Source organism: Mus caroli, unplaced genomic scaffold, assembly GCF_978045245.1.
Source record: "Mus caroli unplaced genomic scaffold, Mus_caroli_1 scaffold_18, whole genome shotgun sequence".
NCBI classification, from domain to species: Eukaryota; Metazoa; Chordata; class Mammalia; order Rodentia; family Muridae; genus Mus; species Mus caroli.
This window is the reverse complement of record NW_028227273.1, coordinates 60,109,921-60,249,203: the sequence shown is the minus strand read 5'-3', so window position 1 is coordinate 60,249,203 and position 139,283 is coordinate 60,109,921. Positions and strand designations below refer to the sequence as shown.

General features: G+C 44.2%; 5 protein-coding genes and 1 pseudogene across 15 annotated transcripts in view; 4 read left to right on the top strand and 2 right to left on the bottom strand.

The window, feature by feature from the left end:
- Positions 1–16,230, top strand: part of Myo1f (myosin IF) — a 50,268-nt gene extending 34,038 nt beyond the window's left edge. The window contains exons 17-28 of the mRNA XM_021185895.2: positions 1,330–1,436; positions 2,447–2,545; positions 2,649–2,793; positions 6,289–6,403; positions 6,485–6,654; positions 9,423–9,568; positions 10,233–10,379; positions 10,514–10,662; positions 11,099–11,182; positions 12,779–12,974; positions 13,072–13,241; positions 15,785–16,230. Of these exons, the coding sequence (XP_021041554.1) occupies positions 1,330–1,436; positions 2,447–2,545; positions 2,649–2,793; positions 6,289–6,403; positions 6,485–6,654; positions 9,423–9,568; positions 10,233–10,379; positions 10,514–10,662; positions 11,099–11,182; positions 12,779–12,974; positions 13,072–13,241; positions 15,785–15,861 (1,605 nt within the window). The 3' untranslated portion in view covers positions 15,862–16,230. The remainder of the gene's footprint in view (positions 1–1,329; positions 1,437–2,446; positions 2,546–2,648; positions 2,794–6,288; positions 6,404–6,484; positions 6,655–9,422; positions 9,569–10,232; positions 10,380–10,513; positions 10,663–11,098; positions 11,183–12,778; positions 12,975–13,071; positions 13,242–15,784) is intronic.
- Positions 16,231–30,610: 14,380 nt separating this feature from the next.
- On the top strand, positions 30,611–33,213 carry Znf414 (zinc finger protein 414). 3 transcript variants are annotated; one of them, XM_021185930.2, is made up of 6 exons: positions 30,611–30,736; positions 31,309–31,591; positions 31,864–31,971; positions 32,067–32,172; positions 32,626–32,960; positions 33,039–33,213. In XM_021185930.2, the coding sequence occupies exons 1-6, from the start codon at positions 30,734–30,736 to the stop codon at positions 33,101–33,103; spliced, it is 900 nt and encodes a 299-aa protein (XP_021041589.1). In that variant the 5' UTR covers positions 30,611–30,733; the 3' UTR covers positions 33,104–33,213. The 3 variants fall into 3 exon arrangements, with proteins under 3 accessions (XP_021041589.1, XP_021041590.1, XP_085689418.1); XM_021185931.2 differs by lacking the exon at positions 30,611–30,736 and adding an exon at positions 30,868–31,214; XM_085833292.1 differs by lacking the exon at positions 30,611–30,736 and adding an exon at positions 30,868–31,214 and having other exon boundaries at positions 31,293–31,591.
- A 6,678-nt stretch (positions 33,214–39,891) lies between these two features.
- Pram1 (PML-RARA regulated adaptor molecule 1) lies at positions 39,892–46,761 on the top strand. Its single transcript, XM_085832669.1, has 9 exons — positions 39,892–39,903; positions 41,728–43,219; positions 43,293–43,359; positions 43,433–43,509; positions 45,972–46,029; positions 46,130–46,235; positions 46,350–46,512; positions 46,591–46,624; positions 46,704–46,761. The coding sequence occupies exons 1-9, from the start codon at positions 39,892–39,894 to the stop codon at positions 46,759–46,761; spliced, it is 2,067 nt and encodes a 688-aa protein (XP_085688795.1).
- A 767-nt stretch (positions 46,762–47,528) lies between these two features.
- Hnrnpm (heterogeneous nuclear ribonucleoprotein M) lies at positions 47,529–87,047 on the bottom strand. 3 transcript variants are annotated; one of them, XM_021185900.3, is made up of 17 exons: positions 86,875–87,047; positions 78,800–78,966; positions 71,625–71,677; positions 70,714–70,721; positions 70,528–70,621; positions 68,052–68,090; positions 67,899–67,934; positions 66,891–67,044; positions 65,992–66,041; positions 64,630–64,690; positions 61,446–61,547; positions 60,316–60,360; positions 59,834–59,911; positions 53,553–53,606; positions 50,902–51,704; positions 50,108–50,159; positions 47,529–47,952 (listed from the first exon to the last, which is right to left on the bottom strand). In XM_021185900.3, exons 1-17 carry the CDS (start codon positions 86,985–86,987, stop codon positions 47,789–47,791), a joined length of 2,073 nt encoding a protein of 690 aa, XP_021041559.1. In that variant the 5' UTR covers positions 86,988–87,047; the 3' UTR covers positions 47,529–47,788. The 3 variants fall into 3 exon arrangements, with proteins under 3 accessions (XP_021041559.1, XP_021041558.1, XP_021041556.2); XM_021185899.3 differs by having other exon boundaries at positions 67,899–68,090; XM_021185897.3 differs by lacking the exons at positions 70,714–70,721; positions 71,625–71,677; positions 78,800–78,966; positions 86,875–87,047 and having other exon boundaries at positions 47,529–48,038; positions 67,899–68,090; positions 70,528–70,641.
- Positions 87,048–93,029: 5,982 nt separating this feature from the next.
- Positions 93,030–116,769, bottom strand: Marchf2 (membrane associated ring-CH-type finger 2). 7 transcript variants are annotated; one of them, XM_085833296.1, is made up of 6 exons: positions 116,615–116,760; positions 113,846–113,965; positions 107,696–107,923; positions 103,104–103,372; positions 97,380–97,589; positions 93,030–93,468 (listed from the first exon to the last, which is right to left on the bottom strand). In XM_085833296.1, exons 3-6 carry the CDS (start codon positions 107,739–107,741, stop codon positions 93,310–93,312), a joined length of 684 nt encoding a protein of 227 aa, XP_085689422.1. In that variant the 5' UTR covers positions 107,742–107,923; positions 113,846–113,965; positions 116,615–116,760; the 3' UTR covers positions 93,030–93,309. The 7 variants fall into 7 exon arrangements, with proteins under 7 accessions (XP_085689422.1, XP_085689419.1, XP_085689420.1 ...); XM_085833293.1 differs by having other exon boundaries at positions 103,177–103,372; positions 116,615–116,754; XM_085833294.1 differs by lacking the exon at positions 113,846–113,965 and adding an exon at positions 109,601–109,662 and having other exon boundaries at positions 103,177–103,372; positions 116,615–116,754.
- Positions 116,770–127,296: 10,527 nt separating this feature from the next.
- On the top strand, positions 127,297–127,372 carry LOC147000451 (U6 spliceosomal RNA; annotated as a pseudogene).
- Positions 127,373–139,283: the final 11,911 nt, after the last annotated feature.

Sequence of the window (139,283 nt, the reverse complement as noted above, 5' to 3'; positions counted from 1 at the left end):
TTGGGCTACACTTTCCAGACCACTTATTTGTAAAAGTGGAAATACTACACATATCATAGAACAGGCGGTCTTACCCATTTTAAGTGTGCAGATCAGTGACATATGGGCTGTGTTCACAGTGTTGTGCAGCCATCCCCGCCAGCCATCTCCAAACTTTATCATCTTTGCAAATTCAGAATATGTCCCCATTCAAAACTACATCCACAGCCCCTGATTCCCATCCTATGGTCATAGACTCTGTCCATATAAATCTGGAGATTGTAAGGACCTCTTTTCAGTGGCATCATCCAGAACACAAATGTCAGTCACAAAATGTCCTCAGAGTCCATCCATGTTAGATCTTGTTATAAGACTGTCCTTCCTTTCGAAGGCTGAATAATATCCTACTGTACGGATATACCATGTTACATTCATTTTTTTTTCATTCATTGTGCAGAAGGGTTGTTGTGTCTACCTTCTGTTGAGGGTGAATAATGCTGCAAGGAACACAGAGTCCCATCCAAAGGTCACATTCACAATTGTTTGTTGAGGACTTTGTGATGATAGCTGATCCTCACACATACAAGGAATTAGCCCAGTTCTATTTGGTAGATGAAGAAGTTAATGATCAGAAACAGGCAGCCACTGACACAGATCATAAACAGAGTTTGAACCTGAATGTTTCATATCACTTCCCTAGTCTTCCCATCTGCCCCCACAACTTTTGCCCAGAAGACTAAAATGCTTAGCCCAAGAACCCAAGCCTGACCACCTCATCTCTGTCTCTGTCTCTGTCTCTCTTTTACACACACATGCACACACACACACACACACACACACACACATTTCTTATTTCCAAAGTCAATGTCCCCTTGAAGACAGATGGAAGTCTAAGCAGTGGGTTGTTCTGATTTTTCTATTACTCAGTCATCAAACATTTCCAAAGTACCTATTATGTGTTAAGCTATGTGGTAAATGTGACTGACACTAAAACTCCAAGTTTGGGATTTAAGAGGTGGGTAGATCACCTTTAATCCCAGCACTTGGGAGGCAGAGGAAGGTGGATCTTTGCCAGTTCAAGGCCAGCCCTATCTACAGAGGGAGTTCCAGGTCCACCAGGACTGTTATACAGAGAAATCCTGTCTCAAAACAAACAAACAAAAAAGAGTTGGGTAGATGCACAATATCAGCCCTCATGATGAGAGCTGAAGGAGTTATGCACACCTGAGGTTTGCCCAGTCAGCTTCCCCGACCCCCTCTTTAATGAGTGTTTCTTGAATGGGGAGAGCCAGTCTAGACAGTCGAGCCATCCTCAATCCTTCCTCACTCCTGACTTTCCCTCTGCCTCAGAAACAAGCCAACGACCTGGTGTCCACGCTGAAGAAGTGCACACCCCACTACATCCGCTGCATCAAACCTAACGAGACCAAGCGCCCCCGGGACTGGGAGGAAAGCAGGTGAACTGACCACCCCCTTCACATCTCCCACAAGATCTAGATGGACCAGATGGACCAATCACTTACATTTGATTCACAGACAAAGCACCAACTTTCAGACCACTGCAGACTGGACTTGAAGTCCACCTTAGACTCCTGCAGGGGGTCAGAGAGATGCCCCAGCATTTAAAGGTGCTTGCTGCCAAATCTAATGATCTGAGTTCAATCCTTTGGGCTCCACACAGTGGAAGGCAAGAGCCGAAACCTGCAAACTGTATTCCGACCATGACATACATGCAGTAACATGCATGTGCATACACATAAACATATAACTTAAAAATATAAAACTTCTGTGGCCTCAGAGTTTACATTGAACTGACATAGGCACCCCATACACACATCCAATCCTCTGGTAAACCCAGACTGACTGTGAAATAATCAAAACACAATTTCTCAAACCTAAACTCCAGAACTAATCCTCCAGGACGAGCCCAGAATCTTTCCCTCAGGTCTCAGCCCAAGATTTGGTCCCAGACTGAGCTGAGAAACTCCTTGGGACTCAAAATTCACCATCTAAACCACCCCCAAGCTAGGCTAGGCATGGTGGCTTTCATGTTTATTCTCAGCCTTGAGAGGTAGAGGCTGGAGGATCATAGATTCAAGGGAAACCTAAGCAACTGAGAGAGACACTTGCCATAGACAGATAGACAGACAGATTATGTAGAAGACAATAATTAGATAGGCAATATGTAGACAGGTGACAAATTAGATAGATGATTAATAGATAAATAGATAGATAATAGACAACAGATAGATAATACATAGGTAGTCGATGATAGAATCATAAATAAATGATAGATAGATAGATAGATACATACATACATACATACATACATACATACATACATACATGCATACATGCATACATGGATAGACCATGAGATACCTCCAGCACAAATCCAGGCCTCATGCCCCTAGTTTTCCCTGGGCATCTGCCACTTTCTGGATCTCAGGAAACCTCACTCCCACAGAGTGAAGCACCAGGTGGAGTACCTGGGCCTGCGGGAGAACATCCGAGTGCGAAGGGCAGGCTTCGCCTACCGTCGGCAGTTCTCCAAGTTCCTGCAAAGGTAATGAACCTGGCTCTCCTGCCTTGACTGCCTCTCCTATTGAAATGGCCAACCAGCAGGCCTGCTCCAAATGTCCCCACACCCTCATCACCTCTACCTCTAGGTATGCCATTCTGACCCCTGAGACATGGCCACGGTGGCGTGGAGATGAACGCCAGGGTGTCCAGCACCTGCTTCGTGCTGTCAACATGGAGCCAGACCAGTACCAGATGGGGAGTACCAAGGTCTTTGTTAAGAATCCTGAGTCGGTGAGTGTGTGTGTGAGAGAAGGAGGGATGGGGGACCAGTGGGTAAAAGTGCATAACAAACAAACCCAGCAAACTGAGTTCTGAGGACCAATCTCAAGAACTCACATAACCGTGCAAGTAGAGAACCAGGTCTACAGGCTTGTCCTCCTCTGACCTACACATGCACACTGTACCTTGGGACTCCTGCACCATTCTCTCTCTCTCTCTCTCTCTCTCTCTCTCTCTCTCTCTCTCTCTCTCTCTCTCTCTCTCTCTCTGTGTGTGTGTCTGTGTGTCTGTGTGTGTGTGTCTGTGTGTCTCTGTCTGTCTGTCTGTCTGTCTCTCTCTCTCTCTCTCTCATACACACACACACATAGAGAGAGACACAAACACATTTACACAATGACACACACACACAGACAAACACACATTTTTAAAGAGTGAAAAATATAAAAAGATAATAAAACAAAGAAAGAAGATGACAGGGGGTAGGTAGATGAAGGGAAAGTTGAGGTTGACGTTGGAGATACAGCTCAGTGACAGTGCATTTGCCTAGCATATTTGAGGCCCTGGGTCCCATCCTCAGCACCAGAGAGAGACAGAGACAGAGAGAGTGCATGTGCTGGTCTGGTAGTACACAACACCTATAATCCCAGCCTTCCAGAGACTGAGGCAGGAGGCTCTAAGTTCAAAGTTAAAGTAAAGGTACATAGGAAGACCCTGATGGGGCGAAGGGGAGGCTTTCATTACTTTGTGACACCACCATGTGACCTTCATCAGACTTTGTCACCTCTTCAAGCCTCGGTTTCCCCATATGGAAATGAGGCAAAGTAAGAGCCACCCTCCAGGACTGGAATGAGGATTAAACAAAGCAGGAAGTCACCTGCATAGTACCTGAGACATATGTATGCACTCAGAAAAGGCCCTGTTTAGTGGCCAGTTCTTGAGGACCAGATCAGGGAGAGGACGAATACAGGGTATAGTGTAGTGGTGCCCCTTAGGTAGACTAAAGAGCCCTCATTTGTGCAGAGATCCCTTTCCATCGTCCTTCTTGATTCCTTTGTTCATTCCTTCTGCTCCTCTCCCCCATTCTGCTTCTCCCCCTCCTAATATATATACAGATATACATGTATATTATTAGATGTAATATATATATATCCCACCTAGAATCTGCTAGTAGGGACTGAGAGGGCGAGCTAAAGGATGAGCACCTCCTAGAATCCCCCAGTGAGGGGCTGGCATGGCCGTTTAATGATGGAGCCATTGCCTAACCTAAAAATCCCTGTGCTCCATTCCTCAGCACCATAAAAAGAAAAGAAGTTCAAAGTATTACTAATAGAAATTGTTACCTAACAATATCAACCAACCGGACACCCCAGAGCTCCCAGGGGCTACACCACCAACCAAAGACACATGGAGCAACCCACGGCTCCAGCTGCATATGTAGCAGGATGACCTTGTCCGGCATCAATGGGAGGAGAGGCCATTGGTCCTGTGAAGGCTCGATGCTCCATTGTAGGGGAATGCCAGGGCAGAGAGGCGATAGTGTGTAGGTGGGTGGGGGAGCACCCTCATAGAAGCAGGGGGAGTGGGAATAGGATTGGGGTTTGCGAAGAGGAAATGGAGAAAGGGGATAAAGTTTAAAATGTTAATAAATAAAATATCCAATAGAAATTTTTTACCTACAATGCAAGCACTAGCAGCTGAAGCAGGAGTCTCCAGCCCTGTGAGTTCCAGACCATATTATGCTACAGAGTGAGACCTTGGGAAGGAAGGGAAAGGCTGAGTAGAGAGGAGGGGAAGAAGGTGGGAGAAGTAAAGGGTTATCAAAGAACAAAGGTGCAAATGTGTAAAACTGTGCCCAGGAAAACTTAGTTGTAACATGTAAGACAGGACACAGGAGGGGGCAAATGGGGGAAGGAAAGAGAATGAGAGGATGGGAAAGAGAATCCCAACTTCCTAATTATTGCAGGCAAAATTCCCACAAGAAATTAATCCTCCAAAAATTGACACATGGTAGAAAAAATACATAGAATAAAAAGAGCTAGGCCAAAGCCTTCTTTTTCTTAAAACAGAGTCCCATGAAACCCTGGCTGACCTCCACCTCACTGTGCATCTTTAAACTTTGGTTCCTCCTATCACCACCTCATACCTGGTGCATCACAGCCACAGGTTTTGGTAGTTCTGGCAGTGGAACCCAGACTTTGTGAATACTAAACAAACACCCTGCCAACTGAGGTACATCCCAGTCCCTCTGGTAAAGCTATATAAGAAAAATTAAAATTTGAGGTTGGATATGGTACCTATATGCCAAAACTTGGGAGGCTGAGGCATTAGGACCAGTTCCAGACCAGCTTAGTAAGAGACCCTATCTCAAAAAATTTATTTGTGGGGGACTGGAGAGATGGCTCAGTGGTTAAGAGCACTGACTGCTCTTCTGAAGATCCTGAGTTCAAAGCCAAGCAACCACATGGTGGCTCACAACCATCTGTAATGAGATCCAATGCCCTCTTCTGGAGTGTCTGAAGACAGCTACAGTGTACTCACATACAATAAATAAATATTTTTTAAAAAAATTTATTGTGACAAAATTTTTAGTGTGCAGACTTGAATTTTGGGAAACTTTACTAAGTGAGAACTATTAACACATGACAAGTTAGTGGTCAGTTTTTATTAGAATGGGGGGGTATGGGGGAACAGAATTATTTGTTGAGAGTTTTGTTTTTGACGAGGTCTCACTATGTAGCCCTGGCTAGCCTGGAATTTTCTACATATATCAGGCTGGCCTCAAACTCACAAAGATCCCCCTGTATGCTGGATTAAAGGTGTGTACCAACCACGTGTTCTGGTACACCCCTTTAATCCCACCTCTCAGAGGCAGAAGCAAGAGGATCTCTCTGTGAGTTTAAGGCCAGCCTGGTCTACACTGTGATTTCCAAGACAGCCAGGGTCATGTGGAGAGAATCTATCTCAGATAAATAAGCAAATAAACAAATAAATTTTGTAAATATTTTACTTCTTTTATGTGTATGGGCGTTTTACCTGCCTATATGTCTGTATTCCACGTGCATGAAGTACCTGTGGCAGCCAGAAGAGGGCATCAGATCCCTGAAACTGGAGTTACAGAGAGTTGTAAGCCACCATGTGGGTGCTAGGAACCAAACCAACTCAGGCCCTCTGGAAAAGCAGCCAGTGTTCTTAATCACTGAACAATCTCTTCAATTCCCTAAATGGGAAGAACTTCTGGGTGCAGTCATGAAAAGAAAACAAAAACTATTTTCGATGTTGAGAATGTTGCTCATTTGATAGAGTGCTTGCCTAGTATACACAAGGCCCTGGGTTCCTTTTAGCAGCCCATAAACCAGATGTAATGGTGCATGCCTATCACCCCAGCACTTAGGGAGAGGCAGAAGGTTATCCTGAACTGCATAGCAAGAGTGAGGCTATCCAGGAGGGTCCATGAGAAGTCAGGGACTTGAGAGATGCCACTCGCCACTCTCCCTCCCTCTTGTCCAGCTTTTCCTCCTGGAAGAGATGCGAGAGAGGAAGTTTGACGGCTTTGCTCGCACTATCCAGAAAGCCTGGCGGCGCCATGTAGCAGTTCGAAAGTATGAAGAGATGCGGGAAGAAGGTGAGGGGCCTTCATTAAGAGTCTGGGGGCAAGAGGATTAAGGAGAGGCCATGACTTTTAACTACACACATGTCTTCTCAGCTTCTAACTTCCTATTGAACAAGAAGGAACGAAGGCGAAACAGCATCAACCGGAACTTCGTTGGGGACTATCTGGGACTGGAGGAGCGGCCTGAGCTGCGCCAGTTCCTGGCTAAAAGGGAACGAGTGGACTTTGCCGACTCAGTCACCAAGTATGACCGCCGCTTCAAGGTGAGACCTGGGTGGGTGTTTGCAACTGAGGTTGTGCCTCTGCTGAGGAAGCACACCAAAAACACACCGTAACCCACGGGACCCAGATGCATCTTTCCACATAAGTGTGTTCACCTGGCCTCCAGACATCCTTTCTCACAGACATGCCCCCACCAGGCCCAGACACACCTATCCACAAGTAAAACCTCCACTGTGGTAGATACTGGTGTCCATCAAACATGACCTCGTGCGGCTGTAGCGGAATTGGCAGAGGACTTGCTTAGCATGCACTCTGTGTTCCATTCCCAGTAAACATAAACCAGGCATGGTAGCTAATGTCCACAATCCCAGCTCTTGGGGGAGGGGAGGGAGATCAGGATTTCGTGGACATCTTCTACTATAGAGTGAGCTCCAGGTCAGCCTGAGCTATATGAAACCCTGGGCGGAGGGAAAGGAAACATCTCACGTTGCAATGTCACACCCAGTCCCACTCCCACAGCCGGTAATAGAGCTGTCTTTCAGGCCTGTCCTTGTGTAACCCAGACATACCTACATCAGATGCACCCTCGTTTTACCAGATGTGTCTACTATGACGTATTCACCTGATCCAGTAACCTATTCCAAAGGACCACTTCCCTCACCTGGCTTAGACACACATGTCCATTGTACCTTAACTTGACTCTGAAGCCCCTGTCTATATAAACACTCAAACCAGGTCAAGGAAGCCTTGTTCACAAGTGCACGCCTGACTGTTCCAGAAATCATTAATAGTCATGACCAGTTAACATAATCTAGAAAATCCCTTATAGACATGCAGTTGTATAGATGTATTATGAGATGAGATGGCAAGATGGCAGGCACAGCAGGTCAAGGTGCTTGCTCACAACCCTGAAGATCTGAGTTCAATCCCTAGAACCCAGTTGGTAGAGGGAAAGAACCAACTTCCACAGGCTGTTCTCTGACCTCCGCGCCATGTCACACACATGTCTACAGATACACACAAAATAAATAACTGTAAAAATAAAATATAACTAACCGTAATACCCCCCTTCCTATACAACTCATAGATTCATGTGGCTCATATACACATATGCCCCTTACTTGTGACCATGACTTTTCTTTTATTCATTCCTTTGAGCCAAGGCTGGCCTAAAATGAACAATCCTCCTCCCCTAACCTCCCAAGCCCCACCCAAGATTACAAGTGTGTGCCACCCCTAACCTCCCAAGGCCTGAGATTACAAGTGTGTGCCACCCCTAACCTCCCAAGGCCTGAGATTACAAGTGTGTGCCACCACAAAAGACTGGACAATATGTTCTTACCTGCCTCTGTGATGTGCATTCAATCACTCAAGCCATCAGTATTCTCCCCGCCCCCTTCCCCCAAGATAGGGTTTCACTGTACAGGCCTGGCTAGCTATTCTAGAACTCACTCTGTAAACTAGGTTGGCCTTGAACTCACAGAAATCCACCTGCCTCTGCCTCTTAAGTACTGAGATGTAAAGTGTATGCCACCAGTACCTGACCTCAATCCATACCTTTACAAAAGCTGAGCTGAGGGCGTGTGGCTCAGTGTGTGCTTAGTATTCTAGGAAGCATTGTGAATCCCCCAAAAACACCAGGGAGCTGTTTCCAATGCAATCGAATTAGGGTCTCTTTACTACAAGCTCAGGCTTGGGCTCTCCTCCAGTCCAACCCTGACACAGCAGAACAGGAAGGTGGAGCAGCCTGAACCCTCAGCAGGACAATCTATTTTAGGAAATGGGAACAAGTGAGGGGTATCCAGCCTGGCAAGCATCTCACAGAATGACAATAAGCTGACAGGTGGGCAATCTAAAGCAAGACCACATCTAGTCACCACCAGTCTGCAAGTACAGCTGAAACAATCAGACTCATCTTTGATTAACTGTTGCTAGGAAGTATCTAGGGAGTAAATTTGCGGTATGGGCCAAGGAGAAGCCAAGGAGTCCTTTCTGGTACTTGGGTGGAGCTTGGGTTCAGCTGCAGCTCAAGTTCTCAGGCTTTTTTTTTTTCCTTTAAAATGGAGGCTGATCCCAAGATGGAGTAGATTTGGCCTCTCATGCTTAGCATGCAAGGCTTCCATTCCCAGCACAAATGTATACACATGCATACAGTTTTGTGAACTTTTCCTAGAGAGACTAACAAAATGTCTCTTTACTCCAAATAGGACACTAACGATAGAGCAAAGAAATGATTCCGTCGAAGTGTAGCTCAGTGACGCGATAAGTTTATTCTGGGTTATTTCCAGGAACGTGGATCAGAGATTAGTTACAGAAGCACTGGCAACTTAAAATTGGCCAGACTGCAGGAGAAAAATACCTCCCATTCTCCCGCACAAACCATTAACTGCCTCGAGATGTTCAAGGAAGGACAGGGCCACATGAATCTCTCACCCGAAATCAAAAGTTAGTAGGCCCAATCTTGTGCAAGTCTCTTGAGGGTAAATTTGGCTGCAGAGGGCAACAGCCATGTCATACCCAGAAGGCAGCATTCCACAACACACACACACGCGCACACGCGCACACACACACACACACAGCTATCAGGTGTTTCTTTTATCTTCTACCTGTCGACTAGCCCTGACATACATTTTCTAAACAATATAACCTTACCTTTACTCTATTTCTTACATGATTTAGCAACTCACACACAAAGAGGTTTCCTAGTCACTTGCCCTGAAAGCTCCACCCTTGTCTAGGGTTGATCCTCTGGCCAGGCTGCCCATCCCCTGGGGACCACCCATCAGCTTCTGGCTTTGTCTTCCTGCAGCCTATCAAACGGGACTTGATCCTGACCCCAAAGTGTGTGTATGTGATTGGGAGAGAGAAGGTGAAAAGGGGACCAGAGAAGGGTCTGGTGCGTGAAGTCCTGAAGAAGAAACTGGAGATCCAGGCCCTCCGAGGGGTGTCTCTCAGGTAAGGCCAAGTAGCCACCTGTCCTGTAGTAACCCATCTGTCAGGTGTTCCTGTGCTGCCTCCTTGCTTGTTACCATGGTAACTTTAGGTGCTATTATACCTATAGCTGGGGCTGGTGAGATGGCTCAGTGGGTAAGAGCACCCGACTGCTCTTCCGAAGGTCTGGAGTTCAAATCCCAGCAGCCACGTGGTGGCTCACAACCATCCGTAACGAGATCTGATGCCCTCTTCTGGTGTGTCTGAACACAGCTACAGTGTACTTATATATAATAAATAAATCTTTTTAAAAAAAAAAAAGATACCTATAGCTGTCTTGCTGCTACCTGCCACATTCACTTGCCTCTACTTTCATGATCTTCAACAAACTATTTAATTACATTTTATTTGGGGGAAGGGGCACACATCACAGCACATGAGTGGAGGTCTGTGCAAAGGCATTCCACCAAGTGGGTCCCAGAGAATGCAACTCAGGTCCTGCTCTACTTTCATGATCTTTGTGTGGAGACAATTTCTGTCCCTCTTCCTACCTGACCTCTGGTCCTTCTCAGTTACCACCTTCCCAGGTTCCTCCTTCTCCCTTCCCCCAGCTTGATCTTCATAGATTGGACGCTACACATCATGTCATCCTACACCCTCACTTAATGTTCTCTTACTTTTTCCCCAGCACCCGACAGGATGACTTCTTCATCCTTCAAGAAGAGGCTGCGGACAGCTTCTTAGAAAGTATCTTCAAGACCGAGTTTGTCAGCCTTCTGTGCAAGCGTTTTGAAGAAGCAGCGCGCAGGCCCCTTCCCCTCACCTTCAGCGACCTGTACGCCCCTCAATCCATAGCCAGCTTGAGCACCATCCTCCGCCCGACCTACCTACTGCAGGGTCCCGGGCACCAGTAGGGTGTGGAAGAGGGACCCCCAACTGGCACCCCCCAAACTCCTTTCTCTCCCCTAGACTACAGTTCCGGGTGAAGAAAGAAGGCTGGGGCGGAGGCAGTACCCGAAACGTCACCTTCTCTCGCGGGACAGGTGACTTGGCTGTGCTCAAGGCTGGGGGTCGAGCTCTCACTATCAGCATTGGGGACGGATTGCCTAAGAGCACCAGTAAGTCAGCGGGAACCAGAACTGGGCATCATGGGGAAGGGGCCTGGGCCATGGTTCACTGAAGGCCAATCAACTTTGTGGGGGCGGAGCCAGCTAACTAGGCTAGTCTAGAGAGGTCCGGGCCTCTAGAGTCAAGGTATAGAGGAAGACATCTCGCTTTAGAGAAATTGCCAATAAGAGAAAGAGAAACGTGGAAAGGGATGCCCATAAAATCAACACGAAGCTGTCAACAGCCGGTGGAGCGTATCCTGGAGTGGGAGAGCTCAAAAAATAGATATTAATCCCCACCTGCAACTAACGTAGAAGAACCATTGAGTGTGGACAGGGCCGTGGTCTCAAGCTGAACCAATGTGGAGGAGTGTTGGAGGCACTGGGTCAAGAACCTAGTCTGGCCGGGCCACAATTCAAACCTATCTCTGATTTCTTCTTCTTTCAGAGCCTACACGGAAGGGCTTAGCCCAGGGTAGACCTCGAAGGTCAGCGCAGGCTCCCACTCGAGCAGCCCCTGGACCTCCCAGAGGTAAGGATTGTATCTCCTTACCTCTCTTGGTGACTTCCTTTGTCTGCTGTGGACTTAAGAAGCTAACAAGAATAGTATCTCACCTCACCATAGCTCTCCTATATACTATAAGATGCAGGATAAACAAAATTGGGAATACCTTTAAGAACCTACCCTAGGGCTGGAGAAATGGCTCAGTGGTTAAGACTGCTCTTCCAGAGGTCCTGAGTTCAAATCCCACCAACCACATGGTGGCTCACAACCATCTCTAATGGGATCTGATGCCTTCTTCCTGTGTGTCTGAAGACAGCTATAGTGTACTAGTATAAATAAAATAAAAATAAATAAATCTTTAAAAAAAAAACTGGGTTGGTGATTTAGCTCAGTGGTAGAGTGCTTGCCTAGCAAGCGCAAGGCCCTGGGTTCAGTCCTCAGCTCTGGAAAATAAATAAATAAATAAATAAATAAATAAATAAATAAATACCAAAAAAAAACTACCCTACCCTAGCTAGTCACGACCTCTTCCCTAGCCTAATATGTTTTCTTTAGTCAACTCACCAAATTTATTCTTGCGGCCAAACCCCTGCTTGGATTTGCTATCTAAATTTCCACACCACTTTTAGCCCAGTCATAGAATGCTTGCTTAGCATGCAGAAAGCCATATAAATTTAGGTGTATCAACTACACAGGGAATGTGATGCAACCGGGCTACATGACACCCTGTCTTGAAAATAAACACACACACACACACACACACACACACGCTCGCACATACATCTGATCTGGGTGTAGTGAACACTTAATTCCAGGATACAGGAGGCAGAGGCACGTTGATCTCTGAAAGAGCCAGGGCTACATAGTGAAACCCTGACTCAAAGGTGGAATGAGAGGTGGAAGGGAGTGGGGAGAGAGAGAGAAAGGGAGAGAAGGAAGAGGGGGAGGAAAAAGAAGAGGAAGAAAGAAACCCTCAAATTCCTCTTGGAGGCCTGAATTTGTTCCTCAGAACGCAAGAAAGTGTGGAAAGAGGGGACCAACTCCATAGAGTTGGTCTCTGACCCCCACGTGTGTGCTGTACCATGTATCCCACACATGCATTATACACACAAACAATAATAATACATAACTTTTAAAGCCACTCATTCTACATCCTCCTACCTCCAGAGTCCCTCATTTACATTCTGTCCTTTTCTTTTAGTTTTGGTGGTGGTGGTGGTGTGTGTGTGTGTGTGTGTGTGTGTGTGTGTGTGTGTGTGCAAGTGCATGCACGAGCGATTGTGTGTGATAGGGTTTCAATATGTAGTACTGACACTTAAAGAGATCCATCTGCTTCTGCCTCCCCAAGTACTGGAGTTAAGTGCATCAACATGTTTTTGTTTTGGAGACAGGGTCTCCCTATGTGGTCCTGGCTGGCCTAGAACTTACAGAGATCCACCTGCCACTGACTCCCCAAGTGCTGGGACTAAAGGCAAGCATCACCACTCCTGGCCCTTAGACACATTTCTGACCACACTGGGTTGAGAGTGGCTGCATCTTCTGTCAGGCTTAGAACTTAGAGATAACTCCTCAAATGTTCACAGCCACTCATGACACATATCTCTATCTTTGCTTCCACCATAGGTTTGAATCGAAATGGGGTACCACCCTCTTCCCAGGTAAGGTCCCTACCCCTGGAGATCACATCTGGTAGGAGTTCCCAGAGGCCTCCACGGGGCCCTCCGTCCTCAACCCTAGGAGCCAGCAGACGTCCTCGAGCACGGCCACCTTCAGAGCACAGTACAGAATTCCTTAATGTGCCTGACCAGGGTGTGGCAGGGTAGGTGGGAAAAGATGGAGGGCACAGCCCCGGGAGGTCCTCGTGGGATAGGGGAGTATCTAGGGCTGTGCTGAGACCCATGCTGTTCCCCCTACAGCATGCAAAGGAAGCGAAGTATAGGGCAGAGACCTGTGCCAGGAGTGGGCCGGCCTAAGCCCCAACCACGGACACATGGCCCGAGGTGCCGGGCACTATACCAATACATAGGCCAGGATGTGGATGAGCTGAGCTTTAACGTGAATGAAGTCATTGAGATCCTCATAGAAGGTTTGTATTCTGGGACAGGGGTTGAGAGTGGGGAGTCTTCAGAACTCAGATACAGTGAGGCAGTCACACATTACTACATAGCCTTTCCGTCCATGCAAGAACAGGGACAAGGGCTAATGAGATGGCCCAGTGGATAAGTTTCATCTGCAGGACACACACAATCACATGATAGAAGGAAAGATTGGACTTTGACCTAAACACACACACGCACACACACCAAAGCTGGGCTGAGGAGATGTCTCCATGGTTAAATCTCTTGCCTTGAAAAACATGAAGACTGGGCTGGAGAGATGGCTCAGCGGGTAAGAGCACCCGACTGCTCTTCTAAAGGTCCTGAGTTCAAATCCCAGCAACCACATGGTGGCTCACAACCATCCGTAAGGAGATCTGACTCCCTCTTAAATAAATACATCTTTGAGAGAGAGAGAGAGAGAGAGAGAGAGAGAGAGAGAGAGAGAGAGAGAGAGAAAGAAAGAAAGAAAGAAAGAAAGAAAGAAAGAAAGAAAGAAAGAAAGAAAGAAAGAAAGAAAAAAGAAAACATGAAGACCAGAGTTCTGATTCCCAGATACCAGTAAATGCTGGGTAGGCATGGCAGTGTATCTGTAATCCCTGACTAAAGAAAGACACAGGACCCGTAGAGCAAGCTGGATAGCAGGCCTAGCCACATCGTTGAGCTGTGATTCTGACTGGAAGATTCTTCCTCACTGAATAAGGTAGATGAGCAGAAGAGGATGACGACATGGGGTCTCCATGCACACATGCACCCACAATCATGGGCTCCCACACACATGCAAAAGCATGCAACATACATTATTCATATCATACACGTAACATTATTGAAAAAGAAAGTGTAATAAAAAATTAAAGTTGAGTACTGCAGTGCACATTCATTTAAAAAAAAAAAAAAAGGATAAATGAGCTGGGCGTGGTGGTGAATGCCTTTAATCCCAGCACTTGGGAAGCAGAGGCAGGTGGATTTCTGAGTTCGAGGCCAGCCTGGTCTACAAAGTGAGTTCCAGGACAGCCAAGGCTACACAGAGAAACCCTGTCTCGAAAAACAAAAAAAGCAAAAACAAGAAAAAAAAAAAAGGATAAATGAATAAACAGGGGTATTCAGCTCACAGCCTCACCAGAGCTGCATAGTCTTGATATCTTTGTCTCTTATCCTAAAGCACAAGGGCTGTGACTTCATCACACCTAGTGCCTAAGCATCTTTGTTATTTTATTTCATTTAGAGACAAGGGCATGCCTAGGATGGTTTTGCATTCATTATCCTTCCTCCCTCAGCCTCTTGGTCACCACATTGCCAGGCTGGAACCTTTATTTTTGTCAGACTTTACAAATTCTTGACAGTAGGAAGGAAGCTTGGGTCTAGATGGCCCTGCCCAATTCCTACCTCCATCCTCTGGGGTAACCACAGATAGGTTCCTCACACTCCACAAGGGGGTTGCAAGGCCTCCTGGATGTCAAGGGGACCTGATTATTCCAGACTACACCTGAGGGTTGAAGGACAGGGTCTGTGGAAGAAGGTAGTGTGATAAAAGAGCGCACAGAAATCATCTAGAGAATGACAGAGACGGTGAACGCAGGTCAGCAGGAGAGCACTTCCTGCAAAGCATGAGGTTCTCGGTTCCATCCTTCCCAATGTAAGGGAGGGATGGGGGAATGGAAGGGTGGGAAAGAGATGGAAGTCTGGGTACAGGCTTAGTCAGTAAACTACTCAGTAGAACACTGAGTAGCAGGTACATGGCCCTGGACTTGATCCCAATCAACTTCAGATCCAACTCCTGAGAGCCATTCATGATGGCACATACTTATAATCCTAGAACTTCAAGAGGATGTAGAGTATATAGCCGAGCTGGGCCAGTCTCCAATTAAAACAGCACCGAGTGTGACTGTTCATGCCTATAATCACAGTCCTCAGGGGGAAGATTCAGGGTTAGGCTTAGGAATCCAAGGACAAACTTAACAACATAGCACAGAACGCACACATCTTCGTGTGTGAGCACGTGTACATGGGCATGTGTGTCTGTGCACTTATCTATGTGTGTATCTGTGCGTATGTGTGTGCATACAAATGTGCATTTCTCTTTTACTGAAGATGCACAGGTGTCATGGTGCACATACAGAGGTCAGAGGGCAGTCTAGGGTCAGTCCTTACCTTCCACCTTGTTTACGATAGTGTCTCTTGTTGCTTGCCATCATATATGCCAGGCTAGGTCACCCAAGAGTTTCTGGGGAATTCTCCTGTTTCACCACTGAGCTGGACTAACAGACGTGACATCTACCACTGCATAGGGCTTTCATTGGTTCTAAAGAACCAAATTCGGGTCCTCACACATGTAAAAAAAAGTACTTTCTCTACTAAGCCATCTCTCTAGTCCCACACATAGTGTGTTCGAAAACAGCCCGAGCCACACAAGACCATATCTTAAAAGCATAATTAATTAATTAATTAAAATAAAAATCTAAGATAGCTACAGACTAGACATTCAGGCTTTCTCCAGTGTACACCGGGCACTTGAAGCTCTTTTCTCCCACAGACTCTTCTGGCTGGTGGAAGGGTCGGCTTCATGGCCAGGAAGGTCTCTTTCCAGGAAATTATGTGGAGAAGATCTGATCGTCCATCCACCAGCCTGCCTGCTTGCCTGCCTGGGATCCAAACCCTGCCAGTGGAAGCCTTGGTTATCTTATCTGCACTGGCCAGAATACTCAGGCTGTGGCCTCAAGCCCAGTGGGACCCCTGTGTATGGAGGATGAGCACTGTAGCACCCCATGCCTGGTACTGCCTTCCTGTGGGTTGACTTGCTATCTAAGTCTCCATTTTCTCTTGTGTCCAATAGTAATTGCTGCAGAACCTACCTCCCAGCTGCCTTGTATGTATGTAACAAATCATGTCCTGCCCTGGGAGCAAAGTGCTGTGCACTGCCCAGAGTTAGGAGACGTGGACAGTTAGACCTTTCCACTTCCTCTCATCACTGAGGTAATAAACATGTGTCAAGTAAAAGCAAGAAGTAAATTACTGAGTTCTGGGGCTGGGAATGTGACTTGGTTTGTAAAAAAGCTTGCGTCTCAAGCATAATCCTCACGGTTTCATCAGGTCTGCATAAAATTGGGTGTGATGGTGCATGCCTACGATCGATCTCAGTACTTAAGAGGTAGAGGCAGGGGGACCAAGAATTCAATGTCACCCTTGGCTATATTGCTGACTTTTAAAAAACCGTGTGTGTGTGTGTGTGTGTGTGTGTGTGTGTGTGTGTGTGTGTGTGTGTAGAGAGAGAGAGACAGAGAGACAGAGAGAGACACAGAGAGACACAGAGAGACAGAGAGAGAGAGACAGAGAGACAGAGAGAGAGAGACAGAGAGAGACAGAGAGAGACAGAGAGAGAGAGAGAGAGAAGGGGGCACACACACATGCATGCATGTAGGTCAGAGGACAACCTTGAGAACTTAATTCTCTACTTCCCCCAGGCAGATTCCAGGAATTGAATCAAACTCAGTTCATCAGGGGTTTGGCGGTGAGGGCCTTAACCCACTAAACCATCTCACCGGCCCCTACGTAGCTGATTTTGAGGCTGTCCTGGACTACAATAAGATCCTTTGAGGAGGTTTGGGGAAGGCTGCCCAGAAAAGTCCATCTGGTCCTTTTTCCTTTCCCCCTCTGCATTTGCCTCAAGAAACCAACCTTGGCTGAAAAATAAGCACAAGGATGCAGCTGGGCCTCATCAGGCCTCTTGTTTGTTCTGCAAAAATTTTTAACAGTCCTTGAGTGTGGCTGGACAACTTCATCTCTGAATTCTTTTACACTTTAGTTTAAGATCGAGAATACTTGCTTAGCATGAAGTTAAACCCAGCCCTGAAGGAGAGAAAGAGAGAAAGAAACAGAGAGACCACAGAGACAGACAGACAGAAACTTACTTTGTAGACCAGGTTAGCCTTGAACTCCTACAGATCTCTCTGTATCCTTTGCCTTGTAGGTGCTAAAATTAAAGGCATGCGTCTTCTGTCTGGTTTCACAACCAGTATTAAAAATTAAGATTTATTTACTTTAAATTATAAAATAATTATTTTTTGAGATTATAAAATAATCATTTTCCCTGTCCTAAATATACTTGCTCAGTCTGTACAATATCCTTTGTACGTGTGTGCTTTCAGGGCTGACCATTTGATATTGGAAACAACTTAGTATGTTCTTCTTGGGGGAAGACTATTTCTCTCTTTCTCAACATTCCTTATTTGCCTGTAGTTCTTTATCTAGTATTCAGGCCTCATATGAGTTCATGACTTTTTGAATTTCATCCCCAGAACTCACATAAAGGTGGAGGGATGGAACCAACTATGCAAAGTTTTCCTCTTTTGTGTGTTCCCTCCCAGTAATAACATATAGGTGCTAGAGAGATGGCTCAGCAGTTAAGAGCACTGACTGCTCTCCTAGAGGACCAGGGTTTGAATCCTAGTGCTCACAAAGTAGCTCACAACTATCTATAACGCCAGTCCCAGGGTATCAAACACCTTCTTCTGGCCTCCTGGGCCCAGGCACACACATGGTACATATACACATGTGTAGACAAAGCATTTATATACATAAAATAAACACAGATAAATATTTAAAATAATGATAGTATATAAATTATTTAGAGCCAGTGAGATGACTCAGCAAGTAGAGATGCTTCCTAGCAAGTCTGACAACTTGGTTCCATGCCTAGGACCCACATGATGGAAGAAGAGAACCAAGTCTGCTAGGTGCCCTGTGACCTCAACATACACAGCATAGCACATGTGTGCCCACACACACATGGCAAAAAAAATGAACTCAATTGTAATTTTAAATAAATAAATTTCCATTATAAAAAAGTAAAGGGCTAGGGAGATAGCTCAGTTGGTTGGTAGTGTTTGCTTATCGCGCATGAAGCTCTATGTTCCAACCCAATACCAAGACAGAAGACAGAGGGAGGTTAAAGAAGAAAGAAAAGGGAACAAAAGAGAAGAAGTGAAACAAAGTCAGTCGGGGACATAGCTCAAGAGATGGAATGGTTTCCTGGCACAAAGAAAGTCCTTGCTTCCATCTCCAGCACCCCATAAACCGGCACCCCATCATCCCAGCATACATGAGGTGAAAGCAGAAGACCCGGGAGTGCAGCCATCAAGGCTACAAAGCAATGAGGCCAGCCTGGGCTACACAAAAGGAAGAGGAGGAGGATAACAAGGGGGAGGAAGAAAGAGCAGAAGGGGTTTCCATCTTTTCCCCCTCAAACTCACTATGCAGATTGCTCTCCCCTCTGTGCACTTTGAGGGTACAGTCCCTGCAGTGGCTATTCCTGGTTGTCAAGTTGACTATATCTGGGATGAACTACAATCCAGGATTGAAAGGCTCACCAGTGATCCTAATCTGGAGGCTGGGAGATAGAAGTTTCTGACCTGGATCTTGGTATGGAGATCTTGAGACATTGTGGCTATGGATTCCAGAAGATTAAGACAGGGAGATCTCCGAGTTCAAGGTCTGCTGGAGACCTACATAAGGACATTGGCAGAAGAAAGACTCTCTCCTTCGACTGCTTGTCGTGTGGGACTGAGCAACTGCTAGACCCTTGGACTTCCATTCACAGCTGCTGTTGACCATTGCTGGGAGGCGGACTGCAGACTGTAAGTCATCAACAAATTCCTTTACTCTATAGAGACTACCCATAAGTTCTGTGACTCTAGAGAACCCTGACTAATACAGTCCCCTCACTGCACTGGTACAAAGGACACCCTATTCACAGGAAGCAAGACTATGAGCAGGGTGGACGGTTAAGTATTGGGAAGGGTGCCTGATTGAGAAGTGTTGGAGAGAAGAAAAGTGGGCTGATATATTCTAACAGACAGTTCTGAATCATTAGGTTAGGGACAGCTCTACACTGTGAACTGCTATCACCTACATTCTAGCCAGGCCTCAGCACCACATCCTGTGGGCTCTTGCACAACATTTCTTATATCCGGCCCCTCCTCTCCCTTCCTTATGGCCCCGTTCTTACCTCAGCCTCACCCTGTCCTCCCTTCTCCAGCACAGAAGCACCTCTCCACCTTGCAACAAAAAAGAGGCTGAGCCGGGCGTGGTGGTGCACGCCTTTAATCCCAGTACTCGGGAGGCAGAAGCAAGCGAATTTCTGAGTTCGAGGCCAGCCTGGTCTACAAAGTTAGTTCCAGGACAGCCAGGGCTATACAGAGAAACCCTGAATACACAAAACCCTGAATTGGGTCACCAATATGACATGCAGCAGATGTGGTATATACTTATAATCTGGTCACTCTGGATGTGGAGACCAGGAAGATGAAAAATGCAGTGTTCTTCGGCTACATATTTGAGAATTTTTTTGTATTTATTTATTTTATGTATATGAGTACACTGTAGCTGTACAGATATGGTTGTGAGCCTTCATGTCGTTTTTGGGAATTGAATTTGACCTCTGCTCACTCTGGCCCAAAGATTTATTTATTATTATACACAAGTACACTGTAGCTGTCTTCAGACACACCAGAAGAGGGCATCAGATCTCATTACAGATTACGGGTGGTTGTGACCCACCATGTGGTTGCCCGGATTTGAACTCAGGACCTTTGGAAAAGCAGTCAGTGTTCTTACCCACTGAGCCATTTCACCAGCCCCATATTTGAGAATTTTATACAACATATTTTGAACATATTCCCTACCACCCCTAGATTCTCCCATAACCACCCTCTTTCCACCCTCCCATCGGTTCCAAATGAACCTGAAGCTTGCGCTCTCTCTCTCTCTCTCTCTCTCTCTCTCTCTCTCTCTCTCTCTCTCTCTCTCTCTCTCTCTCTTCCTTTCTTCCTTCTTGGCATGTGGGTAGCCTGTCAGGGGCCACTGTTTTCTTGATGATATTGACCATCTCTGATTCTTACATTCTTTCTGACATTTCTTGTGAGAAGATGATCCCTGGAGGGAGGGGTGTGATTATACAGGTCTCATTTAGAGCTGAGCATTCAACAGTCTCTTAATCTGTGCATGTTGACCAACTATTTTATTTTATGTGTATGAGTGTGTTACTTGTATGTTGAGCCATCTCTCCAGGCTTCACTCCTCTCTTAAAAAAGATCTTACTAGCTACACATGGTGACACACCTGTGATTCCATTACCAAAGAAACTGAAGAAGCCTGGGTGTGGTAACACACTTTTAATTCCAACATTGTATTACTTCCTTGATCCTCCTCCCCTTTGTTCTTGGTATCATTGTTTTGGGGGATGTTGTTTAGGGGTTAGTTGTATGTTTGTTTGTTTGTTTGTTTGTTTGTTTGTTTGTTTGTTTGTGAGATAGGGTTTCACTATGTAGCTCTGGCTAGCCTAGAACTTTTATGTAGATCAGGCTGGTCTTTAACGCATAGAGATCAGACTGCTTCTGCCTACCAAATACTGGGATTAAAGGTATGTGCTAACATTCTTGGCTTGTTTTAGTTTTTTGAGGCAGGGTCTCATGTTGTGCAGGCTGCTATTGAATTCTACATATAACTGAAGATGACTTTGAACTCCTGACCCTCTTGCCTCCACTTGCCAGTGCTGGGATGGCAAGGGCTCTACCACAGCCTACTGAGTGACATCCCCACCCTCTCTCCATCATCTCATCCATTCCAAATGAACTTTAAACAATTTCTTTATTTCTTTTTAAAAATTCCCTCGGGTGCTGGTGAGATGGCTCAGTGGGTAAGAGCACCTGACTGCTCTTCCGAAGGTCCAGAGTTCAAATCACAGCAACCACATGGTGGCTCACAACCATCCGCAACGAGATCTGGCGCCCTCTTCTGGAGTGTCTGAAGACAGCTACAATACAGTGTACTTACATATAATAAATAAATAAATCTTAAAAAAAAATTCCCTCATTGGATCTAGTTTGTGTTGCCCCTTTATTCTTGGAAGCGGGGCTTGCCTCGGTATGTGGTCAGTCTATCAGGGGTTATGGTGTCCTTGACGTTATTGACCCTTCTGGTTCTTATGTTATGAATTTCTTTTGAGAAGATGATCCCTGGAGGGAAGGGTGTGATATATAGGTCTCATTTAGAGCTGGGCATTCAACTGTTTTCTCTTTTTTCAGTTTCAATTTTACTTTTTAAGAGATTTATACTATTTATTTATGTGTATGTGTGTATGTGTGTATCTGTGTGAGTACAAGTGCCAGCAGAGGACATCCAATTCCCAGGAACAGACAGTTGTGAGCTACCATGTGGGTGCTGGGCACTGAACCTGGGTTCTCTACCACTCGACCACTGGGTCATCTTTCTAGCCTCCATTTTTCTGTTTTTAAATGTCTTCTAACCATCTCCTTTACCTATAGTGGCACATACAGATTAAATATATGTTTACCTAAATACATGTTGCATATGAATTCTACAGTTGCTTATGACTCAATAAACATCTCTTGAATGGCTAAATGTATAGAAATCTGAGATCTAAGTTCTATTTTACCATGTAACCCTAAGCCCACCCTACAAATGATCACCAGAAAAAGATATTAGATCTTCCCCCCAGAGACATCTATATGGTTGGGGAAGTGGCTCAGGTGTTGTGTAGCTGTTCCACCCCATAGGAAGCTCCTTAAGCCTAAAGATAAACATTTAAAATAGCTTCAGGAAGTCCCTGAAACTGACAAGGTTCACCAGGCCCCTCCCTGCCATACATAGTAAACCACACAGATTGCTCAGAGTCACTCTCAGAAAAGTGAAACTACAAATAAGACTCTGAGACCCGGCCAGCTACCTGGAAGAGGTTTAGATCAACTGAGTCACTTGGAAAGAATACTCTCTAACCTGTTGAGTTGCTATGCAGTGCGTTCCAGGTTCCCAGCTTTTATGAGCTTTTATGAACTTTTATGAGCTTTTATTGTGCTGGTTCAGCCCAGGGAGTGACACTATTAGAGGGTGTGGCCGTGTTGGAGTAGGTGTGGCCTTGTTGGAGTAGGTGTGTCACTGTGGGTGTGGGCTTTCAGACCCTCATCCTAGCTGCCTAGAAGCCAGTATTCTGCTTGCGGCCCTCAGATGAAGCTGTAGAACTCTCAATTTTTCCTCCTCCACGATGTCTGCCTGGATGCTGTCATATACCTGCCTTTATGATAACTGAATGAAGCTCTGAACCTGTAAACCAGTCCCAATTAAATGTTCTTTTTAAGAGTTGCCTTGGGAGCTTCTGAGGCAGCCCCCTTTTCACACTCCAGACATCTGGGCACCTTCCCGGCCAGAGGAGAGGTATCTGCCTGGCCCGGGAGGGAATTGCCAGAGGATCTGCAGGAGACATCTTGGTTCCCGGACTCCACCAAGACTAGTCTTCACAGGTGAGAGTGTGGACTACAGAAGCTAACAGCTTCTGGGACAGGTCCTGTTTCGGGCCTTCATCTTCTGCCAGGAGACAAGCCCAAACAACAGATATCCATGCACCTTCCCTGAAAGAGGACAGCCTGCCTGCAGAGAGTGCTCTGACCACTGAAACTCAGGAGAGAGCTAGTCTCCCAGGTCTGCTGGTAGAGAATAACAGAATCACGAGAGGAACAAGCTCTAACCAGAGACAACTATAACAACTGACTCCAGAGATTACCAGATGGTAAAAGGCCGATGTAAGAATCTTACTAACAGAAACCAAGACCACTCACCATCATCAGAACCCAGCACTCCCACCTCAGCCAGTCCAGGGCACCCCAACACACCTGAAAACCTAGACCTAGATTTAAAGGCATATCTCATGATGATGGTAGAAGACATCAAGAAGGTCTTTAATAACTCACTTAAAGAAATACAGGAGAACACTGCTAAAGAGTTGCAAGTCCTTAAAGAAAAACAGGAAGACACATCCAAACAGATGATGGAAATGAACAAAACAATACTAGACCTTAAAAGGGAAGTAGACACAATAACGAAAACCCAAAGTGAGGCAACACTGGAGATAGAAACTCTAGGAAAGAAACCTGGAACCATAGATGCGAGCATCAGCAAGAGAATACAAGAGATGGAAGAGAGAATCTCAGGTGCAGAAGATTGCATAGAGAACATCGGCACAACAATCAAAGAAAATGCAAAATGCAAAAAGATCCTAACTCAAAACATCCAGGAAATTCAGGACACAATGAGAAGACCAAACCTATGGATAATAGGAGTGGATGAGAATGAAGATTTTCAACTCAAAGGACCAGCAAATATCTTCAACAAGATTATAGAAGAAAACTTCCCAAACATAAAGAAAGAGATGCCCATGAACATACAAGAAGCATACAGAACTCCAAATAGACTGGAACAGAAAAGAAATTCCTCCTGACACATAATAATCAGAACAAATGCACTAAATAAAGATATATTATTAAAAGTAGTAAGGGAAAAAGGTCAAGTAGCATATAAAGGCAAGCCTATCAGAATTACACCAGATTTTTCACCAGAGACTATAAAAGCCAGAAGATCCTGGACAAATGTTATACAGACACTAAGAGAACACAAATGCCAGCCCAGGCTACTATACCCAGCCAAACTTTCAATTACCGTAGATGGAGAAACCAAAGTGTTCCACGACAAAACCAAATTCACACATTATCTTTCCACGAATCCAGCCCTTCAAAGGATAATAACAGAAAGAAAAAAAAAACAAATACAAGGACAGAAACCACGTCCTAGAAAAAACAAGGAAGTAATCCTTCAACAAACCTAAAAGAAAACAGCCACAAAAACAGAATGCCAACTTTAACAACAAAAATAACAGGAAGCAACAATTACTTTTCCTTAATATCTCTTAATACCAATGGACTCAACTCCCCAATAAAAAGACATAGACTAACAGTCTGGCTACACAAACAGGACAAAACATTTTGCTGCTTACAGGAAACTCATCTCAGAGAAAAAGATAGACACTACCTCAGAATGAAAGGCTGGAAAACAATTTTCCAAGCAAATGGTCTGAAGAAACAAGCTGGAGTAGCCACTGTAATATCTAATAAAATCGACTTCCAACCCAAAGTCATCAAAAAAGACAAGGAGGGGCACTTCATACTCATCAAAGGTAAAATCTTCCAAGAGGAACTCTCAATTCTGAATATCTATGCTCCAAATACAAGGGCAACCACATTCATTAAAGAAACTTTAGTAAAACTCAAAGCACACATTGCACCTCACACAATAATAGTGGGAGACTTCAACACACCACTTTCACCAATGGACAGATCATGGAAACAGAAACTAAACAGGGACACAGTGAAACTAACAGAAGTTATGAAACAAATGGATTTAACAGATATCTACAGAACATTTTATCCTAAAACAAAAGGATATACCTTCTTCTCAGCACCTCATGGTACCTTCTCCAAAATTGACCATATAATTGGTCAAAAACCAGGCCTCAACAGATACAAAAATATTGAAATTGTCCCATGCATCCTATCAGATCACCATGGACTAAGGCTGATCTTCAATAACAACATAAATAATAGAAAGCCAACATTCACGTGGAAACTGAACAACACTCTACTCAATGATACCTTGATCAAGGAAGGAATAAAGAAAGAAATTAAAGACTTTTTAGAGTTTAATGAAAATGAAGCCAAAACATACCCAAACTTATGGGACACAATGAAAGCATTTCTAAGAGGAAAACTCATAGCTCTGAGTGCCTCCAAAAAGAAACTAGAGAGAGCACACACTAGCAGCTTGACAACACACCTAAAAGCTCTAGAACAAAAGGAAGCAAATTCACCCAAGAGGAGTAGATGACAGGAAATAATCAAACTCAGGGGGGAAACCAACCAAGTGGAAACAAGAAGAACTATTCAAAGAATCAACCAAGCAAGGAGCTGGTTCTTTAAGAAAATCAACAAGATAGATAAACCCTTAGACAGACTCACTAGAGGACACAGAGAAAGCATCCAAATTAACAAAATCAGAAATGAAAAGGGAGATATAACAACAGATCCTGAAGAAATCCAAAACACCATCAGATCCTTCTACAAAAGGCTATAATCAACAAAACTGGAAAACCTGGACGGAATGGACAAGTTTCTAGACAGATACCAGGTACCAAAGTTAAAGAAATAGAAGCATTCATTAATAGTCTCCCAACCAAAAAATGCCCAGAACCAGATGGGTTTAGTGCAGAGTTCTATCAGACCTTCAAAGAAGATCTAATCCCAGTTCTTCACAAACTATTCCACAAAATAGAAGCAGAAGGTACTCTACCCAACTCATTCTATGAAGCCACAATTACTCTGATACCTAAACCACAGAAAGACCCAACAAAGATAGACAACTTCAGACCAATTTCCCTTATGAATATCGATGCAAAAATCCTCAATAAAGTTCTCGCTAACTGAATCCAAGAACACATCAAAACAATCATCCATCCTGACCAAGTAGGTTTCATTCCACAGATGCAGGGATGGTTCAATATATGGAAACCCATCAATGTAATCCAGTATATAAACAAACTCAAAGACAAAAACCACAAGATCATCTCGTTAGATGCGGAGAAAGCATTTGACAAAATCCAACACCCATTCATGATAAAAGTCTTGGAAAGATCAGGAATTCAAGGACCATACCTAAACATGATAAAAGCAATCTACAGCAAATCAGTATCCAACATCAAAGTAAATGGTGAGAAGCTGGAAACAATCCCACTAAAATCAGGGACTAGACAAGGCTGCCCACTTTCTCCCTACCTATTCAACATTTTACTTGAAGTCCTAGCCAGAGCAATTCGACAACAAAAGGAGATCAAGGGCATACAAATTGGAAAGGAAGAAGTCAAAATATAACTTTTTGCAGATGATATGATAGTATTTACATAAGTGACCCTAAAAATTCCACCAGAGAACTCCTAAACCTGACAAGCAGCTTCAATGAAGTAGCTGGATATAAAATTAACTCAAACAAGTCAATGGCCTTTCTATACACAAAGGATAAACAGGCTGAGAAAGAAATTAGGGAAACAACACCCTTCTCAATAGTCATAAATAATATAAAATACCTTGGCGTGACTCTAATTAAGGAAGTGAAAGATCTGTATGATAAGAACTTCAAGTCTCTGAATTAAGAAATTAAAGAAGAACTCAGAAGATGGAAAGATCTTCCATGCTCATGGATTGGCAGAATCAATATAGTAAAAATGGCCATCTTGCCAAAAGCAATCTACAGATTCAATGCAATCCCCATCAAAATTCCAACTCAATTCTTCAACGAATTTGAAAGGACAATCTGCAAATTCATCTGGAATAACAAACAACCTAGGATAGGCCGGGCATGGTGGTGCACGCCTTTAATCCCAGCACTCGGGAGGCAGACGCAGGCGGATTTCTGAGTTCGAGGCCAGCCTGGTCTACAAAGTGAGTTCCAGGACAGCCAGGGCTATACAGAAAAACCCTGTCTCGAAAAACAAAAAACAAAAAACAAAAAACAAAACAAAACAAAAAAAAACAACCTAGGATAGCAAAACTCTGCTCAAGGATAAAAAAACCTCTGGTGGAATCACCATGCCTGACCTTAAGCTGTACTATAGAGCAATTGTGATAAAAACTGTATGGTACTGGTATATCGACAGACAAGTAGACCAATGGAATAGAATTGAAGACCCAGAAATGAACCCACACACCCATGGTCACTTGGTCTTTGACAAGGGAGCTAAAATCATCCAGTGGAAAAAAGACAGCATTTTCAACAAATGGTGCTGGCACAACTGGCGGTTATCATGTAGAAGAATGGGAATTGATCCATTCTTATATCCTTGCACTAAGGTCAAATCTAAGTGGATCAAGGAACTCCACATAAAACCAGAGGCACTGAAACTTATAAAGGAGAAAGTAGGAAAAAGCCTTGAAGATATGGGTACAGAGGAAAAATTCCCTGAATAGAACAGCAATGGCTTGTGCTGTAAGATTGAGAATGGACAAATGGGACCTCGTAAAATTGCAAAGCTTCTGCAAGGCAAAAGACACCGTCAATAAGACAAAAGGCCACCAACAGATTGGGAAAGGATCTTTACCTATCCTAAATCAGATAGTGGACTAATATCCAATATATATAAAGAACTCAAGAATCTGGACGCCAGAAAATCAAATAACCCCATTAAAAAATGGGGCTCAGAGCTAAACAAAGAATTCTCACTTGAGGAATACCGAATGGCAGAGAAGCACCTGAAAAAATGTTCAACATCCTTAATCATCAGGGAAATGCAAATCAAAACAACCCTGAGATTCCACCTCACACCAGTCAGAATGGCTAAGGTCAAAAATTCAGGTGACAGCACATGCTGGCGAAGATGTGGAGAAAGAGGAACACTCCTCCATTGTTGGTGGAATTGCAAGCTTGTACAACCACTCTGGAAATCAGTCTGGCACTTCCTCAGAAAATTGGACATAGTACTACCGGAGGATCCCATAATACCTCTCCTGGGCATATATCCAGAAGCTTTTCCAATCGGTAAGAAGAACACATGCTCCACTATGTTCGTAGCAGCCTTATTTATAATAGCCAGAAGCTGGAAAGAACCCTGATACCCTCAACAGAGGAATGGATACAGAAAATGTGGTACATTTACACAATGGAGTACTACTCAGCTATTAAAAAGAATGAATTTATGAAATTCCTAGGCAAGTGGATGGACCTGGAGGGCATCATCCTGAGTGAGGTAACCCAATCACAAAAGAACTCACACAATATGTACTCACTGATAAGTGGATATTAGCCCAGAAACTTAGAATACCCAAGATATAAGATACAATTTGCTAAACACATGAAACTCGAGAAGAACAACGATCAAAGTGTGGACAATGTGCCCCTTCTTAGAATTGGGAACAAAACACCCATGGAAGGAGTTACAGAGACAAAATTTGGAGCTGAGACGAAAGGATGGATCATCTAGAGCTGCCATATCCGGGGATCCATCCCATAATCAGGTTCCAAACGCTGACACCATTGCATACACTAGCAAGATTTTGCTGAAAGGACCCAGATATAGCGGTCTCTTGTGAGGCTATGCCGGGGCCTAGCAAACACAGAAGTGGATGCTCACAGTCAGCTATTGGATGGATCACAGGGCCCCCAATGGAGGAGCTAGAGAAAGTAACCAAAGAGCTAAAGGGATCTGCAACCCTATAGGTGGAACAACAATATGAAGTAACCAGTACCCCCTGGAGCTTGTGTCTCTAGCTGCATATGTATCAAAAGATGGCCTAGTCGGCCACCAGTGGAAAGAGAGGCCCATTGGTCATCCAAACTTTATATGCATCAGTACTGGGGAACACCAGGGCTAAGAAGTGGGAGTGGGTGGGGGACTTTTGGGATAGCATTGGAAATATAAATGAAATAAATACCTAATAAAAAAATTTTCAAAAAAAAAAAAAAAAAAGATTTGCCTTGGTCATGGTGTTAGTTCACAACAGTAAAATCCTAACTAAGGAGCCGGGCGTGGTGGCGCATGCCTTTAATCCCAGCACTCGGGAGGCAGAGGCAGGCGGATTTCTGAGTTCAAGGCCAGCCTGGTCTACAAAGTGAGTGCCAGGACAGCCAGGGCTACACAGAGAAACCCTGTCTCGAAAAACCAAAAAAAAAAAAAAAAAAATCCTAACTAAGACACCCATTAAGGGGTGGAATTTGGTAAGGCAGGTTCAAATGTCTTTGAGTCATTTCTCCCTCAGTAAGTAACCCCTTGCCCATATCCCTGTAATAACTCAAAAAAACCCTTGGTTCACTATAGTGGCTTTGGTGTTATTCATACTTTGCTCTGTCATGGGCTATTTATCTAAGGTGAGTAGAGGTGTTTGTGTTTCCCTGGGGAAAGTCTGGTCATACAACTGATCCTACCATAGAAATATGACAACCTAAGTTCAGATCCCCAGATACCAGGTAAATGCCAGGTAGGCACTGTGGCCCACCTGCAGTTTCAGCCTCAGACAGTGGAGACCCTGCATCCTCAGAGCAAGGATAGTCACATTGGTGAGCTCTGGGTTTGATTTTGAGGTTCTGTCTCATTGAATAAGGAGGAAGAAGCATGGAGGATTATTCCCCCACTGCAACCACCAGCCTCCACATGCACAAGCCACAAAGTGCACATGTACCCTGCAAACAAATACCGCACAAACATGTATGCATGTATACATGCAACCACATACACAAAAATGGAAAGACGAACATTCATCAATGACCTCTTCAGAAACCATGGTTTCTCTCTCTTCCACCTCTTGAAAGTCCTACAGGACTCACCCAAGTTCTCTTTCTGACCTCCATACTACATCTTTATTCTGTTTCAATTGTGCAGAGGTCTCGCCGTTGCTTACGAAAGGGAAGCTTGCTCTTTGCCAGCTCAGGACATCTGTGCCAGCTTCCTGTAGTGCTCTGCTTCCGTAGGCATCAAGGCACAGCTCAAGTCACCCCCTTAGACAGGCTTCCCTGACTCCTCATTTCACATCTGTTTTGTTTGTTTTCTTATCTCCTAGGATACATCCGAGATCATTTTTCTGCTGTTGTTGATTTATTGTCTCTCCATTTTCTTGGTTGACTAGCGTCTCCCAAGAGCAGTACTAAGTTCCTGGCACATAGGATGCACTTAAGGAAAGTTGGGTGGCCAGGGAACCTCTCAGTAGCAGTGCACGTGGGACTCATGTTCACACCTCTCTACCTGTGGAATTTGCTTGTTCACCTAACCTGAAGATCCATTAGTTAGAGTGTTTCTCACATTGGGCTATGACAACAGATTCGTTCTTGCTGCAGACGGGATGTGCTGAAAATTTTACGGTGCTTGCTAGGAAGATGGGTCTGTGCAGACACAAGGGACCAGGATTCAAACCCACAACACTCATGTAAATGAGAAAGAGTTTGGATCTCTAGCCCTCCCTGTGAGGCATAGCAGCTTCCTGTAATCAGGGCACTTAGGAGGTGGACACAGGAATCTTCTGACAAGTAAGTTAGCTAGCTAGGTGGGAACTGGTGAGTTCCAACTTCAGTGAGAGATGTTGCCTCAGTGAATGAAGTGGAGAGCAATGAGGGAAGACAATGTCTACCTTGGACCTCCACTCTTACCTGCTCACATCTGTGCATATACATATTCATTTGTACGTGTATGTGTACAGAGCTAAGGATGTGGCTTGCTTTGTAGAGAGTTTGCCTATATGAAAACTCTGGGTTTGATACTCAGTGCCACCTAAAACCTGGTGTATTGGCATCCAAGTTCAAGGTCAACTTCTGTGTAAGGCCAACCTGGGCTATAAAAGTGGGGAGGGGAAGAGCTTTTGTCAGTTTTCTCTGAAATTTAAGACCAATCAAAAGCAGACCGTTCCTGTATAAGAGCTGCAGTCTAGTCTCAGGCCCCTCCTCCTAGAGAAGCGCCCAGAATTAGGCCACACCCCATATCTCGCGAGATCTGAGAAGCGGAAAAATGGCGCCGATGTGAGCGAGAGACCGTGTCGCCGAGGAAGACGCCCCTGCTGGAGCCAGAGCCCCCGAAGGCACGGGAACCAGAGGTGTAACTGAGTAGAGGATGGTGAGCGCAGCACCCCGCACGCGGACGCGGAAGAGCAGCGGGACTGACAGGGAACGGTCCTGCCGCGCGCCTCCCCTCCAGCTGGCCCCGCCCCCACATCCGGGTCCCCGCCCGCCTCTGACTGTCACTTAGCGTGCGTCCAGCCCTTCAGTTAGGCCAGACTTCGCTTGGGCCACACCCACCCTCCTAGAGTTCAGTCCTGAGTGTCTATAGCTCTAGCTTAGCCAGTATTCCCCATCATCCCACAATCCACTCTAGGCCCTCCAGCATTTCCTAGATGCTCCTCTAGGCCACACCTCCACCCCTAGTGCCTCTCCTGCCAAAGTTGAGGAAGGGATGTTAATTACTGCCTTTTTATGCATAATCCCTGATAACTCCTGCAATTGGAATTAGGAGACAGTAGCTCTGCTCTTAGGTCTGCCCTTATCTCCCGTATCTTGCTGGTGACTCAGAAAATGGGATGACTGGGTAATATCTGGTGAGTGTTGAGGGAGTCAGTCTTGTGGACCTTTGTAGTAGAAGGGCATCTGACCTAGGGATCCCAGCCTGATTTTAGCCGCTTCTTGCACCAGGAGGAACCATCCAGGCCCAGCTCGGACACGCTGACCACTGTAGAATCCAGCTCCGGTGAGCCAGACAAGGAGGTGGCATCTCCAGATGGGGCAGCTCCAGCCACTTTTTCTTCTGTGGAGGAGCCCAGCCCTAACCCAACAGCCATGCCACCAGCATGGGACCATGGAGGACCTCTGCAGCAAGTTGCCTATCCAGCCTCAGACAGTGGCCAGACTGGCTCAACCAACACAGGCGTGGGGACCAATGAGGACCTTCGGTTGCCCAGACGCCGTCCACCGCCAGGTTATCTGTGGAGCTTTCTGGGGAGTCACATGCCTTTGATAGGGCTGAGATGGTGCAGGACAAGAAATCACCTTTTATCCCATTGGGGGGGGGGGGTGGTCTTCACCATTTACTGAGCATCTTGTCAATATGTCAGGTGTGGCTCCAGAGATGAACTAAACCAATCCAGCCCTTCCGGGCAGTTTATGCTAACAGTGGCTGGGTGGGGAATAATCAAGGCTTTTGGGTAGGTCAGTAAGGAAAAGAATAATGACACCCATTCGTTCCTGCAGGGAAACAAATACCCTGCTCTAGCCCTGGCTGCTGCCTCAGTTTCCCCAGTGTTCGTGATCTAGCACAGCATCTCCGTACCCACTGCCCACCCACACAGTCACTGGAAGGTAAGATGAGGGTTGCTGATAGTGAAGCAGATAGGCAGAGCCTCCCAGAGTTAGTCTTAACCACCCACTCCACATCTGCACTTTATCCCTACCAGGCAAACTCTTCCGATGCTCCGCGCTGAGCTGCACTGAGAGTTTCCCCAGCATGCAGGAGCTGGTAGCTCACGGCAAGCTGCACTACAAGCCCAACCGCTACTTCAAGTGAGAGCCTGACCATCCCCCTCTGTCAATTCCCAGATCTTTAGTGCTTCCTAATGTATGTGGAAGAAGGGTGGGTTGAAGTATGAATGTGGCCTGGGAAGCCAGCCCCAACCATGCATGGAAAACAGATGTGAATTAAGATTAAGTCATTCTGGCTACGGGCTCAATTTGGAGGTGCAGGGTATACATGCTGTGGTTCCGTCCAGTTCTACCTCATGTCTTACGTGGAAAACTGGCACTTAAGTAAAACCAAACTTGAGATTCTGAGCTGGAAAGGTCCAGAAGAATTAAGACTACAGTAAAGGAGGGCCTGTAGGCCAAGCTCCTTTACTTTGTGTGCAGTACTACAGAGATTCTGATATAGATACCCTTCCTACATCTTGGTCCCTGGGTAGCAGTGGATAGGCCCTTCCTGTTGCCCAGGAGATAGTCCAGTACTGTGCCTGCCCCCAGGTGTGAGAATTGCCTCCTGCGCTTCCGCACTCACCGTTCACTCTTCAAGCATCTGCATGTTTGTATAGACCATGGTCAGAACCCAGCCCCGCCACCACCCCCTGCCCTGGACAAAGAGCCACCTGTACCCGAGCGTCCCCCAGAGTCCGACACTTCGTCTTCCCTGGGCCTGCCATTCCCACTACTTGAGCCTTTCACCTCTGCCCCCACTGGGCCCTTCCTTCCATACTTGAACCCTGCACCCTTTGGCCTGAGTCCCCCTCGACTGCGCCCATTCCTGGCTGCCACCCCAGGGCCGCCAGCATCCAGCACTGCCATCTGGAAGAAGAGTCAAGGTGAGTAGAGGAGCAGGTTGCCTGCAAAGCTGGCTGAGCCCACCTTTATTCTGAACTTGAACTGCTTCTTTCCTGCAGGTGCTACCAGTAGTCCCAGAAGACCTCAGGGTGGCTCTGATGCGCCCTCAGGTGCGTGCAGGTGACCACCAGGGCAGGGTGGAGGGGCCTTCATTCCTATGCCCTGTGCGGGCCTTGTGAATGCTGGAAAGCAGCAGTGCCTGTCCCTTAAAATACATGACTTTTACCTTTAAAATGACTGGTACCTATGCCTTCATCTGCGCTGGCGTTCCTGTGTAAACATTTGTGTCTTGTCCAATCTCTGAGTGGTCTTCTCCTGTGGTGGGTCCAGGGATAGGAGGCAAATGTGGTGCCTGCAGAGATGGGCAGTCAAGCCCAGGAAAAAGAACCCAGCTTGCCTGGACCCTGGCAGCTAAGGGGGATGGACCCAGGGAAAAGTCTAATCTGTTCTGGCCAACATCTCCCATCCATGGTTGAAAGGCTTTCTGGAGGGAGACTGAGGTGCCTGCAGGGTACCTGGACCCCAGCCACATCGTGTGGAAACACACACATGGCTGCTATTTGTGTATGCAGTGTGTGACTTCTTTAAGAGCTTCTTGGTCCACCTCCAGGACCATCACCCTGGTGACCCCACAGCCCTGACACCTGGGTTCCTTGGTGCCAACACCCAGTTGGATAAGGCTGAGCAGTGTTTAGGCATAGAGCTAGAGGCAAGGGATGAGGCCCAGGCTCAGCTGGCCCCCCTCAACTCTATACAGACTCAACCTCGTTTGCTCCTGGGGTGTCGCAACTGTCAGAGGGGGAGAATCTAGTTTTATCGAAGCTTTGAAACAGCTCTGTTGGGCTGAGTGGGAAGGGATACAGAGAGTTTTGTAATTTGAGGAAGGAGGGGACAATAGAGGAGACATGTTGAGCTAGTATGTGCTGTCTTGGGTCCCTTACCCCCCAGATAAGATTTTTTTCTAATTTTTTTTTTTTTTGAGAGAGTATGAGAGTGTATGTGTGTACACAAGTGTAATTAATGCTCATGGAGGCCAAAAGAGGGTACAGGAGCCCCAAGCACTTGTGAGCTGTCGGGATGGGTGCTGGGAACCAAACTCGGGTCTTCTGTAAGAGCAGTAGGAGAGTGATTTTTTTTTTTTTAGTGTCACAGTTAATTTCCTTTAAAAATTAATTTATTTTAAACTTTTAACTGTGATCCCTCTCCTGCAACACCCCCACCCCCCAAATAAGCACTAGGCTGCTACCTTTTGGACTAGGGTGCTCACACGCAATGGGAGGGGGACTTAGAATTGGCTTCATAGAATCTGACCCTCATCAGTACTCCTGTTTTCCTGGCACCTCAGCCATGGAATCTCTCTACAACTCAGTGCCCATCGTAGCCAGCTGTAGATAGGGGTAGTCAGTGCCCTCTCTTCTGTTCCACAACTTCCAGAAACCAGATAGAATAGGGTTGCTTTTTTTTCCAGGTTGTTTTCCTTTATTTAAAAACAAACAAACAACAACAACAAAAAACAGGCATAGTGGCACATGCCTTTAATCCCAGCACTTGGGAGGCAGAGTTAAGTGGATCTCTGAGTTTATGGCCAGCCTGTTCTACAGAGCTAGTTCTAATATAGTCAGGACTACACAGAGAAACTGTGTCTTGAAATGTCATGGCTTACCATGTTCAAGTGCTTGCCCGTGCAGCCCTGATGACCTGTGTGAGGCAGATAGGGAAAGAAGATCAAGTCTCCAAAGTTGTCCTTTCATATGTTAGGCCCCGAGTTTAAAGCATTGTGGCACACACCTTTAATCCCAGCACTTGCCAGACAGAGTCAGGCAGATCTCTGTAAAATCAGGGCCTGATCTAAGTGACAAGGTCCAGCCAGGATACATAGTAAACACTGTTTCAAAAAGCGGGAGGAGGGGGAGAAGCCCCAGGGTGTGGTGGCACATCCAAGCTCTTGGAAAACAGGGAAGGATCACTCTTTTTAAGTTCACATCATCTTGGGCTACATAGCAACACTATCTCAAGAAATTTTGTTTTTAGTATCAAGAATTAGGAAGGCAAGCTGGGCGTGATAGTGCACGCCTTTAATCTCAGTACTCGGGAGGCAGAGGCAGGCGGATTTCTGAGTTCGAGGCCAGCCTGGTCTACAGAGTGAGTTCCAGGACAGCCAGGGCTACACAGAGAAACCATGTCTCGGAAAAAAAAAAAAAATTAGGAAGGCAATGTGGAAATCTAGGTCTGAGTAAACTCTAAGCTCTTCTGCATTAGACCTCCACCTCCCTTGCTCCTGAGGCCAATGGATTCAGAGAGAGAAAAGCCTTGGGTAACTGTAGTTGAAGAGCTGAGAAGGGGCAAGATGGACAACTGAACTTTAGCCGCATCCTCCTTTCAGTCAGCAAACGTGCTGTTGCTGGCTTCTGCCCCAATCTCCATTCTGGAGAGTCGGGTCCATTTGAAAATGTACTAAGGATGGAGATGTAGCTCAGTAGAGTACTTGCCTAGCATGCACAAATCCTTGGGCTCTTTCTATCCCCAGCACCACATAAGCCAGGCATGCTAATAAGTGTATACATTTCCTCCAGAACTTGGAAGGGGTGGGAGAGTGGACTCGGGAGGATTAGGAAATCAAGGTTGTCCTGGCTAGATATGAAGTATGTAACACACTTATCCCCACCCCACACCCCGCCCCACCTCACCTCTCTCTTATATATATCCACAAAGAAAATATGGTGCCTTGCTTCTGTTCCAGTCCAGGCCAGACTGGCCATGCCTCTTGGAAATCCAAGTGTGTTGTTTAGAAGTCCAGTGTGTTGTTCAGCCATCACCTAGAGGTTGGTCTTAATCTCTCTGTCTAGCTAGGGCATCCCCTCCTATCTCAGTCAGAGCACCCGTGGAAACAGCCTTTCACCAGTGTTCCTCAGTGCCCCCTATAGCTCTGGATAAAGACTCCTTGGGCTGGAGAGATGGCATAGCAGGTACAAACAAGATCTGAGTTCAGATTCCCAGTAGCCATTTTAAAACTATATGATAGCACATGTGTGTAATCCAGTAATGGGGGGAACGGGGACAGTCATCCTTGGGGCTCGATGGCCAGCCAGTCTAGCCAAAACAGTTAAAAGTTCCACTGATAGACCTTGTCTCAAAGTGAAGTGACAGAGGAAGGCATTCTAATATTAACGTCTGTCTGTCTGGTCTCCACATGTGCTGCCATGGTTGCCGGTACCCCACATGCACAACACATACACAAACATAGATCCTGTTCTAGTAGCCCACAAGGCTCCTCCTCAAACCTCCATGGCCCTACTCTTCATACCTGCTTCTGGGAAATGTAAGAATCTGGAAAAGAAAAACCCAAAGACCTCCTTGGTACCACCCTAGTTGGTCTCACTCACCACTTCCTTGTATCCTAACTTTAAATCAGAATTACCCCCATCGCCTCTGTCCTGGTATCATCTATAGCCAAAGGGTGACATCAGTCACCTGCTAAGCTAGGTCCTCCAGGCCCTGCATCCCTGTCACAACCCTCCTACCTTCTTTTTAACCACAGTTTGTAGGATGCAGAGAATGATTTACAGCAGCCATACTTGGTTTTGAATGAGTTTATTAAGCCAAAGTAAGAGAGTAAATAGCAAGTGGTTAGTAGGGAAGGGAAGAAGGAGGTGGGTAGACACCTAGGACTGCTTGGTCCGCCAGTCTAGCAAACCGTAAGCTTCAAGTTCTGAGACCTTGTCTCAGAAAGTAAGTGGGACACTGATGGCGGCCATTAACCTCTGCAAACATAGGCACAGACTCAGGCACCCACACGGAATGGGATCTTCTGGATGAGAGAGGTTGAGTGGAAAGACTCGGGGATTCTGAGATACCAGGGACATACAGAACTTCCATTGCACTCCATTTGCTGCCCAAAGTACCTATCCTTACTGCTTTATACATGCCCAGTCTTTGTCTTCTGGGATGCCTTGGGGATCCCCATCCCCAGCTCACCCCACGCTTGTGCACCCCACTTCCTGCTCCTGAACTCCCATAATCCCCAACCTCCTCCTCTTTAAACTGGAACTCCATAGTGTTCTACCTCCAACTCCCACCTAAACAATGAAGTCATCCTAGTGCCCCAGCTTCCCAGCAGAGAACACCCAAGAGTGTCGGCGTGGGGAAAGTGTCTGCTTGGCAGGAACTTATGCAGCTGCTCAGAGACAAGGTTGACTTGAATAGATGGAGAAATTCCTGGACATTTGTCTGCAGAGTCAGGTTTCAGGCTACCTCGTGGCAATTATGCACTAACAGATCTGTCACCTGAGGGATGCCGAATTGCTTCTATTTATCCTAAGAGAAGTGGAGAGCAGCAGCAACCCCAGGTGGATCCCAGCTCATGCGTCTGGACCACGCTCCTGCTCCCTCCTTCAAAGAACTCCCAGATCTTCCAGGAACACCACAATAATTGGCCCTCGATTGTTTTAGACTTCTAGTTCCATAGTTTAGTTAGAACCACCAGGCCATCCTCATGCAGGTCAAATACAAAGTCTGTCAGCCATGCTGGGAGGTTACCAACAACCCTGCACGCTCCCCTGTTGGGTCACCTGCCATTCAACCCTTTAGCTTGTGCTGGCCTTGATGGCCTACTGTGTGCTTTCAGGACAGCATAAAGATCAGAGGACAGCTGTGGGGTTGGTTTTTCCCTCCACCTTACTTGGGTTCCAGGAAAACTATGGTCATCCAGTTTGTGTAGCAAATGTTTTAACCATAACCACAACCCCTAGCCATCTCACTGACTCACTGTTTTCCGTTTTGAGATTGGGTCTCCACTCAGTTACCAAACCTGAATTGAATCTGAGATCCACCAGCCATACTCTCAACCAGTTCCTGGGATTATAGGCGTGGCTTAGCTGCTTTCATATTTCTACCTCTGACTCCATTCACCAAGATTCTGGAAACTATCCACTTGAGACTCCTGTAAAAGCAGACTCGCCTCTAGGAACGGTGACCCAAGACAGGAAAACGAGCATCAGAATCTTGCTGCTATGTGCTAAAATAAGGAAGGTGTGTCTCACAACCTAAGCTGCTTTATTTCCATTTAAATAAGCTCCTGAAACCATAAAACCCATACCTGGCTCATTCCCAAGAGTTATACAGGTTCTTGCTACTCTATCAGCCTCATAATACCCAACAGCAGGACCATCACCTAAGTCAAAACATACATTTATTTTGTTTCTAAGATTGTTTTTTTGTTTTGTTTTGTTTTTGTTTTTCGAGACAGGGTTTCTCTGTGTAGCCTTGGCTGTCCTGGAACTCACTCTGTAGACCAGGGTGGCCTCAAACTCAGAAATCCGCCTGCCTCTGCCTCCCAAGTGCTGGGATTAAAGGCGTGCGCCACCACTGCCCGGCTTCATTGTGTTTTTACAAGGCACTGCAACAATAGCCTTAAAGTACCAGACTTTCCAATCCTCCTGTTTTTAACTCCCAAGTACTGTTTTATGAGATTCTAGAAATCAGATTTAAGGCTTTGTACATAAGTATATAAGTATATAAGTACACTACCAACAGAGCTACAAACTTTGGATTTAGTTTATGTTATCTTCCTTCACTGGGTCTCAACTTTCCAGCCAGGGGATGGTCATGCACTTAATATCCTCTTCGCCCACGTGCTAGGATTACAGAAGTGTGCCACTATACCTGGGTAGAACATGTACATTTTTGGTTAAGTTTCTGAGTCAGTGTCATAATGTAGTGCTGGCTGGCCTGAAATTCACTCTGTAGATTAGGCTAACCTTGGAAATGTAGTGAACTTCCTGCTTCTGCTGGGATTACAAGTATGCACCCCTTAGAGCATGTACTTTATGACTCCAGGGACATAGACACATGCATACTCATCTATGCACTAGAACCATCCTGCTAGGGTGTAAATAGTCCTCCTCCTTGGACCACATCCCAGACTGGTGATATCAGAATCTCTGCAAGATATTTTGTAACAGCTCAAAGAATTCTATTCTGTTCCCAAACTGAGAATCATAGCTCTGTACCCTGCTGAGTGTTCTTTGTTCCTGTGGACTGAATCACGTGCTCAGGGCTCTCCTTTCCTATATCTACCTTTGTCCCACTTTGGGCTCCATTTTCCTGCCATCCAGTTTTCTTGTTTCTCCTCTCTCTGCTTCCTTTAACCACTATGAACTTGAGAGGTCCTAAGACCCCATACCTTCACAGCAACCGTGATATCCCTTCAGCCCAGGACTTAGACATCTTTTAATGGCACCCACCCATAAATCTGCTTACCCCAGTTGATTATGCTTTGGGTGCATAGCCCTGGCCGATGGGGCGGGCATTTGTCACCTTAACAGGGAAGTCCTGTTGAGAGTACAAATGGTGAAACAAGGTAGATGAAGCAATACAGGAGGACAGATATGTCCTCACCATTGCAACAGCCATATCCTAGGTCTAACTCTTTAGAGACTTCTTAAGACCCAGAGAAAGCCAGAAAATCCCCACTAAGGTGCTTTGTTACTGTGACTGTCCTGAGTTTGACCTAAGCTTGCTTCTTCAGAGACCCCAAAGTGTTAAAACTAAGGGGGACGATAGAGAACCGAGAGTCAAGTGGCAGCTAGGAAACTTGTGCTTTACAGATGTGCTTAGGTCTAATGACCTGACTTTGGGGACAGTAGTGGACAGGCAGGAACTCAAGGAGGGGACAGAAAGGCCATCTCCGCCTCCTTCCTCCTCTGCCCTCCCCACCCGACAGCTCCGACTTGGTGTGTCAGCCCGTGGAGCAGAAACCACACTTAACTTCCTCAAGGCAGAAGCCTAAGCTCAGAGCCCATTCACCCTGTGGTTCATCACCCCCTGAAGCCATGGTGAGTCCTCAGCCCCCATTGGAAGTTCATTCTGGCCAGGTAACAAGGGGCCCAAGTAGAAACTGGGGAACTGGTAAATATGCCCTCATGGGTAACCTAGCAGAACAGAGCTAGAACAGTCTTGGGGATGAGATGGCACAGGAAAAGATAAGAAACAACCAAGGCATAATAGCTTGAGCTCTTGTGGACCAGCTTTGTATCTGTGACTGCAAGGCAGTGTGGTGCTGGTTGGGTCTGCCTGGAATGATAAACCCTCAATCCAGGTCAGCAGCTGGGGTATAAGCAGAGGTTTCCTGTGAAGTGATTAAATGGGTCATGCACTTGCTACACCAGTCCCCATCTCCAGTCCGTTACCCAAGCTGTGCTCTGCTAAACCCTTCCTTATCTACCCCTGTGGTCATCAACTCACTTAGACTGGGGCTTCAACAAAGCTGTCTTGTCTGACCCCAGGCAAGAATTGCTTCCTTCCCAGAGGTCCTTCTGAGTCCATCTCTAGATAGGTTTGCAAGGTTCTGTCCTCTCTGTCCTCCAGTCTTTTTTACCCTTGGTGAAGATAGGCTGGGGATATCCACCAGCACCTATGGCAAAGAGCAGGTCAGACTTGAGAGCACCAGAGATGTTCTAAACATCTCATATGGTGCCTGTTCATTTGGGGGGTCTTCCTTCTGGTCCTCATGAGCCATGTCAGGGACCTTGGGACCTAATACTCACATCTTAGGTAGAGGTATGTAGAGCTTGTTAACTTAGCTAGAATGGCTGGCCAGCAAGCCCTAGACGGCCTCCTGGCCTAAGCTCTCCAGAGCTAGCTAGGATGACAGGTACTGCTCCTGACTTTCTTATGTATGAGTACTGAAGATAGAACTCACTTGCATGACAAGTACTTTGCCTACTGAGAAATCTCTCTAGTCCCCCAACTAAATTTTAACAGTTTATAGTCAAACTGGGTATGGTGGTATACACCTGTAATCCCAGCACTCAGATGGCTGAAGCAATAGAACTGTTGAATCCCAGCCTGGGCTACATAGTGAGAAACTGACTTAAACAAAAACAAAACAAAACAACAATAACAAAAAAAAAAAGGAAATGAGAGGAGAGGAGAGGACAGGACAGGAGAGGAGAAAAAGAAAAAGCAAGCAAGCTAAACTAATGGTGGAAAGTAGAAAATGTTGGTGGCTGTGGGCAACTGGGAAGAGAAAACTGATTTAAAATGGGGTTATCTCAGAGGTCACCCTTGAGGAGCATTATCATAAAGACACAGAGGAGGAAGAGGAGAGACCCATGCATTGAGTGTATGCATTACAGACAGGACAGAGGCTATGAGAAGGGGAGGGACTGTTTGCTTTCCTCAGAGATGAACCCACTGAGAGCTTGGGAGCAGACACTTTATAGGCCTCCTCTAGGGCAGCAGACCACGGAGGAGCCCGTTACAGTGATCTGGACTGTGGAGGACAGTTCCTCTACCTGGGGTGACAGTGAGAAGTAGTTGAATTCCGGATGTATTTTGAAATCAGAAAAAAAAAAAAAAAAAGGACTGGGGAGAACCTGGTGATCAGGCAGAGGGCAAAGAGAGGATCAAGGGGGAACAGCGGCACAAAGGTTGAAGACACTGGGAAGATATTGTTGATCAGAAGCGTGGGCCCTGGGCTAGTGGAGAGGCCTAAGTAGTTAGGTCCTGTTAGAGGTTAGACACAGCTTAGGTGGAGGAGTCTGGAGGGCGTGGGTTCCAGGAACCTGGGGCCAGGAGTAGTTCTTACCCAAAAAGAGAAGCCAGCTGAGATTGGGGAAGAACCAAAGTTAGAATGGGAACCTGAGAGAAGAGGAGGGTGATGGGTTTGTGTGCCTGTGATCAACTGTAACCGGTTCTCCATCTGCCGCCTGGTGATGAGAACCTTCCTGAATGACCCATGTCTTTTAGGGGAGCAATCAGGACTTCCGAAACCTCCAAGCTAAGTTCCAAACCTCTCAGCCAGAACTTGGAGAACTTTTCAGAAAAACTCCAAAGCCTGAGTTAAACAAAGTCCTGAAGAAATTTCCACAGGCTGAGTTAAGTGGGCAGCCCAAGAAGTCCCCCCAGTCTGAGCTCAGTGCAGCGTCTTTGAAACCACTGCAGCTGCAGTTTGCAGACCTCCCCAGGAAGCCCCCAAAGCCTGGCGCTCTTAAAAAGTCACCACAGCCCGAGTTCACTCATCTAGCCAACAAGCCGGTACAGGCTGAACTCCCAAGGAAGCCTCTACATCCAGAGTTCACTGGTCTCAAAAAGCCTTCCCAGGCTGAGTTCATAGATCTCAAGAAGCCCCCACAGCCCCAGTTTGCCAGCCTCCCCAAGCCCCCACATCCTGATCTCCCCAAGAAGCCCGCCAAACCTGAGTCTGGAGAGCTCTCCAAGAGATCTCCACAGCTTGAGACACCCCAGGAGCCGAGTGCTCCTGCCCAGAAGCTCCTGAAGCCCGAGCCTAACAATCCTGCCAGGCCTCTAGTCGAGCTCAAACCCAAGAAGTTTTGGCACCTTGAGGCCAATGAGGCACCTCTGAGGCCCTTGCCATCTGAATCCAGTACCTTTCCCAAGAAGCCACTGCTGCCTGAGGCTGCTGTTGGTTTCTCTAGGAAGTCCCTGACACAGTCAGAGTCCATCGAAGTTTCTCAGAAATCCCCCTCGAAGTGTGGGTCCAGTGAATTTTACTCTCACTCCCCACAGCCTGACATCAGTACCTTTCCTAAGAACCCCGAGCAGTCTGAGTTCAATGAGAACTTTAGGAAACCTTCATACCCTCAAGCCACTGGTTGCCCCAAGTCCCCAAAGCAGCCCATGTTCTATGAGATCCCGCAGACACCCCCTTGGAAGCCTGAGTCATGTAACCCGCAGTCTCACTCCCCGCTGCCAGACTTCAATGCATTCCCTAAGAAGCATCCACAGCTCCAGCCAAGTGACCTTACCAGGGCATCCTCGGAGCCTGAAGTCTGCAAGGTTCCCAAAAAGACTCAGCAGCCAGACCCCAATGTGCTTTCTCAGAAGCCCTCTCAGCCAGAATTGGGTCACCTCCCTAGAACATCCTCGGACCCCGAGTTCAACTCGCTCCCGAGGAAGTTTCTGCAGCCTCAACACGGCAGGTTCTTCCAGCCTGAGTTCCCCAAGGGTCTGCCTACAAAGCCCAAGCTTCCTGGTTCAGTGTCTGAATGCTCCCTGCCCTCTGCTAGTGTGGGCTCCAGCCCCCAGTGCCCTCTCAGCCCTGGGCTTATAGTCCCTGGGATACCCCGCTGGAGATCAGAAGACTTCCAAGTCCAGCGCCCACCTCGACGGCGGCCCCTGCCCTCAGCCAGCAGCCTGGGACACCCCCCAGCCAAGCCTGCACTACCACCTGGCCCCATCAATATCCAAAGCTTCAGGAGAGCCTCAGCAACAGCCACAGGTAAGGCTCAGGCAGAAGAGGGTGCTAAATATCTGCACAGAGCCGTTTCCCTTCCTTGCTCTTTCCTCCACAGCTGTACTGAAGACAGGCTCTTCTACCGGGACCCACTTCCAAGCTCAACCACCTCAACATATAGCACAGTGAGTGTACGGAGAGTGGGGTCAGACATGGGTGTAAGGCTAAAGAAAGTCCTCATTCTAAGTATCCTTCCAGGAACCCGGATGAGATCTATGAACTGTATGATGCCGTGGAGGCCACAGATGACTCTAGTATCAGCCCCAGAGGCAGAGGTTTGTAGGTGGTCTTGGTGGTTGGCCTGGGCACCCATGAAACATTAATTGCAAAAGGCATTCATTCTCTCATGCCCCAGGTTTAAGACCATGAAGTGATCCAGACAGGCCAGATGGTGAGGCAGGGAAAACCCAGAGGTACCCAAGCAGCCAGGTTTGCTGTAGGTAGAGGCATGGTCCAGTGAGATGACAAGAGAATGAACAGCAATGAAAGAATTGAAGAAATCAAAGTTGGCAAACAAGGCTAGACAGTGTGAGTGAGATCATGGTATGGCATGTACCCTTTATAAAGCCTAGCACTCATGTGCAGAAGAGACATGGCAGAGTAAGGCATTAAGGTTGCAAAGCTGGGTACAATTAATTATAATGCACACCTGTAACTTCAGCATTTAGAAGGGGGCAGGATGATCAACCTTGGCTACTTAGCAATCAAGACCAACCTGGATTAGATGAAACCTTGCAACAAAACCAAAGCAAGTCCTACCCATCCGGTTCCTTGCAGCCCATCCCAGGAGGATGCCCCAGCAAGATGTATCCCTGAAATCAGGAGTTTAGGCTGGAGCAGTGTGGCAGAAGGTTCTTTTAAGTCAATTCAAGGGGTTCCAGGACTGGTGCCTCATGGTAACATGAGTTTCTATGAGAAAACTGCGATTCTGAAGCTACAGCCAAGGAAGGTACCCCATTACCAAATTCAAATATCTAAGACTAGGTCAACCAGTTGATTCCATCTATTGGGATTCCAGCTGAGCTTCCCTTCCCCTGACTGTCTTACTGGGCCTCCTAGGAGGGGACTCTAGGCTTTGAGATCCACTTGCTCTCCCGGTCCCAGCTGGAGGTCCTCATACAAAGCCAGGTGCCTTCAAATTCTCCTGCCCTTGCTCCTTCCTGGGTCCCTTTTTGCTTATTGTGGTATAACTATGACAATATTTGCAATACTTCCTTTAGTTCTTCTTTATTTCTTGAGATAGGGTTTCTGTTTAACAGTCCTGGCCATCCTGGAGCTCACTCTGACCAGGCTGTCCTTGAACTTTAAAGATCTGTCTACCTCTGCCTCTTAAGAGCTGGTGGTAGTTTCATACCCCCACCCCCTCATGCTTCCATGAGAAGATACTCTATGGGGTTTTTTTTGGGGGGGGTGAGGGGTTGTTTTGGTTTTTTGATAGGGTTCAGCTTTGCAGAGAGGCTGGTGAGAGCCTTGACTACTATTTCCAAGGACTGCTTTTCCTAAATAGACCACATCCCTGGCCCCCAATGATTTTAGTAACATCCTCCCAGTTTTTATCCACCTTTCTTCAAGATGATAAAATTTACCAGACTTCTTTGAGTTTCTTTCAGTGGAACATGGTGTGAGCCTTCCTCTGGGCAGAGCCTCTTAAAGGCTGCTGCTTTGAGCATTTCGGTGATCTTTCTAGTACCAGAGTGGCCTGAAACCATTAGCTTCTCCCTCCTACACTTGGGTTCCTTTGAAGCATGACAGCCCACCTCTTTGTTCAGCTGGGGACTCATCTGGGAGACAGGCAGGGTTCAGCCTTTCCAGGATATGTGCAGACCAAAAAAGGGCAGACTTTCAGTGGCCTGCTCAGAACAAGCTGTAGGATAACCCAGGACCACAGGATCCAGTAATATCACAGTCAAGTTTGCTTCTGTGAGACCACACAAGGCTGAGGCAGATGAGAGAAACAGGTGCAGTACAGGTTCTAGGTAGGAACCAGGTACCTGCTGGAGTGGAGATCAAGTAGTGCATAGATACCCCCTCTGTGGGCTGCTCATCATTGTCCACAGTGACATTTGGGTCATTAACAAAAGGAAGCTTTTGATTCAGGCCCTCACTCACTCAGGCTTCAAGAGGTTGGCATGCAAGCTCTCTGCTAACAGTTGGACTCACTCTGGAAGCCTGGCTTACTGCTGGCTTACTACAAGTTAGCCCCCTGAAAAAAGGACCATTCAGCAGCAGCAGCAGAAGGTTCAGGCGAAGAACCCCACCCTGGCTACTACTCCTCAGAGGCAAGCAGTGGATGCCAGAAGAGAATGCCAGTTTTTAGCTCTGAATCCAAACTCCCACCAGATTCTGGGAGGCAGAAGCAAAATGGCTCCCAGAGCCTACAACTTGTAGACTGGTCATGGTGGCCACACCTTTAATCCCAGTACTCAAGGAGGAGGTAGATAGATCTGAATTCCAGGGTAGCTTGGTCTACATAGTAACAGAAAGGCCCACCCCACAAATCCATCCCACCTCTACAATTTTACTAGCTGGGTAGCCTTAGAGAGCTGACAAACTTCTCAGCCTTTATTTTCCTCACCAAAGTGAACCTTACCCACAAGAACTAATGAGAAAGGTAGAGAAAAGTGGTTGAGATTCAGGGGTCACTGAAAACCCAGAGTCGGTAGGATCATCTCACAAGTCACTAGGGTAGAGGTATACAACAGGGGGCCTTTGTCCTGACTCTGTCCAATGCTCTCAGATGAAATGCAGTCTACCCAGCAAGCCACCAGATGGCCTCAACAGGAGCCAGAGCCCAGGTACACAAGGCAAATGGGGTGTTAAGGTGTTGGGCTGAGCTCTGGTACTCGGATGGGGCTACTTCTTGCTCATAAATACTCCAATACCTGGGTCTTTCAGGAAGAAGGCCACTCAGCCACAGCAGCTGCCAGCTACAGACCCCAAGCTGCTGAAACAGATCAGGAAGGCAGAAAAGGCTGAGAGAGAGTTTAGAAAGAAATTTAAGGTGAGAACATGGAGTAAAGAATTCTGGGAGGATTGGTATCTAGGACCCAGGACTTCCATCCTGAGGAAACCAAACTAACAGCAGAAGTTAAGTCTTAACATGATGTTCTCCAAGTTTGAAGGTGAGATTGTGATTCACACGAAGATGATGATTGACCCCAATGCCAAGACCCGGCGTGGGGGTGGCAAGCACCTGGGCATCCGGCGTGGAGAGATCCTAGAGGTGATCGAGTTCACTAGCAAGGATGAGATGCTCTGCCGGGACCCCAAGGGCAAGTGTAAGTGTGCTTGGCCTACATCCAGAGAAAGGAGGGGTGCTAAGGCTGAGAATTCACTCTACCCATTCTCTCCTGCAGATGGCTATGTGCCCAGAACTGCACTGTTGCCCTTGTAAGTGTTGGTCCTGCCTGGGTGGAATGGGGAACACCAGGGTTGGCTTCTGCTGACTATATAATGCTCTCTCTGCCAGGGAAACAGAGGTATATGATGACGTCAGCTTTGGGGGTATGTATAGTGATTCCTCATAGGGATGCTTTGTATCATGCCTCTGCGGCACAGGGTCACTTGAAATTCATCCTTCTCTGTAGACCCTCTGGACATGCAACCATTTCCTCGGTGACAGTATGGAACAGCAGTTAAGTGGGTTCCAGGACCAACAGTCCAGCCACTGCTCACTCAGGAGCCCGGGATCCCAGCCTGGCAAACAGACACCCAAAAGCATGTGCTTATATAAAACTCCTCTTTAAAATATCCTTGTTTCTTGTCTTTTCTCTCCTTCCTAACTGGCACACACAGTAGAACACAGGCATATGCCTGGAACCAAAGGTGGGGGGAAAAATCAATTACCCTCCCAACTGAAAGGAGCTGATGAGAGGATATATCCACACATAACTTGGATGACTAGTAGCTGCACCCAAAAACCCCTTGTAGGCTGCAAACATTTGTGTTGCCAAGAGAGAGTCTATGGTGGGGCTCCTGCCTAACAAGACATCATTATGAAGTATGCCATAAACAGTGACATTCTCAGTGGGCTTGAACAAAGAAAAGCCAAAGTGAAGTGAGCTGGGACTTACAGAATAAAGCTACAGGATGACTTTCAGGATTGCTATTATCACACCTAGGAAAATGACGACCTTCTAGAATCTTTACTAATAAGTGTATAACCAGGTTCTCTCTTCAAACCTTGGGGCCCACACACAAGCAACAATGAGGGTGAGATCTCTGGTGTTGATAGCTCTGCAGATCTCAAATGGCCACCTCTACAAAATACACAAAAACAAAAAAGGCAAGCCACTTTCAGGAACTGGTATTTATTATCAAAGTCATATTCGATGTCAACAAGATGCCACAACTACAAAAAAAATTGCGCACATTGCAATCTCAATGCAAACAGTCAAATGGAACCCCAATCATTAAAAAATTAATTCAAATTACCCCAAAAAAGCAACTGAATTTTTTAAACATCTTTATACATCCAGCCAACAAATTAAAATGGTTAACAAGAAAAAATACAAATTCAGAGGTCTGGTATTGATGTTTAAAAAAGGCAACTGCTTAAGCATTTCTATCAATTCGAACATCAATCTCTCGGCCACTCAGCTTCGTGCCATTCATCATCCGGCAGGCTCTCTCAGCCACCTCGGGAGACTCAAACTTAACCACACCGCACCCCTTGGACTTTCCGTTCTCCATCTTGATGTCGGCGTACAGCACGTGGCCTGGCACAGGGAGGGAAGAAGAGACCACACGCATCAGGCAAACCCAGAGCTCAGCCTCAGTCTGGGCTCCACTCAGTCCAGATCACCTGTTGGATTTCGGTGACATAGTCAAAAAGGAGAGACCCTTGCGTATGAAGTGAATGCTTAGAACACCACGTATGGCAGCGCCAGCAACTACAGCCCCCTCCACTACATTGCCATTGTTCTCCAAGCATGACAACAGCCTAACCTGCTGTGACGAACCTGCCAAATGGCTTCAAATGTTTGTCCTTACGCTCCAGCAAGTTACAGAGAGAGGGAACTGTGGAGCCAACTCTAGATTAGAATTCAAGAGGGTTGACTATTGAATACAACCATCTTGTCACAAGGCCATTACCAATGATGGTTCTGTAAGACAGGGATACTCAGTGAGCAGCTTACGGACCTATATGATGATTATGTACCCAGGTATGTGTCAAGCACAAAAGAAATGGGTCGATAATAAAGTAAGAGTCAAAGTCACATTAGTACTGTTAAGGCCCACAATTCTAGTCCTACTAATGGCTTGGGGAGAGATGACATTCCAGTGGCTTCTCATGATAATAAAGTTCTGAAAGATAGTAAGTACAAATTCATCAGAATAAACATTCCTGCCAGAGTAGGACACAATGGTACACACTTGCAATCCCAGTGGTTGGGAAGCTAAAGCAAGATTTTGAGTTCTAGGCCAGTCTGGAGCTCCCTGCCAAGGCCCAGGATCAAAAGAGAATGACATGACAGAAGACAAACAGAGGGAAAGTATCTCACCTGTAATCCCAGCCCTTGGAAGTTGGAGGTAGAAGAATCAAGAATTCAAGGCCACTAAGGATGCAGCTCAGTGGGCACAGTGCTTTGCCTAGCATGCATAAAACCCTTGGGTTGAACCCTAGCATTTGTACAAACCAGGCAGGGTAGCTACCTCTGTAATCTAAGCATTCAGGAGGTAGAAGTAAGAAGACTACAAGTTCAAGGTTATTTCCAGCTATTTAGTGAGGGCCCATCTGAGTTTTAAAAGGCCCAATCTATACCCCCCCCCCCCCGTCTCCCCAACCCCAAAATACAACTAAGAGTTTAAGGTCATTCTTGACTACATAAGGACTTCGGAGCCTATCTCAAAAAGAGAAAAGGGGGAGGAAAAAAGCAAAGGGGCAGAGAGAATTTTCTGGCAGGAAAGCAGAGAATATACCTGAACATATAACTCATGTTCAAGGGCAGGAGAGAAATGGAACCAAGTCTCCAAAAATCTTTTGAATTTGTATTTTCTCAGAAGTGGGCACATTCTATTCCCAGTTTTTGTAATATATAGTTACAGTATTGACTGTTAATGAAAACTGCAACTCAGAGAATCACGGGACTAGGAAAGAAGGTTGGCTTTGACTCTACAGCTTATTCCAAAGAATCAAGGAAAGCACCAAGAACACTGGAATGTGAGCCATTTCCGCATGAGGAAACAAGAAACAGGTGTCTTGACCCAGCAGCCAGCGACATCTTGGTTTAGCTGAGAAGGTGCGATGCGAGCAGGGAAGACCGCATCCTGGTCATCAAAGAAGCCTTCTAGAAAGGTTGCCTCGTGTTAAGAATCCACAACCAGACTTTCACCCCATACTGTGTGCTCACATCTACAACTGCTGAGCATGACCTCTCCGAGGAACCAAACCAGCTCTGAGTTTAATGGAGGAAATCAATTTTTCTTAAATTTACTTTTTGCGTTTTATAAGTCTGTGACCATAGGAATACTGCTTTACTGACTCTTATGTAAAAAGATGACAATGCTGCCTCCTCTCAGAAACTCTGAAAAAGCAGGAGTGGTAGCATTCACCTATAGTTCCAGCAAATGCAAGGCAGAGGCAAGAGAATCATGAACTCGAGTTTTGCCTAGGTTATAAAGTGAGAGTCTGCTTCCAAAAACTAACTAGAAAAGAACTGTAAGGATGAAATGAGCACACAGCATGACACATACCAGGACTCCCAACAGCTGCCTGTACATCTGCAGGTAGAACAATGGCAAGGCCCATGGTTGCTCTAGAGCCCATGGACAGTGGTTGTTAAGACTAGGAAAGGAGCCTCACTGCTCCAACTCAACAGCATCAACAAGCCACAACACAGGAAGCACAGAGAGCCTATGTTAAACACTTACCACATTCATTGAATTTGTCCTTTAGCATCTTCCATGTAAAATCAAATGGGAGCTGAGGAAAAAAGAGGTAGACTAATCTGTGATACAACAAAGTCTTAATGTACAAACATTATAATAGATACGAGAATATGACTTGAAGGCACTTGGGCTGGGTGTGCAGCTTATGGGGTATACAATGATTTGCCTAGTATGTGTACAGCCCTAGATTTAATCCCCACTAATCCCTCAAAATCCTCCCAAAATCCTCACTTCCTGACCTCTTTAAGACAATCAGCAGGGAACAAAACAAGTCCATGTAGAATTAGGCTATTAAGTGGCACAACTCACAATTTGGTGACAATACATAACTCAAGCACAGCTACCTTTCTCAGAATCACTGTGCCAAGACTGAAATGCTCCTCAAGCCAAGGGATCAGAAACCACAGACCTTTAGAGCTCAGTCTATTCCTCATCTGGCATATCACAGGCAAATGCCAGGCTATTGTATTTTTGTTTCTTTGATTTTTGGAGACAGTGTCTCACCTGGTAGCTCTTGTTAGACTGGATCTCAGAGTGCCACTTCACCTTTGCCTCTAGAGTGCTGGAATTAAAGGAATGGACCACCATGCCTGGCACTAAGACTACTGCTCTTCCAGTAATCCCTCAACTTCCAGTTCAACTCTGGAGATAGGCAAGCTGTATCACCCGTACTGCCCAGTTCCCCTTCTTCAAACTTCCCTCTCCAGTCTACACTCAGTCTACTGGCCTCCCCACTTCACAACAACCACAAGAAATTCCACTAAAGAACCACTTACATTTCTCACAAATATCTGGCAGGCCTTCCTAGCTACTCCAGGTGCATGGCCTCCAGCTCCGCCAAAGGAACCTGCGAAGCTTCCTCCAAAGTTGCCCCGCTCCATCTCAATGGCTCGGTCAAAGCTAGCACCTCCGGCTCCACCCATGGCCAGGCCCATTCGCTCAATACCAGCGCCCAATGCTGGGCCCATGGCAGGGCCCATACGTTCCAGGCTGTTGGCGCCCATTCGCTCCAGGCCCATGCGCTCAAGACTGTTGGCTCCCATACGCTCCAGGCCCATGCGCTCCAGGTTGTTGGCGCCCATGCGCTCCAGGCCGGTGGCCATCCGATCCATCACAGGACCCATGCGCTCCAGGCTGGCCCCCATGCCTGTGGGCACCATCCGATCCATGCTTAGGCCCATGCGTTCAATGGCAGGACCCATGCGCTCTACACCAGAGCCCATGCGCTCAATGGTTTGGCCCACACGGTCAATGGGTGCGGCCATGCGCTCCAGGCCGAAGCCCATGCCGGCACCCATGCGCTCCACGCCAGAACCAATGCGCTCCATGGTCTGGCCCATGCGCTCAATACTGGAGGCCATGTGGTCAAGGCCTAGTGGGCCCATGCGCTCGATGCTGGAGCCCATGCGCTCAACTGAGCCCATGCGGTCCATGACCAGGCCCATGCGCTCAATCTCAGAGCCCACTCGATCCATGCCATGGCCTAAGCCTGCGCCCATGCGCTCCATGCCAGCACCGCTAATGCGGTCAATGCCAGGGCCCATCCTCTCGATCCCAGGGACACTGCCTCCAGCTCCACCTGAAACAGGAATAAAAAGCACAAGTGGAAGTCAAGAGACTTATATAGATGTTCATATACCAATGTGTGCCTGGCTGGGCACTTCAGATCCTAAGCTCAACCACAAATCAAGAAGTCATGCTCAAAGTAATTTACTATTAAAAAACAAACAAACAAACAAACAAACAAAACTCTCAAAAGTTTTCACATTGAAATCCACACAATCATCCTTTCCACTACATAGCACAGGTAAAAATTTAGAAGGAATAAAACTTCACCTCCATACTGGCTATTTCTAAAAACCTTTGTAGTTTCCCCATCAGCAAACATTAAAAAAGCACAGAAAACTTCATACTCAGGGTAACTGACAGGAGACAATTCAAAGTCACTTACAACCTTCAAGTTGAGAGAACCTGTCCCTCTTAAAATGCCCTGCTGATCTCCACTATGGCTGCAATTCCTTAGCACTTCCAGGGCACAAAATAATCACACAGCCATGTAAGCAGCCACGTAAGCAGACGATAAAACAAAAATGACCCTCAATATACACAAGCATACAAACTGATCATTTTCTAGAACCTTTCCTTCTCTAAGGGAAATTGATACCTACTTCATTGGCTTTGGAAGAAAGATGCTGACACCATGGGCAAGTTCAATTCTGGAAGAGGCTAAGGGTCAGAGACCAGTGCACAATGACTCTTATCCATAATGCTTGCAAACCTAACAGGGAAGGTCTGACTATCACCAAGGCCATGACCTCACTACTTAAGCAAGCAGAGCTCAAAACTGAAGTTTCATAGTGCCCACTTCTCAGTATAGCAGTCTAGCCCACAGCCGGCCTACTACTGACACAAGTACAAATTTACAAGAGATCACTCAGCAAGTTTTCTAACAGTATATAACTGGCCAAAACTATGTGACCTGGCACAAATCAACTCATCTTTCTGTGCCCACTTCTGTGACTGAAATGTAGCACACTGGTTGGCAAAATCCAAGCACAACTTCAAGAATAGCATTTCAGAACACAAGTAGCTCAAAAAGCAACTTCTTCACATTTGCAAGGGGAAAAGAGTTGCTGGCTCAACACACAATATAGTAGTGATGCTGGCAGTATAGTAATATGTCCACAGCAGCAGACCCAGGAAAGAATTTAGCAAGGATCCTACAGAAATGCCTGGCAAGTGGGCTGCTATGGGAAAGCCAAACTCAAAGATTAGGGGAAAAGGGAAGGTGGAGCGGGTAAGCTTTAAAAGGTAGGCTAGGCTGGAGAGCTGGCTCTGCAGTTAAGAGAACTTAACTACTCCTGCAAAGTACCAGAAGTGATTCAGTTCCCAAGACCCACACCTTACACCTTACAACCACCAAATAGCTCCAACTCTCAAGACATCTGCTGCCTCTGGTTTCCACTTGCATCTACACACACACACACACACACACACACACACACACACACACACACTCACTCTCTTAAATCTTCATAGTACATTTAATTCTAAGTGCTCATAAAAATATCATGGATGATCATATACCAAAAGGTTTGCAACACTCAATGCACACTGGGCCTGCATGAGGCTTCCAACAAACATTTGTCTTGCATTAGGTGGTGCACTTTTCAATTTTAAGACTTTTTACATGCACTGGCTCTTTTATAGCCTTTGGAGGTTGTACCTATTAATCTCCTCCCCCCATTTTATAGGTGAGTTTTGTCACTTGTCATAAGCCATACGGGAAAAGGCAACAATTGATACCACCCTGGGTAACCTGTGTCATAGCCCATTTTTGTCACATTACTGTTGACTTCCCATTAAGTGCTCGTTCTAACAACAACAACAACAACAACACAGAACATCAAGCTAAGTGATTTCCTACCTCCTCCCTGTTTTGCAATGATCTCTCCTCTCTTCAGTGCATTACTTAGGATTTCTAAGGAAATCAGGAAGAAAAAATAATTAGCCAAATTGTTCTATAACAGAAACCTGCTCATTATGTTCTAAAAGTATATATATTTTAAGAAAAGGAAACGGGTTTGAGAAACATACATAAAACATCATTTTACAAAAAACAGGAAAGTCAGGACGGGTGTGGTGGCGCACGCCTTTAATCCCAGCACTCGGGAGGCAGAGTTTGAGGCCAGCCTGGTCTACAAAGTGAGTTCCAGGACAGCCAGGGCTACACAGAGAAACCCTGTCTCGAAAAACCAAAACCAAACCAAACCAAAAAAAAACAGGAAAGTCACAGTGCTAGGACTCTTGTAACTTTTGAGTAAGGCCCAGTTTACAGGGGTGCCTGCAAATTTGTCCAGCAAAGAGAACAAAGAAGAGGGCCCTCAACCCTTGCTCAGTAGCAGTTTTCTAAAGGTGGTCTGGCACTTAGTACTGAGACGTCCTCAGTGGGCAGGAAAGCAAGGATTCTTCGGGTGTCCTAGAGCCTGCATGCACTCTTCTTCTCTGCATCACCTGGACAGAGCAGGACTTGAGCACCTAATGAGTAAGCAGCATGTGGTGGTGACAAAGAATGATCTTCCTGCCCCACTGTCCCATAGAGAGAACATTGTTGCTTGCTGGCCAGTGGCTCATCTAAGCCTCCTTAAGTTTGCTACAGCTACTATTAATACCCTCCTTAGAAATCAAAAGCTTTAGCTTCTATCATGGGTCCTTAAAATACATCAAATTTGCTAGCTGAACTTCCCAGCAGTCATAATGGTTTGCAAAGCAGACCACAGGGGAAATCTTATAGAATAACATACACGAGCAGATGCACTTTCTGTGGCCATCTCTTAGGACCACATGTCTGTGTCATGCTCTATGCTGCCATGTAGCCATAGCAATCTTACAGCATACTTGCCAATGGCAGGCACCTTTGCCCTCCTGAGGTCCACAGAGCTGTTCCTACAGACTCTGGCATCTCCTTTTAGCTGGGAAACAGCCACTACTGTGTGGTCACCCTGGTCATCATCTCTGTAGGAATGTATAACATAATGGACACAGTATTCGCAAGGAACACTTAAATGTACCCTGACTGCTGATGGAGAGATAAGTAGAATAATAATCATGCTGGGCATGTGGGAAAATAAAGGGGAGAATGAATGGCTACTTGGCTCCCAGCTTAAGCACAGACCCAGCAAGCTTAGAGGGGTGTGAGCCAAAGACCCAGTTCCACAGGACCTGGCAGACAGAAGACATTCCTCTAATTGCTTTTGGAGACAAAAGGTAAACTTAGTGCAGTGCTATGAAGTGTGTCAGTCAGTGCTGTTTAAGGGCATTGTATACAGGTCCACCTGTGTTGAAATAGCAAGAATGAAGCTGAAGCTTGCCTACCAGAAAAGGCAGGAAAGCTAGGTCCTGGCCATAACAGAGGGGGGTGGGGGGAGGGAGAGGGAGAGAAGGCGAAAGGGAGGGGGGAGAGGGGGGAAGGGGGGGAGAGAGAGAGAGGGAGAGAGAGAGGGAGAGGGAGAGGGAGAGAGAGATTGTTGCAAGCCTTTGTGATTAATAATTTGTATTACATTGTATTACACTGGATACCTAAGTATTGTTATTAGACCTGGTTTCCCCATTGCAGCTGGAAACTAACACTGCTTCTTGGGCAACAAAATACACAGGAAATGGAAGCTCTTTATCAAGAGTTGGTATTCATCTGAAAATGCTCAACCTTGCTACATTGACACCTGAGACTCATTCAGGACTTATTTGGGGTTCACAGAATACTGACTTACTAAGAATGCTCACAACAGGAGTCTCTTATCATTAAAGTTTTGCTCACTCTCCTAATGTGTACTTAAGGTCATCAGGTCAGAATTAATTAGACGGGAAGAGGGCTTTCAAAAGAAATGATAAAAAACTTCTGGAAACTGGAGTTTACTAACAGTTTTTTTTCTTAAGGAGCACAGATTTGTAGACTTAGAAACTAGGCGGTGGTAGCACACATCTTTATCTGAACCCTGAGGCAGAGGCAGAGGCAGAGGCAGAGGCAGAGGCAGGTGATCTCTGTACTTCAAGTCCAGCCTGGTTTACTGAGTAAGTTCCAGTACAGTCAGGTCCAGACAGAGAAATCCTGTCTAGAAAAAATTAAAATATAGCCAAAGAATAAAATAAATATTTATAAAGCAAAACAAACACACACAACTTGCATGCTACAGCTGTGTTCTATTTCTTATTATTTTGCAAAAGAACCATTTTAACATTTGATAAAGCATATATATATATATATATATACATACATATATATATATACATGAAAATATTTAATGAGAAAATACCCATTTTATTATCTTTCTTGTACTTTTCAAGGTAGACAAGTTTCACCTTGTATGTCATAAGGACAACTTTGAAAAGGAATATAATCTCCCCTCCAAAAAACACCTTGTTTTTTTCCTATCTTTGTTTGTTTGTTTGAGATGGGTTTCTCTGTGTAGCCTTGGCTGTCCTGGAACTCAGAGATCCAACTACCTGACTCCTGAGTGCTGGGATTAAAAGTGTACATTCAGGCTGGTGAGATGGCTCAGTGGGTAAAAAAGCACCCGACTGCTCTTCCGAAGGTCCAGAGTTCAAATCCCAGCAACCACATGGTGGCTCACAACCATCCGTAACGTGATCTGGCGCCCTCTTCTGGAGTGTCTGAAGACAGCTACAGTGTACTTACATATAATAAATAAATAAATCTTTAAAAAAAAAAAAAAAGTGTACATTCAGCCAGGCGTGGTGGTGCACGCCTTTAATCCCAGCACTCGGGAGGCAGAGGCAGGCAGATTTCTGAGTTCGAGGCCAGCCTGGATTACAAAGTGAGTTCCAGGACAGCCAGGGCTACACAGAGAAACCAAAAAAAAATAAAAAAGTGTGCATTCTCCTCAGTCTTCTGCTATGTGGGAAAAATGTACTCAATAAATTGAAACTGTCAAACTTTTTAGAGATATTCATAGACACCCCACCCTTGCCCTCATGCAAATGCCAACTAACTCTGTGCCAAACCTCTAGGCCTCTAAGTCCTCAACTCCAATGGTCTCTTTACCCTGTCTCCCTACATTTTTGCTTTGAGCATAGCTTATGTACTGGTTGTAAAGAACAATCTTTTCTAGGTCTTCGCATACTTCATGTGCTGCTGATATAGCTGCCTAGGGCCTGGAAACAAAAGCTCTCACACACCTACCTACTCATCAGACCACTCACCTGGCCATTCATAGCTATCATCTTTTCAACTGCATCCAAGATCAAGGACCACAAACCTATTTTTAAAGTACCAAGAAGTGCAAAGATCTACTGCTATGATTGGAAAGGGACAATGTGTAGGAAGGGGGTAACAGATAAAAAATGGAAGGAAACCCAAACCAATCCAGACCATTACTCTGAAAATTCATCTTCACTATTTTATTTGGTACAGAATGTTCTACTCCTTTGTGTTTGATCACAAGCAGTAACAGGGAATTCAATGACTAAATAGTATTAATTAGAAAGCAATAGTATTAATGAACAGTAGCAAGGTAATGTTTCCATCCAGGTCAGAACAGGACCTGTTCCTGTTGTCATGTAACTTCGTAGATACTTCAGGACAGGAACAGTTGATACCTTTGTCGCATATGTGAGAGGGATAACAGAATGGCAATGATGGAAGGTTCATAGCATAACATTATGTCATTTTCTTTTTGCCACAGACATGTTTTAAAATACATCTTTTATGAAGTACTATTTTAGATATCAAAACAAATTAGTTGTAGCAATAGGAAATTCAATCATCCTAGTCAGATACACGTATGAACTCACTCATAAAATGTAAAGGTTAAAGAATCTGAACTAGTCAGATAGTCAAGGCAAAGTCCAGGAAAAACTAAGTTTCCCCCCTTTCAGACTTAGATGCCTTTATTATTACTGACCTAGCTTTATTCTTTATTTATTAACAAACCAAGAAGAAGTTTCTTCATGCTATTTTTGTTCCTCTTAGGTTTTGCTTGCTCCTCCCTCAACCCTCCATAGGATGCTAGGCCCTTTAAGCTCTTTCATATATCGTATGTACTACTCCTCTCTTTTGCTACTTCTCCTCTCGTGCCTCTCGTGCCTGTTTGGATTTCCATAGATAAAGTCAGAGGCAGTAAGTGCACCTTCACTAGCACCCATGTTAGGTCAGACTTAAGACAACCATTTATGGGATTGTTAAGAGCACTGGCTGTTTTTCCAGATCGTGGGTTCAATTCCCAGCACCAGCATGGCAGCTCACAACTGTCTGTAACTCCAGTTCCATGAGATCCGACACTCTCTCTGGCCTCCTTGGGCAGCGGTAATGAAACCGTTACACAGACCAAACACAGGCAAACACCTGTACATATAAAACTAAATTTAAAAAGAAAACCATTTGTTCCCTAGCCACGCTGTGAAGAAAAGTTTCCACCCAAGAATAGCCACCAAATACTGGGAAACAGTTTCAGTAGTTCCTAAATCTCAAAAAAGACACTGTCTACAAACCAAAGAACATGGCAACTACCAACTGGAAACAAAAAGATTAGCAGACTATATATACCCAGGAAAAGTCATGGTATTGTTATGCCCCAAAGTGGACCCTGCCCACATGGAGCCTATGGAACCTTCTTATCCATTACCAAAAGCTGTTATATTGGGCTGGAAAGATGGCTCAGTGGTTAAGAGCACTGACTGCTCTTCCAAAGGTCCTGAGTTCAATTCCCAGCAACCACGTGGTGGCTCACAACCATCTGTAATGAGATCTGATGTCATCTTCTGGAGTGTCTGAAAACAGTTACAGTGTATTTACATATAATAAATATATCCTTAAATAAAAAAAAAGCTGTTATATCACTCATAACACTCATAACCACTGCTGCCTTTTCATAAAGAGGCTAAATTCCCTTTAGTAACTTGGCCAAGGTCACATGTCTGGCAAGCATGAGGCAAAGGCTGCGCAAATCAAATGAAGAGATATACCCGAGTACAAACTTCTATCCATTTGTTCTTTAACCACTGTAATATTGTTGAGAGCTATTTGTCATCCTATCCTTTGCAGTGTCTTAAAAATGTTGAAGTTCTGTGAGGGAAAGGCCGACCACATTTAATACCTGCCCAAGATAGTCTTTCATGGGGCTGGAGAGATGGCTCAGTGCTGAAGAGCAGACAATCTGGGTTTGGTTCCTAGTACCCACACAGGCTCACAACTGTCTGTTCCAGTTTTGGGGGTTCCAGTAGCCTCTTCTGACCTCAAAAGCAACAGGCATGCTTATGATATACACCGGCCCTCACTCATATGCATAAAATAAACTTCATTAAAAAAAGAAGTCGCCAGGCAGAGGTGGCGCACGCCTTTAACCCCAGCACTTGGGAGGCAGAGGCAGGCGGATTTCTGAGTTTGAGGCCAGCCTGGTCTACAAAGTGAGTTCCAGGACAGCCAAAAAGCTATACAGAGAAACCCTGTCTCAAAAAAAAAAAAAACAAAAGTCTTGTATGACTGCTACCACTATCTATTTTATTCCCCTCTCTCTCTCTCTCTCTCTCTCTCTCTCTCTCTCTCTCTCTCTCTCTCTCTCTCTCTCATGCAAGATTCAAATGTGTATCACTTTGCTTTTTTTCTCTACTGAGAAGTTATAGGAAAATCCAGTAGTATTAGATAGATAGGGGAGTGGAAAATCCAGTAGTATTAGATAGATAGGGGAGTAGAAATCCATGGTATGTCTGTCTGACATGCATGAGGCACTGGGTTCTAAGCCCAGATTGAGGGAAAATAAAAACAGTATTATTTCACTCCTCGGGAATATCAGGCAAATTGGCACTGTGTAGTATGCACCTTTAGTGTAGAACTGTGAGTGTGCTTGCATGCAGCTCACAGACTTATCCTTTCAAGGAAGTAAACAATTAGAGATGCGGAAGCAAGCTGGGCTAGGATTTTTCCATTGTTTGTTTAGATGTGCAATGTGCCAAGTTACCATACGACAACCGGCAGAATTCAAGTTTTCTTCTTCAACCATGTGGACTCTTGAGAACAAAACTCAGTTCATTGGAAATGTAAACCAGTCTCTGCATTACTGACAATGTAGCTTTCCTACATCTCTTCACAACCAGGTATGTGATTAAGTGGAAAAACAAATGGGACAAAAGGACAAGAAGTCCTCAACTATCAAAGAGTAGACAAGACACAGCAGGAAGAAATGCCATTCTTACCATTTATTCGGCCCATGTTCATCCCGGATCCAAATCGCCCCATGTTTTCCATACCACCACCAAAGGGTCCTTCCATGCCTAAAAGAAAAGTATTTAATGTCATCCCAACAAGCCTGCTCACATTCATCAGGCAAGAAAAACTGTTTTTATATTTCACTTTTGGCATTACGTTATGAATATACAAAATTTTAGAGCTTTAGGGTGAGGAAAAAAGTTGACTTCCTTTTTTTAAACTTAGCTTGATTCAACCCCCTCATGAATACACAATACAGAGAGATAAGGCAATTTGCCCAAGGTCACAGAGCTAGTTAGAAAGCCAGAACCAAGGCAACAGACACCCACTAGAAAGACAGACAAATAAAGTAATTCTTAGACTCAGACTTCTAGAAACCAAAGGAAGAATGCACATGCAGGGTTTCAAAGATAAGGAAAATGAGGGGAAAACACTTTGATTACATATTACTTTATTTTAAATTTCTTACCTCCTATTTTATTTATTCCAAATCCTATGCCTTCCATTCCCATTCCTTTAAAAGAGAAAGTCAATGCAAACAAACTTTAAATCAAAACAGTAATACTTAAACTTTAAAAGCACAAAATTCCAAACCAATGAATTAAAAAAAAATCTTTGATGTTACTACATTTCAAAGGTAGGATGGCCACTATTTCAACTGTCAAGATTGTTTTTCAAATAAAAGCTTTTAACAGAGTAAGTTTAAATGTGGATTGAAATTGGAGGCCACGTAATCTTTACTACATGACCAAGCTAGACAACATTAAATATAAAATATAACACTCAGACACAAACTATGTAAAGTTACTGTTTTAAAATGTTGTATAACACAAAGATGTTTAATAAACATTAAAAGCAAAAATTTAAATAATAATAAAGCAGTTTCTGAGCTACAAATAGTCCCTCCCCCAGCCCCAATCAAATAAAGTGTGCTGAGGCTGGTAGAGCCATGATATTAGGGATCTGCAAGAGTGACAGTGGTGAGGCAGAGCATCCACATCACCGTTTCAAATATGTCTATGAAAAGTCCACGTCCAGATCCAAAAGAATGAAATATGTCTTAATGGCACAGAACCATAGTACACAGAAACTTACACACACAGCTAAGCTTTCACTCATGTTTTCCTTGTCTTCCTGAACAAAGATACTATCCATTTTTCCTTGTGACCCATGAGTTTTGTCATTCATAAAAGCTTTTCAAATTCCTTTTATTTTATCAATGCTTATACTTATGGAAAAAGTCATGTCAACATCAGGTGCAAAATGTTCTTCTGGACAGGCTTAAAGCGCCAACGGTAGAGCTGTGGTTCTGCATGCAGTCAGCGGGCTGCACTGTTACTCAGTGTGACCTTGAGTAAGACCAACTCTCTTCCTTGTCCGCTCAAAAGTCATCATGACTAAGATGAAGAGGCACAGTGGCTTAAAAAACCAATTCAACTCAATAAAAACAATACTGCTTTTGTGAACACGAGGCTGAGATGAAAAGGGGATTTTGTCCAAATTGCATTAATCATATTTGAAAATCTCCAGACTTCAACTGCACTAATAGTGGCTTTAATAAATTCAATTTTCCCCATTCATCCCCACTACAATTCTCACCTGCAGGTCCTAGGTTCCCCATTCCAATGCCTTTGTTCAGATGGTTGGCATCAATAGGCTGACCTCCAGGTCCTAATCCCATGCCAATACCACCAAGTCCATCTGAAAGAAGCAGAGAAAGTCAAGAATATGGCTTCCCTTTCTGAAAACATGGTGACCCTCAGACAACTGGTATATTCTAGCTGCCATGCTTTATCCCTAGACCAAGCAAGCCCAGGGCCTGACTTGACTTCAACACCTATACACCTGCATCCCTGTGAGTGTCCCTCTTTATGAAGGTGCAGCTTTTTACATACAGTCAGAGGCTGGAGTATGAAATATGTACCTACACAACAAGGGCAGCTAAAGTCAGTTCGCAGGCTGGCAAGATGACTCAAGGGTTAAGGACCTTACTCCCAATCCTGAATTCTACCTCCAGAACCTATGGTAGAGAAAGCTGGTGCATTCAAGTTGCCCTATGACCTTCAAGCATCTGCACGTTAATATACACACACAAAGACACAGACATACACACACAAAATGAACGCACTAAAGAAACAAATAAAACAATATATATAGTACCACTATGTAGCCCTCTCTGGCCTCAAACTTACAAAGATCCACATGTCCCTGGCCCGAGCCCCATCCCAGTTTTTTTTCCCCCCTAAAGAAATCTAACCTTTCTCTCTCCCCTGCCCTCTTTGCCCCCTTCTTTTAAAAACAAGGTCTTACTATGCAGCCCAAGACTGGCCTCCAACTTGAGATCATCTTGCCTTCGCCTTCTGAATGCTGGTATCACAGATGTGTGCTACCACCTCAAGAATCACTAAATTGATATCCGGCACATCCTCACTGCTATGCTCTACAAACACAACTAAAGAAACAAGAAATGCAGACTGGTATCGGAAAGAGCCACTGAGGCCTGATACTTAAACCAAGATAATGAACAACAAAAAAACTTCAACAGGTTCTAGGTATTTAATCTATCAAGTAGGTTTTTAATTGCATGGCAACAGCTCCAGTAAGTCACCAAGGGTTATTATTCCAATGTACTCAAAGCTCTGAGGTCAACCCTTTGAGTCATACCAAGAGACCAAGAACCAGGGATAATAGGTTCCCTGGGGCTCAGTGCTCCTTTACCTCTAGCACAAGCATCAACAAGAACCACAACAAGCATGTTAAGTGACCACCTGCTTGCAGACAAGTAGTAAGGAAATATTGTCCTTTCAACAGACAAGCCATCTCCTGTCTCCCTGATCCCTTTTTTTTTTTTTTTTTTTTTGCTACTGGGCAATCTGAACTAACCTTTGCTAAGTGCTCAATCACTGTAACTGCATTTTTGACCTATTCTTAAAGCTACAGGCCCTTTCAAGCTAGCAATTATCACAATTTCATTAACTTTCTCATCACTCTAAAAACCTCATCTCCAATAGCAGTCAGCTCTCTCCTCAGCACCATGGAACTATCTTCTGCCTTTTAGACCCACCTGTTCTGGGCATTGCCCACAGTTGGAAACAAGGTTTATCTATACCAAATTGTGGCTCTACCTCCACCCCCACCCCCTTTTGACTAATCAACTTGTAAGGAGCCATCCTCACATTCGACATTATAAGATGGCACTGACACCTGTGTTCTAAGTAGTAAACCATCTGCACATGCGCTGGGGTAGTTTCCCACCCCATGTGCTCTGCCTTTCCCGTGACGACAACTCTGGCTGATGGGCTGCAGCCAATCAGGGAGTGACACGTCCGAGGCGGAGGACAGTCCTCCATAAAAGGGAGGGGGCTCTGCCATCTCTCTCTGGCTCTCTTCTCCACTGGCTCCTGATGGGGTAAGCAATAAAGCTTGTGCCGCAGAAGATTCCGGTTGCCCTGAGTGTGTTCTTACCAGGGGGAACAAAAGCGGCGGGCAACAATCAACTGATTTTGCCAAATTTTAGTTATCTATACATAAATTAATGGATCAGTTCCAACATTCTCCCTTCCCTTTTTAAATAACATCTATCTGTGTACTCAGACCAGTGTTGAACTCATATTTGCCTGCTTTAGACTACCAACAAGTCTGGCTTGACTTGTTGACTAATAAGTCACACTGCTCCAAGCATTTATGTCATTTCTTCATGTGGACATTAGTTTTAGTCCTTAGAATACACCTGAGAGGGATACTGATAGACTATACAGCAAAATCCAGCTCAACTTGGCATTTATTCCATTTGTAATTTGTTTAACCACCAATCTACTCCAGGACACTTTCAAACTGTATAATTTTGCTCTCTGTATCTGGGCAGCCTGCCTTGTCGCAGTGTAATCCAAGAGCCCTTCTTTAAAAGTGTCTGCAGCAGAGAAACACGATGTGTTACTTTCCTAATGCTGTGATAAGACAAGATACCAGGACCAAGTCAACTCATTAAAAAAAGATTAATATGGGGCTCATGGTTCCAGGAGTTAGACTCCCTAACCATCATGGCAGGGAGCATGGCAACAGAAAGGCAGATATGGTGCTAGAAAAGTAATTAAAAGCTCTTTTTTTTTTTTCTCTTTCTTTCTTTTCTTTTTTTCTTTCTTTTTCTCGAGACAGGGTTTCTCTGTGTAGCCCTGGCTGTCCTGGAACTCAGAAATCCGCCTGCCTCTGCCTCCCGAGTGCTGGGATTAAAGGTACGCGCCACCACTGCCAAAAAGCTAAAATTTTTACAAAGAAAAAGCAGAGAGTTAACTGTGGATATTGTGGGCCTATGAAACCTTGAAGCCTGCCCCAGTGACTTATCATCTCCAACAAAGCCACACACGAGTAGAGGTCAGAGGACAACTTGAAGGAATCATCCTCTTTCTCAAACATGTGGGTGCCAGGGGTTAAACTCAAGTCGTCAGGTTTTGCATGAGATGCCTTTATCCTCTGAGCCAGTGCCCCTATCAAAACTCTTAGTTGTAAATTTCTTTACTCATTTCTTATCCTGAAAAACCTATAGAAAACGACTAATCAAGACATGCACGGTACAGTGCACACCATTAATCCCAGCACTTAGGAAGCAGAGGCAAGCAGATCTCTGTGAGTTCCAGGCTATCCAAGGCTACATAGTGCAACCTGTCTACACAGGTGGGGTGGTGACAGGAAAAACAGATCACAAGAATCCCCAGGGTAATTTTCCAAAACTGCAAGTATAAATTTAACTGGAACAGCTTCTATCTAGTATAATTCATATACTCACGGGGAAGTTGCTGTGGGCGTTCAGGAGGAAAAAAGTCTCCCTTTGGTAAAGCCCTCTCATCCTGGAAAAAAAGAAAACCAAAAAGGTCTTAATCTCCACTGGAGCACCAATAGCAAAAGATGGGAAACAATTACCACAACAAAGAACCAAAGAGGCCAGGTGCTGTGTGCTGCACACCTGTAATCCCAATATTTGAGAGACTCACACAAAAGGATCAGGAATTCAAGGCCAGCTTTGAGATACACAGCAAGTTCTAGGATAGTTTACATTACACAACTGTCACAAAAAATGAAACAAAAGACAGACAAACAATAATAACAAAGACAGGTTTGCAGATGTAGCCCAGAGATAAAACACCTGCCTATCACATACAAGGCCCTGTGTCTAGTCCCTAGCACCAGGGAAAAAGCAAAAATTTAAATTAAACAAACAAGATAACTAGTTAAATATAAATAAACTATGACATAGCCATGGCACAGAATAAGTATATCAAACACAAAGAGGTATTTGAGAGCATGTTATCTTCTGTGCCAACAGGAAGGATAAAAATACATTTGTATTATTGGGTATGTAGAGCAGAACCTGAGCAATAAGTACTAGTGAGGCTCAAAACATCATTTCATTTTTTTTTATTATTTATGTTTATCTTATGTGCATTGCTTTTTTATCCTACATGTGTATCTGTCTGAAGGTGTTGGAACTGTTGTTACAGACAGTGGTGAGCTATGATGTGGGTGCTAGGAACTAAAATGGGGTCTTATGGAAGAATAGCCAGTGCTATTAACTGCTGAGCCAACTTTCTAGCCCCTCTTTTAATTTTTTTTTTTGAGTCTTATGAATCCATTAGCTATTTATTCAAAGACTTAACTCCTTCAAATAACAAAATTTATAGCTCCTTTTATTTTATTCCTGAATCTGAATCCTAACCCAGACTGGCCTCAACATCTTTTAGTACTGTTTCTATAAATTATTATCTTTGGCAACGTTATAGTAGGATTACTGTTTATTAAGACTGAACTCCAATAGACCTTTAAAAGCTGTCTGAATCAAATATCTGTTCATTATACTAACCAAACACTGTATGTTATACTTTGAAAACTGGAGTTCTATGCTAAAGATCCTTTGTAGCTGATTCTTTGTAGCTCAAGCAGGATACTCAATGGGCTTCCTGAACATAGGAGTTAACAGTAATAATCAACCAGGCAGGAATGTACAGAAAAACTTCCATGAGCAAAGGGACTCATCACTCTGCAGCCTACTAAATAACAGCTTTAGTTTAAGGGCTAGATACAGTTTTAGTAATTCTACATTTTTCCTAACTTACTTGAACACATCACAAAAAAAGTGATCCTAGTAACTTACCATCTTGACGTGCATCGGCCTATCAAACAGCAACTGGCCATTAAACATAGCTGGTATTACAATTAAGGCTATTTCTAACAACTGTTAAAGCATACCATATAAAATGTTAAAAAGGTAACACCTCCATAGCTACCAGTGAACTCTCTGTGAACTCTTAAGAAATTTCAACTCTCTAGGTATGAAGTCTTAGTAATGACTTTGCACTACAAATGTTTCTGGTAATTAGTTAAAGCAGTTATCTATGTGTTCAACAGACCAAGAGTCTTTAGTATTTCTGAAATATCATGCTTTCTCGGTAAAGCAACCAGTAATAGTCTCCTGAGTTTATTTTCTGTAGTTATGTGTGACATACTCACTGTAATTAAAAAGATGTAACCCGAGGGCAAGCCTACAGCAAGGAAAGGGATCTCTTCACAATGTCTTCTCTACAACAGAGGGTCCAGTCCATAAGGATATATTATAAAGAAATCAAAGCCTCAGTTCTACCGGGCGTGGTGGCGCACGCCTTTAATCCCAGCACTTGGGAGGTAGAGGCAGGCGAATTTCTGAGTTCGAGGCCAGCCTGGTCTACAGAGTGAGTTTCAGAATAGCCACAGCTACACAGAGAAACCCTGTCTCAAAAAAAACCCCAAAAAAACCTCAGTTCTCATAAATGGTTTATTTCCTAAACTCCTCTGAAAAGAAAAGACAATTCATAGCATGTGTCTATGATACAACCACACCTTTTATCCATCTGTGTTCTACTCCAGAAATTTTTCAGATTCCATAGTAATCTATTTACTCTAGTCACAGAGAAAGTAGTCACTTCTACCTTGTTGTTGTCATATACCTAGGTATGCTATTGCCTAACCGTGCTGGGGACACTGTTTGCCGTGAGCTGAATTCCCACAAAAGGATACATATTGCTTGCACAGCTTCAATGGACTGTTCAAAAGTCACAGTGCCTATCCCACGACTTTTCCCATCTTTATCTTCCAGAATGTCTGCTCGGACCACCACACCAGCCATACTAAATACTTCCTTCAGTTTCTTCCAGCCAACTTTATAATCCAGCTAGGTGAAAGAAGAAGGTGAAAACTTCAAGGTTTACTTCTTTGGGGAAAAAGACACACTTTTACTATATCAAGACTTGCTTTGACTGACTTTACAAGAAAATTAACTTCAGTGGAATTGTTAAATAGGACTGCAGAACTGGGCCTTAACTCTGCCATTTATTGTCTCTCTTCTTAAATGGAACAGCATAAGTCTCCTCACATTTAACAAGCTTTCCCCCTCATACTTAAAAAGTCAGCAGGATGGTGGTGGTACCTGCCTTTAATCTCAGCACTGAGAAGGCAAAGGCAGGTAGATCTCTTGAGCCAAAGGTCCACCAATGCAACACCACTGAGAAACTGTCTTGAAAATCCCAAAAAGTCACTCTCCTTTTAAGTCTTTCCCCCCTTTTAATTCGTGAACCCACTAAGTTCTAAAAGTATTTGTCCTTGCAGAGAATAAAAATATCACCATTTACTCTAGATACAAAAAAATGTGAAAATAATGACAGTCTATTCATTCTTCCCTTTACCTAAATAAACCCCAATAAGGATGCATACCCAGTTACTACCTTTGTAAACACCAGAAAATCTTAGTAAACAAGACCCTAATAGGGCTGAGGTGAATCCTGAAGCCACAAATGCAGTGGTCACAAGAGAACAAAGTAGAAGGCCTACTTAAAATGAAAACAAGCTATCTACCACAAGTCTAACTTAAATTACTCGTATAACAGTGATACAATCAATATAAAGTGTTTTGTACATTTTTCTAATTTGTTTTCATTTAATTTAAAATTAAATTAAATGCACACTATTTTCACATTATTTCCATCCCTCCCTATTTTTCTATTTTAGAGAATGTTCCCATTTACTTACATTTGCTACAAATACTGTGCTTCCAAGTCTTCCAGCCTGTAATGCATGGATAATCTCATTTGGGATGTTAGGATTATTTAGGATACTGGGTGGGATATTAATCATTCCTGGGCCACCTGGTCCCATACCCATCCCACCAGTCGTAGCCATCACCTTTTGCATTGCTCTCCTTGCATGTTCACCATCAGGATCCTGAAAAAAGCATAAAGCGTTACAGCTAGAAGTAGGTCAGAAGTAGGCTTGCAGAAACTAGTGGAACTGCTGCCTTCACCACTATAGAAGCTCTAGTCTGCTGAGGTGCAGCTCAGTGATAGAGTTTCTGCCTAGTATTCCTAAGTGCAATCCCTAGCATCAATCACTTAAACAAATAAAATAAAAAGGCTCCCAGTAAAGCACAGTAGCAGTGATGGTAAAGGTCTGTAACCTTAATTCTCAGGATTGCTAAAGCAGTTCAAGGTCAAAAGCCAGCCTACAAAGCTGAAGTAAAAAGCTTCCGGTAGGACTCTGTCACAGTCCAGTCTGACACCTCTTGATGTGTACTCTGTAAGTCTGTCTTTGGATACAACTTAGAGTGGCAGACCTTATCAAATGGCACAGTATACACCAGCCACTCCCATTATCAACACCAAAAAAGCAAACAAAAATCTGCAGACCAACAGACAGTTTGAAAGGTATTCCTCAAATTATTAACAAATAAAATAAACCACAGCAACAAGAAGAGTTCTAGGAAGAGCAACAGTTCAGAAACAAAAAGCATAAAACTAAAAATCTAAAAACAACCTTCAATTTTAACTAAAATGAACAGGTAAGGGATAAAAGGATTGGCTGACCTGAGTTAAAAATTCCAAATTGAAACAAGATCTTCATGGGCATGACTCTTACTAATTGTTACTTATGTAAAACTCATCAATGATTTTTCACAAAGTCTTAAGTCATCATTCTATAATCCCAAGTTCCCTAAATCCTTCAAGGGTACCAGTGTTGGCATTCAAGTACAGTCAATGCTGTGCATCAGTACCTGAACAGAATTATGGAAATTTGATGCTGGCATGATTATCTATCTTATTCTTATTTGTGTCTATGTGTTCATATGGAGGTGTACAGCACATCTGCGTGCACTGTGTATTTCCTGCTTGAGTGCTGGAAATCAAATGCAGATCCTCTCTGGAAAAGCAAAAAGCACTCCCAACCACTGAGCCATCTTTACAGCGTGACCCAATTCCTGAAGCCTGCCTCTTCAATTTACCATTAACATATAAGAATTGACTTATACCTGACCATGCTTTCCTCTGAGTCTCAAATATGTTGTATTCTTCCAAAAGGAAAAGGTCTATAAGAGTGACCTTACCTGCCTTTAATCTACACACTCAGGCAGGTAAGGCAGGGGGAATCCTGAGTTATAAATTAGTCTGGGATACACAGCTAAGAACTAATTTCAGATATCTTAACACTGTTCCCCAAACACACACACAGTCAAGGAGGCAAATAATATTTGGCAGTTAATAAAATATCCTTCTACCCAACACTCGGGAGGCAGAGGCAGACGGATTTTTGAGTTCGAGGCCAGCCTGGTCTACAAAGTGAGTTCCAGGACAGCCAGAGCTACACAGAGAAACCCTGTCTCGAAACAGCCCCCCCCCCCAAATCCTTCTATAGGAAAAAAAAAAAAAAAAAAAGTACAGTGGCAATCTTGTAGGCAAAAAGCCCTGGGTTCAATCTTTGCTACCACCACCACAAAAACAAAACAATGAAACAAATAAAAAACCCCATGGTTTGGATTTAATAAAGATGAATACATTCATTTTATAAAATTCAAAGAGGGATAAGATGGCTCAGCAGGTAAATAAATAAGCATTAATACCCGAGCTCAGATCCTCAGTCACCCAAGGGAAAATAAAAAAGCTGGGTTGAGGGGCACACTTGTAATTCTAGGAAGGGAATGGGAAAGCAGTCCACTGGCCTGCCAGTCTAGCTTCAACAGTGAGGCCAAGTTTAGTGAAAGCACCTATCTCAAAATCTAAAGTAGAGAGATTGAGAAAGAAAAACATTCACTACTAGCATGGCCACCTGTACACACATGTGTACACATAGGTACATACTACATACACAAAAATAAAGAGGCAGGTGTTCAGTGACACATCACTGCAATCATAACACTTAGGAAGCTGAGACCACCAGAAACAACAACAACAAAACAGATGGGCAACAAAAGAGAATAGTGTTCCAATTCTAAAATCCAGAGGCTCAGGTTTTGTATTTCTGAGACACATGGATTGAAGAGTGGTCAGCTCAGGTTACTCAGGATCTGCTATTACAAAGTCACTACCTTCTATTAAAACATCAGACTAAGTGCATAGCAATTAAGAGACAAAGACAGAAAAATCACGGTTCAAGGTCAGTCTTGACTACAGGGCCCGCCTTAAAAGAACAAAAAAACCAAATAAACCAAAAACAGTAAGTTTGTCCACTCAGTACATTCTAGTCAAAGACCATTCTTATCCTAATCAAACAGTTAGGCCTTACTTTTCGAGTTGGGAATATCATTCAGTTTATACTGTTTGCTTAGTATGTACAAGGCCTTGGGCTCCATTACTACCACCAAGGAAAGAGTAGGAAAAAAAGAGCTCACTTCCTTGACTTTCAGTGGCCTTCCACTCAGACTATGCTTGTTTAGAACTTCAGCAGCTTTTTTCATGCTCTCCTCCATCTTGAATTCAACAACACTATAAGAAAAAGTCAAAAAAAAAAATGAATAAAACCAGTCCCACAACTTGAAAAACTCAAATGCCAGTAAGTATAAGTAAGTAATACTTACGCACATCCCTTTGAAAGAAGCCACAGACCAGTCAGATGAGCAAGGGGGAAAAAGAAAAAACAAAAAAACACAAACAGTAAATATCAATGACAGGAACAAATTAAAAGATATGATGTACGTAACAAAAGTCAAGATTTTTAAAATTAATCCTTCTAAGGGGAAGCTGACAGAAGTGCATGACCTAGCCTTCCTCGTAAAAAGCTGGGCTCCTTATCTCCTCTTCCTACACATTACCGCACTGCACTAAAGCTCCTGAGCAGACCTAAATCAGGTTCTCCAAGAAATCACACAAACTTTTGATCTGCTTCCCTCTATACTCAATCAATCCTTACCATACTCCTACTAAATAAATCCATCCTTTCCATAAACTAAAATCCTCCTTTTGATTATTCTAAGCCATTCTATTACACAACAGAAAATAGTTTATGTTCTCATTAAACTAGGCCAAGTTTGAACATTCAGGTTTGTAAGGTGTGCTTTACAATTTACTGGCACAGAGGCTACTTTTCAGAATCTTTGGTTCACACAACTTTCAAATCAGCAAACAACCAAGAGTAACATTTTCTAGACAAGAACACACTTTTACTTTAATTATACCACCACTAAAATTCCATGCATAATTCACACACAGCCAATTCCTGTTAAACAAAGAGACAATGCTGCTATTGGTCCCCAGTTATCCAAATTGGGCATCCAAACAGAATACCAGAAAGCTCTTTGGCCAGCCATTTGGAAAAGCGGGACTCCTGTTTGCAAGCCCCCTCCCACCCTACTGGAATGTTGGCAAAATCAAACATGGCTACAGTAACATGAGCACTCACTGCCTTCCTGATTTCATTCGAGTCCACGCCACCATACAGTTACATTTGTCATGTAGTAAATCCACAGAAGAAATTCTCTCAGACACTTACCCTTGACTTTCCTTCAGCGTCCATTAAGAGCTCCACGTATGTTACCTCACCAACTACAAATCAGTTTCCAGACGACACATAAACCAAGGGAGAAAAGCCAAGAAAACAATGGGAATTTAGAACAATCATCAGCAACCTTGTATGGAGCCTCTGCCTTATAAGAAAGCCCAGAAACACTCCATATTCTCTAAACCACCAAACTAGGCATTACAGGTGTGCAGTAAAATAGGTAAAAACTCATTAACAATATGTCCTTGATTTTCCTCCCACCACAAGCACACTACTTCCACTGATTTCCGATTTCCATTATCAATTTCCCTGTCTGTAATGCTCACTCATGACTAGAGGCAATCCAAATCTACAGGAAAGAATTCTGCAAGATTCACTTTCAAGGGAAGGAAGAAAAGATGTTTTTGCAGATATACTCTTACTGGTGAAGTCAAGATAAACAGCACACACATTACAATGCCACTGAACTGAGCTCATAAGTCACAAATACAAGAATGTGCCTATACATAAACCAAAAGGCATATAGACACAACTTCAGGGCCAGCTTTGTGTGTACAAACTGTGTAACAGGTCAGGTTTTTTAGCCTGAACCATGTTCTTGAAATTTCTAGTGTTAACAAGCAGCCTCTCATTTTATACTGGGCTCCTCAAATTCTATAGCTATATTTTGCATACAGTTCAAGACACCATGGTTTGGAAGAAGAATATTGGCTATTCAATTGTTAAATCAGAATAGCATCAGGCTTTGATTCTTTCCAGTTTTAAAAATCCCTGTCAGAGGGTAAAAATTCAAGTTTGGGGTCCAGTTGGCAACAAGCCAGTTAAACAGTACAATGAGTCTAAGCTACATGCAATGGAAAAAATAGCAGATTTTCAAAATTTCTGCAGATTTTCCTCAAGGTTTGGATTGCCAATTCATGACCACCAGAACCAGATGTTAGAATCATCTAGACAACCACCAAAATGGCTGCTGAACTTGAAGATGGCTCAAAGCATTAACTTGTAGAAAACAACATCTAAATCCATTTTCCAAAGTTTAAAAAAGAGAGATGGAGGAATTCTTAGGAATCAATCACTCCTTCCTTAGAAGGATGATTAAAGTCTTCAACTCACTTAGGTTTAGCAGTGCCTAGGTAAACATGACCCATTAATGGCCTTGATTGGTCTTCCCTGCTTACAACTCCTTTGTTCAAAGGACATTAGAATTAGAATGTTTCAAATACAGAAAGATTCAAATGGATAACAAAATATAATTATTTCACAAACACTTGTGAACATGTTAAGGGTGCATTTATTAATGGAGTTGAGTTGTACAGTGAGTGGTTGAAGGCCAAGTATTCCATGTTTAAACTTTATAGCCTCATCCTCCTAGTCCTTTCCTGAAATGTTACAAAACTGGTACTTTGCACAAAACAAAGAGAATCAGTGCAAAGGGGGTGTGGGGAGGAAATAGAAGGGGCCATTACATTTGACTTTGAGTACATACTTTATGGAGGCAAACAAACAAACAAACAAAAAAAACCTGATCATAGCCAAGTGACAGTTGTACAGGTTGGCTTTATGTTACCCTTTCAATAATTAAAACAGTTCCATAACTCCATGACCACTTCTAACGCCATTTTAAAAAGCCATTTATTTCAACAGCAGCAGCCATTCAATGACCAACAGCTCTTATCTCCACTGATGAAAATGCCTAGTGTCAAACCAGTGAAGAAATTCCAAGTTTAATTTCCTACCAGCTGTGACTACTGCCCTTAAATAAAAGAATCACTATATCAACCTCAAGACAACTTTTAAGTTTGTCAGAATCCAAGGACTATTGCATTTGAAATTTCTAGTTTGTGTCCAAAGACACTTTATCCAAAACAATGTTAATTGCAACCTAGAAAACAACAAGTCCAAAACAAACTTTTTCCACAATCATAACCATTTAACAATATACCAAGTTAAGAAAATTGCAGCTTTTCCCACTTGACATTCTAGTAATGACACACCTCCAGCTTCAATTCTGTGCACTAAAAATTTGATTTAAAAATGATATCCCTCTTAGAAATATTTTCTGTGGCCCAGAAATAAGTATTTCTATACTGAGGTACAATCAGCATAATCATACACGACACAAGTTTGGAACATTCCAATCTTGATACCCTGAAAGACTTCATCTGGTTATTTTTAGGGAATCTGCCAACTGTTTGTAATTCATATCTACAGAGGAAGATAATGATGAAAGCTTTAAAAGTTTTTTGTTTTTTTAAAAAGATTTAATTACTTATTATAGGATTACACTGTAGCTGTCTTCAGACACTCCAGAAGAGGGAGTCAGATCTCATTACGGATGGTTGTGCGCCACCATGCGGTTGCTGGGATTTGAACTCAGGACCTTTGGAAGAGCAGTCAGTGCTCTTAACCACTGAGCCATCTCTCCAGCCCCCACGAAAGCTTTAAAAAGGCTGTTTCATTTTTTGTACTAGTATGCAGTCAGGAGGTAAATTAAATGACAACAGCAGCCACACAAGTGGAACCCTTAGTTAATGAAACGCTACAGCTCCTTGATCACCAACCTGGATTCCACAGCCTCCCAAGAGTAGACTTCTAAGACAAGTCTACTGTACCTTTAAATTTCAACGTATCTAAATACAAGAAGAAACTGAGAAAGAAGTAAAAGAATAAAGAAACGAAAGCTTTACTGAAGAGAATACGGATGTGTGCTTGTGTGCTAGGGATTGAACTTAGGATCTTTCTTTCATCTTTTTTTGGAATCCTTGTATTTGTATATACATGTACATAGTCGTATGAGATGGGGTGTGTGTTCCATGACACCACTGTAGAGGTCAGTGGACAACCTTAGGTATATCAGTCGGTGCCTCCCCACATTGATTAAGGCACTCTCATTTTTGCCTCTGCACACACCAGTGTAGCTGGCTTGTGAGCCTCTGAGGAGTCTGCCACAATCTCCTTGTAGGACCAGTAAGATTACTGTACTGTTATGGGGAATTCAAGCTAGACTTTATGCATGTACAGCAAACACCTTTACCTACAGAACAAGTCCATGTTTTTAAGACAAAGTCTCATTCATGTAGCTCAGACTTGCCTCTAAATGCCCAATCCTTCTGTGTTCACCTCCCACATGCTGGAGAGTACATGGGTGTGCTACCATACCTGGATACTATTTTTTTTAAAGGGAATATGTACATGAAAGAAAGCAGGACACACTGTTGAACATGCTTTTTTGTATCATAATGGTCAATACTAAGTCAACCTAAGGGAAAATTGCATAGTCCAGAAAGTTTCTCTATAAAGACAACTTCAGTTGGGAGCATGCCTTTAGCCCCTTGGAGGGAGGTGGCTCTCAAGGTCTCTCTGGTCTAATATAGTGAAGCCCTGTCTCAAAAGAAGAAGAAGAAAAAAAAAAAAAAGACAACTTCAAATATGGCAAACTACTCTATACAAGGAGCTGACTTATAGACAGATCAGAAAGCAACTGACTAAGCCAAATTCAGACTTATAGAGGGTAAGAAAACTTTCTACTACAGAGACCACATAAGAAAGCTTCACAGGCTGTACTGCTGGGGCTCAACAGCAGTACTTAAACATCTGAGTGCTTTTTTGCATAGCAGGTCTTGCAAAATAACAGCTCGATTTAAAACAGGAAAGTATGAAGAATAGACTGGATAGGAACTTCATTTAAATTGAAAGCAGTTTTGTCTCATTTACCACAATGCACATTGCAAACAGGAGAGGTTTTCTATTGGGCTACACCTGCCCTCTGGGCCTCAGTTTTCTGTCAGCAGCAATCTGAAATTTACTCAAAGTTATGATCATTAAATAAGAGTGGAAGGATTAAAGGCTTAAAGAAATCTTTGGTTATACAAAGTAAACTGACCGCTGCTAAACTAGGATTTGAAAGTAAACTGTATCACTGACTTTTCTTTCTTCCTCAAACTGGGCAAGTATTTATTCACCAGTACTGCTAAGTCCTGCCTGAGTGGCAGCTGCCCCTCAGAAATAAGAAGCTCAGAACCCAACTTTCTTCATTCAGAGAATTTTAAGGTCTCTAACACATTAATATGCAAAAAAAAAAAAAACCCAAAACACAGAAACAAAACAAAGCAAAAACACCCACCCACCACCACCTTTTGTTTAAAAGAAATCTTCATTTTTGGTACCCATGCCCTACAGTCAAACACTTTTAAGACAGTATCCCATTATTCTATTGTAATTTATCTGAGTAGCTGTGGATAATGAAAGTTACTTTCAAACATAGTTCTGGAACCTCTAATTTAAATTCATATAAAAGTGGTTCCATTTTTTTTTTTTCAATCAGGGAACTCTCTTGCACCACAACCATTGCCTCCATTAAAAAGAATGCTTAAGTTGTGAAAGTCATCTGTCACCCTAGCACTTGGAAGATGACTAAGGCAGGAGGGATCAAGAAGCAAACCTTAGACGAGCCCGTCTCCAAAAAAAAATTTAAAAATAAAAATAAATAAAAACCTTCACTTTGTTCCTTTGGAACACCTTGGAGCAAGGAGCAGGTATTCATTCAAGCAAACAGTAAAGTCCACAAATAGTATCTTAATCTAGGCCCTACACTAACAGGATTTGAACAAAACAGCAACATGGCTCATAGGAAAATAATGCTTTCCATGCATCTTGTCTTCAAAATAGGTAACACTCTGATGTCACCATTAACACCACCAAGCAAATTTTGCATCATTATAGATGATTCTAAAGTGCTAAAATTAAACACAAAATATACACTTGATATCAGAGAAAGGGAAGATCAGAAAAGGAGAAAAGGGTACATGAGATGCTATTACCAGCATTGTTGCTCCTCCTGTCTTGTTCTGAGAGGCTACAACTAAAGACACTGTTGCAATGGTCGAAACGGGAGGTAAAGACAACTAATCCTAGCTCTTATTCGAGAAGGACATAGTTTTATCAGGGTAAGCTGCAGACTGAGAAAACTGCTTTGATTGTATCAGTCTAATCTCTATTATCGTTTAGTTATGGTTACTATGAAACAAATCCTTTTAGGATGTAAGCACCTCTATCTGCCACTTAAGCTTTTCAAAAACTTAGGGCTTTCAGACAACACATTATGCACTCTGGAGGCAGATGCAGCTGGATCTCTATGACTACCCTGGTCCATATAATGAGCTCCAGGATATCCGGCTACAAAGTGAAACCTTGTCTTGGGGGGAAGGGAGGGGAGGGGGAAGTAGACAAAGGAAAGACAACAGGTTTAAAAAAAAAAAAATCAAACAAGGACATTTTAAACCATACAATATATAAATCAATATGTAAATGTCTACACTTCACTGAATCTCAACACTACTATAGAAAAATTAAACTTTCTCTTATGAATCATTTTATTCCCAAGCTAATACTGCTAATTTCTTTTATACAGCAGATTAGATTGTACTGGGGAGCTCTAAACAAGAACATTTTAATGTTCAATTAAAAACAAGATTTACTGCACACCTGTAATTCTGAGTAACACCATCAAAAGTACACTGAGAGGGAGAAGCACCCACATCCATGGCAGTATGCCAGGGGAATATGAGAACCAGTTTGTAAGGATCTAAATAAATCACCAGGCTGGCTCCACACTTAATACAGGACAAAATAGTACATTGAGGTGAACTGCTTCTACATCCAGAAACATCATGGCTGCTACTTTATGGCTTCCAAAACTTAATTACTGAATGGTAAAGCAGTAAAAATGTCACCTACTTTATCATGTCCCAAAACTGGTTCACACACTCCTAAAATTGAAAAGTTTAGCCTGCAATCTCTTACAAAACTCTAGCAATTTCATTTTCAAAGCCACATTCCTGGTTCTTGGAACTACTATACCTTATTGTCAATGGAGATAGCAATTCAGTGGTTCAACCAAATCACAAAAGAACACAAATTTGAGGTTTATTCCAAAAACTAATTTGAATGAGATCCAACTGTACTGTACAGAAATTCTAAATTATAATACATTATAGCAGCAGTGCCATAGAACCAAGAACACTGTATCTGGGATGCCACATGACACTCCCTTCAGACAAAAGAAACTTCCCTCTTGCTCTAGGAGAATTGGCAGGAATGATTTGGCTGATCAAGGCAAGAGACAAACCTCACATGGGAGCAGCACATGTGACTGAAGTTCACAGTGCCTAGTGCTTCTGGCATGTCACGGTCAAGTTAGTGACAGAATAATGACCCGTTTCAAAACTCAATGCTGGGGCACCAGTACACACACCAAAAGGGCCATCCAAGTGGTACCCCTGTCACTAAGAATTAGCCATTCAACAAATCAAGCTCAAACTTCTCTTCATTATGAATGCTTCCCAAAAAACCAATTCCTTTCAGTCCTTCAAAGAAACTCCATTAAGGGTGATTTGATCTTATGTTCCCTTGGAGGAGAGGAGCTGCTCAAGGCACCCTACCTTATCTAAACCAGGACCCAGCAATCTCTTCAGTTCCGAGAGCCACCAACAGGATAAGAATCATGAAGGAAAGGAGGACAAAAGCAAACACAGTACAGGAGAGGGCGACGCTTCAGCGTGCAGAGATACTTGTTCATTTGCCCTGTCTTAGCCCAAAATTTGGATGCCTGGGCTGGGACACCATAAGGCACCACATGCACAGATGACCTGAAATCTCCCATTGCCAATCTCTGACTTCAGAGGAGAGTTCATAGTTCAAACAGAAAATCCCGTTGCAGAGTTTAGAATCTGAACAGCATACATTCTAGGCACTAAATTTTGATCCCAGGAGGATACCCACAAAATTTAAAACTATCTCCTAACCAGACTTTTAAAAAACTTAAAAAATTAAACACACACACACACACACACACCCCAAAACAACAAATTAATGTGAAGAATTTGATACATTTCCTTAATATAAAAACTCCCTTCACTAACTGGCGTCCCAATAACCATATTAAGCCAGTAAAATCATTTGTAGGGCAACGGACCATATAAATCACCCTATTTAACACATGGGCATGATCACATAAAAGGGATGGGGGTGGATTGAGGGATAGTGCTAAACCTGAACAGAACACATGCTCTTCCTAGAGCAGCTTCCACTGACAAAAACCCAGAAGATAGCCACAGAGAAGATGACACATTGACCTTCTTACCCTACTTCACCACCAGTACCATTACCTTTTTCTTTAACCAGGTCTTTAAGTGACTGCCATTTCACATCAAAAGGTATATTTGTAATGAAGGCTCTGTATCTTTTAGTTGGGTTGGCATATGGCTCAAAGCGATTGCCTCCTCTTTTTATGTTTTTCTCCTTCCTCTTCTCATTCTGAGTAGGTCGTTCTTCACTGAATTCAAGAGAAAAAAAGTTCCTCAGTTAATACAAGGAAAAGACACTATCTGTCTGTACCAGATATATAATCCTACACAGTTATATATGACATGGTCAGTGCTGGTTTTGATTTGGAATCCTGCAAATGAAGTTCTGCAAAGCAGATATCTGCAATTAGGCATTCCCTGAAACCTACCCTACTCCCGCAATGGGCACAGTGGCACATGCCTGTCTTCCTAACTCCTAGAAAAAGGAGGCAGAGTCAGCCTCAGTTATGTGAGAATAAAACTTACCTACCTATCATCAACAGATGCTCAAGAGAAGAGCACCTTCTTAACTAAGGAAAGGTCCTTTACACTGACTAACACAGGAATATGGGAGTGATACAATTCTCCAGGCACGGGGGTGGGGGGTGGGGGTGAGCCGGCTGCGGATCTGTCACCTAAGTTTACCAAATACAACACTATCTGCCAAAACATCTTTCAATGTTTCTTGGCAGACAACATGTCTAAAGTTCGTAAATTATACATCAATCTTCTTGTCACCATCTACCAGAGAACTGTGGATAGAAACATTTAAATATAACTCAGACATTTTTCTCAGACATTCAAATGCAGATTATGTAACAGGTATTATCCCACAAAGTGCATCGTAACATACCCAATGCTATTTTTTTTCACTTGTCACAAGACCACTGAATATTTTCTTCTCAAATCCTTATATGCAATTTAAAAAAAAGTTACTTTATTCTGTGCATAGTATTTTTTTGTACTACATGCTTGTCTGGTGTCCAAGGAGGGCAGAAGAGGGTGTCAAATCCCTCTGAAACTGGAATTACTGACAGATCTGAGGTGTCACATTTGATTGAACTTGGGTCCTCTTAACCGAGTCATTTCACTAGATCAATACATAACATTTAATTCTGAAAGTCCCTCTTTTAAGCAAATAATACAAAATGTACTCATAGAAACTTTTGTTGTTGTTGTTGTTTGAGACAAGGTCTCACAATGCAGCCTTGTATGGCCTGCAACTGATTTATGTAACCAGGTTGGATTTGAACTCTGCCTCTTGAGTGCTGAATTATAAACAGTTTGTGTATGTATGTGTTTTGAGTATTCATGCTGTTCAGAATGCATGTGGTAGTAAGGAAACAACTATTGGGAGTCAGTTCCTACTTCCACCATGTTTGCCCTGCCTGCACCTTAAACCACTGTGTCCTTAACCGCTGACTCTTTGTAGGCATCTTTATCATAAATACTCCAAATCTGGAAAGTATTAAACATTAGACTGAAGTACCTGAAGCAAATTTTAAAATGACAATACATGATTATCTGAATCTATAAGACCTTTTGGCTGTTTTTATGAAAATAAAAGTAGTATTGAAAAAATTTAAAATTCAGCTGGGCAATGGTGACTTATGCTTTCAATCCTAATAGAAGCAGGCAGATCTGAGTTGGAGGCCAAGTTGGTCCAGAGAGGAGTTCCAGGGTCCAGTATATTGGTTTCACTTTCTCTATTAACTTTCGGTTCTGTGGTTTTGTTTTTGCATGTGCTTAATTTGCAATCCATAGTCTTTGGTAAGATGCTGACAAATCTTTGTCCTTTTCCCCCTTAAAGACAAGGGGGAAATTCCCTTGTAATTAGTCTATTACTTTATTCTGAATTTCACTAACATATTTTAGATTCAGGCACTTTAGCACATTCAGCTCAATGTAGCCTTAAACTTTAGCCAAGGATGATGAACTCCTGCCTCTACCCATCTAGTGTTGAGGTTACAGACTCATACCACTACACCTAGCTCTTCTGACCTTTTTTTTAAGATTAATTTATTTATTTGATATGAATACACTGTAGCTGTCCCCAGACACACACCAGAAGAGGGTATCGGATCCCATTACAGATGGCTGTGAGCCACCATATGGCTACTGGGAATTGAACTCAGGACCTCTGGAAGAGCAGTACGTGCTCTTAACCGCTGAGTCAACTCTCCAGCCCTCTTCTGACCATTTTTAAACACCATGTTATTGGGCTGGCACATCAGGTAAAAGTAAAAACATTTGGCACCAGGCCCAATAACCCAAGTGTAGTCCTTGGAATCTACATGGTAGAAAGAAGCTGTCCTCTGACCAACCTACCTACCTACCTACCACACACACCTCATTTGTAATTAGTCTATTACTTTATTCTGAATTTCACTAACATATTTTAGATACAGGCACTTTAGCCAGACACATGGTTCACTTTTAAAAGAAATCGTCTTTGCATGTTTTTCACTGTCTGGGGATGAGAGTTGTTATTGTTTGGCAGTCAGTCCTGAGGATTGAATCAGGGTTTTGCACACCTTAGGCAATGCTTTACCACCAAGCTCTATCCTCAGCTCTTTATTTTTAGATTGGAACTGGCAATCTCACTGCCTCGGTCTCCTAGGATGATATTCTTGTTATCCTATGTTCTGCATTTCAGGATGCTTAGAGGCATCCTGACTCTACTTCATAGGAACAGTAACAACCCAACCCCCAGTTAAGGTTCCCAAAGGAAAGGAAGGTAATCCACTGAGAATCAATGGCGTACACCTAGGGGGACTTAACACACACCTGGGGGAACTTATCAAAAACATCTGGAGTAACAAGGAAAAGTCTTTAAAAATGTTACAAAGTGGGGTTAAGAAGAATTAGAGCACTTATCTGGAAGAAACGTTGATAATATATAGTTCTTGGCTCTACCTACTGAGTGCTGGGACTACTGGTATATACCACCCAGCCTGGGTTAAATTTATACTTTCTTTTCATGTTTTTAAACGTCCTAATACATGCCAGTAGTTTGACTTGTAACCTTAACATAAACTAACAGAACTGTAACCTTTCAAAGAAACAGCAGACACAACAGGTAGCTCTAAGGCAGCTAATATATTTTAAATATGGCTCTCAATTCCAAACTGCCAAAGAAAATTAGATGCTTACACCCAGTAAGATAGCTACTCCAAGTTCTAATCAAGCCCAATCAAATAATCTTCTCTAATAGTCTAATACATTGCTGTATCTCATAATATACTGTTAAGAACGAAAACATGTTAGGTACTGGCAAGACATTAAATCAACTTTGTTTAATACAACTTTTGGGATTGCTTTACTAAGTTGCTTGAAAATCGACATTTATCAAGTCATTGTTCTGCCACACTTAAATTATACTACATACAAAAGGTCACACTTTATAGATTAAATGCCTTTATACTGCTCTATTTAGTATACTAAATATGCATGGTGGTACATGCTTTTAACCCCAGGACTAACCTGAGCTCCAAGCCAGCCTAGACAATAAAATGAGTTCCAGAACAGCCAGAGATACAGAGACCCTATCTCAAACAAAACAACAAAAACAGAAAACAAACAAAACCCCACTGTCATCCTAACATCTCTTATGTCTTCATGACACCCCCATACCTAATTCCTACTCATACTATTTCTGGAATTTCTCAATATATGGAAAAATCTCAATACCCTGAAATTCTGATCACATCTTCTGGGACAAAAATACATCTTCCCTCTTGAAAATAACCTTTTACATAAAGTTTTTTTTTCCCCCTAACAGAAGGCCTTTAAATTGTGAGCTTAATGGAACACTATTCTAGGTACAGATTCTTCCCCTATCGAAACATATAATCAGGTCCATTTCCAGTGTAACTCTATAGCCTGTATCCATAGTAGCACACAGGCTTGCTGTGAGAACCAAAGAATTAGTCAAGAAGTATGGTAGTACATACTCATATTCTCAGAATTTAGGAATAAGGGGCAGGGGGAGTATGGTAAATTAAAAGACCAATCTACTGTGCTGTTTCAGATCAACCAAAGATACATAAGAGCTTGCCTTAACAACAAACAAAAACAAAAACAGTAGGATTATGATGGCTCTCTGTGAATTCCAGGACAGCCAGGACTACATAGACAAAACCTGTCTTAATTCCTTCCCATCAAAAAACCCCCAAAATAAAAGTGCAACATTATTTTTCTTTGTTAATAAACATCTGCCAGGCATAGTAGAGAACACCTTTAATTCTAGCACTGGGAGGTGATCTCTGAGTTTAGAGCAAACCTGATCTAGTTTAAAGCAAACATGATCTACAGTGAGACCCTGCCTCAACAAATATAAATTGAGTACAAAAAAATACTAAGACAAAAAACAAGTTGGTATATGTTAAGAGCAAAATATGTAAGGACCAGTACTGTGGGTAACAAAGAGCTAGAGTCATACATCCAAGTCTGAATAATATATTCTCTCATTTTTAAGTAGAGGCTACTACTAAGTCACAAGTCTTTAAAAGAATTAGCACACAGCACACCAATAATAATTTTGAGGTGTAAAAAGGGAGACCTATTTGCTCCTAGCCTTTCTGTATTGTATTCACTTGGGAGGTTTTAAAACATTCCAACCATTGTCCATCACAGAAGAAACCTAAGCACTGAACTCACTACAAACTACCAAAGGGACAGTTCAGTTTTAACTAATACTGCAAAGCAGAGTAATATGAGAGTCCGTTTGGGAAGCCCTTGAAGAGAGAAAAAAAAGTAAAAGCAAGCTTATCTTTGCAAGCTGGTATCTGTTTCTGTAGTCATTTAAAAAAAAAAAAAATCAAAGGACAAAGTAACAGCAAAGCTCTAACAGCACACACTCAAATAATACAGAGCTTCCATTTCTAATCTTGAGCTAACAATCTAATGTGCCTCAAACGTACTTTTCACCAAGTACACAATCACTTTTAAAAAGTACAGCAAATAGAGCAGAGCATGATGGTACACATATGTATTCATAGCACTCAGGAGACAGAAGAAGCAGCAGGATTCAAGGCCAGCCTGACCTACAGAGTGAAATGCTGTCTGAAAAACCCAAACAATGGGGCTGTAGAGATGGCTCAGTGATTAAGAGCACCCATAGCTCCCAACTTCCTGTTAACTCCAGCTCCAGGTGATTTGACACCCTCTTCCTGCCTCCAAGCACTGGCACTCACCTGTGTGTATACACAGAACACTTAAAAATAAAAAGGTTTTCATTAGGTATGTAGCTCAGTGGTAGAGTTCTTGCCTAGCATGCAGGAGGTCATCAATTGATCTCTACTATCAAAAACTAAATAAATGGGCTAGAGAGATGGCTCAGTGGTTAAGAATATTGGCTGTTCTTCCAGAGGGCCTGGATTCAAGTAATAGTACCCACATGACAGCCAACAATTGTCTAAAATTCTAGTGCCAGGAGACCCAATGCCCTCTTGGCCTCCATGGGCAACTGCATGCATGCTGTGCATAGACACATAAGCAGACAAAACATGCATTCTCATATTTTTAATTAAAAAAAAAGCAAGCTAGTGAGAAGGTTCACTAGGTAATGTACATGCATACTTAACAAGCACGAAAACCTGGGTTCAATTCTTAGTCAAAAGGTGGGAAGAAAAAGACACTCTGCTTTTAAAGAGTTTGTTTCAAGAACTTTGTGATGCAAAAATAACAATTATTTTTCACCCACACTACAAAACTAAGTGCTGCCACGTTCTCAGGTATCCTCCATTAAGCCAGTCTGAGACCACTCAGGTTCTTTCCCACAAGGGCTATTTCATCTGATACTTCCTATGCACATTCTGTCTGTCAAATGACTCTGCCACAAGTTATCTATCTGAATACAGACAGTGGAAATTTAATTAAAACTGTACCATTGGACCGTGTTCTATTAAAAATGCAATCTTTCATATAGAAAGGCTCTAGCAGCATTGCATTCTATATACAGGAAATAATTTTTTGCCCCTGTGACAGGGTTTGTGTCCTGGTTGTCCTGGGCTCTGTAGACCAAGCTGGCCTTGAGCTCAGATAATCACCTGCCTCTGCCTCCCAAGTGCTGTGATTAAAGGCATGCATTACCACTGCCTGGACAGAAAATAACTTCCTTAAAGCTTTTTAAATAAGGCCCTCAGAAATCCTAGAAGGTGAACCAGACATGGTAGTACACACCTGTAATTCCAGCAACTGGGTGGTGACAGAAGCAGGGATGTTGTTCTGAATTCAAGGCCATCACAGTCTACACTGTAGACTCTACAGTTTGCCCAGGCATCTAACTCAAAAACTGAAAACAACAAAGACTAGAAGAGGGAATCTGATCCTACAAGGCATCTCTACGACAAAAGCTGAAAAAAATGAACATGAGACTAACTAAAGTACTAAGTGTAGCTCAGAGGTAAGAGTGCTTGTCTAGCATCCTCAAGACCCTGAGTTCCAAAGAGGATGGAAGGGAAAGTTAAAAATGAGCACACTCCTAAGCTAAGCCTTTCTGGTAGTAAAGAGAGGCCTCTTTCTCCTTTTAGTACTATGGGGTGAACCCCAGGACCTTGTGGATCTTGGGTAAATACTCTATTAATGGGCTATAGTCTCACACACTCATACACAACAGGCAAGTAGTTATGTAGGTTAGGCAAATCTTGAACTTGTGATGTAGCCGAATCAGCTCTGGAACTCACTCAGCCTCTCAAGTGCTGAATAACACACAAGAACCAGTTAACCAATGGTGTTTTACTTCTCCCTAACTAAGATAAAAGATATTAAATTTCCTCCAGTAACAAAATAGCCATTACTTGGTAAATGCTTCACTAACAAGTGTTTTAAGTACTCTCAACTCCCAGAGTCCTAAAACTTCCCACCTTATAAATTTGATGGAAAACAAAAATTCAGAGACATGGGCTGCTGATTTTAGAACCAAAATGTTTCTCCAGACCTCCTCAAGCTGATATATTGGTTTATCAGTATGAGGAGGGTTTCACAGGAGCAGAATCTTATGGTTTCCTCCTTGAAGAAAACTTTTTAGGGCTCAGAAAGACCACCCTGTGTTCTGATATTAGGAATCGAATCTAGGGACTTTGGAGTGCCAGGCTATTGCTATGTTTTCATCCCTCTTTTTGAGAGTCAGGGTCTAGCTCAATTTCCCAATGACTAAATGGCAACCTAGACTGAACTCACTCTGTATAGTCTGGCCACACTTTGCACTCTGGATCCTGCAGCTTCCAACTCTCCCAAAAGGCTGGGACTCATCAGGCTGTGCTAGGACACTTATATTAACAATCCAAGGTCCCTAGACAGATCTCCAAGCAGGATTCAAAAAAAGGGATGATGACGTCTGTCTATTTTAATTTCTGAAACCCCGAAACCCCGAAGTGGTGCCTCTACCCGCACACTTTAGGTCTGTTGCTAAGGATGAACACTGAGCAAGCAAAGACCATTTCTCCCATTGGTACCAACTGCACTTTAGGAAGTAGGAATATAAAGAGGGGGAAGAACTCCAGCCCAGGAGCCCGGGTCCGGGGCCATTCTGATGGAAGAAGCACTTCTTGCAGAATGAGGGTAACACCGGTCGGTGTCTCGGAACCCCGCAACAAGGGCCATGTCGACACCTTCCGGGTCGCGCCGCCGACCGTACACGTGACACCTCGCACGCGAAAGCCTCCCGCCCCTAACTTCTCAGATCTGAGAAACTGAGACAGAATACTTCCACTACTATGGATTGTATGTTGAAGGGTTGAAACTACACAGTCTTAATGGCTCAACCCTCGAGACCCCAGTGAGAGGTGCTGCGGGCCCTGATCTCCCGCAGCCCGCGCGCCATCACTGCTCTGAGAATAAAATACCAGGCCACAGGCCTGAGGCCTCGACGACGCGCTCAGACAGCCAGGAGGCTGAGGCAGCGGAGGCAAGCGCGGTCGGCAGGGGGCGATCCACGAGGCTCTCCTGGCTTCGTCGTCGTCACAGCCTTGGCCGCCCCCAACTCTCGGCAGGGAAAAGGCCTGCGCAGACGCCGCGCCGCCGTGGGAGAAGAGAAAGCGGCCCACAGACCTAACGGAGCTGCGAAGTAACCTGGCTGGAGTTAAAGAAGGATAAACTGCTGTTAGACTACTCACCCCTTCGGGCCCGGAGCTCCGTTGCCGCTCGGCACGCAGGGCGCGCCGCTCTCTTCCTCCATTTTGGGTTCTGTCGCTGCCACTTCGGCTGCCGCTTCGACCCCTGCCGCCATTTTCTCCGCGTCTGGGCTTTGTGTGAGGGAGCGGGCTCTGTCGAGCTGCGCCTGCGCGCTCACGTGACCCCGAACGACCAGTAACGCCTCCTTGTGCGGCGACCGGCTCCCGCTTCCTGCTCGCCTCGGGTCACGCCCCCTGGACGTCAGGCCACGCCTCCTCGAGTGGCAGACCTCACTTCCCCATGTCCACAGATACAGTTGGGTTGTGGGACAGGGGAGAGCTATGTGTCGCTCATTCGAACTTATAATACGAGCGCACATACTGACCTCGTCGTTCCAGCTTACTTTATATTTTCCCGTTTTGTTTTACTCATTAGCTTTCTTTTTTGAGGCAGGGTCTCACTATGTAGCCCTCCAGCCTCTCCCTACCTACCAAGTGCAGGAAATAAAGGCAAGCAACGTCCACACCTGGCTTTTTTTTTTTTTTAACAACTTCATATATGTATATCATGTATTTTGAGCTTGCTTGGGGTTTTGCTGTTGTTGAGACAGTTTCTAGCCAATACTGGCCTTGAATGTCTGAGCTGCCCGCCTACACCTCTTGAGTGCTAGAATGATGGCTAGAGGAACCAGGCTGAGTTTGTTCAGTGCTAGGAATTGAACCCAGTGATTTGAACATGCTAGCAGTCTATCAGCTTCAATCACTGACCCTATACTGTTCTTTTATCATATTCACCTACAATTGCCCTTTTATTTCCCTCATTTCCACTGCACCTTCTTTCCAACAAGTTCCTCCATGTACTTCCTTGTCTTTGTTTTATGACCTACTGAGTTGGGTTTGCTTGCAAGAGCAGATTAGAGGTTGATTTACTGGGGCAACTAAATGGGTGGTACAACACTGAGGAAAATGACACCTCTTTCCTCCAGCATCTACTACCAATAGGTCTTCAGGAAAGGGTGAAGCCTCCCAAGGCTCCCCAACCCCAACATGATGGGGTTCTATCTTGTGCAAATAACCACAACTGCTTTGACAATGGCCATGGCATGTCAAGGAGAGACCAGCTTTCCTTAAATGGAGAAAAAAATATAAAAATTATATTGGCAGGAATTCTTTTTATTGGGGGGGGAGGAATGATTGAATACAGGCTTTGAGCATGCCATGGCTGGCATGTGGGAGTTGATTTTTCTCTTTCCAGTAATCAAATTTAGGTTGTCAAACTTGGCAGCAAACATCTTTACCCACTAAGACAGAACCAACCCTGCATGCAGAATTCTTGACAGGTTAACATCAGACTAAAACTCTCCATGTAATTCAAAGCATTACCCTTTTCCCTGGCTCCTCTTTTCCCCTTCTTTCCCTCCAGTCCTCCTATTCTCTCTCTCCCTCATGGCACCTCCCTTATACCATTTCCTGGGACCCTACATTCCAAAGTTATGATGAGAAGTAGGTCCCAAGCTTGGTAGGCCAGAAGAGTGAAGGTGCTTGTGTGTTTTTATGGATATCGGTTCACCAGTCACCCAGTGCCTGATCACAGCAACTCTGTTCCCAGTCCTCTTGTTCCAGTCATGAAGCCACCCAACCTGCTCTTCCCATGGGCCAGATTCCAGCCTCGGGGTCTTTGCTTTCTGAAAAACTGACTTCCCCTTGAGTTTCCAGTCAGGGCAGCAAGATACTACCATGCATGAGCCTGTGTACTAGGCAAGATATGGGTGCAGAAAACAACAGGGAAGACCAGACTGTACCGGACCCACTGGGATGATGAGACTGCTTTTCTGAGGTTCAATTTGCTCATCTGGAAGTAGGGTTAATGAAAGACAGCAGTGGTACACACCTTTAATTCCAGCACTCGGGGGTCAGAGGAAGTGGATCTCTGTGACTTTGAGGCCAGCCTAATCTACAAAGTGAGTTCCAGGACAGACAGGGCTCACAGAGAAACCCTGTTTCAAAAACAAACAAAAAAAGACACCCAGTAAGTAAGGAAGTAAAATGCTCCCCAGAAACCACCTTTTAGGGCTGCCCTGCACATTAAACGCAGGAAAATGCCAAGAGCCCTGGGCTGTTACATAACTCAGCATGCAACAAGAGCTCAAAAGTGAGCTGGCCAGGCATGGTAGCACATCCCTGTAATCTCAGTGATCCAGAGGCAGGCACTAGAGGAGTGCCACAACTTTTGAGAACAGTCTATTGGGCCAACTAAACAAAGGAGAATGAGGAGCAATGGAAGCTGTGACTACCACAGCCATATTCTGCATCTCTCCTGAGTCTGCCAGAGGGTAGGGCACAAAGCTTAATATTGGGGCATCCCCAGCTCCTAAAGCTGTAGAACTTCAGAGAAAGGTCTTCATATGTTGAGCCTCTGTCTTCCCACCTTTAGAAATCAAGGTAATAACTGTTTCTTCCCCAGAGAAGAGGAGAGATATGAAACAAGCTCAGAGTTGGGTCTTATCCATGGTAATCCCAGATTGGTGGAGAGTATTATCATTAGTTAATGAGTATATGGGATCTGGCAAAGTGGAAATAAAAAATATGTGAAAATTGTTCTTACCTTTTTCCTTTTGGAATGGAACCAGGACTTCCCATGATAAAAATATTTTGTACCTATGATGGTTTGTATATGGTTGGCCCATGGAGTGGCACTGTTGTAGGTGTGGCCTTGTTGGAATAGATGTGGGCTTGTGGGTGTGGACTTTAATACACTTGACCTAGATGCCTGGGAGTCAGTCTTCTACTAGCTTCCTTTAGACAAAGATGTTGAACTCTCAGCTCCACCTGCACTATGCCTGTCTGGATGCTGCCATGCTCTTGCCTTAATGATAATGGACTGAATCTCTGAAGCTGTAAGATAGCCCCAATTGGATGGTGTTCTTATAAGAGTTGCCTTGCTGGGCAGTGGTTGCACATGCCTTTAATCCCAGCACTTGGGAGACAGAGGCAGGCGGATTTCTGAGTTCGAGGCCAGCCTGGTCTACAGAGTGAGTTCCAGGACAGCCAGGGCTACACAGAGAAACCCTATCTCGAAAAACCAAAAAAAAAAAAAAAAAAAAAAGATATGCAGCACCAGCACAACAGGCCCTTTGTGATTTATTTTATGTGTACAGGTGTTTTGCCTGCCTGTGTGTCTGGGTACCATGATGTATACTTGGTATCAGTGGAGACAAGTAGAGCATGTTGGATACCCTGATACTAGAGATACAGATGGTTGTGAGCCGTTAAATGGATCCTGAGAATCAAACCCAGGTCCTCTTCAATAAAAGAGCAGTCCAGTGCTCTTAACCACTGAGCCATTTCTTCAGGACACACACCCCCCCCCAACTTGGTTTACTCTTAAAGTCATTTGTTGCTGAGTATATCACTCCATGGTAGATCATTTCCCTAGACTATGTGAAGCTCAAATTCAATCCCCAGTAGCATTTTAAAAAAATATATGTATATATAAATAACATATATGTATGTAATATATATATTATATATAGTATATACATTATAAACATATATATAGAGAGAGAGAATATATGTATTGCCAGGCATGGTGATGTATACCTTTAGTAATTACAGCACTCAGAAGACAGAAGCAAGAGGATCTCTTTGAGTTCTAGCCTGCCAGGGCTACTTAGAGACTGTGTGTGTGTTTCTGTGTATGTGTGCACTAAAATTATATTAAAAACTTAATTTAACTAATGATCCTGGGAATCTAACCCAGATCTTTGTTATTCAATCACTGAACTGTATCACCAGCTAAAATCACTTTGTTTATTTGGTTGTTTTGGGGGGGGGGGGTTGGTTTGTTTTTTTTGGGTTTTTTTTTTTTTTTTTTTTTTTTTTTTGGTTTTTTCGAGACAGGGTTTCTCTGTGTAGCCCTGGCTGTCCTGGAACTCACTTTGTAGACCAAGCTGGCCTTGAACTCAGAAATACGCCTGCCTCTGCCTCCCGAGTGCTGGGATTAAAGGCGTGCACCACCACGCCCGGCTTAAAATAACTTTTAAAAAATCATTTACTGTAGCCAGAGAGCTGATTCAGTGGTTAAAAGCACTTGCTGTTCTTCTAGAAGGCAGAGGTTTTGTTTCCAGCAGCCACGTGTCAACTAAGAACCATCTGTAACTCCATCTAGCTCCAAGGTATCTCTTGGCCTCTTCTGGCTTCCTTGAGCACTGCATACACATGGCACACTCACTTATATGCAGGGAAAACAAAAACACTTTTACACAAGAATGAAATCTTTACAAAATATTTTTAAAAGATCATTCACCATAAATCCTGCCCAGGCCAGTGGCGGGGGCGGGGGCGGGGGGGAGGTTGTCAATGGATGAGAGCACTTGTGCAAACCTGATAGCCTGAGTGTGATCCCTGGGGCCCACATGAAGGTAGAAGGAGAGACTCTGCTCTACTAGTAAGGCTTCTTCTGACCTCTTCCAGCAAAATAACAACAACAATAATAATAATAATACATTTTAACATGATAAAAAAATAAGCTAACCTCATTTCTTGTTCTTTTATTTTTTTCCCTCATATATGTGCAAGTGCATGCCTGTTCATACCTGTGCATGTGCATGCAGAGGCCAGAGGCTAATGTTGGTGTCTTCACTCATCTTCTCCACCTTATACATTAAGGCAAGGTGTCTCAACTGTACTTAGAGCTTTGCCCATATGGTTAGTTTAGCTAGCCAGCTTGCTACCAGGATTTCCTAGAGGACAGAAACACATACACTACTGATCTACATAGGTGATAGAGAGGGAAATGTTCATGTTTGTGTAGCAAGCCCTCTAACTACTGATCTATATAGGTGATAGAGAGGGAAATGTTCATGTTTGTGCAGCAAGCCCTCTAACTACTGATCTATATAGGTGATAGAGAGGGAAATGTTCATGTTTGTGCAGCAAGCCCTCTAACTACTGATCTATATAGGTGATAGAGAGGGAAATGTTCATGTTTGTGTAGCAAGCCCTCTAACTACTGAGTTGTCTCCCAAGGTCCTGAATCCTAGTCTTTATTTAAAAAAAAAATACAAAAACAACAACTCTGACTTTATTTTTTCTTCAGGCTTCCACGCTGGTTAGATTTAACTGTCAACTTGACAGAATCTAGAGTCCCCTGTGAGATGAACCTCTCGGGGGGATGACTATGGGGATCATCTTGATTGTACTGATTGATATAGAAATACCCAACTTAATTATGCCTTGATTTCCCTACCATGAGGGACTGTACCTGTAGCTGTAAGCTAAAACTAAGTGCTTTCTCCCTTACATTACTTTTTTAAATTAGATATGTGCTTTATTTACATTTCAAATGTTATCCCCTTTCCTAGTTTCCTCTCCAAAAATCCCCTATCCCCTCCCCGCCTACCCCTGCTCCCCAACCCACCCACTCCTGCTTCCTGGCCTTGGCATTCCCCTCTACCGGGGCATAGGACCTTCACAGGACCAAGGGCCTCTCCTCCCATTGATGACCCACTAGACCATCCTCTGCTACATATGCAGCTGGAGCCATGAGTCCCACCATGTGTTTTCTTTGAGTGGTGGTTTAGTCCCAGGGCTAAGTTACCTTTTTTTAAAAAACTGTATTATTTTATGTGTATGAGTATCTTGCCTGCACTTACGTATGTGCACCATATGTGAGCAGCGTCTATGGGAGCCTAAAGAAGGCACTGGATCCTCTGAAGCTGGAGTTGGAGACAGTTACAAGCTGTGTAAGAGCACTAGGAATTAAACCCCAGTCCTTTTCACGAGTAGCCAGTGCTCGTAACCCCTGAGCCATCTCTGCACCTCCACTTCAGTTCCTTTATCATAACAATAAGAGAAGAGAAGAGAAGAAGCTCATAACAGACCCCACAGAACAAGCCAAGCACCTGAGACTTTTTGCCCCCACAGAATCCCTCGCTTGGAACAGCTTAGAAACATAACTGATGAGTCCATATTAGCCAGCAAGGGCTCCTTTTATTCATTCAGGGGTGGGTGTTTGAAATGCAGTGCAACTTTATAAGATTATAAGTCAAGAGTGCCAGTAAAGCAAGCCAGCTGGGTGCAGAGTAACGCGAGAAGCTTGCTGGAACCTTCTAGTCCAATGGGCACCCTTGACACCAGCGCTAAAGCTGCTGTGCAAAAGGTGTCAAACAGATCTCAAAATGAGACAGAGGTGCCTACTCCATCCAAAGCTCAAATCTGTCCATCTGTGCTTGTCATATACAACAATGTGCAAAACAAAACCCTTGAAAATATGTTCACACAGGATCACAGAGCAGGCTCTGCTTGCTGTGGCTACTGGCCTGAGAAGCATCATAGCTGTGCATGAAAAGTCAGGCAGCCTCCATCTTTCCAAATGCCAGCTGCATTGCCATCTGACTCTGGTCTGTCTACTACCTCTGAGCCCTGCCAGCCAGGCCTTCACACAGGGGTCTCCTCTGCCACCTTTTTTAAGAGTCCAGTAGCCAGCAAGGAGTGATGTGGATCCTCGGAGCCATCTGCTTCCCGAATCTTCAGGCGGACTTTCTGATTTGTCTTCCTCCATTCCGAGTACAGCTGGCAATGGTATCGGAAAGAGACCTGCGGGGGCAGTCCTGCAGTGGGTGGGAAGGTAGAGACAGGCCTCCACCCTGGGGAGGAAAGGGAGCCCTGGCATTTGTCATGGGCCAAACCTAGAAGCAGTGCCACCTCTGGGCATTTCTTAAATACTATGCATACACTCACCCATTCGGTCCTCTGAGGATACTCTGAGGGATCTACCACCTTGATCCCAGGAGGGAGCATGACTCTAACAGTTGATGAGAATGGAGTCTTAACAGTCTCTTGGGATTATTTAACCCCAACCAATCACAAAATTGCCCAACCTGGAAGCAACCAAGGTGTCTCTTCTTAAGTAAGAGGATAAAAATGATGGTGCATTTACTGGACTGGGAAGATGGCTCAATGGGTAAGAGAACTTGCTTGAGGACATAAGTTCAAATCCCCAGCATCCATGTAAAAAGCTGAGCAAGACCCTGTACCATACCTGTAACCCCAAAACTGGGGACGAGAGGGAGGTAGAGACAAGAGCATTGCTAGGATTAGATGGCTGGTAGCACTCACATGTGTACACACACATATACCTACATACATACCCTCCTACACACACACACACACACACACACACACATCTGTGATGGTTTGTATATGCTCAGCCCAGGAAGTGGCACTATCAGAAAGTGTAGACCTGTTAGGGTAGGTATGTGGGTGTGGGATATAAGATCTGCCTGGAAGCCAGTATTCTGCCAACAGCCTTCAGATGAAGATGTAGAACTCTCAGCTCCTCCTGCACCATGCCTGCTTGGATGCTGCCACATTCATTCCTTGAGGGTAATGGACTGAACCTCTGAACTTGTAAGCCAGCCCCAGTTAAATAATGTCATTTATAAGACTTGTCTTTAGTCATGGTGTCTAATGTTTACAGCAGTCAAACCTTAACTAAGACACTATCATTCACACATACAGACACACACACAACACTCTTATACACACACACACACACACACAAAGTGAGAGCTGGAGCTGCAAATCAGTGGTAAAATGCTTGTCCAGCATGTGGTTGGTGGAACCATTAAAAAGAGTCCATCTGGTACTGTAGGAATGTAACCTGATTAACTGCGTAAATCCAGTTACTCAGAAAACTAAGACCGGACAAGGTCTTCCAGGACTACAGAGTGAGTTCAAGACCTGTCTGAGACACTTAGATACTGTCTTAAAATAACAATATAGAAACAGGGCTGGGAATGAGTTCAATAGTGGCATGAATGCTTAGAATATGAGAGCCATGGATTCAATACTCAGTATGGAACAACAACAAAAGTGGGCCATCAAGCCACAAGAAGGCATGGAGAAAACTTAATAGGCTGCATGCTGTCACGATGTACAACTTCGAGTATGTGACATATCAGAGGAGGAAAAACTATGGAGACAATAAAAAGATGGGTGGTCACCAGGGGTGTTGGAAGAGAGCGGGACAAACAGGTGGAGAACAGAGGAGTAATAAAAAAATGTACACTAGTACATAAACCAGATGTGGTAATATCTCAGCAGTTAGAAGTAGAGATATGAAGACCAGGAATTCAAGACCATCCTGGCTACCCAGCAAGTGTGAGGGGCTACATGAGACCCTGTCTCAAAAAGGGAAGTGAGCCAGGGGACTAGGGAAATGGCTCAGTTGATAAAGTATCTGCCACGAGAGTGTGAAGATCTGAATTCAGACCCCCAAAGTTTGCATTAAAAAAAAGCTGTGCATTGTGCAATGTATATGTAACACCAGTGCTTCGGGTCAGAGACAGGCAGATTTCTAGAGATCCCTGCTCAGCCAGTCTAGACAAAACAGTAGGTTCCAGGTACCGCGAGAGACTCTGTCTCAAATAACAAGTGTAATGTTGGCCAGATGGCTCAGTAAGTAAAGGCTACCAAGCCCGACAACCATGAACTATAGAGCGGGAAAGAGGACCATCAACTTCTGTAAGCTGTCATCTAACCAATACATATATAGAGAGAAAACAAACAAGTGCACTCTCGAAGCACAGACATGCAGATCTCTCTGCGTCCCAGGCCACCCTGGTCTGCATAAGTTCCAGGTTACATCTCAAAAAAAAAATGTTTAAAAAAAAATTTTAAGTGGATGAGCTGGAGAAATGGCTCAGGGGTTTGACCCACTTCAAGACCCAAGTTCAATCCCCAGGCCCCTTATAGTAGAAGGAAAGAACATACTTCCTAAAGCTGTGCTCTAACGTCCATGTACATGCCATGGCTCATATATATATACACACATACACATACAAAATAAATGAATATAATAACAAAATATACAAATAAGATGAACAGTGATTGAGGAAGACACCCAATATTGGGCTCTCTCTGGCCTCCACATATATATACGCATGTGCACATCTGTACCCATAGACTTATGAACATATAAAATGCTCTCTAAGTGCTAGGGACTAAGTCCATCGTAAAGCACTTACTTAGAATGCTCAAGTCTCTAGATTCAGTCCTCAGCATCACAGAAAGAGGAGAGAAGGAAGGAAGAGAGAGGGGGAGGGAAAGAGGGAAAAAAGAAGCAAGAACGAACTTCATTGGTAGTGGCCCAAACACTATTTGTAACAGGCGAAAATCCCACACATTACCAAAAGTCTCAAAGCATGTCAAAAGGAACTGACTAAATAAATACAGTACAGCCACACAATGAACTGGTATTCTCCAGAGCGACCTCTTTTCTTTTGAAAGGATATTAGCAAAGGATAAAACAAGCAGTACATATGTTTTCATGCAACGTATGTATTTTAAAGTGTGTCCCTTTGTGATGGGAATGCGTCTTGAAGACTACATCACATCCTTGTTGTGCAAACGCTGGCAGTACTTAAGACACCACTAAGCAAAACTGGGTAAGGATTCCACCACCCAAGCTACATCCTGGCCAGATTTCTTTCTTTCCGTGTGTCTTTCTTAACTTTTTATATTAATTTAATGTCTTCTTTCACAATTTCATTTATGCATATATACATTCTAAGTACTCTCACTCCCGCTCATTTTCAACACCACCCCTAACCTCATCAAACCCTTCCTCCCGACAAAGCCTTTCCCCATAGGCATGTCTTTTGTTTTACTCTGTGTGGCCAAGGATTCTGGTATATTCCAGAACCTAGTGGGCCCAGCCGTGGATACACAACTGAAGACAAAGTCTCCCCTTCTCCGGAGTCTATCAGAAGCCAACAGCTCGGCAGAGAGAGGTGAGGGCTGATAATTTTTTGGAAGGTTTTAATCTATACTTTTGCTACATTTATTTAGTTATTTCCATGGCAGCCTTATGTTAGGACAGATGGCAACCTGGAGTCAGCTCTCACCTTCCTCCACATAGGTCCAGGGAGTCAAACTCAGGGCCAGCTACTTTACTGCTAAGATGTTTCACCTACCCTCAGTTTCTTTTTCTTTCTTTCTTTCTTTCTTTCTTTCTTTCTTTCTTTCTTTCTTTCTTTTTCAATTTATTTATTTTTAATTTATATGAGTACATGGTAGCTGTCTTCAGACACACCAGAGAAGGACATATGGATCTCATTACAGATAGTTGTGAGTCACCATGTGGTTGCTGGGAATTGAACTCAGGACCTCTGAAAGAGCAGTCAGTGCTCTTAACTACTGAGCTATCTCTCCAGCCCTACTTTCAGTTTCTTAATATGTATCTGTTCCACTTCACTCCCAATGTCTTCTTAGCTTCAGCCTTTTGCTGATCTGTCTTCCTTCTTCCCATCTGACCCACAGTGATTAGATGTTCTTGTGCACTTGAAACAAAAGGCTCACTACTGGCTGGGGGCATCCCTGGACCTGTGTTACAATGTCAACCTGGAACAACAAGAAGCTGAGGGGACCATTTCCAGCAGAAGCTACATTCATACACAGCCTAGGGATTCCAGCTGAGCCCACCCACATGGGCTTTACCCACTCACCAGTGTCCAGAGCACATAGATGGTAAAGAGGGCGATGGTGAGGGCAATGAGACCTACAGCTTCCAGCCGGCTATGCAGACGGAGGTGGTCCTGGGCCCCTCGCAGGCAAAGCCAGCCTGAGATGGCAGCCAGTGGTGTGATGAACACAAAGCACACCATGTCACAGCACAGTGTTCGCTTCTCAGTGCGCGGCCCTGGGTCCTTTAGCCACTGTAGAGATGCAGATGACAGAGAGGGGTTATATGGACGGGTGCTGCAGAATGGATAGGGTTGGGGGGAGACTGTAAGCCTAGATCTCCATATTTCTATTAATGAAAGGAGTCTGCTGAGTGCTTGTCCCCATTTTTCTGATGTGCAAATGGGGGCATCAAGATAAAAGAAGAGTTAATTCATTCATGCAAATTCCCATAGCGAGAACAGACTGACTATTCCTATCCTAAAACTCTACAATCCAAAATGTTCTAACAATCTGAAACTCTAAAACAGAGCATAATGGGGGAAGGGGGACTGGAGAGCTGGGCCAGAAGTTAATTGCAGTTGCTACTTCCAAAGGACTAGAGTTGAGTTCCCATCATCTATGTTAAGGGCTCAACCACCTGTAACTCCAGCTCCAGGAGATTCCATGTCCTCTACCTGCCTCTCAGCACCTGCACCCAAGTGAACATCCATACATATACCTAAATAGAAAATAAAAATAAATTGTCTCTTTGTTTCTGAGTATCTCTCTAAGTGGTCCTGACTGTCCTGGAACTTGGTATATAGACGAGGCTGGCCTTGGAACTCACAGAGATCCTCCTGCCTCTGCACCCCAGTGCTGGGATTAAAAGTGTACCACTGTGGTAGAGAAGTAGAAAATTCCACACTGTGAAACTCTCTGTGTGTGTGTGTGTGTGTGTGTGTGTGTGTACGAGGTAAGTAAGGTGGCTGTGAAGGCCAGATGAAGGAGTCGGATCCCTTCGGGAGCTAGGGTTACGGGTGGTTGTGAATAGACTGATGTGGGTGCTGGGAATTGGACTTCAGTCCTCCAAAAAACCAGTAAGTGATCTCGCTGCTGAGCCATCTCTTTCCAGAAGGAGGGAAAGAGAGAAAAAGAAAGATCTGACACCATATATGTTGACTCCAAGACACTCAGTGAAGGAGTTCTTGCCTAGTGTGAGCAAGGCCCTGGATTCTAGCAATACAAGAAACTACTTAACTAAAGTAATATATTTTTATAAACCTACCTTAGGAGGAGAGTATAAGGTATATATACGCCTGTATTATTCATGAAAACATTCCAACCGCCCCCTCCCGGAATGCTCAAAATCAAAACTACTCTATTCCCCAGCTTTTTTTTTTTTTCAAGCCAGGGTCTCATGTAGCCTAAGTTGAACATGAACTCAACAATATAGACAATACTGGTCTTGAACTTCTGATTCCCACTGCACCACCTCCTCAGTGCTGGGACTATAGTTGTGTGGTACCATGAAGAGTTATATAAAGTGCTAAGTATCAGACCCAGGGCTTTGTGTATGTTAGGTCATATACCAGATGAACCCCAGACCCCAGGTCCAAGGCATAGGCCAGGCCGGCCTTGACTCTGTGATCCTTCTGTCTCTAACTGCTCAGCATACTACCTGTGTACCCCATCACAACCAGCAACTACCTGTGTACCCCATCACAACCAACAACTACCTGTGTACCCCATCACAACCAGCAAAGCACTGTGGATAAGAGCTATCGCACCCTTTGTCACCATACTGACAGACTCACAGAGATGATAGACCAAGAGAAACAAGCATGGTTCATTAAAAAGGGAAAAAAAAACAAAACTCTAGGGAAGTCAGCAGAAAGGGTCCCTGTTCTCGTGTGCTAGCAGGGAAAGTTAGGGGCCAGCAAGATGGCACTTGCCACACAAGGTTGATGACCTGACTTCAACCCCCAGAACCCACATAAAGGGAGGAGAGAACCGACTCCCTGCAAGCCACCCTCTAACCTCCACATGTGTGCTGTACCATGCATGTGTGCACACATGCACACACACAGGAAAATGTAATCTTTGTAAATGGGGAAGATGGCTAGGGAGCTAAAGACCTTGTAGAATGGACAGGAGGAGTGGGTAAGGAGACAGCAGGAACATCACAAAGGGTTTGTGGTCGTGCCTTTTAAACTGGCGCACTGAGGTCTGGGACAAGGGTAGGAGATAGTTTATGCAGATGCTGGTCCCACTCACTGTCTCCTTGGAGCCCAGGTCCCAGGTGGGCTGGAGGTTTTATTTAGGTCTCCCAAGTGACCTATAGTCGCCTTGACTGATCTAGGCAGTACTTCCTGGTCTCAGGACTGGACATTGTTCTACACAGTTTAGCCCAGTGCTGTTCATGCTTACATGGCAAGCACTTTAACCACTGAGCCATCTCAGTTTTTTGTTCAAAATATCTCATATGTTTGCTCGAATATCCCCAAGAATAGTGTTACACAACAGGTATCCTGCAGGCTAGACTGGCTTCAAACTCCCTATGTAGCCAAGGATGACCATTAACCTCTAATCCTCTTGCTTCCACCTATCAAGTGCTGGGTTTCTTACTGGATTCTACAGATTGATCTCAGGGCTTTGTACAAGCTCCTCCTAGCCTCAGGACCTTTGCACGTGCTGTACTCTCTGCCAAAACTATCTTTTCCCTAGGCTTTCTAAATTCCTGACTGTCACCTCAGATCACAACTTGGGGATTCACCCTCAGCCAAAGTCTCTCCCTCACTCACACAATTGCAATCTTTGTGCATGTGTGTGTTGGTGTATGAGTACAGGAAAGCATGTACCACAACATACAAGTGGAGTTCAGTGGACAAACTCAGATATCAATCCTCACCCTCCACTCTTGTCTCATGTCTTCCTCTTGTGTAAACTAGGCTGGCTGGCCAGTGTGTTTCCACGGATTATGTCTATACCTCCCATCTTGCATTAGGGATTACAGAAATAAGTTATACCTGTCTTTGTGTGGGTTCTGGGGATTTGAACTCAGACCCTTGTGCTTCTATGGCAAGTACTTTATCCACTGAGCTATCTCCTAGCTCCTAAGTCTTCTCTTAGGAGCTCCAAGTGTTGCCCTGCACAAATCCCACTCCTGCAATATTTATTTCCCTCTGTGATGTTTAGCGAGGTTTTTAAAATTAATTAATTTTTATATGCGTTAGTGTTTTAACTCTATGTATATCTGTGGGGGGAGGGTGCCAGATACCCTGAAACTGGAGTGACAAACAGATGTGAGCTGCCATGTGGGTGCCTGGAATTGAACCTGGGTCCTCTTGAAGAGTAGCTAATACTCTTTTTTTTTTTTTTTTTTTTTTGGTTTTTCGAGACAGGGTTTCTCTGTGTAGCCCTGGCTGTCCTGGAACTCACCTTGTAGACCAGGCTGGCCTCAAACTCAGAAATTCACCTGCCTCTGCCTCCCAAGTGCTGGGATCAAATGAGTGCACCACCACCTCCCAGTTTAACTTGTTTTTGTCAGGGTATTTTATCACAACAAACAAAACAGGAACTAAGACACTCTCAGCTGGGCGTGGTGGCGCACACCTTTAATCCCAGCACTCGGGAGGCAGAGGCAGGCGGATTTCTGAGTTCGAGGCCAGGCTGGTCTACAGAGTGAGTTCCAGGACAGCCAGGGCTACACAGAAAAACCCTGTCTCGAAAAACCAAAAAAAAAAAAAAAAGACACTCTCATAATTATTCCTACTAACTAGCCAGTCTGGGTGTCTTGGTGACTGGGACCAGCACTTGACAAAACACTGGGCACACCAGAGGTACTCAAAGAAATACCTGTTGATCTGATCTTGGTAGCACCTATTGGTAACTAACCCAGCAACCAGAAAAGGCTGGAACAGGAGGATTCCAAGCTTTGGGTCAACTGGGCCTATAACAGGGAGATATGTAGATGATAGATAGGTAGGTAGGTAGGTAGGTAGGTAGGTAGGTAGGTAGATAGATAGATAGATAGATAGATAGATAGATAGATGGAAAGAAGGAAGGAAGGGAGGAAGGAAGGAAGATAAATGGTAGATGATTCAGCAGGTAAAGGCACTTGCCAAGGACCAAGCCTGACAAGTTGAGTTTAATCCCAGGTCCCACATGAGATAACTAACTTCTGCATGCTGTCCTATAAATATACTCATATGCCACGGCACATGTGTGTCACACACACACATACACAGAGAGAGAGAGACAGACAGACAGAGAGACAGAGAGACAGAAACACATACACAGAGAAATGCACATATATACATGTAATTTAATTTTTTAAAAAGTATTTTAGAGCCGGGCATGGTGGCGCACGCCTTTAATCCCAGCACTTGGGAGGCAGAGGCAGGCAGATTTCTGAGTTCGAGGCCAACCTGGTCTACAGTGAGTTCCAGGACAGCCAGGGCTATAAAGTATTTTAAAACGAAACAAGAGGATGGCATGGTAGACCATACCTTTAATTCCAGCCCTCAGGAAGCAGAGACAGGCAAATCTCTGTGAGCCTAGCCTTGTCTTCATAGAGATTTCTAGACCAGTTCTAGAGCTACTTAGAGAGAACCTGTCTCAAAAATATCCCCAGGGACTGAAGAAATGGCTCAGCAGTTAAGAACCCTTTTCTAGTAGGTCTGAAAAGATGGACAGTGTACTCACATACATAAAATAAATAAATCTAAAAAGAAAGTTAAAAAAAAACAAAAACTACTCCCAACAACTGTGTGATAGCTGGAGCATGAGGCTCACAGATAGTTCAAAACCAGCTTGGTCTGCATAGCAAGTTGGTCTGATGCAACCTTGTTTTAGATAGATAGACAGACAGACAGACAGACAGATGTAAACAAATAAAAACCTAGGCATAGTGGTATACTTATTAATCCCAGAATTAGGACTTTAAAGACAGTCTGTTATAAAGCAATTTGTAAGCTACAAGAGACCATGTCTCAAAAATATAAAAAAAGAACTATCAATGGTAGCCCTAGAGGTCAAGCCTTGTGATCCTGACAGTCAAAGGCCAAAGTAAGAGAATCTCCTTAACCTAACCCTGAGTTCCAGGCCTCCGTGAGATAGAACAACAATCTACTTACAAAAAAAAAAAAAAAAAAAAAAAAACCATAACAAAACCAGCCCAGCATCAGGTGGTACATGCTTGTACTCATAACAGGAACCAGAGACAGGAAGAAAGTAGCAAATTGAAGGCTAATATTAAAAGTGGTTGTTGGTTAGGACTGGGATTATGACTCAGTTAATAGAGGGCTAGCCTAGCATGCATGAAGCCCTAGGTTCCACTGTTAGAACAGCATAAACCAGAAATGCCTGTAATCCCAGCACTTGCAAAGTGGAGGCTGGATGATCAAGAGTTGAAAAATCATCTTCAGCTAAAAGCTACTTGAGGAGCCAGGCGTGGTGGCACACACCTTTAATCCCAGCACTTGGGAGGCAGAGGCAGGTGGATTTTTGAGTTCGAGGCCAGCCTGGTCTACAAAGTGAGTTCCAGTACAGCCAGGGCTATACAGAGAAACCCTGTCTCGAAAAACCAAACAAACAAACAAAAGAAGCTACTTGAGGACAGCCTAGCACAAGCGAGAGTCTGTTTCAAAAACAAACCAAAACAATACCAGAGGAGAGGGGGTGGGGCATGGCAGGGAGGGGCTTGCAGACCTGCAGCCTCTGACCACTTGGGTTCCCACATATCAGCAAATCCCATTGGCAGGGACATAATCCGCTTTCCAGCTGACCTGGGTAGCTGCTACATCTGTCCTCAAATTGCCCTTCCTCCTCAGGATGTCCAGTCTCCCCCAGGCAATATACCTCTGTGAGAGGTCGGGGCCGCTTTTCCACTGCAAACTCAGTGTGACACAGCTCACAGTAGCTGGTGTTGGAGGAAGACAGCCATTTCTCCAGGCAGCTCTTGTGCACAGCTCCCAGTGTGCCAGTGCAGCCACATGGGGACAGCAAGTTCTCCCCATTTGCTCCCTCATGGCAGATTCGGCAGAAGGGACAGTCACTGAAGGGACACAGAGATAAGACTTGTGAATGATGGATGGTAAGGTTCCTTGTTTATACTAACATCAGTACTTGCTAGGTTACAAGCTCACTGTCACTTCCAAGTTGCTGTTTGGAAAATCCCTACTCGTCCTTCAGCAGCCCAGCTCCAGACGTCCTCTTCTTCACATAACTTCAAACTCCCACTGTTGGCCCATATGTTCCCTCCCCAGGGCTTCTGTGGGCTCTTTGTGGCCTAGAATGAGCATCCTGTCCATTCACCTGCCTGCCTAATGCTCTCTTCTTTTGGTGAAATACTATCATGATATTCCTAAGTAACTGTCATCTCTTGGTGGTCCTTCTGTGGTCCATTCTTGGTCCTGCTGATGTTTTAGATTGTCAACTTGACAGGAGATAGAATCACTTTGGAGACAAATCTATGGGCATGTCTATGAGAGATTTTCTAAATTAAGTTAATGGAAGTGGGGAGACCCACCCCAAACATGGATGATACCATTCCATGGGCTGGGGTCCTGAACTGAATAAAAAGGAAGAAACATACACCTAAGATGGCTCAGTGACTAAAGGTGCACGCTGATAGGTCTGATGGCCTGATTCCAATTCCTGGAACCCACATGATGGAAGAGTCTCCTGACCTCCATACATATGCCATGGCATATACACACATACATACTTACAATTTTTCAAAGAAAAGAGCAAATTGAACGCAAGCATTCATCTCTCTGATTCCTATGTGACCAACCATCTCATGCTCTGCCACTGTGACTCCCAGACACGATAGGCAAGCTTGGACCTGTGATTCAACCTTTCCTTTCTTCAGGTGCTTTGTCAAAGCAACAAGACAAATAACTAATACAGTCCTCAAGGACTCCAGCACACACATGATCATACACCCATACACTAACACACATCACACACATACATGATTACATAGACATATGTACATTACAAACACAAGAATTTTTTAAAAAGACATTATTAAAACTCCTGGCTCACCGGGCATGGTGGCGCATGCCTTTAATCCCAGCACTCGGGAGGCAGAGGCAGGTGGATTTCTGAGTTCAAGGCCAGCCTGGTCTACAAAGTGAGTTCCAGGCCAGCCTGGGCTACACAGAGAAACCCTGTCTTGAAAAACCAAAAAACAAACAAACAAACAAAAACAAAACAAAACAAAACAAAACAAAAAACTCCTGGCTCTATCCGTACATAAAGATCACAGCATCTGAGAAACCTGTGCATGTGAGAAAATCACTCATCTGTTTTCCTGTGCATGGCTGAGGAAGACAAAGGGTGGGATGGTGCAACAGGCACAGAACCCAGGTATACACAGCTGCTTTGGGGAGTTTCGGAAAGTTGTGCTCTTCCTGGGGCAGCCAGGAAGGTAGAAGGTGTGGCTTTAGTGGACCCGCCAACTATCCAGTATGTAAGTCATTGTTTTCTAAACATTTCTGCCCAGAAAGCATAGTGGTGTCAGACGTAACTTTTCAAACACACACACACACACACACACACAGAGAGAGAGAGAGAGAGAGAGAGAGAGAGAGAGAGAGAGAGAGCTTTTTATTCTCAACAAGGGTGCTTTCTACTTCCCAACTCTTTTTTTCCAGCTTTCCTGTTGAGTGGCTGAAGCCTGGCTACTTCCAAAAGAGCTCAACAGAGAGCAGAGAGCTTGGGCTTAGCCTCAGTTGTCAGCATGCTTGCTTAGTAGTCAAAAAGCCCTGGGTTCCGTCTCCACCACCAGACCCACATGTCTGTGAAGCCAGCACTTTGGAGTTAGAAACAGGAGGATCAGGAGTTCAAGGTTGGAGCTCAGCCTGAGTTTACATCTTTCCTTTTAGCCCAGTCTCTAAGATGCTGTTTTCCTTTGCAGTACCGAAGGTCCACTGGCGAGACTGAGGAGCCACTCAGCTGGTAAAGAGCTTGCCTGCAAGCACAAGAACTGGAGTTGAATCCTCAGGACCCACAAAAAAATACCAGCTACATTTTGTGGCCCATGTGCAATCTAAACTAACAAAGTCATCAGGCTCTGAGTTCAAGTGAGAGAGCCAGGCTCAACGTGTGTGTGTGTGTGTGTGTGTGTGTGTGTGTGTGTGTGTGTGTGTGTGTTGGAAAGAAACCAAGAAAGACACCTGATGTCAGCTTCTGACCTCCACAAACATATAAGCACACATGTACACACAACTGCACGTGTGTGTACTCACACACATGCAAACTCTCATGCAAACTTGCAGTTACACAACGCACACACACACACACACACACAGGAAAGGACTCCCCATTCTGGAAATCAACTCAGGGAAAGGAAGCAGTCGAATCTTAGGATCCACATCTGCTCAATCTGCTCACTTTCTTCTGGGAAGCCCTGGGAACTCAGGAACACCAATTCAACAAAGGCAGAGAGAGCAAAAGTTAACAGTTTATTGAGCACTCCCCATGTATGCAGTACTTCTGGGGCCATTTTGTTTTTGTTGTTTCATTTAATTAGCTTACCTTGTATGAGTAAGTGTATGTGTGTGTATGAATGAATGAATGTATGTATGTATGTGTGTCATGACATGGGTGAAGGTCAGACAGAGGACAAGTACCTTGTTTGAGGCAGGGTCAGTGTTCAGTACTGTATGTGCCAGGCTCTCTTCTCTGAGCTTTTGAGAAGTTTCACCTGTCCCCATCCCTATCTTTCTTTTGGAGTGGTTAAAGGTTTGTAGGCTTCAGGACATGGATTCTGGGGATTTGAATCAAGTCTTTACACTTGCATAGCAGGCCTTTTACCAACTGAACCATCTTTCTAGCATGTTTTTATATATTTAAGACATAGTTTCCAGGGCTTCAAAGAGAAACCCTGTCTTGAAAAAGAAGAATCCTGCCAGGCAGTAGTGGCACACGCCTTTAATCCCAGCACTCAGGAGGCCGAGGCAGGCGGATTTCTGAGTTCCAGGCCAGCCTGGTCTACAGAGTGAGTTCCCAGACACATCCAGGGCTACACAGAGAAACCCTGTCTCAAAACAACAAAAAAAGACATTGTTTCATTATGTAGCCTTGATTGTATATTGATTGATTATGTAGCCTACATTGCTCTCTATGTAGATCAGGCTAGCTTCAAACTCATAGCTCCTCCAGCCCCATGTCTGCCTAGACACTGCTATGCTCCTACCTTGATGATCATGGACTGAACCTTTGAACCTTTGAACCTGTGAGCCAACCCCAATTAAATGCTGTCCTTTATAAGAGTCGCCTTGGTCATGGTGTCTTTTCACCGCAGTAAGACCCTAACTAAGATACTGGAGTACCCATGTTCCTGTAAGTAACCACAGACCCAGGCTCTATAAGCAAGTCCCATAAACTCATTGGTCCCCACAGGCCCACAAGGAGTGACACTTTTAGGTAATGTGGCTTTGCTGGAGTAGATCTGTGTATGTAAAAGCCAGAGGTCAACATCAGGTGATATTCCTCAGGGGATGTCCACCATGTTTTTTTTTAAAGTCTCTAATTGGCCTAGGACTCACTAATTAAGGTAGCTTGGCTCACCAGAGAGCTCCAGAGATCGGCTTGTCTCTGCCTCCCTAGTACTGGGATAACAAACCCAGGCTACAATGCTCAGTTTCTTACATAGATTCTAGGCATGGACCTCAGGTCTTCAAGCTTGCACAGCAAGCATTTTATGAACTGAACCATCTCCCTAGCTCCACTGATAAACACGCCAGTTACTTGAGTGCACATGTGTCTGTCTGTCTGTCTGTGTGTGTGTGTGTGTGTATGTATATACATGCTAATATATACATACTAAATACTATATGTGTGTATACAAGCATATATATACATGCATATATATATATACACTAAATACTAAATACTATATATATGTGTGTGTGTACATGCTAATATATACATACTAATTACTATATATGTGTTGTATACATGCATATATATATGCATACACACATGCACACACACACTATATATATATATATATATATATATATATATATATATATATACACACACACACACTTTTTGTCTTTGTACCCAAATAAAGGAGTACCCAAAGAGGTCAGAAGAGGGTGTTGGATCCCCTAGAAATGGAGTTACGACAGTTATGAACTGTCCAACATTGGTATTGGGAACTAAACTCCTATCTCTAAAAGAGCAGCAGGTCCTTTTACCAATGAGCCATTCCTCCAACATCAGTATTTGGCTTTTTTTCTCTAGCATATTAACCTCTCTGACTCTCTCAGTGACTAGACCTCCTGACCCTAGACTAGTAGAATATCACTCAACCCAGAGAGAAATGGGGACAAAAGCCTGGCTACTAATGGCCACTACTCACCTCTGTGAATCCAAAGCCCGGATGACAGTTGAGAGCAGCCGGCCATCCCGTGAAGTCACTTGTGCTACATATTGAGGTGGCCCAAGCCCTGTGGCCTCTACAACCTTGGAAAAGGCAGGGCTGCTAGAACAGTCACATAGGGAGCCAGGGAGGTGGCAACAGTCACCTGTCGTCATGGCCACAGGGAGCCTCCTGTCCTCAGGGCCTGAGGCCCATGGTCCCAGAAACCTGGGAGGGAGGGGGCAGAGAGATCAAAGGCAAAATTAGTGAGTCACAACAGCAGTTTTGTTTCCTCTTTTTTTTTTTTTAAGGTATGTATGTGTTTATGTTCATGTGCTTGCAAGTATGTGTGTGAGAGTGCAAGTGAACATGTGCAAAGGTACATTAGTAGAGATCAGAGGCAGGAGAATACCCTTGTCTTCCACCTTGCCTGAGACAGAGTCTCTTTTTTTGTGCTAGGTACACCAGACCAGCTCACACCCAGCTGTCCCCTCCTCCCACTTCACAGTATGAGGACTAGGACTGCACAGAAGGCTTATTGTGCCTTACTTTGCATGGGTTCAGGGGATGTAAACTAAAGTTTCTGTAGGTAGCATCTACCCACAGGGTGGGGTCCCCAGCCTGAGTCCCTCTTTTGATCTGTTTTACTTTATGTTTATCTGTATGGGTATTTTGCCTGCACATCTGTCTGTAAACTACTGCCTGGTGCCTGCAGAGACCTCCTGACACTGGAGTACACATGGTTGCTAGCCACCATGTGGTTGCTGGGAATTGAATCCAGGTCCTAAGGAAGAGCAACCAGTGCTCTTAACCTCCAAGCCATTGCCACAGCCTCTGAGCTCATTCTGTAGCATAGGCTAGCCTGGAAATGAATATCTAAGCCTTCTGAATGCTAGATTACAGATCATGCCTGGCTCTTGAGTCTGTCTTGTCAGAGATTGTGAAGATTATTTGCCTGTCAAACTGACACACTCAAGACTCACCTGGGAAGGGGCTCTCAATGTGTGTGTACATGCTCTCAATGAGGAATTGTCTAGACTAGGTTGGGATATAACCATGTGCCCATGGGAGACATTTTTTTTTCGTTTTAAATTATGTTTGTTTTGTGTGTAATATGTATATGTATGTAGATGTGTATGTTCCAGAGCATGCATGTGAGAGTCTGAAGATAGCTTGCAGAACTCAGTTCTCTTCTTCCACAATATGGGTCCTAGGAGTTGATCTCAAATCAAGGTTGAAGACCAGTTGCTCTGTCCCCGGTTCCCAAGGAGAGGCTACAGGAGATAATGAACACCTTAGGTAGCCATTCTCGTCTGCCTTGGGTAGCTTTGGTGGGATTCTGCTCTCTGAAACATCTGGAGTCTCTCCTATCTAGGGATTTTCTTAATTGGTTACTTGAGGTGGGAAGACCCACCCTGGATGTAGGTAGGCTACACACTGGACTGAACAAAAAGGGCAGAGTGAGCTGGGCACTAGCCTACATAGATTGTTCTCTGTTCCTGGTTATAGATTGATATGATGAATGCCCTCTAGCTCTTGCCACTGTGACTTCTCTGAAGTGATAGCCTGGAACTGTGAGCTAAAATAAACCCTTTCCTCTCCTCTGTGATGGTTTATAGATGCTCAGCCCTGGGAATAGCATTATTAGAAGGTGTGGCCCTGTTGGATTAGGTGTGGACTTGTTGGAGTAGGTGTGTCACTGTGGGTGTGGGCTTTAATACCCTCATCCTAGCTAACTGAAAGTCAGTATTCTGCTAGCAGCCTTCAGATGAAGATGCAGGGCTCTCAGCTCGTCTTGCACCATGCCTGCCTAGATGCTGCCATGCTCCCACCTTGATAATAATGGACTGAACCTCTGAACCTGTAAGCCAGCCCCAATTAAGCATTGTTCTTTCTATGACTTGCCTTGGTCATGGTATCTGTTCACAGCAGTAAAACCGTAAGACATCCTTTAAGTTGCTTTTGTCCTGGCAACAGAAATAACAGTACAACAGAACTCTAAGACTATGGGCAAAGACTTGACTCTTTGAATCTTTGCATTTGTAAAATGTAGGTAGGTGAGAACTCTACAAGTTGATGTATACAACTTAGGCAGGCATAGAAGACAGCTGGGGCTTGTGTTGGATTTTCTCTCATTCTTCTAAAAAAAGGCAGGCATGGCCCCACTTCAAATTCCTACAAACCAGTCTCCAAGTCACATTTTCACATAGAGGAACATTGATTGAAAGTGACTGCACACCTGTGTGCCATGCCCTTTGCTCAGTTTTTTACACAGCTAGAATCACCCTATTCTAGCTAAAACCGGATCCTTGAGACTGCGCTCAAACCATATTAAGCTATCGTTAGTGAAAGCAGAATGCATCTAGAGAGGCTCAAGCATGACTCAGAGGTAGAGTACCTACCAAGAATCCAGTGAGGGCCTGAGACATATAAAGCACTGCCCTAGCAGTGAGAGGGTTCAATTCCCAACACACACACACACACACACACACACACACACACACACCCCTGGGATGGGTGGGAGATGAAGGAAACTAGAAATTTAATGTTTTGCACCAGAATGGTGAGTCACTCAGGCCCACTGTGCAGGCCTCTGTCCAACTGTGCACTCTGAGAGACCTCAGTTCATCTAGGAAATGACACTTTTGTGACCCTAGAAGACGAGTTGCTCTGTCCTCAGTTCTCAAGGAGAGGCTACAGGAGATAATGAACACCTTAGGTAGCAGCCATTCTCGTCTGCTTTGGGTAGCTTTGGTGGGATTCTGCCCTCTGCCTCAGGGTCTACTCAGCAAAAGAGAACCCTATGAAGACTGGTCCTCTTCTCCAGAGTAGCATGACCAGGATTCTAGCTTCTCGGTTGGTATAAACCACTTCGATGAATATTCTCTCCTTCCTAGGAGTAGGAAGAGACCTGTCTTACTAGGCAAGCACCCTATCATTAAGCTATACTCCCAGCTCCTCCACCACCACCACATACACACTTTAAAACCTTTTTTTTTAAATTTTTATTAATTTTATATTACACTCATTTATGGAGGAGGGAGTGGATGCCGTATAGAGTACATCTGAATGTCAGTTCTCTCCTATCAAGTAAGTCTTGGAGGCTCAAACTCAGGTCATCAGGCTTGATAGCCTACGAACTACCTCACCGACTTATAATGTTTTAATTTTGGACAGAGTATCGCCAAGCTACTTAAGCCCACATGGTCTGACACTTGCTCTGTGGCCAGGCAAACCTTGAACTTGAGACTCTCCTGCTTCAGCTCTTCAAATGACTGAGGTCATAGGAGTGGACCATCAGGCACGACTCTCCTGAGAAACCCATGAAGGTAAGAGAAGGCTCTTTAGGCACCAATACAGAGCTAAAGATCATTGGTTTCAATTTGTCCAACATCCAGGACTCTTATCTCTAAGAGTTAAACCCAGAGCCCACAGCAACCCTAATAGTATTTGTAAATTCCAACTGATAGGGCCAGCCTGGCCCACAGTCAACTCTTACCAGCACTGCCTGTGAAAATCAGAGACCCAAAGACATGGAAAACAAATTGTTACCTGACTTTTTACACTCAGTCTGTTAACAAATCAACTCATCCCTGAAGAGCTCAGCTAAAAAACCCAGCACAACCTCCTAGGCCTCTATAGGTGATCCAGGGGTCAGATAAGCAAGTATCAACCAAAGTCAGACATAGCCAGGAGGAAGGCTGCGAGCCAGAGATAACAGCTACAGGGCATCGGCCAGGCCTGCCTTGTTGTGGACAGTGATGCTCCTTTAAGCAGAGTGTACAACTGAGAGGTCAGTGGGGGAAGCACTGGGCCCTCCAAGAGAATGCACGCAGAAATGAGTCCACCTCAACCTCTGATGATGGTCTGTTTTACATTCTTTCCTCTCTCCCCACACCCCTTCTTTTCTTTTCTTTTCTTTTCTTTTCTTTTCTTTTCTCTTCTCTTCTTTTTTTTTTTTTTTTTTTGAGACAGGGTTTCTCTGTGTAGCCCTGGCTATCCTGGAACTCACTCTGTGGACCAGGCTGGCTTCAAACTCAGAAATCCACCTGCCTCTGCCTCCCAAGTGCTGGGATTAAAGGACTGCGCCACCAGTGCCCGACTTCTTTTCTTCTTAAAGAAAAGATTTCTAGGCTGACCTAGAACTCACTGTATAGCCAAAGATGACTTTTAACTATCATTTTTTTAGTGTTTTTAAATTTTATTATTTGTATTTTATGTGCATGGGCATTTTGCCTGTGTGTAACTACGTGCACCTCTTCTAGTGCCTGTGAAGCAAGAAGAGGGCATCAGATCCCCTGGAACTGGAGTTGCAGGTGGTTGTGACCACCATGTGGATACTGGGAATTAAATCCAGGTCCTCTGGAAGAGCAGCCAGTGCTCGTAACCCTGAGCCATCTCTGAAGTCCCAACCTTGAACTCTTGGTCTTTGCACCTTTTCCTTCCAAACACTGCCATTTTGGGAATGCCACATTGCTGTATGTAGTTCCGGGGCTAGAACCCAGGGCTTTGTGCATGCTAGGTGAACACTCTACCAACTGAACTACACCCCCAGTGCTCGCTCACCCGCTCGCTGTCTCTCTGTCTCTCTCAGTCTTTCGCTCTCTTTTCCTGGTAACAAGGTCTCACTATACAGCTCAGGCTGGAACTCCTGATTCTCCCACCTCTGCCTTCCAAATACTAGCTGATAAGAGACCTTAGTATTTATACAAACAACTGAGCATTACAGGAATCATCACAACCCCTTACTTTATCTACTACTGAAGGGGAAATCCATCAATATTAGTAAATCTGCTCACATCAGTCCTAAATTATAACGTATTAACAGCAATGCCGGGAAGGTAGCACATGCCTGTGATTCCCGCACTCTAGACACTGAGGCAAGAGGATCAACAGTTCAAGCTTATTTGGGCTACAGAGAGCGGGAGGCCAGGTGGGGTTACAAGAAGAGACCCTGCATCGAAAACCAAAACAAACATCAGCAGGTAAAATGGCTCGGCAGGTTAAGGCATTGATGACTGAATTCTAGTCCCAGACCACACGGTGGAAAGAGAGAAAACACACACACACACACACTATAATAGGTTTCAAATAAACAATAATAGCAGCAAAAATGTATTAAACACTGCACACTAAGGCTGGAGTAGTGGCTTAGTTGGTAGAATGCTTATCTAGCATTTACAGAGCACTGGGTTGCTTCTCCCCATGACATTGTCATTCCAGCACTCAGGCAATCAGGTAACAGGATCACAAGGTCAAGGGCACCCTCAGCTATATATTGAATTTGAGGACAGCCTGGGCTACATGAGACACTCTCTCCAAAATAAATAATGCACACAAAATATTAGATGATCAAGCTATCTAAGTTCAAACTTCAAGGAATTGCTGTGAAGTGTCTCCTTCAAAGGTAACATCCCTCTTAGGCCAATCTGGCTAAAAGGACACACAATTCACTTACGGCATAGGGTCCTCTCTGAAATGTTTTATTTGTTAATAGACCTGTCATGCGCATCTTCATGCTCGCCAGTGAATTCTGGAAAAGAGGGACCTTGTTGTACATTTTTCCTGCTGTCCTCAGCACCCAGCCCTAGATCTGGACGGCGTGACTGCATGGAGCCTTGCCGAATGCATTCCTTACTTCCAACTCTGTAACCAATTGGGAGACCTAAGACTCAGAGGCTGCCCTGCCCGTCTCTGTGATGAAAAACAGTTCTAGGACTACTGTGATGGATTTCATCAGGTCTTCACAACAAAACTATGACTTAAGTCCAGTAATTAGCCTCGCTGATCGAAAAGAGGCCAAAGTTCAGAAAGGACACACAGCTAGCACGGCCAGGATTTAAACTATACAGTGAGTTGTCTGATCCTCAAGAGACATTAGGGGTTTTGTTGTTGTTGTCTCATTTAATTCTATTTGTTATTAATTTTATTTGTTTTGTTTTGTTTTTGGTTTTTCGAGACAGGGTTTCTCTGCATAGCCCTGGCTGTCCTGGAACTCACTCTGTAGACCAGGCTGGCCTCGAACTCAGAAATCCACCTGCCTCTGCCTCCCGAGTGCTGGGACTAAAGGCGTACGCCACCACACCTGGCTGTTATTAATTTTATTATGTTTTATTAATTTTATTTTACATGTATGAGTGTTCTACTTACACGCACGTATGTCCAGTGGGTGCTTGAAGAGGCCAGAAGAGGCAAATTGCATCTTAGTGATCTGGAGTTACAGACGGCTGTGAGCCACCATGTATGTTCTGGGAACTGACCCCAGATTCTCTGTAAGAGCAGCGAGAATTCTTAACCACCTCCAGCTCCGAGTTTTTGTTCCTTTGTTTGCTTTCCTTTTGAGACAATGCTTCATTACATAACCCATACTGGCCTTGAACTCTTAGTGATTCTCCTGCCTCAGCCTCCAGCCTGCTAAGATTTCAGGAATATATCATCACACTCAGATTCTTTTTTTTTTTTTTTTAGATTAATGTATTTAGGGGTTTTTGTTGTTGCTGTTGTTGAAGGAATAAGCCAATAAGAAATAGGAGTAAGGGGTGCTGGTGAGATGGCTCAGCGGTTAAGAGCACTGACTGCTCTTCCAAAGGTCCTGAGTTCAAATCCCAGCAACCACATGGTGGCTCACAACCATCCGTAATAAGATCTGACTCCCTCTTCTGGAGTGTCTAAGGACAGCTGCACTGTACTTACATATAATAAATAAATAAATAAATAAATAAATAAAAGAAATAGGAGTAAGGTACGCATGTGAGCACCTTACCAGTGTCTTCATCACTAAAGCAAATGTTTCTCCCTCCCTCAGCAACCATGAACTGCCCACAGATTCTCAGGAAAGCTTCGTAAGTAACACCTGGCCCTCAAATACGTTAAGTAAAATCTCTGTCACTAAGCTACAGTCCACCTTTTTTTTCACCTAGAATGGTATAGACCTTATGGCTATGTGATTCTGGTTGTACCCAAACCTGCAGCAGGCATCCTGCCTCATTTGCCTCATTCTCCTGAGAGCCTGGGCTGACTATAGACATGTGCCACCAAGAACAGCTTCCAGAGATTTCCTTCTTTCTCTCCTTTACTCTTTCTTTCTTTGTGTTTAAAGGCTGGTAAGATGGTTCCGTGGGAAAAGGTACAAGCCACCACCAAGTCTGATGACTTGAGTTTAATCCCCAGAACCCAACCAGTAGGAGGAACTAACTCCCAAAGCTGTCTTCTGATCTCTACGCATGCTGCCATGGGTGAGGGCTCACAAACTCACACGTAAACAAAACAAACAAATGGATAAATGTTAATAACACAATCGTGGGCTAGAGAAATGGGCCAGCAGTTAAGACTATTTACTGCCCTTGCAGAGAACCCAGGTTTGGTTCCCAGTACACATGTGGTGGCTCACAACTGCCAATGACTCCAGTTCCAGGGGATCGAGCACTTTCTTCTGACCTCTGAGGGCTCTTACATAATAAACATAAACTCACAGAGGCACACATACATTAAAAAAAAAAAAATGGTATGGCGGCACACAAGCTTAGTCCCAGCACTTGGAAGGCAGAGGCAATCCAATCTCTAAGTCAGCCTGTTCTCCTTAAGGAGTTCCAGGACAGCCAAATCTACAGAGTAAGACCTCAAAAAGAACAGAAAAAAGAAAAGAGCTAAACAATACCAAAGTTACACTAAATAACCAAGCGGAACCTTGAAGTCTTCCTGCCTCAGCCTCCAGAGCACCTGACCTAACAGGCCTGTACCACCATGCTCCATGCCCTAGGCACTTTATTCTGCCTCTGCCACTGATACTGTATGCTTTGGTTCAAGTTAATTTGCTTTTCTGGGCCTCACTCATCTCTTTCTTACTTTAGGGTGTGTGTGTGTGTGTGTGTTGTTTTTCTTGGCAGTACTGGGATAAAACAAGGGCCTAGTGCATCCTAGGCAAGTACTGAGCTAGACCCCCAGTCCAGGAACTAAGTTCTAATCCCAGAAGCTCTACTTCCTATTTATGTATGGCCTTGGGCAACAGCTTTAACTTCCCTGAACTTCAATTTACTCATTTAGATGAAAGGAATTACTTTTAATACTTCTACCTAGTATGTTTCCCACGAACCACATTAATTCTGACTACAGAGGTTTTTTAAAAAGTGTTTTCCCCAGGCATGGTGGTGCATGCCTTTAATCCCAGCACTCGGGAGGCAGAGGCAGGCGGATTTCTGAGTTCAAGGCCAGCCTGGTCTACAAAGTGAGTTCCAGGACAGCCAGGGCTATACAGAGAAACCCTGTCTCGAAAAACAAAACAAAAAAAGTGTTTTCAATTGTATTTATTTTGCGTGTATTTGTGCATATGTATGTGGTGTATATGCATGCAAGGGTGTGTCTATGGAGTTCAAAAGACAACTTTCTGTTGTCAGTTTTTCTTTCACCATATGAGACCTCAAGACTGAACTCAGACAACAAACACCTTGACCAGCTGAGCTATCTTGGCAGTCCCTGGCTACTGTTTGAAAAACAACATTTTCAGTACAGTGCACTGAGTAGCTTTTTGTGAAGCGCCCCAACTCTTTATAATGTTAATAATCACCCAAACAGAACCGTTATGAAGAGGGTTTCAGAGTGACATTAGCCACTTATTGACCTCCTACTCTATGCCAGACGCTTTTCTCATCAGCCATTTCCTAAATCAGGTTGGCTCCGAGATGACCCACTTTTCCTAAATGGGGAAACCGAGGCTCACAGAGGTTTCTCCTGCGTGGCGAGGCTCGGAGACCTCTCACCAACCTTGAAATGATAATTGAGGTGCCTGCGTCCTGAGCAGGGCTAAGGCCAAGGGTAGCGCCCTATCTGTCCCGCCCGAGTACTCAGCCGGAGGCTCGAACCCGGAACCTGGGAAGCCTGCCTACATACTCGGGTCAGGCCCATTCGCTGTTCCGTGCCTACCTGTTCCGCGGCCGGGCCGGGCGACCGCGCAGGCCCCTCGGTTCTCCCTGGCCCGGGTCCCGGCCCGGCCCGGCCCGTCAGCAGCGGCTTGCTCCGGCTCCGGCGAGCACCTGCGTCCGGGCACCGCCCGCCGAGCCGACAGCACGGCGAACCAATGAAGACTGCCTCTGAGTATCATCTGCCAATCAGCATACACGCCCCGCCCAAGAAGGTGGGGCCTTCAAAATACGGGACGTCCTGGGCGGTCCAGGCCCCGCGGCGCCGCAGCTTCTGGCTCCGCCCCTGCTGCGTTCTGGCTCCACCCCCAAAATGGACCCCGCCTCATCCCGGCTCCTCCCCCATCCCAATCTCTGGCTGTAGACTTGCTGCCAGAGCCTGCAGCAGAACAAAGGCGAGCTTAAGTAAACAACTTCACACTTGCCAAATAACTTCTTTCCGCCTTCTTCTCCGCCTCCCGGCCCCGGTTTGTTTGTTTGTTTGTTGTGGGTTTTTTTTTGTTTTTTTTTTTAATTAATTTATTTATTATATATAAGTACACTGTAGCTGTCTTCAGACACACCAGAAGAGGGAGTCAGATTTCGTTACGGATGGTTGTGAGCCACCATGTGGTTGCTGGGATTTGAACTCTGGACCTTCAGAAGAGCAGTCGGGTGCTCTTACCCACTGAGCCATCTCACAGCCCTGTTGTGTTTTTTTTTTAAAGACAGTTTTAATGTAGATCAGGCTAACCTCGTACTCACTTTGTAGCCAAGGATAACCTCTCTGATCCTCTGGCCTCCACCTTCCCAGTGCTATCCGGAGCTAGAATGGAATCAAGTTTTTCTTCCATGCTAGGCACAAACGGTGTGAACTGAGCTACATTTTTATCACACTTACCAATCCTAGGGTGGATATGATCACATTTTGCAGAAGGAAATCCGCCCAAAGGGGTTAGAGTTCTGTGGAGGAAACTAAAGCCATCATCATTTACTCATCAATTATTCAAGCAAGACATACATTCAAAAAATGGAGCAACAGATGGTAGAAAGAACTATTGAGATGGATCAGCGGGCAAGAGCTCTTGCATGGCAAACATGAGGATCTGAGTTAAAATCCCCAGCATCCACATAAAAGAGCTGAATAGGGCCTCGAACTCCTGTAACCTCAGTGCTGTAGATGGTGTAAACAGGAAGATGGCTGGGGTTTGCTGTCTGCCAATCTAGCACTGGTTTCAGTGAGAGACTTTGCTTTAATACAACACTTAGCAGTACAAAGCCCTGCGCTTGGTCATACATGCCTATAATCCCAGCACCCAGGAGGTTCAAGGTCACCCTCAACTACACGGAAATCGAGGCCAACCATATGAAGGAAAACAAAAAGATCAAAATTCTGTAGGAAGCATTATTATGGTCCAGGCATGTGCAAGACCCTGGGGACACATTAACTAATATAAATATTGTGAGACAAACATTAGCAGCTTTTAATCATTGTGTTTGCTTATTTGTTAGAGACAGGTCTTACTATGTAGCCCAGGTCCTGCCTCACCCTCACAAGCGTAAGACTATAGGCATATGCCACCACAGCCCCACGTTATTAGTCTGAGTTATTACTCTTACAATGCCTGTGATGGAGCCAGCAGCCTGATACAGTGGTAGGTGCCCCACCACTGAGCCACACCTTAAGCTTCATTTTGGTGGTGGTGCTGGTGGTTTATGGTGATGCTGATTTGGTTTGGGTTGGGTTGGGTTTTTGATAGAGGGTTTCCTAAAGCCCAGTGTGGCTTTGAAGTGTATGTACAAGGATGACCTGGAACTCCTGCTTCCAAGTTCTAAGTGTGGGCATGGCTGGCATGAGTCACCCTGCCCAGCTTTAGTAACATTTTTTTTTAATTTGCCCACAGAATATGAACATATAAGAAACAATGTAGAATCACTTTTGTTCAGTTCCAACAGCAACAGTAAAAAGAAGTTTAAAACGTTAGATGTGGTGGCACAGGCCTTTAATCCCAGCCGTCAGAGACAGAAACAGGCAAATCTCTATGAATTGTAGATTCTGTGAGGTAGGCCAGCCTACTTGACACAGCCATAGTGAGCTGTCAGCAGGAAAAAAAAAGCATAAACCTCAGAAATTATAAAGGAGGAATATTTCACTCACCCATGCCTCATAACTATCATACTTTACAAAAATGTTTATTCAAGGATGTTTGCTGAACAATTTTTGCACTTTCTCAGACTGATATCACTCTTGTTATTGTTCACCATCTCCAAGGATATCTCCTCCTCCTTTCGCTCTTACAGTACTCCCCTTGCCTCTACCTCTCTGAAATGCACTTAGTCTGCAGTGGTACACATCTTGCCATCTTGTAGCTCTCCATTATCTGTCTTTCTTTATTTTTGCTTTGTTGTTCTTAGCTGAGACAGGATCTCAGGTGTCCTAGGCTGGCCTCCAATTTGTTGTGTAGCCAAAGAGGGTTGCTCTTGCCTTTATCTCCTGAGGGCTGGGATGGCCGGTCTCCATCACCACGCTGGCCCCGGCTTTATGCATGGTACGCAAGCACTCCGCCAACTGAGCAAAAGCCCCAGCCCTGTCTTCGGTTTTTGAGATAGGATCTTACTATGTAATTCGGGCTAATCTTGAGTCATGCTCTTGCCTCAGCCTCCCATATACTAGGAATGCAGTTGTATGCTACCATGCTGAGCCATTTCCTGAATATGAGCACATTGTTCCATATAATCAGAGGACAACCTTCAAGGTCAGAAATTTAACATTAACCCTGTATTACCATATAATTCTCAAAGCCCTTTCAAAGTTTGAATGACATCTTTTAGTATATGTGCTGCCGAAGCAAGCACTAATGACATCTTTTAAAGGTAGGGCTAGGTGATACAGTTCAGGGCCTGGAATCCCCCAGAGGGGCTAAGGCCCTGGCTCAACCGCAGAGCCCCTCCCTAACATGTGCAAGACACTGGGTTCTTCTCCAGCACCCAGGAGTGGGGCTAGGAACAGTTCCTCAATCATGCCTTGTCTTCGTGACCTTGATGCTTTCCAAAACGACAGACGAGATATTTTGTAGACCAGCCATTCATTTGAAATCATCTACATTTCTTCCTCACATTGTTCTTTTGTAGAAAGTACAGAAACAGCATTGTGTTGATAACCTCCACTACTGATTATGCTGAGTTAAAATGTTGCCTTCCTGTTTCTCCAATGTGAGTGAGTGTGCCATACTGTTAATAAATGACTTATGGAGCTAGAGAAAGTAACCAAGGAGCTGAAGGGATCTGCAACCCTATAGGTGGAACAACATTATGAACTAACCAGTACCCCCCCCCCCCCAGCTCGTGTCTATAGCTGCATATGTAGCAGAAGATGGCCTAGTCGGCCATCAGTGGAAAGAGAGGCCCATTGGTCGTGCAAACTTTATCTGCCTCAGTACAGGGGAACGCCAGGGCCAAGAAGTGGGAGTGGGTGGGTGGGGGAGTTGGTGGGGGACTTTTGGGATAGCATTGGAAATGTAAATGAAATAAATACCTAATTTAAAAAAAAGCAAAATTAAAAAAATAAATGACTTATGGGAAAATATTTTGAAATTAATTAAATATCATTTGTCAACAAATGTTTGGGGCTGGAGAGATGGCTCAGTGGTTAAGAGCACTGACTGCTCTTCCAGAGGTCCTGAGTTCAATTCCCAGCCACCACATGGTGGCTCACAACTATCTGTAATGAGATCCAGTGCACACTATTCTGGTGTGTCTGAAGAAAGCTGCAGTGGACTCATAAAAATAAATAAATAAATAATATTTAAAAAACAAATGTTTTTGAGCAACTTGATATCCATTGATGATTATTGTCTGATTTGATTATTACTATTGTTTCTGGACATATAGGTCAATAAACCCACTGTCTTAGTTTCTCTGTTTTGCAAAAAAATTTAAGAAACAGAATTAGGATAGGGGGGCTGGTGAGATGGCTCAGTGGGTAAGAGCACCCGACTGCTCTTCCGAAGGTCCAGAGTTCAAATCCCAGCAACCACATGGTGGCTCACAACCATCCGTAACGAGATCTGGCGCCCTCTTCTGGAGTGTCTGAAGACAGCTACAGTGTACTTACATATAATAAATAAATAAATCTTTAAAAAAAAAAAAAAGAAATTAGGATAGTAGCACCAATCAACCTATTTATAGTTTGGGGATAAGGATATAGCTTAGTTGGTAGAGTTCTTGCCTAGCATTCACAGAGCACAGAGTTCCTTACACAACAGGACATGGTGTCCAATGTCTGTATTCCATCATTTAGAAGGTGAAGAATCTTTTTTTTTTTTTTTTTTTTTTTTTTTTTTTTTCGAGACAGGGTTTCTCTGTATAGCCCTGGCTGTCCTGGAACTCACTCTGTAGCCCAGGCTGGCCTCGAACTCAGAAATCCGCCTGCCTCTGCCTCCCAAGTGCTGGGATTAAAGGCGTGCGCCACCACGCCCGGCCGAAGGTGAAGAATCTTGATGGCATCAAGTGTTTAATGCCATCCTTACTTTAACTTGAAAGTTAAAGTTCAGCACCTAAACTAAAAATCCAGTCTTTAAAATATTTTTTTCTTTTACACTTACACCAAATTGAGAAGAGGTTTGCTTTCTATACACCATGAGTGTAGCCCTTTACAGTCCTGGAAAGCTGTGAGCTAAAAGGCTAGAACAGAAATAAATTTAGCTGTGACATAGACTACGGCGTCTTTTTCTGGATGAAGACGATCTGGGCCAAAGGTAAGATGCATTGTTTCATTGTCTCTTCTACCACAGAGACAATTTTAATTTTTTTTTCCGAGACAGGGTTTCTCTGTATAGCCCTGGCTGTCCTGGAACTCACTTTGTAGACCAGGCTGGCCTCGAACTCAGAGATCCACCTGCCTCTGCCTCCCAAGTACTGGGATTAAAGGCATGCGCCACCACGCCCGGCAATTTTAATTTCTTTGAGATTTATTTTTTATTTGATGGGTGTTTTGACTGTATACTAGATAAGTGCAGTCCATGCAGAATCTAGAAGAAGGCATTAGATCCCTGGAGCTGGAGTTACAAATGGTTGTGAAGTGCCCCCGTGGGTTCTGGGAATCTAACCTGTGTCCTCTACAAGAGCAGAAAGTGCTCTTAACTACTGAGCCATCACTCCAGACACACAGAAACATTTTTTTTACTCACAGCTAGAGGAAATTATGGTCTTAGGGACTTAATCCCTCTGTTTAAAATTTTTTCACTTACTTCTCAGTTTTGTGTATGTGTGTGCTTTCCCCCACATGAGTGCCTGTCATGGTGCCCATGTGAACATCAAAAGACAATTTTCAGGAATCTGTCCTCTCCTTCCATTATGTGGGTCTCTGAGATTAAACTCACATTGTCATGAGTGGTTTGTGTGATGCTGGGAATGGAATCCAGGATGTCTGTGCTAGGTAAGCACTCTGACAACTGAACTACATTCCCATTTTGTTTGTTTGTTCTTTGTCTATTTTTGTTGGTGGTGGTGGTGTAGTGTGTATGTGTATGTGAGAGATGGAAAGATAGAGACAGAGATGAGTGAACAGACAATTTTAAGAGGCTTTTTTTTTTTAAAGTTAGCTTCAAGTTCCCATTACTTCATGCTCATTAAACATTCATTTTGTCCGGGCATCGTGGCGCTCGCCTTTAATCCCAGCACCTGGAAGGCAGAGGCAGGCAGATTTCTGAGTTTGAGGCCAGCCTGGTCTACAGAGTGAATTCCAGGACAGCCAAAAAGCTATACAGAGAAACCCTGTCTCAAAAAAAAAAAAAATATTCATTTTGGAAACAGGTGTGATAGTACATACCCTTAATCTATAAAAGTACAGAGAGGCAGAGGCAGACTGATCTCTGTAAGTTCAAGGTCAGCCTGGTCTATATAGTGAGTTCCAGATCAGCTAGGGCTACATAGAAAGACCCTGACTCACAAAAAAAAAAAAATTAGAGAAAAGATGAGGGGATAAGGATGTAGCTCAGTTGGTAGAGTTCTTGTCTAGCAGATACCAAGCCCTGGGGTCTACATTTAGCAGTATATAAAACTGGGCCTTATGGTGTACCCCAATATTTCTGACAGTTGGACAGTGGATACAGGAAGATAAAAACTTCAAGGTCATCCTTGGGTACACAATAAAAGCCAGTCCAGGCTATATGAGATCCTGTCTCAAACAAAGAAAAAATTAAAAAAAAAAAAAGAAAAGAAAAAATGATAGCCCTGACTCCATCCCTATCACCACATAAACTGGAGGTGGTAGTACATGCCTGTTATCCCAGCTCTTCAGGAACAGAGAAAAATGGTAAGTTCAAGGCAATCTTGGCTTAGTGAGCTGAAGGAAAAGGCACAGTGCTCTCTGTAAATCATTTGTCCTCTCTCCCTCTCCCTCTCTCTTTGTTCAACTTTTATATTCATATTCTTTCATACCCTGAAATTATCATTAATGAATATTTAATACTATCCATAACTGAGGATCCTATATCTAATGTTGAATACTAAATTGTTTCAAAACATACATAATATTCTTTGGGAATTAAGCATAGTAAAAAAAAGCATAAAATGTTAAAAATGAATCATGGGCTGCAGAGATGGCTCAGTGGGTAAGAGCACCCAACTGCTCTTCCAAAGGTCCGAAGTTCAAATCCCAGCAACCACATGGTGGCTCACAACCATCCGTAATGAGATCTAATGCCCTCTTCTGGTGCGTCTGAAGACAAAGACAGCTACAGTGTACTTACATATAATAAATAAATAAATAAATCTTAAAAAAAAAAAAAAAAAAAAAGAAAGAAAAAAGAAAGAGGAAGGAAAAAGATATAAAAAAATGAATCATTAAGAAATGTATTCAAAAGCCCTTATATGATACCACCTGACATAGTGAGAGAGTATTTAAAACACATTATATATCTGTGCACATTGTCTAGCAATCAGTTTACTTAAAAAAGATTATCAGTGTTTTTAGGAGAGAAATTATCTTATCAGTAAGTATATTTTAAAAATTTCAAAATAGCAAAAAATCTTTGAAAAACATTAAGAAAATGCTAATTTCAAGCACAGTGAGAACAATTATCAATAATATTCCATGATGTTTGTAGAACATGATCTTAATATTTTCAATTATTCAACAGACAGAATAATTATTTTAAGATATATTTCATTGTTATGTCTCCCTTTTCATTCTGATTTTATTAATTTGGATACTGTCTCTATGCCCTCTGGTTATTCTGACTAAGGGTTTATCTATCTTGTTGATTTTCTCAAAGAACCAACTCCTGGTTTTGTTGACTCTTTGTATAGTTCATTTTGTTTCTATTTGGTTCATTTCAGCCTGAGTTTGATTATTTCCTGCTGTCTACTCCTCTTGGGTGCATTTGCTTCTTTTTGTTCTAAAGCTTTCAGGTGTGCTGTCAAGCTGTTAGTGTAAGCCCTCTCCAGTTTCTTTTTGGAGGCACTTAGAGCTATGAGGGGTAAGAGGACCCCTGCTTTCATTGTGTCCCATAAGTTTTGGTATGATGTGTCTTAATTTTTATAAAATTCTAAAAAGCCTTTAATTTCTTTCTTTATTTCTTTCTTGACCAAGTTATCATTGAGTAGAGCATTGTTCAGCTTCCAAGTGTATGTGTTATTTCCGTTGTTTTTGTTGATATTTAAGACCAGCCTTGCCTTTAATCCCAGCACTTGGGAGGCAGAGACAGGTGGATTTCTGAGTTTGAGGCCACCCTGGGGATTATTTCAATCTTCTTCTATCTGTTGAGACCTGTTTTGTGACCGATTTATATATATGGTCAATTTTGGAGAAGGTGCCATGAGGTGCTGAGAAGAAGGTATATATTCTTTTGCTTTAGGATGAAATGTTCTATAAATGTCAGGTCCACTTGGTTCATAACTGTTAGTTAGTTAGTTCTGTTAGTTTCACTGTGTCTCTGCTTTGTTGCTGTTCCCGTGATCTGTCCATTGCTGAGAGTGGGGTGTTGCAGTCTCCCACAATTATTGTGTGGGGTGCGATGTGTGCTTTGAGCTTTAGTAAAGTTTCTTTTATGAATGTGGGTACCCTTGCATTTAGAGCATGGATGTTCAGAATTGAGAGTTCATCTTGGTAGATTTTTCCTTTGACCAGTATGAAGTGTCCTTCCTTATCTTTTTGATGACTTTTAGTTGAAAGTTGATTTTATTTGATATTAGAATGGCTACTCCAGCTTGTTCCTTAGGACCATTTGCTTGGAAAATTGTTTTCTAACTTCTGACTCTGAGGTAGTGTCTGTCTTTGTCACTGAGGTACGTTTCCATTAATCAGCAGATGCTGGGTCCTGCTTCTGTATCCAGTCTGTTAGTCTATGTGTTTTTATTGGGGAATTAAGTCCATTGATGTTAAGAGATATTAAGGAAAAGTGATTGTTACTTTCTGTTATTTTTGTTGTTAGAGGTGGAATTATGTTTGTATGGCTATCTTCTTTTGGGTTTGTTGAAAGATTACTTTCTTGCTTTTTCTAGGGAGTAGTTTCCCTCTGTGTTGGTGTTTTCCATCTATTATCCTTTGTAGGGCTGAATTTATGGAAAGTCATTGTATTAATTTGATTTTGCCATGGATTATCTTGTTTTCTCTGTCTATGATAATTGAGAGTTTGGCTGGGTATAATAGCCTAGGTTGGCATTTGAGTTCTCTTAGGGTCTGTATGACATCTGCCCAGGATCTTCTAGCTTTCATAGTCTCTGGTGAGAAGTCTGGTGTAATTCTGATAGGTCTGCCTTTATATGTTACTTGACCTTTTTCCCTTACTACTTTTAATATTCTTTCTTTGTTTAGTGCCTTTGGTGTTTTGATTATTATGTGACAGGAGGAATTTCTTTTCTGGTCCAGTCTATTTGGAGTTTTGTAGACTTCTTGTATGTTCATCGGCATCTCCTTCTTTAGGTTAGGGAAGTTTTCTTCTATAATTTTGTTGAAGATATTGACTGGCCCTTTGAGTTGGGAATCTTCACTCTCTTCTATACCTATTATCTTTAGGTTTCATCTTCTCATTGTGTCCTGGATTTCCTAAATGTTTTGGATTAGAAACTTTTTGCTTTTTGCATTTTCTTTGACTGTTGTGTTAATGTTTTCTATGGCATCTTCTGCACCTGAGATTCTTTCTTCCATCTCTTGTATTCTGTTGGTAATGCTTGCATCTATGACTCCTGATCTCTTTCCCAGATTTTCTAACTTCAGGGTTGTCTCCCTTTGTGTTTTCTTTATTGTTTCTATTTCCATTTTTAGATCTTGGATGGTTTTGTTCATTTCCTTTGCCTGTTTAATTGTGTTTTCCTGTAATTCTTTAAGGGATTTTTGTGTTTCCTCTTTAAGGGCTTTTAGCTGTTTATGTGTGCTCTCCTGTATTTCTTTTCTTTTCTTTTTTTTTTTTTTTTTTTTTTTTTTTTGGTTTTGGTTTTGGTTTTTCAAGACAGGGTTTCTCTGTGTAGCTCTGGCTGTCCTGGAACTCACTCTGTAGACCAGGCTGGCCTCGAACTCAGAAATCCACCTGCCTCTGCCTCCCAAGTGCTGGGATTAAAGGTGTGAGACACCACTGCCCTGCCCCTGTTGCTTATATTCTTATGCTTGCCTCCTGTCATCTGATTATCTCTAGTGCTACCTGCCCTCACTATATTTGACTGGAGCCTGTTCTTCCTGTGATCCTGGTTGTGTTAGAACTCCTCAGAGTTCAGCTTTCTCTGCTATCCTGTGATTCTGAAATCTTCTGATCCTGAGATCCTTGGTGTGTTGAAGCTCCTGGGAGTCCAGCTGCCTCTGGGATCCTGAGATTCTGGTGTAACCAAGCTCCTAGGATGCTGGGATTCCGGGATCCTGTGGTCCTGGGTGTGTTGGAGCACCTGGGAGTGGAGCTTCTTCTGGGTCTTGTGGGACTGACTGTGAAGTTAGTGCCAAAGGACTGCTCAAAGCACCTCTGATCCTATGATCCTGGGTGTGTTGAAGTGCCTGGGAGTGGAGCTTCCTCTGGGTGTTGTGGGACTGGCTTTCATTTGTCCTCTCTTATCAAGACTTTATAGTGAATCACAGTCCTACTGGAAGATGGTTTCTGATTCTCTCTTGCCTATTTACCAGCCCAGCAAGATATTTCTGGATGACTAGTAACCAATGCCTCTGGTCCGGATCTGCCAAATGATGTCTAGACATCAAGATGGGGTACAAGGGATGAGACTAGAGAAATAAACTATCTATTATATTATATTTGGTAGTCTCAGGGGACCTAACTTCCTCTTCTGGCCTGTGTGGGCCCCAGACATGTATGCGGTGCACAGACACACATGCTGGAAAAACACTCATACACATACAATACAAAATTTGAAATCTGGGCTTAGGGGATAGCTCTGTGGGTAAGAATACTTGCTATCCAGGCCTGAGAACATGAGTTCAAATCCTCAGCACTCATATTAAGACTTAGTGTTTTTCTGTAACCTTAGCACTGTAAGGAGGTAGAGAGTGTGGAGAATCTCTCATACTTCCTGGCTGCCACTCACTTTTGTTCCAGGTTCAGAGAGACTCTGCCTTTCTCTGAAGGAGCATGATAAAGCAGGATAGCCAAAACTCTTCTCTAAAATGCTCCAGTGAACACTAGAGGGCACATCAGCATCCAAAAAAATGCACAAATACCACTCACAAACACATGCTCATTCATTCACTCACCCACACACAATCTTTTGCTTGTTTCAGCAGCACATGAACTAAAATTAGAATGATACAAAGAAGATTAGCATGGGCCCTGCAAGCAAGGATCATCATGGAGCCAGGATGCCAGCATGGACACCATACCAGGTATTTGTGATGTTGAGAGAACCTGGAGGCCAGTATGCACCTTGGTATGCTCATAGGTACTATAGATAGCCATTTGTTCAGAGTTTCTTTTGAATTTGACAACAATGAGAGGCCAGACCAGCAGAGTACACCTGTAATCCAAGAACTTTTGAAGGTGAGAAAGAGGACCTATCTATATCTGGTTTTAGGCCAGTCTGGGTTACAGTATGAGACCTCCCTTTCCCTGAAAAACAAAAGATGGGCAAGATCCCCAGAATCACAGCAGTTAGAAGACATGATTCTTAAAAGTTGGCCTCTGGCTTCCAGCCCACAACTCTGCCAGGGGCAGAGCCAGCACTCCAGACCCTGTCCCACAAACAGAGACAGCTTGACTCTCAGTAGATCCATCACAACCAGGCTCACAGATGAGTCCCTCCTGCCCCAATACCTGGCCTACCTGGGACCCCCCACAGACTCCAGCAGAAGCAGGACCTATCTGCCCTGCTGTAGACACATCATCCTTCTGATCCAAAACTGTGCCGGGGACAAAGCGGGTGCTCCAGGGTCCTCCCACACCCAGAGACAGCTTGACTCCCAGTAAGTCCTTTACAACCAGGCTCACAGGAGGTCTGTTATAACCAGGCTCACTGATGGGGAGCTGCAGCCTCCCTCCCAAACCCAGAGACAGCCTGACTCAAAGAGGTCTATCATAACCAGGCTAACAGGAGGGACAGGCTCCAATCAGAGACAGCAAGGCCAGTTTAACACCTGAGATAACCAGATGGTGAGAGGCAAGCACAAAGACATAAGCAACGGGAACCAATGCCACTTGGCACCATCAGAACCCAGTTCTCCCACTACAGCAAGCCCTGGATACCCTAACATGCCTGAAAAGCAAAATTCTGACCTAGAATCCCATATCATGAAGATGATAGAGGACCTTAAGGAGTATATAACTCCCTTAAAGAAAGCTCCTAACTCAAAACATCCAGGAAATTCAGGACACCATGAAAATACCAAACCTAAGAATAGAAATAGAAGAGAGTGAAGATTTCCAATTCAAAGGGCCAGAAAACATCTTCAACAAAATCACACACACACAAAAAACCCTTCCCTAGCCTAAGGAAAGAAATGGCAATAAATGTACCAGAAGGCTACAAACACCAAAAAGGTTGGACCAGAAAAGAAATTCCTCCTGTCACATAATAACCAAAACACTAAGAGTGGTAAGGGGGTGTGGGAAGTGGGTGTGGCGGCAGTCCCAAAGGCGCCAGGGACTGCAGCTAAGTCGTATGACTTGCACCTGACTTCCTCATATAAACCACAAACATCTTGAGAGCTGCGCAGGTGTACCAGGATACCGGTAAATCCATTTTAATGGATACCAGATATGCCCCTGCTGCCCTGATTGGCTGAAGCTGTGTGCCTGGTGAGGTGGCGTGGCCTGCTGTGCGTGGATGAGAACTGAGAGTATTTAAGAGTGAGAGGCCCAGGGCTCAAGGGGAGATATAAACAAGAAGAAACAGGACTGAATAAACTGCTGTTAGAAGGACTGGTGGTCGTGTTGTTCTTACTGGTCGAGAGCGGACGCGACAATTGGTGGCCCATACGGGGAACCAACTCCCCCCACTGAGTTCAGAACTTTCAGCAGTCAGTGGTTGCCCGCAGGGTAAGTTCACAGGTGAAACTTGCGACCCCAGGAGTTTGGGAAGGACCTCGGATAAAATAGAGGCAAATATAAAGTTGCCAGGAAGCAGGCACAAAGTAATGATAAGGTTCCCGGCTTTGGGACAAGTTAAGGTTCCCGGCTTTGGGACAAGTTAAGGTTCACGGTTTTGGGACAAGTTAAGGAACTATGATAACCTCAGTGTAGTGATCAATAGATCCTCGCTGTGTAGTTATGCTTTTTTCTCCCATTGACCCTTTGTGGGTAGGTCTGATAATTTTGGTCTTGTTTTTTTCTGATATATGGACTCTGTTACTGTTTGAATTGTCAGGCAGTCAAGACAGGTCAGAAAATCCTTATAGAGCAACAAGAAAGTATGTCGGAAGAGGAGAAGGGCTTAAAAAGAAAAAAGAAAAAGAAAGGAGACACAGTGTTATCAGGTGGACAGAAAGGACAAAATAAAAGAGCCGAGGCAGAGGAGGAAGGAAATTAGCTTCTGTGCCCCCTCCCTATGCCTCCTCGGCAGCCACGTATAGACGGACCTTTTGTCCGGAGGTTTGGAGAGAGGGTAGATTCTCCTTGCTGGGATATCCTATTTTCACCGACCAAGCAGGGCAGAGATATCAAGAGCCTCTGGATTTCAAAGTAATCAGGAATTTGGCTGAGTCCGTGCGGACGGACGCACAACTTAACTGCCTCCTATATTGTGGCTCAAGTAGAGGCCTTGAATAGACACTGCATGATGCCGTCTGATTGGGCAGTCTTGGTGAAGGCATGCCTTTCAATTGGGTAGTATTTAGATTGGAAAGCCTTCCTTATTGAATTTACAAATGAACAGGCAGCTGCTAACGCTGTTGCAGGAAATCCAGCATGGGATAGTGATATGCTGCTGGGTCAAGGTCGATTTGCACAACAACAAACAGGATAGCCACTGCAGGTGTTTGAGCAGGTGAATCAGATTGCCATAAAGGCATGGAAATCATTGCCCAACAGAGGGGAAGTTAGTGGAAACTTAACTAAGATCATCCAAGGTCCCACAGAGCCGTTCTCAGACTTTGTAGCTAGGATGGTTGAGGCAGCAGGAAGAATCTTTGGTGACCCTGATACTGCTATGCCCCTGATAAGGCAGTTGGTTTATGAACAATGTACCCAAGAGTGTAAGACTGCCATTACGCCTTTTAAAAGCAAGGGTATCGAGGCATGGATGGAGGTGTGCCGAGAGCTTGGTGGGCCATTGACCAATGCTGGTCTTGCTGCAGCTGTCATGCAGTTGCAAAAGAGAAAGAGGGATGTGCTTCTCAGGAGCTTGCTTTAGGTGTGGCAAGCAGGGACACTTGAGGAAGAATTGTCCTGAAAAAGAAAGTGGCTCCAGGGGAAGCAGGACTGGCCCCCCTGGAGTCCCTTTGTGTCCAAAGTGTAGGAAAGGGAACCACTGGGTTAGTGAATGCAGATCAGTCAGAAACATCCATGGCCAGCCTCTTACTCCTGGAGATGAAAGTGTGTGGTCAAAAAAACGGGCAGCGGGGCCCTCGCTTCCAGGGCCCGCAAATATATGGGGCAGTGGACAATTTCCAGGGGGAAGAGGAGACCTGGCCAACATTGAGACATCCCCACAACCGCGGAGAGCCACTGAAGGTTCAGCAGGATTGGACCTCCATTCCACCACCAGACTCGTATTAACTCCCCAGATGGGCACACAGGTGATTGAGACAGATTTTAAAGGTCCTCTACAAAAAGACACTGTAGGATTGTTATTTGGCCGCTCCTCGTCTGCTTTACGCGGGCTCATTGTCCATCCAGGAGTTATTGACCCTGATTATCAAGGGGTAGTTAAGGTTATGGTCTCATCACCACAGGTATTGTGTCCATCTCCCCTGGGGATCGGGTAGCTCAAATTGTACTTTTACCTAGCCTTCATGGGCTCTTCCCCTCCGCTGGTAAACAAAGAGGAAAAGGAGGGTTTGGTGCCTCGGGCGTAGACCTGACATGTCTCTCTCTCCAGATGGACCAGCGTCCAGTTCTGGAGTTGAAGGTGGATGGCAAAGCCATCCTAGGGCTCCTAGATACTGGACCTGATCGCAGCATCATAGCACAGAAGGACTGGCCCCAGGGATGGCCAGTGCAAAATTCTAATCAGATGCTGCGAGGCCTAGGGTATGCAAAAGCTCCGGATATGAGTGCACGGAGTCTGAAATGGAAAGATACTGAGGGCCATTCACGGGAAATTCAGCCTTACATGCTGGAGCTCCCCATTTCTTTATGGGGAAGAGATCTATTAAAAGATTTAGGCTTGAGACTTACCAATGAATCTTCACCTACTTCTCGACATCTGATGCAGGATATACTGCAAAGACCTTTATGTCCTTTTGCCAACAAATGGAAGTGCAGGTGAAGCATGGCTTGCCCCTATAATCCTCAAGGGCAGGGGATTATTGAAAGAACCCATAGAACCATCAAAGAGATGTTATACAAACAAAAGGGGGAATAGGCTATAGCAGCACCCCTAAGATGAGACTTTCTTTAGTTCTTTATACTTTAAATTTTTTAAATTTGAATAAAGATGGCCACACATTAGCAGATAGACATGTTCAAAGAGTGCCTGGCCTATAAGGATATGCCAGGTGGAAAGATGTGCTTACAGGCACATGGAAAGGACCAGATCCCGTGTTGATGTGGGCGAGAGGGTCTGTTTGTGTGTTTCCACAGGACCAGACGGAACCTCTTTGGGTGCCGGAGAGATTGGTGAGACGCTGCAAGAGTGAGGCTCCTGAGCCAGTTGCCCCTGTGGATGTGGTGGATGATCCCACAAGCACAAACGATGGAGCCGAGATGGGAGATCCTTTCGGTGTTCCAGAAGCCGATACCAGCTCGACATGATGTTCAAATTTTTCCACACCTTTTTGATCCCTGAATTCCCCTTAAAGAGATAGCCCCTCTGGCTATCTATCCCTTGCTTCAGGGAAGATGAGCGGGGATGAGAGCCCTGGGATGTATGCTTGTTATAGTGTGTGTGTATTGTGTGTTTGACACATGTGTCAGGTGCAGTGTGTGCAGGCCCGCACTTTCGCCATGGTAGCGTAGGCTTTTGCTGCAGTGGAGGCGGGACAATCTCCTCAGATTCGGTTTGCCGCTCTAAAAGAAATTATGCTGCATTATCCCGTGGGGTGCGAGGCTAAGCACTGCACAGAGGATAACTTGCTGTTGGCATTCTGTGGAAGGCACGTCTGATTGCATGAAGGTTCAGTGTCCTAGTTCCCTTCCCCCAGGAAAAACGACACGGGAGCCGGCCAAGACCTCTCTGGGTGATGAGCCCAAGGGATGGTTTTGTGTAAGGCCCCTATGCTTGCACACTGGGGATCAGACCTCTACCTTCACCCATGAGGCTTGCTTGCAGCAATTAAGATCTGGCCATAGATTAATCAACATCCTGGCCTTTTGATGCACCTGCTGCAAGCAAAACACAATCTCCCCAGGTGTGGCTTGGCATGATAGAGAGGTAGTCAGTGATAAGACTCCCTGGGCATGTCACCAACCTAAGACAGGGATCAAACCAATGCTGTTTGTCTCCCAAGGACGGGTAAGGGGCATGGCTGCGGGGGGGGGGGTATCTACAGACATTCTCTCTGCCAAAAAAGAAAAAAGGGGGAGATGTGAGGAGCGGGTGTGGCAGCAGTCCCAACGGTGCCAGGGACTGCAGCTAAGTCGTATGACTTGCACCTGACTTCCTCATATAAACCACAAACATCTTGAGAGCTGCGCAGGTGTAGCAGGATACCGGTAAATCCATTTTGATGGAGATATGCCCCTGCTGCCCTGATTAGCTGAAACTGTGTGCCTGGTGAGGTGGCGTGGCCTGCTGTGCGTGGATGAGAACTGAGAGTATTTAAGAGTGAGAGGCCCAGGGCTCAAGAAGAAACAGGACTGAATAAACTGCTGTTAGAAGGACTGGTGGTCGTGTTCTTGCTGGTCGAGAGCGGACGCGACAAGGGGGAAAGGCCAGGTAACATAGAAAGCAGAGCTATCAGTATTACACCAGACTTCTCAACAGAGACTCTAGCAGCCAAAAGATTTTGGACAGATGTCATGCAGATCTTAAAACAACACAAATGGCAGCCCAGGCAACTATACCCAGCAAAGCTCTCAATCATCATCATCGATGGAGAAACAAAGATATTCCATGACAAAACCAAATTTAAACAATATCTTTCCACTAATCCAGCCCTACAGAGGATAATAGAAGGAAAACTCCAACACGAGGGAAACTACACCCAAGGAAAACAAATTATCTCACCATAAACCTAAAAGAAGAGAACCACACAAACATAAGACCACCTCTAACAACAAAACTAACAGGAACCAACAATCATTGGTCTTTAATATCGCTCAACATCAATGGACTTAATTCCCCTGTACGAAGACATAGGCATATACTCAAAAGATGCTCCAACATATAACAAGGGCATGTGCTCCATTATGTTCATAACAACCTTATTTATAATAGCCAGAAGCTGGAAACAGTCCAGATGTCTCTCAACAGAAGAATGGATACAAAAATGTGGTACATTTACACAATGGAGTACTACTCAGCTATTGAAAACAATGACTTCATGAATTTTGCATGCAAACAGATGGAACTAGAAAATAACATCTGGAATGGGGTAACCCAGATCCAAAAGGACACACATGGTATGTACTCACTGATAAGTGGATATTAGCCAAAGCTCAGAATACCCATGATATAACTCACAGACCATATGAAGCTTAACAAGAAGGAAGGCCAAAGTGTGGAACAAAATAATCACAGAGGCAGAGGAAGGGAGGGACAGGGTGCGAGAGGGAAGGGGAGGGGAAAAGGGGGTGGCAGGACCAGCAAGTCTAGAGGGCTAGGAGAATGAATAGAAATAAGAGGCAGGGATATGGGGAACAGGGGGAACCTCTAGAAAGTCCCATATTCTATGGATTTGAGAGGCCTCCAGGACCCAATGGGGATGATGACAGTCAAAATACCCAACAACGAGGAGATGGAACCTGAAGAGTCTACACAGCCTCCAGTGGGAGAGATGAGGCCACCCACCCATCTCAAAATTTTTAACCCAGAATTGTCCCTGTTTAAAGGAAACATAGGAACAAAAATGGAGCAGAGACTGCAGGAAAAGCCATCGAAAGACCACTCCATCTTGGGATCCATCCCATCTGCAGACACCAAAACCCTGACACTATTGCTGTTGCCAAGAAGTGCTTGCTGACAGGAACCTGGTATGGCTGTTCCCTGGGAGGTTCTACCAGCACCTGACCAATACAGATGCAGATACTCACAGCCAACCATCAGACTGAGCCTGGAGCCCCCAATGGGTCAGATGCAGATACTCACAGATGCAGATACTCATGCAGATACTCACAGCCAACCATCAGACTGAGCCTGGGGCTCCCAGAGTTAGGGGAAGGACTGAAGGAGCTGAAGGGAAGTGCAATCCCATAGGAAGAACAACAGTATCAATTAACTGGACCCCACAAAGCTCCCAGGAACTAAACCACCAACCAAAGAGTGGGTCCATGGCCTTCATGACATATGAGGCAGAGGACTGCCTTATCTGGCATAGACCATTGGTCCTATGGGGGTTTGTTGCCCCATTGAATGGGGATGCTGGAAGGGTGAGTGAGGAGTGGGTGGGTGGGTAGGTGAGCACCCTCTTAGAGGCAAAGGCAACAGGAAGGGGAGGGAGGGAGGCTTGCGGAAGGGAGACGGGGAAGAAGGACATTTGAAATGTAAATAAATAAAATAATAAAAATTATATATATAAAAAGTTGGGGCTGGAGAGAAGGCTCACTGGTTAAGAGCACTGACTGCTCTTCCAGTGGTCCTGAGTTCAAATCCTAGCAACCACATGGTGGCTCACAACCATCGGTAATGAGATCTGATGCCCTCTTCTGGTGTCCACATTTGTACCATGTCACATGAGTGTCCACATCCACACAATGCATCATATGCTTATAAAGTAATAATATGATGGTTGGTTTTAATGTCATCTTACTACAAATTAGAGTCACTAGACTAGGAGAGTCAGTTGAGAAATTGTCTTAATTGCATTAGTCAATGTGGGAAGATGTATCCATTTATGGGCAGCCAGATAAACGGGGTATGGGCAGAATAAAGATTATTCTCCTTTTGCCTGCTTGAACCCTCTCGTCAATGAGTTCATGCACGTACCCTGCGGTGGCTGTTACCGATGACAATTCCTTCACTGATGTCAGAACCAGCATTTCCACGCTTCCACTGTGGGTTGACTCTCCAGGAATCCTCCAAGTTTTCTTGGGATTGCTGAGGCACCACTCCTGTGCATTTGGCAACCACTATGTTGTTGACTTCCCCAGTGTGAAAACAATGGACACTGTGAACTACTACAATTGCTGAGGCATCCAGTCTCAAAGACCAAGCAACTACCAGGCTCCCCACCTCAAAGGTGTGACCCGCTGTTGTTGCTATTTCAAGATAAACTTGGTTAATAAATTGTTTCCATTTGTGTTTCTTCTCTTGCACCCGGCACCTTCTCCCTCCTGTTCACATGCAGCTTTTCTTCCTGGTTAAAGCACCCACCCCTGCCTTAAAGCTCCCTTCCCTTCTGTAGGTTCTGCATGTTGTTCCTGGTTACAGTTTGTTTGTTTTTGTTTTTACTTTGGCCCCAAATGTCATCTGTCTTATTAAAATAATCAAAATCGTAAGCTGGTATGAGACTGAGGCTTGAGTTTTGTGCTATCTAAACTTTCTAGATTTCAGAGGCAGTTGGTTGACACTCACCAGCTCATATAGCCTGAGACACTCTGCCATTTCACACACACACACACACACACAGAGAGAGAGAGAGAGAGAGAGAGAGAGAGAGAGAGAGGGTTTGAATGAGAAGGGTGCCCATAGGCTCATATATTTGAATACTCAATAAGTTAATAGAATTGTTTGAGCAGGATTAGCAGATGTGGTCTTATTGATAAGATATATCACTAGGGGAAGGTTTCAAGGCTTCAAAAGTGAGCTCTCATCTGCTGCTCCCAGACATGATGTACTCCTGTCTTAGGGTTTCTATTGATTGCTGTGAGGAGACACCATGACCACAGCAACTCTTACAGAGGAAAACATTTCATTGGGGCTGGCTGACAAAGTTAAGAGGTTTCAGAGGTTTAGTTCATTATCATCACGGCAGAAAGCCTGACAGCATGCAGCCAGATATGATGCTGCAGAAGGAGCTGAGAGCTCTACATCTTGATCTACAGGCAGTAGGAGACTGAGACACAGTTCCTCCAGCAAGGCCAAACCTCTGACAGTGTCACTCCCTATGAGCCTATGGGAGCCATTTTCAAAGTACCACAACTCCTGTCCTTATGGAAATGTAAGTCCCCAAGAAACTCTTGCTTCAGTAAGTTGTTTTCACCACAGTGCTTTATCACAGCAATAGAAACATAACTAGCACATCTGAGTACTCAAATTCACTGCTGGAAGCCATGGAGGTCATTTTAATGAAAAACGTTCCCTATGGGCTCTGATATTTGAATATTTGTTTTCCAGATGATGGATTATTTGGGGGAGGTTTATGTGCCTTGCCAAAAAGAGTATGACCCTGGGGGCAGGCTCTGAAAACGCAAAGCCTCACACCACTTTCCTTTCACTCTGTGCTTCGTTTTTACACTTGATGATGTAAAGTCTCAGCTTCTTGCTTTCGCCACCATGCCTTCTGCTTGCTGTTATACTTCCCTACCATAATTGACTCTTTTTTTCCTCTGAAACTATGAGCCAAAATACGTTCTTTTTCTGATACTTTGCCTTGGTTATGGTGTTTTGCCACAACAGAAAACTAATATACCACATGAAGGTTAAAAAAGAGAACTGACTTCACAAATTTGTTCTCTGACCTCCACACATGCACTGTGGCATGTGTATGCACACAAACATATCATATGCATTCACAGTAATAAAAACTATAGTAATGATGAGAATAAAATAGCTTAAATGGCAAAAGCTTGATTGAATACTTAGCTTAAATGGCAAAAGCTTGATTGAATACTTATAATTCAGTCAGAATGGGTAGCACTTGCCTTTAATCTTAGCATATGGGAGACAAGGCAGGAGGTCCTTTCAAGTGTGAGGCCAGTCTGTGCTAGATACCAAGACCTTGTCTCATAAAAACAACAAATTCAGTGCTTGGGAGGCAGATGCAGGAGAATCTCCTGAGTTTGAGGCTACTCTGGTCTAAGTAGTAGTCAGCCATAGCTACATAGAGACCCTGTGTCAAAAAAAAAAAAAAAAAAAAAAAAAAAAAAAACCAACAACAACAACAAAAAAACCACAACAACAAAATTTCCAAAACAAGAAAATACCTTTGTCTTAGTTAGGGTTTCTCTTGCTGTGATGAAGCATCATGACAAAAAATGCAAGTTGAGAAGGAAAGGGTTTATTTGGCTCATACTTCATACTGTAATCCATCACTGAAGAATGTCAAGACAGGACCTCAAACAGGGTAAGATCCTGGGGGCAGAAGCCAATGCAGAAGAGGAATGCTGCTTATCAGCTTGCTCTTCCTGGCTTGCTCAGCCTTTCTTACAGAACCCAGAACCACCAACCCAGGGGAGACACAACCTATAATGGATCAGGCCCTCTAGGGCCATCAATCACTAATTCAGAAAATGCCTTACAGCTGGAACTTATGCAGGCATTTTTTTTTCAACTGATAGTCTCTTCTTTCAGATGTCTCTAGCTTGGGTCAAGTTGACATTAAGCCAGCCAAAATAATCTTCTAATACTAACCATGTACCAAAATTGTCCCAGACTCTTCATTCTCTGACTGCAGGAAACCTGGCTCCCTCGGTCCAGAATAGTTATTCATCTGCCCAACAGCCCCTTCCAACTCACATCCAATCAAACTTCTAGCCACATCACCTGTCTAAGATCATTTTAGTTGCCGTGACAAAGGGTTTGGGAGCAGGCTATTGGAAAGAGGAGGGTCAGTTGGATAATTCAGCAGGTAAGGGTGCCCACCACCAAGCCTCATAACTTCAGTTTGATCCCTGGAACCCACACAGTGAAGAAGAATCAATTCCAGAAAATAAACTGTCCACTAAGCTCAGATAGACAGGCAGGCAGGCAGATATAGAATATAATTTTTTAAAGTATAGATGCTTACTTAATTCACTATTCTGATGACTGAGAGGTCTAGGAGCAAGGTGCAATATCTGATGAAGAACTTCTTACAACTTTGTAGCGTGGCAGAAGGAATTGCGAGGTGAGACGCTAAGGGTGCCAAGCTGGGTCTCTCTTCCTCATCTTATGAAGCTGCCATGCTGTCATGGGAGCCCTACTCTGATGACCTCATCTGTTTCTAGTTCACTCAGAAAGGCCACACTTCCCAACACCACTAACATAGTGTTTCAGGTGCAGATCAGTTTCGAGGCCACCCACTGAGGTTTCCAGGGTCTACTGTTCCAGGACAGATAATTGCACTTAGGACATATGGTTAGAAATAGAGAGTCTAGGGCTGAATGATGGCTTAGTGGCTAAGAGCACTTGCTGTGTAAGCAAGAAGACCAGAACTTGAGTGCCATCATCCATGTAATAAGCCAGGTTGTCACCCTGCACACATCTGTGATCCCAGCACTGATGATGCAGGGAGAGGGGGATTGCTTGGGCTTGCTGGGAGAAATCCTACCTCAAATAGAGGAAGACACTTTCTAACCTACCTCTGGTACTCTCCATAGGTATGCGCATCTCTACACACATACGAACATACACCATGCAGACATGACAAACTCAACATATACATATCTAAAGAGACAAAAAGAGAAAGTAAGTTTATAAAGGAAAGTAAGATGGAAATGGCTTTGTGATTAATAGCACGGGTTGCTCTACTAGAGGACTCAGGTTCGATTCCTAGCACTCACATGGCAGTTTACAACTATTTGTAACTCCAGTTGACACGTTCATCTGGCCTCTGTGGAAACTGCATGCATGTGGTATACAGACATACATGCAGTCAAAACATGCATACACGGAATGTTCCAAAAAGAAAGAAAAAGCAAGCTGGGCATAGTGGTACACGCCTTTAATCCCAGCATTCAGGAGGCAGAGGCAGGCAGATCTCTGAGTTCAGGGCCAGCCTGGATTACAAATCAAGGCCTGGACAGCAAGAGCTCTGTGAGCTGAGGGGAGAATATGTACTCAGACGTGCTAAGCCACAAGGCTCA

What these genes read in the sequence shown, in the direction of transcription:
- Hnrnpm (XM_021185899.3), bottom strand. Translation starts at nt 86,987, where the DNA reads ATGGCGGCAGGGGTCGAAGCGGCAGCCGAAGTGGCAGCGACAGAACCC. An exon ending in AGACCTGGTTAAAGAAAAAG is followed by an intron (nt 71,678 to 78,799) that starts GTAATGGTACTG and finishes ACTGATTTGTAG; the next exon opens with TTGGTGAGGTAACATACGTG. An exon ending in TGAAGCTGTGCAAGCAATAT is followed by an intron (nt 66,042 to 66,890) that starts GTATCCTTTTGT and finishes TTGTAATACCAG; the next exon opens with CTATGTTTAATGGCCAGTTG.
- Pram1 (XM_085832669.1), top strand. An exon ending in TATCAGCCCCAGAGGCAGAG is followed by an intron (nt 43,510 to 45,971) that starts GTTTGTAGGTGG and finishes CAATGCTCTCAG; the next exon opens with ATGAAATGCAGTCTACCCAG. An exon ending in AGAACTGCACTGTTGCCCTT is followed by an intron (nt 46,625 to 46,703) that starts GTAAGTGTTGGT and finishes TCTCTCTGCCAG; the next exon opens with GGAAACAGAGGTATATGATG.
- Marchf2 (XM_021185928.3), bottom strand. Translation starts at nt 107,871, where the DNA reads ATGACGACAGGTGACTGTTGCCACCTCCCTGGCTCCCTATGTGACTGT. An exon ending in CGGGCTTTGGATTCACAGAG is followed by an intron (nt 103,373 to 107,695) that starts GTGAGTAGTGGC and finishes GTGTCCCTTCAG; the next exon opens with TGACTGTCCCTTCTGCCGAA. An exon ending in GGCCCCGACCTCTCACAGAG is followed by an intron (nt 97,590 to 103,176) that starts GTATATTGCCTG and finishes GCATCTCTACAG; the next exon opens with TGGCTAAAGGACCCAGGGCC.
- Znf414 (XM_021185930.2), top strand. An exon ending in AAGCCCAACCGCTACTTCAA is followed by an intron (nt 32,173 to 32,625) that starts GTGAGAGCCTGA and finishes GCCTGCCCCCAG; the next exon opens with GTGTGAGAATTGCCTCCTGC. An exon ending in CATCTGGAAGAAGAGTCAAG is followed by an intron (nt 32,961 to 33,038) that starts GTGAGTAGAGGA and finishes TCTTTCCTGCAG; the next exon opens with GTGCTACCAGTAGTCCCAGA.